Source organism: Mytilus edulis, chromosome 14 (assembly GCF_963676685.1).
Source record: "Mytilus edulis chromosome 14, xbMytEdul2.2, whole genome shotgun sequence".
Lineage (NCBI taxonomy): Eukaryota > Metazoa > Mollusca > Bivalvia > Mytilida > Mytilidae > Mytilus > Mytilus edulis.
The window spans coordinates 18931180-19075358 of record NC_092357.1 but is presented as its reverse complement, the minus strand read 5'-3'; the positions used below and the strand labels follow the sequence as shown (position 1 = coordinate 19075358).

At 32.3% G+C, this 144179-nt stretch overlaps 2 protein-coding genes and 2 long non-coding RNA genes across 11 annotated transcripts; 3 read left to right on the top strand and 1 right to left on the bottom strand.

Moving 5' to 3' along the window:
* The first annotated feature begins 17035 nt into the window (after positions 1–17035).
* LOC139503663 (uncharacterized) lies at positions 17036–19505 on the top strand. The gene is made up of 3 exons (XR_011659161.1): positions 17036–17088; positions 17804–17831; positions 18925–19505. It is a non-coding gene; the product is annotated as an uncharacterized lncRNA (long non-coding RNA).
* A 16308-nt stretch (positions 19506–35813) lies between these two features.
* LOC139503939 (uncharacterized) lies at positions 35814–40299 on the top strand. The gene is made up of 2 exons (XM_071293962.1): positions 35814–38027; positions 38500–40299. Exons 1-2 carry the CDS (start codon positions 35822–35824, stop codon positions 39510–39512), a joined length of 3219 nt encoding a protein of 1072 aa, XP_071150063.1. The 5' UTR covers positions 35814–35821; the 3' UTR covers positions 39513–40299.
* A 25180-nt stretch (positions 40300–65479) lies between these two features.
* On the top strand, positions 65480–130416 carry LOC139503880 (sodium-driven chloride bicarbonate exchanger-like). 8 transcript variants are annotated; one of them, XM_071293855.1, is made up of 24 exons: positions 65480–65613; positions 76715–76891; positions 79089–79223; positions 80479–80620; positions 83449–83609; positions 84047–84253; positions 86196–86258; positions 90011–90150; positions 97479–97535; positions 106115–106360; positions 108947–109093; positions 109673–109782; positions 110596–110770; positions 111736–111869; positions 112745–113300; positions 114321–114434; positions 115238–115399; positions 115685–115863; positions 116588–116660; positions 117447–117692; positions 119324–119458; positions 120312–120535; positions 121538–121561; positions 127929–130416. In XM_071293855.1, the coding sequence occupies exons 2-24, from the start codon at positions 76798–76800 to the stop codon at positions 128179–128181; spliced, it is 3777 nt and encodes a 1258-aa protein (XP_071149956.1). In that variant the 5' UTR covers positions 65480–65613; positions 76715–76797; the 3' UTR covers positions 128182–130416. The 8 variants fall into 8 exon arrangements, with proteins under 8 accessions (XP_071149956.1, XP_071149960.1, XP_071149959.1 ...); XM_071293859.1 differs by lacking the exon at positions 86196–86258; XM_071293858.1 differs by lacking the exon at positions 97479–97535.
* Positions 130417–130733: 317 nt separating this feature from the next.
* LOC139503882 (uncharacterized) lies at positions 130734–131058 on the bottom strand. The gene is made up of 2 exons (XR_011659212.1): positions 130962–131058; positions 130734–130860 (listed from the first exon to the last, which is right to left on the bottom strand). It is a non-coding gene; the product is annotated as an uncharacterized lncRNA (long non-coding RNA).
* Between the last annotated feature and the right edge of the window lie 13121 nt (positions 131059–144179).

Genomic DNA, 144179 nt, shown 5'->3' with positions numbered 1-144179 from the left:
GGTTTACACCACTTCGGGAGTAAACAGTGTCACAGTATTTCTGAAGACTGTTTTTTATTTGTGAAGCTTATTTATCTAATATAAACAAGACAAGTCCTTTGATTTGTTGTTTTATGTAATGATCATTGAAGCCACGAAGGACTAATCTCTTCCTTGTCAAGTGAAACGTTTGTGTATGTGGGATAACCCGAATGCAAATTTATTCCTAATTCGATTCTGGAAATTGGCAGTTGTGGTCTCTGTATATGTCTTAATCAATTCTTTGTTGAATGGAATTTCAACTTATCTTAAGTATGTTTATCTAAAAAAAAAAAAGGTATCAACTTTAATAAACTATTGGTAATATGGAGTCAGTGATAAAAAAAGATCCATTGTTGATGTAGCTAAAACGTACTGAACACGTCTAAATTAATATCCTAACGAGCATAGTTCATTGTAAAAATTGTATATAAACTACAGCTTTACATAAACAAGATAGTTTATACACATGAACTTCCGTGGAAAATACACTACGTATCAAAACATCTATTTGGAATGAAAAGAAAAAAAAATTAGGCTACTTTGAAAGTACATTTATTCGTAGGGAAGCAATTATCATGGTTTTCGTGGATGACTTTATCCAAAAATTAAGTGTCCAACGAAATAAAACAACCTTGGACCAAATCAAGACACGGAAAGATCACCATGGAGGTTTGACTACTGATATGATCCAGAGAATATATTGAATATCGCCAAATCTAAGAGTACTATATTTATTAGAGTAGTCACAGGGCAAACGCACCATGAACTACAACTTCAGGCACGATTATATCCATTTAAATTTTAAATTTCACATGGCTATAAAAGAGGGAGGTTTGACATGCCACAAAACCAGGTTCAACCCACCATTTTTTCCTTTCAAAATGTCCTGTACCAAGTCAGGAATATGGTCATTGTTTATTATAGTTCGTTTCTGTGTGTGTTACATTTTAACGTTGCGTCGTTTGTTTTCTCTTATTTTTAAGTGTAAATTCACATTGCGATCAGACGTGTCACGGTACTTGTCTATCCCAAATTCATGTATTTGGTTTTGATGTTATATTTGTTATTCTCGTGGGATTTTGTCTGATGCTTGGTCCGTTTCTGTGTGTGTTACATTTTAGTGTGTCGTTTTTCTCCTCTTATATTTAATGCGTTTCCCTCAGTTTTAATTTGTTACCCCGATTTTGTTTATTGTCCATGGATTTATGAGTTTGAACAGCGATATACTACTGTTGCCTTTTTTTAAAAACTAAATAAATCTTTTGATCTCATATTTTTCAAAAATAATATGTTTGATCGATGAAAGTCAGATTTCCGGTATTAAAATGCTGTGATAATTCTCGTAGTTTTGGAAATGATAACTTTATGCTGGGCTTGCTCTTGATAAGAATTATTTTACCATTCCAGATGCGTTTAAAACATTGGTTAATGTAAATGTTTTATTGAAGTAACATGTTTATGGCCTTATTAACACCTTTGATGGTCTTTAATCTGCTGATCACTCTTTATCTAATTAATGTAATCACTACGATTTTCACAGGTCAATTTTTACCTTGCAATTTCCTTCAATGCAGACCATTTGAAATCTTGGTTTCTAATGGCTTTGATTTCTCTTTTTTATTTTTTGGAAAACAAAAATCCACGAAATTAAAAACCCACAAACATGTAAATGTTGCTCAAACTACAAAAATTGATGCACACGAATTAAAGTACTTTCACATTGTTTCAAAAGTGCTAATTTGCTAAAATAAATTTAAGACGTTTTAGTCTCTATTGTCAATATCTTTAATAAAATTCAATAATATAAATAATAGGGATGTCAAAACATTTGAAATTTAATACTCGGATACTTGGTTATGATACTCGAGTACTCGGGAAAATCTTAAACATGCTACAAAAATGTCTTGAAAATTAACGACCGCCGTTTCTACAAAGGAGTAGGTTCACGAAGACCCCTTTTTGGCCCCTAAATAAAGCAGTTTTAGAAAATTGTGAAAATGTAATCTTTAAGCTATATTTTGGAAAGTAAAATGCTTCTGCTACATGAATATGAGCTGTTCTTGACGATACAATGCACAAATATCGCGTTTTAGCATCATTAAGTCATGCTAAATTACTGAAATCTTCAAAATTTTACCATTTTGGTAATTTTTTAGACGGTTTCCGTCTAAAATGAAAGTGGCCGCATTCTTGTTCGTTCATAATATTGAAATGTAAGTTGTATTTGATGATAATACAAAACATATATAAAGGTTGAGGATGAACACGGATGCGGCCACATTCATTTTTGACAAAAACCATCTGAAAAGTGACGTTTTTTGGCATATTTGATAGATTATTCATATTTAAACTTGAATCAGAGCGTTTTTATTGACTAAATCAGTTAAAATCTTTCACATAAACTAATCGAATCAATTGAAATAGACACTTAAGTGTTTACAAAGTGTCCAAAAACTTTCGTTAGATGAACTTGAAATTTGAGGCCAAAATCGGCCCTTACCGGACCTACTCCTTACCTATCATTATAGCAATTTTTGTTTGTGAACGTGTTCATGAACAAATTCCAATAAAATCATAAATATATGCATATAAAGTCCGACAAAGTAGAAAATATATGTATCATTTGTTCATGAGGAGTTGGTATTCTTCATAATACGACTTGTTTAATTAATTTATCAACAAAAATATTGGACTTCAAATTACTTGTGCTTTTTCGTGTTGCTAAGTCTTACTTTATCTGTGAATTGTTTTTTTGCACTACCGTTTGTCTGATTTTCTTTTTTTTTCAGCCTGTCAGTTTATGTTAGACTTTTGAGTTTGAATATCGCTCTCGTAATTTCATCGGTCTTTAAATTGTAAATAAAACAATTATAGTTTTAAACAGTTTAACAGTTTTAAATAGAGAGCTATCAAATTAATTTAAATGTCCATGTCATACCAATCACGATTACATAGAAATCATGATTAACAAACAAGGTAAGTGTTTACGGCTTGTGATGAGTTAATTATTAATCCATGAAAGTGTTGATCCGTGTACAAACACCGTTAAAATGTCTCTCAGTTGCGTAGGGTTCATCGCTGGTCACTTTGATTTTGTACTTGTTTAGAAATATGATTTGGTCAACAATTTCAGACGAAAGAGGAGGTATTTTTTTTTTTTTGTTACAAATTGTGAACATGAAAACATTCCCTCGGAAGGAAAGGACGTTGTTGGTACTTGTTTTAAGAAATAGTAGCTCAGGATAAACCTATTTGCGTTGTTAATTGATTTTTATTAAGTATGACGAAGGGGATATTTCAACGGAAAAGTGTGTGGAAATGTGAAGAGAAATAGCTCAAGATGTATAACAGTCAAACGAGTATCCGAGTACTAAAACTGTACTCGAGTACCCGTTGCCATCCCTAATAAATAATGATGTCGAACAGAAGAATGTCTTTTGTGCATCCGATTGACGTTATTTGGTAGAATTATTAGACATTTTGATTTCGGAATTCACGGTAAAAAAAGTGAAACAAAGTTGTCGGTGCCATATAGTTTTACCCTTGTCCGTCATTCCGGCATTCCGTCATTTTGTCATTCTGTCATTCCGTCATTCCGCAACAAACCATTATACGGACGTTTTTTTAAACACATTCAGATATTGGGCTGATTTTTTGGTATGTGAGTTAACCATGACGAGTTTGAGATCAAGTTTAAGTCTCATTCCTCTCTGCTATTTTTTTCCGAAATTTTTGGCTTTGAATTTTGATAAATTCTTCAAAAACACAGTTATAAGGTTTTTATTTCTAAACGCCTTCAGATATTGGGCTAGTGTTTGGTATGTGAGTTAACCATGATGATTTACAGATCAAGTTAAAGTTTTGTTCCGCTCTGCTTTTTTTTAACCGAAATTACAGGCTTTGGACTTCGATAAATTGTTGAAAATCACAGTTATACAGACTTTTTTTTCTAAACGCCTTCAGATATTGGTCTGATTTTTGGTATGTCAGTTAACAATGATGAGTTACAGATCAGTTTTAATTGTTGTTCCGCTCCGCTGGGTTTTGCCGAAAATAAGGGTTTATGATTTTGGAAATTGTTGAAAATCACAGTTATACTAACTTTTTTTGTATACGCCTTCAGATTTTGAGCTGATTTTTGATATATGAGACTAGCATCATGTTTGTGTCCACATGTGTTGTTGATATTGCAGAGAGGGGGCCATTCGTGTCGCTTCGACACATCTAGTTATCGTTTAAATTGTTTTACATTGTCGTTTAGGGCCTTATATAGCTGTCTATGCGGTATGGGCTTTGCTAATTGTTGAAGGGCGTACGATGATCTATAATTGTTAATTTCTATGTCATTTGGTTTCTTGTGGAGAGTTGTCTCATTGGGAATCATACCTCATCTTCTTCTTTTTTTAATAAGCAATTATTAATGAAAACATGTAATTGAACTAGTAAGAAAAACCCGGCAGTTCGATATTATAGTATTGTAAACATATCAATTTTGACATTTAAGATTCTTATCAAATGAACATCGGTTTTACAAATACTTTTCTTAAATAGAATTAGGCTACCCTCCTGGTCAACCTATTATCGCAGGATCACACCTCTATGATGTAGGAGATATTATAACATTAGTATGCAGTACTACAGGAGGAACTCCTAAACCAACAGTAAATTGGTTGAGAGATGACAATATCATCACAAATGGTATAATTAGATCTGAACTCGGCGGAGTGATAACAACAAGTCTGAGTTTTACTGCTGGTTTGGAAGACCACCTTGAAGTGTTTGAATGTCAAGCTGATAACGGCATATTGAAGAGGCCTCTTTCATCGACAACATACATTGAATTATATTGTATGTATACATTTTGATCAGTTCATACGATGTTAACAAACGTACATTCTTCTAAAACACCAAATGTGTTGTACCAGCTAACACTGTACTTATTTCAAATAGTAATACCGCCGCAGGTTCATTGTTGGTCCCATTAAACTCAGTTATATTACACTCAGAAAATGTCGGTATCTGATTTTACTTCTTTACATCAGTCACTACGACATGTTGAAGATCCCTTACATTTTTAGGAACCAGAATAATCCTTAAGTATGTTTATTCCTGATTGTAACATTTTGAATAAATATGGATTCCATAGCAAAGGATGCATGCAAAGCATTACACATTTACTCTTTAGATAAAAACTGTTCTTTGGATGTCTTGTGTGATAAAATGAATTATCTTCCTACTACATCTTTGAGATCTGAGCATCGATTGATTTTTGCCTAATTTCTCAATTCTTTTTCTGGCTTTTAGTTGTAAGATCAGGTTATTGTGACTTTCACTTGAACTGATAACTATTGTAAACAAATATTTTATAAAATAGTTGGTAATATTGTGTATGTATTGAGATAATATATGTTTCATGTGTCACAGACTGTCTTGTTATTTTAGTTGCACCAAAAGTGCCAATTCTGACCGGACCTACCAACCTGATATCCGGATCCTCAGGAACATGGACTTGTTCATCAATGAATGGATATCCTGCTCAGACTATTTCCCTGAGCATCCAAGAACAATATTACACAAACGATCTTATCATTCTGCAGTCCTATGATTTTATTGATAGAAGTTATACAGTAGCTGGTACATTAGACTTGGTTCTATCGTCGGACAAAAATGGACAAAATCTTTGTTGTGATGTTGGTCATCTGTTCAACAACAAAGAACCTCAATCAGTTTGTATACAGTTGACAATTAACGGTATGTTGTAAGATAATGAAATGTGTTTTTTTGTTTTTTTTTAAGAAAAATCAAATTTGAACGTTTCAATCAATTGAAAACTAGCATCTAAATATAATGAAATATTTGATAAAATTCACTAAATTGGTTTTATTAAGGATTTAGCTTTTCCAGACACATGTTTAATTATTTTAAACGACATTTAACTAAAACTCTATTATTACCTAAAGTATCGAAACAAAACAGAAAAATATATGTAACTATTTGAAATTGGAGATTTGAAGATTTTAAGACAAATATAAAGACATTTTTGCCGATTTTATGTGTATTTTATAGAATGTGTTCACCAAGTATGAAATAAGTCAATCATTTCAATATTTGATAAGAAAATCGATTTTCATTTTTAGTACAGCAAACCATAGTTATATGCAAAATTTCATCAAAATCAGTGACATAGTCAATTTAGTGTAACTTGACTTTAATTAAACATAACAATTTTTCTGGTGTCTACAGGTTCTAAATTTTCTTTATTATTACAATTATAATCGAAATATCAACTGCTTTAACTTTATTTATATTCAATTTTCCCGTTGTAAAATTTTTAATCATTCCCTTGGAAAAGTTTCTTTGAAATGGCAAAATTCTGCCATGCAGTTTTTTTTTTTTTTTTGTCATTTTGGGTTTTTTGTTAATTATTTGTATAAAAGTACCATTTTAATCAATCATGTCATTTAAATCAATAATATTGCTATTTATCCAGGTTAGGAAAAAGGCATTTGTTAATTTATCTAATGAAATGATTCCCCCGAATAATTTACTGACGAATATCTAAAGTTATTTTTGGATGTCGACCTTTTTTATCCATGATTTAACAACAACAATCAGCTCCTTTAAATCTTGTATAGAATCGATGTTATCAATTTTCATAATGAAAGATACGGAAATCTTTACCAAACTTGAAATAAAAACTGTTTAGATCTCCAGTAATTAAGTTTTTGATCCACCCAATTTTGATAGATTCTATGTATTTATCTGTTTTAATTATTTTTTAAATTGCAATCGTGTTGTTCAAATCTGTTGCCTTTTTCATGTATCGAAACTGTTCGTTTAACCTGTTCTCGTTATCTTTTGAAGATCTAGCAACTTATAACTTTCTTTCAGATGAGGAAGAACAGAACATTATTGTGTACATGGTGATAGGACTTGGGGCCTTATTGCTGCTATTCGTATTAATCATTGCAATAGTTTGCTACAGAAAAAATGGTAAGGATATGATAACAAGAAAAATATTCCTCAAGCGCTGCATACATGCTGATGACTTATAATTTTAAGCATCCACAAAGTTTGCTGATAGGATTTTTTGCACATCTTTGTTATATATTACAAATATTACATATTACAGGTGTCAGACCACCAATTAAAAATCCCTATCTGTTCAACCAAATTTTGCAATTTTCACAGCTTTCTAAATATTTTACTTTAAGTTTAACTTCATAGAAACCAGGTATATCCTTAATTGTACATGTATCAGATTTCTACATGCCAATTTTCACCATACCTTTAAAGCCTTCTAACAAAATAACTGACCATCAAACCGAGGTACTCCAAAACAAAAACCTGGTTTTCTGGAAATCTAAAATTAGTATACTATGGAGCGCACTAATCCTCAATTTTTAATACAAACTCATAGACAAGTAAATTTTGGCTCAAAATGATCTAGATATATTTCTCTTTCACCAAAAGTTTCATTTCAAACAAGGACATCAAAAGCACCATTTTGTGTCAGAGTAGGGCTACTTTTACATACGTTCTAAATTGGAGGGAGTAATTTGTGGTCTGACACCTAAAGAGCAAAAAAAAATCATCAGAAATCTTTTGTTTTGTTTATTCTTAATCCTTAGTCAATTTGAAGTTAAAAACATCCTTTCTGAGCATAATGCGACTCATATAACAAATTTTACAGCTCAATTTAAACTGACTGTAATGTAAGCCTTTGATAGAAAATACTTCAAAATCTCATTTTGGACTAGAGAAACATAAATTTTCAATATCAAGATCAGCTTTTGTTAATTTTTCCTTGTTTGTTCTACTGCTTTAAAGACTTTCCACAATTTTTACAATGAGTTTAATAAAAAAAAAATCCAAGGTATTGAAGAGTCAAGGAATATTGACCCCCCTTTTTTTACACCTGGTGTCAGTAATGGGACTATTAACTGATCAAACGTGCAGTCATGGTCATTTAACTGTTTTATTTACTATCAGTCAATAAAATTTAAAGTATAAAAATTTAATTTGGGATAATAAATGAGATTTTTGTGAGTTTATGCAGCGTTTATATCAGGCTATGTTAACTGCCATATACATGGTTTGCCGCAAGGATATAAGGGGTAAAAATAAAATAATTTCATCAAATCTTCATGACAACAATTGTTTGGGGGTAGCAATCAACCTATGTTTAAATGTTTAACACCACAGAAACAACTTACTGTGCATTTATAACAATTTATAACATTTTTTATATGAAAGCATATTGTCAGGGTGGGAAAAGCTAAAAATAGCACACATTCAGGTTTAAGGCTCTAAATTTGCAATATGTGACTTTTTTTCTCCAAAAAAGATTAAAATATGGCTACTATTATTTCAAATGATCAGTTAAGACCAAAAAATCAATTGTTTTCTGAATTTTGGGTTTCACCACATTTCTCTTAAAGGTGTCAGACCACCAATTAAAAATCCCTATCTGTTCAACCAAATTTTGCAATTTTCACAGCTTTCTTAATATTTTACCTTAAGTTTAACTTCATAGAAACCAGGTATATCCTTAATTGTACATGTATCAGATTTCTACATGCCAATTTTCACCATACCTTTAAAGCCTTCTAACAAAATAACTGACCATCAAACCGAGGTACTCCAAAACAAAAACCTAGTTTTCTGGAAATCTAAAATTAGTATACAATGGAGCGCATTAATCCTCAATTTTTAATGCAAACTCATAGACAAGTAAATTTTGGCTCAAAATGATCTAGATATATTTCTCTTTCACTAAAAGTTTCATTTCTGCAAATTTGTTGGATAGTTTAAGTAAACAAGGACATCAAAAGCACTATTTTGTGTCAGAGTAGGGCTACTTTTACATACGTTCTAAATTGGAGGGAGTAATTGGTGGTCTGACACCTAAAACATCAATTATTTGATTGTTTCATAATTAAATCAAAGGCACAGTTTTTCTCTCTAAACATTATTAAGTATTAGAGAAGACAACCAGACAAATAGTAGTACAAAAGACACTAAATAGAAAACTACAAAATGAACTAAGGCCACTTTTTTTATTTGTTGGTTTACGGATCCGCCGACCCTGTTTTTCGCGATTTTCAAATAAAAATGAAAACGATTTTGGAGATTTTTTTAAATACCGCCGGCCCTTTTCTGTTTGAAGAAGTACAAATAAAAATAAAAACATAAAACAAAAGATCAGCCTTTCTTCCTAGCCTTGTACTCCGGCCCGATATCTAGCTGCGCGTCGTAAGGGCCAGGTGGGGAACAAATACCACGTGATCTATTCAGTGCCAGTTGACTATGAATCTAAAGTGAGGCTGAATAAATATTTGCATAAATTTTGATGTTTGATGTAAACCAGCGATTGCAACCAATGATTAAGAAACATTGCTTCTGGTTCAATTAATTTTTCTCTCAGATTGACCAGTCCCCATTATCAGTAATATAGTAAAATAAATACATATTAAACAGTATAAATAAATAATAGTATGTGTAATCAACTTTGAAAAATGTTTTACATTTAATCCTTGATCTAATATTTATATTACCAGGAAGGATTATATAGGGTACGAGTCAACAAAATAACTCTTTATAATAAAAAAAATCAAACTGAATAAATATTGTAATTGTCTAATGTAATTATAATTTAAAATAGATGTACGATGGTGTATCTTCGCACATGTACACATCATTTGAAATTTGACTCCCCCCCCCCCCCCCTAAAAAAAAACTGCAATTTTTGTTGGCCTTTACTTTTTATGGTTTTCCTATGTGTTATCATGTTTTGCCCTTTGAGATACATGTATAGATGTAAATTAAGTCGTAAAATTGAAATCCAATTCACATCTTGGACATGTGAAATCTTAAACTTTTAACTTTCTCACTAGGTGATTGCTGATAAGAATGAACCCTTTTCTGCTTACTATTTATCATCATACTAATAACTAGATATGATAACACTGTTCTTCAATTCATAAAGAAAAATAAATAAAGTTTAATTTAACTTGTTGATGTTTAACAAAAATTAATTGGATACAGATGTAAAACAAACATTGCGCGACAAAATTATTATTAACCAATCATTGACAGACAATACATTGATACACGCCTGGCTTTAATGACAAGATTAGCCAGGACCCCATGCTACGTTTCTTCCTCCAGTCGGAATATCCTCGGAGTGGATTCGAAATCCCGTGCTGTTCCCTGTTCAGTCAACGTTTCATCATGATCTAATGCGGTGAAAAGGAACCAGTCGAAAAGGCGGTTCCCTGTTTAGTCAACGTTTCATGATAGATCTATTTTTTTAAAAGGAACCAGTTGAAAATGGAGGACCAGATACGATTTCTTGGATTTACACATTAATTGTTGGCGATTTTCGGTATAAATCTAGCGGTTGAACATAATGAACATTGCAGTCATTAATAATAAAAATCAAAATATTTTTTGAGATCGTTTGGGCTTTTTCTGGTTTAAAAGGTCGGCAAAGATACTTTTTATTTCCTTTCAAAACCGAAGGTCTGTCGGGCGTAGCTGGTAACCAAAACGAATGTTCGACGGCAATATTGGAAGTTCACGGACCTCGGACCATCGCTAATTTGAACCCCTGGTCAGACAGTCAGTGAGGTTGACGGCGGGTCAATTTTTGTTCAAGTGTTGATCAGAAAGTGTGAAACCCGTCGGAAGGGGATATTTTAGTTCCATTTAACATATGAGGTACTAGTCCAAATAGTTATGACGTCTGGCAAGGCTTCCGGGCGTCCCAGAACAATATTAAAATAGCCTTGCCGGATGTATGTGAAGTTAGCAGCCGGTTCGTTATTCGTTATTCGATATTCAATATCAAAAATTTTGTCAAAATCATAAAAAAAAAACAACACTTGATAACATTAAAATCATGATTTTCATAGTTAAGAGACTGATAAGATACGTAGGACTTAAATGATCTTTTCAAATATAACCCGTTTTCTAAATTGCATATTTGTCCTTATGTAGTATAGATTTTTGTCAATAAAACCACTTTAAAGATGAACTTTTGTATATGATGAATTATTTAGAATTGTAAATAGAAATATTATGGAAAGCAAAAAAAAACAAATTTTCAGCAAATAAAGGTCAAAATGTTAGGACAAAGGGCACGTGGCAATATTGAGAGCCCCCTGATCTCTCAATCTTTCTAATATTATGCAAACATTTAGTCAAAGACTTCCTGTCTTCCATGTTTACGGAGCGCCCAAAGTGCAAAGTTGGATATTCAAAAATATAGCGAAAAGCTATCCGAGACCGCTTAAATGAGGTTGAGACCCCCTGGTCTTTCAATGTCCCTAAAATTCAACCAAATCAGAGATTCTGTATATGTAAAGATTGTATTAGAAGTATTTTCCTAAATAATGTCATCTTCGATATCTACGAAGGGCTCAAATTGTCACTTTGCAGCGAAAAAATGTAAAAATTTTAGGACAAAGGGCACAGGGCAATGGTGAGAGCTCTCTGATCTCTCAATCTTTCTAATATTATGCAAACATTTAGTCAATAGGTATATACAGACGTGACTAAAAGGAATTTGGGTACACTTCCTGTCTTCCATGTTTACGGAGGGCCCAAAGTGCCAGTTGGATATTCAAAATATATAGCGAAAACCTATTCGAGACCACTTAAATGAGGTTGAGACCCCCCTGGTCTTTCAATGATATAGGTGTCATACTTCCAATTACTCCCTCAAATTTAGAACGTGAAAGTAGGCCTACTCGGACAAAAAATAGTGCATTTGATGTCATTGTTTACCTAAACTAACCAACAAATTTGCAGAAATAAAACTTGTTGAAAGAGAAATATATTAAGACCATTTTAAGCCAAATTTTACCTGTCTAGGAGTTTGCATTTAAAATTGAGGATTAATGCGCTTCATGGTTTACAAATTTAAGATTTTCAGAAAACCAGGGGTTATTTTTAGTGGTTCCTCCTTTCGGGAGATCTCTGCTTTCTTATATTATTTTGAATGTATGTTGAAAATTGGCATGCAGAAAGTTGACACCTGTACAATTCAGGATATACCTAGCTCCTATGAAGTTAAACTTAATGCGGGGTTCACACATTGCCGATTATTGCTCCCGTTTGAGATCAGACAGCGATACGACACGAAAAGTGAAAAAGTCGGGTTAGTATCCTCAATTATCTGGAATGTCCTATTATTGTCTGAACGCAGTCGTTTTAGTTCGTAACAGATTCATAATGGTCGGGAAGGGTCCGAATAGTTTGGCAAAGCACCCCGACAGATAGGTGCGTCCCGTAACATTCGGGGAAACTCAGCCGATTTTGTCTAGTCGGATTACAATCGTGCCTATGTCGTGACAGATTCTGCTGTATCGATTCGAATTCCTAACAATGTTCTGTGTATTCGGGACGGTGTCCTGTGGAACGGGAATGATCTGGAGAAATTTTGTATTGCTGTTTTTCTGCCGATTGAGTCCAGATTGCATCCAGATCTTGTCGACTGCGAACCGTTTTTGCTAAAACTGTTCCGAAACAGTCCCGTTATTAATTCTAAATTCGTCTATGATACCCACGTCAGAGTCCCGGCAATTACAGAATACAATACGACTGAGACCATACAAAGCCGTTTGCAATGCGATAGAGCGGACCGTGATAGGATAACGTTCCGACAGTACCTGATCATCCCGAGTATGCCGACAGTTTTCGAACTGATAACTTCCGTCAGCGTCGGTTCACTGTCTTGCAACTATCTGATCTCTGTCGGATTACATTCGGTAGAATCGGGACGCAGTCGTAACAGACTCGGTCGAATTTTACCTGGCGAAAGATACAAATCGGATTAGAAGCGGATTTAGAACGGGATTATCGGGATAAATTTGCTTGGAAACGGTTGAATATCGACGCTTCCTGAACAATGTCTGATTGTTGTCGTGATTAAATTATTTTTTTTACAAATCTTAATTAAAGTTTGAATTTCCATCCACGATTCATAGGATCTTGATCAGACTTTTAATAAATTTTAATCGGGAATGGTCCTGTCAAGGACGGCAGTAAAAAACTTGAATGTGTGACCCCAGCTTAAGGTAAAATTTTAAGAAAGCTGTGAAAATTACAAAATTTTGTTGAACAGATAGGGACTTTTAATTGGTGGTGTGACACCTTTAAGCGAATTGCGGTGAAACATCAAATTCAGAAAACAATTGATTTTTTTGGTCTTAACGGATCATTTGAAATAATAGTAGCCACATTTCAATCTCTTTGGGGGCAAAATATCACATACTGCAAATTTAGAGCCTAAAACCTGAATGTGTGCTATTTTCAGCTTTTCTCACCCTGACAATATGCTTTCATATAAAAACAAAATCTCCGAAAATGTTATAAATGCACAGGAGTTGTTTCTGTGGTGTTAAAAATTAAAACATAGGTTGTTTACTACCCATAAACAAGTTTTGTCATGCTGATTTGAAGAAATTATTTGATTTTTAACCCTTATATCATTGCGGCATACCATGTATATGGCAGTTAACATAGCCTGATATAAACGCTGCATAAACTCACAAAAATCTCTTTTATTATCCCAAATGAAAGTTTTATACTTTAAATTTTATTGACTTATAGTAAATAAAACAGTTAAATGACCATGACTGCACTTTTGATCAATTTTTAGAACTTTAATGACATCAGATGAAAAAAAGGGGGTCAATATTCCTTTTCACTTTAATACCTTGGATGTTTAACTAAATTCATTGCACAAATTGTTGAAAGTCTTTAAAGTAGTAGAACAAACAAGGACAAATTAGCAAAAACTGATCTTGATATTGAAAGTTTATTTTCCTGTAGTCCAAACTGAAATTTTCAAGTATTTTCTATTAAAGTCATATATTACAGTCAGTTTAAATTGAGCTGTTAAATTTTTAAAACAAGTCGCATTATGCTCAGAAAGGCTGTTTTTAACTACAAATGGACTAAAGCTTAAGAATAAAGCATAACAAAACAAAAGATTTCTAATCAACTTTTTTGTCTCTTTAGGTGTCATACCTCCAATTACTCCCTCAAATTTAGAACGTAGAAAGTAGGCCTACTCGGACAAAAAATAGTGCATTTGATGTCATTGTTCACCTAAACTAACCAACAAATTTGCAGAAATAAAACTTTTGTTGAAAGAGAAATATATTAAGACCATTTTGAGCCAAATTTAACCTGTCTAGGAGTTTGCATTTAAAATTGAGGATTAATGCGCTTCATGGTATACTAATTTAAGATTTCCAGAAAACCAAGGGTTATTTTTAGTGGTACCTTCTATCGGGAGCTCTCTTCTTTCTTATATGATTTTGAATGTATGTTGAAAATTGGCATGCAGAAAGGTAACACCTGTACAATTCAGGATATACCTATAGCTAGTTTCTATGAAGTTAAACTTACGGTAAATATTTTAGAAAGCTGTGAACATTGCAAATTTGGTTGAACAGATAGGAACTTTTAATTGGTGGTGTGACACCTATAGGATTATTGCATGCAGTGCTAGCATTGATTTCCTTAAAACAAGTTTATTAATGTAATTATTGGTAAAAACAAATAAAAATATGGACCAAATCAAGTACACCTTTTAGGGTGCGCTCGACCTTAGTGACTCAGCTCGAGGTTTTTTGGAATTTACTGGTTGGTTAGAACGTTTTGTAAAAAAAATAAACACTAGCACATCATAGAAAAGCAAGTGAGTAATCTATGTTTCAAATTTTATAACAGATATCTCTGTATTAAAGGCTATGGATTTTCTATAAAAATCTTGGTTTATTTGCCCCAAAGTCCCCTTTTTGTATCAAATGCAACAAACAGTAAATATTGATACTTTACATCAAGTTTCCCTTTGGTATATGTACAAAATGGCCTGCCTCTTTTATTCATTATATCTGTAGTTTTGATACAATTGCAGTTTCAAAAATTTGTACAACAATGGCTTCAGAAGGGGTCATAAACCTTAATTGGCCTTATTATATAAATACCTAAATACCTTCCCTTGGTACCTATTAATATATTTTAATGGAAAAGTCCTTTTGAGTAGGACTTTATATAATAATATATAATCTTGCTCTAACTGATACAAAGAAGGGATATGGCGAACAAGATCCCAACACAAAATCAGAACATGTATTACTGTCATAGAATGCCTGACAATTAATTATATAATATCACTTTGACATTATATGTACCACATATGAAGGCATATGACATGCAGAGCGCATGGTATTTCCTCAATAAGATTGTATTATGTTATGAGAAATTTTGTAACTCCCTGATTTAAATATGATAAATAAATACACAGAACAAAAAGAAATGCAATTGGAAAACACACTTCCCTTTCATCAGAGACATTAATCAAAACAGCAAGAATTAATACCAGTTTATTCAACGATCTGCATACATGGTTAGTATTATACTATAGAGTAATGTCTTTGTTTGTTTCGCGATTTTTGGTTAAAAAAAAAGCCAGTATTAGTTCCAATTTAAAAAAAAATCGACCTCCTACCCTATCCTTTTTTATTATTATTTTTTTTTTCGACCACCTACCCTTCCTTTTTTTTTAGAAGAATCCCGTAAACCAACTAATAAAAAAGTGTCCTAAAGACTAAGCAACACGAACCCCAACAAAATATCCTTAAGGACTACATAAACATACACACTACTATTGATAATAAGTGAAGATAGATAATAATTTTAACCCAAAAATAAAGAAGAATGTGTACACGATGTTTATTCTAAAAAAAAGACTGATTCTCGATTCCTTTTTGTCTAATTTTCCTTACGTTTATATATATGTTGATTCGATAACTGTTTTGAAAGCAGTAGTACCACTTATTATTATTTTTCTTATGTAAATTATATTAAAACAAGTCAAGTTCTCAAATAGATTAATCAGTATTAGCAACTATGCGATTTATGTTCAATAACGGTATGTTTTGTTTTATTCTAGGATGTACAATAGGTCGAAGCAAAAAGAGAGAACATGTAAAGTGAGTACAGACATTGAAAAGCTGTTTGTTAAACTATTTATAACTTGTTTTCATATAGATTTTACAAATTCTTTGTTTCAATATCTTGTTTAAAGCAAGCCTCTATTGTACGACCCCTGTATAAAGATTTATACCTGTATTTTGGTCGTCAAATAACAGGGGATTGACCTGACGACATTGTGCTCTTCTTTGTTACAGCTATACATTGAGTTATATCATTTACCATAACCTTGCGGATACCTGTTTTTTCTGTTTGTTATTTACAATAATTCATTTACTAACTTACACGTGTTACTTTCCTATTTAACTTATTTAATAATATAATTATAAAATATGCTTTTGCAGAGTGTGGCAAATGCTGAGGATTAGGTGTCTTATTTTAGGAAAAAAAACAAACAATTATACGCCTTCAATATTTTTCTTGTATGTTCTTTGAAGGTTAAACTGTACAACTGCTATGCCTGTTTAATTAAGGATACTAGCAAAAGATAACTATATGACATACAATTTAATAAACCATTTTCACAAACATAAGGCTGCAGATACCAAACGGTCATTTAAAACTCACAAGTCAAAAATAAACTAACTTCTCAATAGAGAAATATGTAATACTACGAAAAGACGAACTATAAAAAACACTACATAAAAAAACAGCATCTGACTTGTTTTTTGAACTTTAAAAATCCGATGCTCTGTAATTTGATTTTTTAGTGTACAGTCATTTTTTTCGAGCACCTAGGATGACAAACCTTACTATATTAAACGCATAGTATATATGACAATTGTTTTCATCAAGGTCCTAAAGAGGAAACGAGCTTCAGTGAGGATGTTTAATTGGTTGACTTAAATTGATTAGCCTTTATATTTGAATCTTTAAAAATCCTCGAAATATATTTACATGAAGCTTCACTTGAATAGTTGAAATGATCATTCAGTGAAGTAAAATTGGTATCGTCAATTTTATGCATTCATACTCAGTTGTACGTATTACCATTCTATTTTAGCAGAAAATCCGAATCACAACAGATAACGATTTCTAACCAGTGTGAATCAACAGGTAAACCAATTTCATAAATAATACAATCTTTATATCATAAAAAGAACGACACAGTAAACATATTATTTTAAGTTCTATGAAAAGTAAAATGCTGGCTACAGTAGACCTTTCTTTGCATCTAGTTATACAGTATGTGTCTTTTAAACAAACGAAATACACCAATGAAACATTTTAAATAATTTAGTAAAAGAGAAACTGACAAATAAACTCATCATAGATACCAAGATTGAAATTTCATCATTTGCCCAAGACGCGAGTTTCGTCTACAAACACTCATCAGTGAAACTCGAATAAAACAAAATGTTAAAGGCCAAATAAGTTACGAAGTTGAAAAGCATTGAGGACCAAACTTTTCTGAAAGTGTTGCCGAATACAGCGAGTGTTTTCTATTCCTGAGGCAGAAAAACATTTGTATTTCAAATCTTCAAACTGTGGTTAACAATTAATTTATAATTATGACCATATCAATGCTGTGTTAACTACTGGGCTGGCTAACACAAAATGCGGTACCGTTCCTCTGTTGACACAGTTTTGCTGTAAACTTTAATTTCAGATATACTTAACAAACGTTCACTATTTAGTTTTAATTACATCATAAAGATGTATTCTTTTGTCCTCCTTTATTACAGTATATAAAAACAAGATCCATAAAAGTTCAACGTAATAAGAGTTTCTGTGCAAAAGAATACATACACGTATACATTTTTTGTTTCAGGTAGTCGTGAACAGCGGAATCGTGACAGGTAGGTTGTTAATATAAAAGAAAAGACACAGCTAGAATGTAAAAATATTCAAATATTTAATCAATGGTTGGACGAACGACAAAGTAAAAAAAATCCGGGCCTTATAAATACTAACAATTCCAGTAAGTCATACTTTGAAAATTCAGGTTTTACTTGGTTTTACCGGGTAATACTTGACAAAGCTTTACAATATGAAAAATGGCTTAAATATAAATCAGTAATCAGTTACAAATACATTACTAATAAAAACCATAAAAGCAGGAGGCTTGGCTAGCCACAAAACCAGGTTCAACCCACCATGCTTTATTAAATGTCCTGTACCAATTATAGAATGACAATAAACAGAACCGTTAAATGCCTCACGGTGGCCAATAATTCCTTATAGATCTACGTCATTTTGGTATCTGGTGGATAGTTGTATCATTATCAATTCTGTCCCATTTTACAATTTCATAAAGTCTATAAATTGCGCTAAACTTGTAATCTCCTTATATTAATTTTTTGTGGCGAAATGATTCTTAATGGATTTTTTCAAAAACCGTACATATTTAGCAAATTTTATTAAACGTATACAATGAAAGAGCTCCAAATTGTTGTACCAATATTCCCGAACTAAATTTTTCATCAGTTTTGTACTTACACGAGGTACATCATAGGTCACGTCCGGTATATATAATTCGTAAAAAAACCCAGCCCAACAATGGTATATCTATACATCTTTGCAAGCAATTTTTTGTTCTTCATTAATCGGGATTCGAACTCATGCTACTGACATATCGTTGCACCAAATCGCCGTGCACTATGCCCGGCGCATTAGACCAATAGACCACGTAGGTTTGAAAAAATTCCAGATTTCGATGGTTTAGTGATACCTTTGCTCGTCACTTTTTTTCTTGCAAGGTAACACAAAAGGATATATCAAAGTTTTAAATTTTACCAACAATTGAACGTCGTAAAAACAATTCGCTTGTTAAAATTATTTGGTTGACAGTACTATATTTCTATTTAGCTTTTAGTAAAAGAATACAAATAAAAAATCGACATAAAAAATGCATATCCAGTAAATTATATTGATGATGTTTTTGATTTTCAGAGTTTATTATGGATTGGATCCAAATCAAAAAGAGGAGATGCGTGTTTATAACATACCACGAGAAGACGACGATTACAATCATTATATGACGATACCTGGGGATCTACATAATACTTACTTTCAACCTATTGGCTAAAGCTCGTAGTAGGCATGATGGTCTAAATGACAACACAGGAGATTACAAGACATTCGCTAGATGTATACTTGGTATTTTGTAATACACGGACGAAATAAATTTTGAGCTATGTTTTTTTATTCATACTTAATGAGATTCAACTTTGCAAGAGCTGCAACTTAACATTTAGAATTTAGAATGATGTTTATATTTATATATTTATATATTTTGGTCCATAAAATACATATCATTATTTGTTCTTATACAGTTCTAATGTAGGCGACTGATACATGACATTCACGTACATTGTTGTTCAATTCATGTCAATATTTATGTTAAAACATTGCACATGTTGCAATTGAGCTAATTAAGGGATGTTTTGTAAATAAAATGTTACATTTTCCTCCATACTTTAATGTCTGTGCATACATATTTTTGAAATAGAAGCGCCGTTTGAAATGATGAATTTTTTTCAGTCTTCTTTAAAAGTGTTGTCAAAGCATAGAACAGACATAATATCGAGAAAAAAAACTGATGTTTCCAACTTTCATTCTTCATTATAGTATCATGTCCATCCTTATCAAGTTTTAGTGAGTTTGAAAAATGTCATGAAACATATAAAAATGCATTTATCTGAAATAAAAATACAATGAGTGCATCTTCTTTCAAATTCACATTATGGTATATATTGTATATTTCAAGTACAATAACTCTATCAATTTTACTTCTTTAAAATTACGAAATTAAAAATTTTACTAGAAAACTAAATCATATAAAAAAAGAAGATGTGGTATGATTGCCAATTAGACAACTATTCACAAAAGACCAAAATGACACAGCCATTAACAACTATAGGTCACCGTACGGCCTTCAACAATGAGCAACTTTTTTACACAAACTTACCACTATGTGCTTTGATATTTTTAACACTTACTTATGTTTGACGTTATCATTTCATTTTTACGGAGCCCTTACTTTACGACAAAAGAGATGATTTCAGCTTCCCAATTGTGAACTATCCATTTCTATGTAGCAACATTCCAGCAGTGCCTGCATACGGAGTACATATTTCCCAATTGATACGATATTCCTGGGCATTTATTTCCTATCATTATTTCCTTGATAAAAGATTGCTGATCACAAGGAAGCTATTAAACCAAGAGTTTCAAATGGTGAAGTTGAAATAATCCCTTCTTAAATTCTACGGACGCCATCACGAGTTGGTTGAATGATATGGCATAATCGTTTTATAGATGATATCGGATATGTTCCTTATGTCGTATATACAATACCCTTCCCTTTTTACGAATGTGATTTACCGAATTAGACTCTTTCGCGGATTTGAAATAACATAAGCAACACGACAGGTGCAACATGTGGAGCATGGTCTGCTCACCCTGCCCATTTTGCTGCTGATGTAAGGTCTTCTTGCTGCTTTGATCCAATAATAAACTAAAATGTGCATTATTATATTTACCTTTCGTTGCCCTTTTACGCAATCCATGAAAACAAAACACTGTCGACGTTTCGTTGCGTTGACTTTCATTTCCATGTTTCGTTCCCCGGTTTTTTCTTATTAATCGACAAGTCACCCATTTCAATTTATATGTTTATAAGTAAAAGTAGAAGTAGAATCTATCTCTGTCCATTATTAAAAAAACACAACTGCAGACATCGCTTGAGCGTCCATGGATTTGCGTCATAATGCACAAAACGTAAACGGTGAAAAAAATCGTGTTTTCCGGGTTTTTAATTTCGACGTGGCAGGTATGTAAATTGAGGGTCCGGAATCAAAATTAGGGATACAAGAGTAGAAAATATTGACAAAAAATGCAGAATACATAAAAAATAAGAAATAAAGAACAGATTGTAAGAAAAGCAGAAATAAAGAATAAAGAATCATGGGGTTATCAATAATAAAAAAGAAAAGAATAACATTACAGAACAAACTATTAAATAAAGAATATTTATTCATATTATTATTAATTAATCATAAATCATTCACTTATTGTACATTATGTTCAATTCAGAATAAATCAGCTCTGTTGTGGGGTGACATACTTTTAAACTAATTTTGACATTTTTTTCCAAATAAGTTTTTAAATGCCTTAACAGATGTTTACATTTGTCACAAAACTTATGTCGTCTGTACACAGGAAAAAATGCAACATATGTTTTCATATGTTTCAAAACATATGTAAACATATGATTGTAAACATATGTTTATCATATGTTTGTCCTAAACATATGAAAAACATATGTTGCAATTTTTCCTGTGTACAGACGACACAACATAGAAAACTAAAGACTAAGGCCGTGTTCACATTGACCTAAACTCGGTGTTGTGTTAGTGTTACTCACGCGTAAACTAAACAATTGCGTTCCTATTGATAAAACTCAATGTTTACATGTAGTTTACATCATGTTTTTTCTACATGCAGTCGATAGCCAATGTAGGCCTTATGTAGGTTAAGTGTACACAAAACTAGGCATTTAGAAGATTAGTTTTACCATATATATATTTAAGAAAGAAATGATTTTTGAATAAAATTGATATGTATAACAAAAAGTTCTTTACAGAAATATTTGTCTAAACTTGATATATTCAATTGTTATAAAAAAAAATACGTAGCTTTATTAACCCCTTGTCAAGACCGAAAGCATCATCATTGCCGAACACATAATTCTTTGAAAAGGTCTTCCCGAATCGACTGGACGAACACAGAAATATTTGCTACTGGTCCTTACTCAAACAACGATTCCCTCATAAATGCATTACTAAAAAAGTGTGAGGTAAATATTCTTTGGCGCGATCGTTTTTATTCATTTTTTTCAAATATTTTTTTTCAATATTTAACACTATAATGTATGGGGAAACTGTGGAGTCAGAATTTCTTTTTTTTTATCATATGTATGACCAGAATTTATTTTTATCAAATCGGGGAGCAGAATATTTTTCAACAAATAAAACACACTCCCCTTTTTTTTAAGTCAAAAGGTCGTTCCCTAACTTCTAGAGACGTTGCCCGAACATTTGGCATTCGGTTCTACGTAACGAACATTTTAAAAATGACATATAGTTTACAAGTGTGAACAAATCTTATGTACAGGTAATTAAACAAGGTGTATAGATGTGAACAAATTTAATGTGAAGCCAGTGTACATTACATTAAACTAATTGTAAACATGTTTACTGTACATGGCGTTTGATGTGAACACGGCTTAAAAAACACGAACCACAACAAAAACTTGGGGTGATCTCATGTGCTCCGGCAGGGTGAGCAGACCATGCTCCACATGTTGCACCTGTCGTGTTGCTTATGTTATTTCAAATCCGCGAAATAGCCTAATTCGGTAAATCACATTCGTAAAAAGGGAAGGGTATTGTATATACGACATCATCTATAAAACGGTTATGCCATAGCAGTCAACCAACTCGTGATGGCGTCCGTAGAATTTAAGAAGGGATTATTTCAACTTCATCATTTGAAACTCTTGGTTTAATAGCTTCTTTGTGATCAGCAATCTTCTATCAAGGAAATTATGATAGGACATACAAGCCCGGGAATATCGTATCAATTGGGAAATATGTACTCCGTATGCAGGCGCTGCTGGAATGTTGCCAGAAATGGAAAGTTCACAATTTGGAAGCTGAAATCATCTCTTTTGTCATAAAGTTTAGTTTTCAACCGACCCTCATTGTCAATTTCTAGATGTAAGTCAAGAGGTGAGGCAGACTTATCGGTTTTTGTAGAATCCTTTATCTCTAGTTCGATGGGATAGATTCGTTCAACATTGTCACCAAATTTTATATTATTTAGTGAGAGAACATCATCTATACGATGAACGAAAAGTTAAAGGATATTGTTTACTTCTTATCTTTCTTCCGATAAGAAGTTCCTGTATGAATTCAGCCTCATGTTAATAAAGAAATAGGTCGACATGAAGAGGGACACAATTGTTTCCCATTGGAATACCGACAGTCTGTTTAAAACACGTCCTCCAAACGTAACAAATATGTTGTCAATCAAGAAATCAAGCATCTTGATGATGTCAGTTTCAGAGAATTTTTTGTCTGAATCAGAGTGATTCTTTACAAAGTAGTATTTATCCCTCCCAAAGACAAGATACTTTTATCTACGTTCGACGTTCGTTTTAATGAAACATGGTAATACCAGCTCTTTGAATTTGTCTTTTAGTTTGGAATGGGGAATACTTGTTTAAAGTGTAGAAAAATCAAATGTTTTAATGTTAACATACGCTAGAGATTTGAAAAACAACCTTGAATGTCAATCAAAAGTAGATAGTATATGACACATGTATGATGAATATGTTTTCGGACTACAAACAGAATAGTTATAAGGAACCGTGAACTTTACCAAACGTGGTCAGCCAAGAATTGATGTCAAAATCAAGGAATAAAATATAAATATCAACACTGGCTCACGTATCAATGTAATTGATGAGGATACGTACAACAGGATGAAGAGAAAACCAAAATTGATAGCTACAAAGACCAAAGTTTTTGCATATGGATCTCATCAAAACTAAGAATTCGTGTAAAAGTTTGACACTGTAATAGAAACGAGAGATAAAATAACAAATGCAACGTTTTGTGTTTCTAAAGGGACAAGTGGTAATTTGGTATGTTATGATACGTCATTAGAACTACAGATAATCCCGCAAATATCAAGGCTCTCAACAACAGGGAACAAACACGAACAATACAAAGATATTTTTCATGGACCTGGGATACTTAAGATGCAGAAGTGAAAATTCATGTTGACAGCACTGTAAAACCTATAGTTCAGCCACATAGAAAGATACCTTTTCAAGTAAGGAAAAAGGTAGAAACAGACCTTGAAAGGTTAGAGCGGTTAGACATTATAGAAAGGGTACATCGACCAACTCCCTGGATGTCACCTAAAGTTGTAGCATCCAAACCTAAAAGTCCAGGTGAAATTAGAATATGCGTAGATATGAGACTACCAAACCAGGCGATACAACGAGAGAGACACATAACTCCTACTATCAATGATCTAATAGTTGACCTTAATGGAGCTCAAGTATTTTCCAAAATGGACCTTATAAACGGGTATCATCAGTTAGACCTTACACAAGATTCACGAAATATAACTACTTTCACAACACATCTTGGACTAAAAAGATACAAACGTCTAAGCTTTGGGGTTACGTCTGCAGCTGAAATATTCCAAAATACGCTAAGTACATCATTAGAAAGTCTTGACGGGGTGAGAAATATCTCCGATGATATCATTGTGTTTGAAGCAACTCAAGAAGATTATACACTGTTGACAGGCTTGTTTCAACGTATAAACGAAAAAGCTTTAATACTTTATAAAAAGAAATGCGAATTTAGTAAAGACAGCTTGGAATTTTATGGACATAATATTATATTTAGTTCAAAAAGAATATCAGCAGATCCGAAAAAAAGTAGAAGCAATTCGTTACATCAATAAACTTAGTGACATATCGGAAGTACGTAGTTTTTTAGCGATGACAAGCTACGTTGAGAGATTTATACCAGAAAAAAGTAAAATCACAAAAATACTGAACTTAGAGGAAGATCAATTGGGAAAGTCCATAATCACATGGCAAAATCAAATAACAAAACGCATCAAAAACGAATGGACAAAAACTGTCATATTCCTGACTTGGTACAGGCATTTTCAAATGTAGAAAATGGTGGATTAAACCTGGTTCTATAGCGCTAACCCTCTCACTTTAATGACAGTCTCATCAATTTCCGATATTTTTACATTGATGCGTTAAATTAACAGACACAATAAATATAATAGTCAAAATATGGGTACATCAGTCATCATCGTTTAACAATTTTAAAAGGAACAATTTAACAGAACACAAAAACATCTACTATCTACGAACACATTTATTGATTTGAGTGTCTGACGTCAGAAATTTTATACGTTACATAAATTTGTCGTTCAATGTACGTACAAACAATTTTAAAATTTTCAAGGGAATGTTAGTATACAGGGTTAAAAAATCAAAAGTATGTAAGAATAAATTTAAGAAATAGACCGAGATTTAAACTAGTCCAAAAGTTATATATAGAATTTATAAGAATCCAAAAATAGTTAATTCCACTACGCGATTGAATGATTTTGACGTTTGTGGTTCAACGTATATTGTAATTCATAATAGAAATATATCATATTGACATATAAATAGAACAATATCATACTGACGGGATCTTTTAAAGTACAGAGTCACGTTATAAGAACAAAAGAAATACAAAAAGTCGCAAATACAAAACAAACCACCAAAAAATGAAAGCCGATACAAACACATTGACGAGATGTATAAGTACCGAGCCACGTGAAACGGAAATCACATGAAACCATTCAACAGTAAAAGTAATATTAATAATAGAACAAAGACAAATGAAAGAACTATAAAACACGTTGTTAAGATGATAAACAACATCAGTACGAAGAATCTATACATCAAGACCATCGTGTATTATTTGAGAAGTTAATACGGAATATTTATCAACAAGGTCTTGGTACCTTCCGATGAACTTTTTTAGAAAAAGAACGAGAAGTTCTTTGACATACCCCTGTTTCATCAACTTTCTACTCAGACACTGATGACGTATTACAAAGTCTGAGTAGGAGCTGCAAGCTCTTGAATATCGAATAAGTTGGGAAATATATATCCCATATGCAGGTGAAGTTGGTATATTGCTACTAAGGTGGGGGAAATTTATGATTTCAAAATTAAAATCGTCTCGTTTGTCATAGATTCTGGTACTGAGATGACTGTGTGAGTCAAATTCGAGATATAAGTCTAAAAATGAGGCGGAGGAAGCCGTGTCTGTTGTTTCTTTAATCTCTAGTTCTGGGGGATGTATTAATGGAACCCAATCAGAAAAGTTCGGATTGTTTATGGAAAGAACATCATCAATATATCTGAAAGTGAAATTAAATAATCTGGCTTCTTTGATTCTCTTGTTTTTTACAAGTGTCTGGAGGAACTCCGATTCATATGAAAATAAGAAGAGGTCGGCAAGAAGAGGCGCACAGTTTGTTCCCATAGGAATGCCGACAATTTGTTGGAAAAGTCTTCCTCCAAACTCAACAAATATGTTGTCGATAAGAAACTCCAGCATACTGACCACTTGTTCTTCTGTGTAGCATATTTTACCTTTTTGTTTGTCACTATTTACGAAATATGCCTTATGAAATCCCAAAGTAATAAATTTATAGCGTATGCTACCATTTTTATGTTGAAAGGCATTGTGGATTATTTCTTTTAGGCGATTTTTCAATTTCACATGGGGAATGGTGGTATACAGGGTTGAAAAATCAAAAGTTTTGATGGAACTAATTTCCGAAAAAGACCGAGATTTAAAATTGTCTAGAAGTTCTTTAGAATTTTTAGGAATCCACATATGGTTAATACCACTACGCGAGTAAACAGTTTCACAGTATTTCTGAAGACCCTCTTTCACTGCGGACAGAATTTTAGTCAATCTAATGGACAATTCTTTAGTAGAACATGAAGATGAGCCAGCAATATACCGTTGTTTGTACGGAATTTTATGAAGCTTTGGTATCCAATACAAACAAGGTAAGTCCTCCTATTTGGTGTTCAATGCAATGTTTATTAAAGCCATGAAGGACTTATGATTTGCTAAAATCTCATCCTTGTCAAATGATATGTCTTTGTATGTGGGATTACCTGAGTGCTCCTTTATACCCAATTATTTAGAATTCCCCAATAATATTACTCTTCTTGCCGACTTGCTTATTTTTTATTATAAGGCTGACTTCATACAGGAACTTCTTAGGACGAAAGATAAGAAGTTAGCAATATCCTTTAATTTTACGTTCCTCTATATAGATGATGCTCTCTCACTAATTAATTCAAAATTTAGTGACTACGTTGAACGCATCTATCCAATCGAACTAGAGATAAAGAGTACAACAGATACAGTTAAGTCAGCCTCATATCTTGACTTACATCTAGAAATAGACAATGAGGGTCGATTGAAAACAAAACTTTACGACAAAAGAGATAATTTCAGCTTTCCAATTGTGAACTGTCTATTTCTAAGTAGCAACATTCCAGCAGCACCTGCATACGGGGTATATATTTCCCAATTGATACGATATTCCTATCATTATTGTCTTGTTAGAAGGTTGCTGATCACAAGGAAGCTTTTAAACCAAGAGTTCCAAATGGTAAAGTTGAAATCATCCCTTCGTAAATTTTACGGACGCCATAACGAGTTGGTTGATCGTTATGGAATAACCGTTTCACAGATGATATCGGATATGTTCCTTACGTCGTAACTACAATCTCCTTCCCTTTCATGAATGTGACCTACCGAATTATACTATTTACCGGATTTGTTTTAATTGAGCAACACGACGGGTGCCACATATAAAGCAGGATCTGCTTACCCTTCCGGAGCACCTGAGATCATCCCCAGTTTTTGGTGGGGTTCGTGTTGCTTATTCTTTAGTTTCATATGTTGTGTCATATGTACTATTGTTAGTCTGTTCGTCTTTTTCATTTTCAGCCATGGCGTTGTCAAATTATTTTCTATTTTTGAGTTTGACTGTCCCTCTGGTATCTTTCGTCATCACGAGTTGGTTGACCATTATAGAAAACCGTTTCACAGGAGTTAATGAATAATAGGATAATAGCTTATTTTGATCCAAGAAAGGCCACTGTACTTATAGTTGATGTCCAGTAGGTGTTGGCGCGTTACTTACTCAGAATGGCAGAGTTAACGCATACGCATACGCAATGCGTGCGCTTAATTAGTGATGTAGAAAAACGGTACAGTCAGACAGAGCGAGAAGGACTAGCCATAGTATGGGCTATAGAAAACTTTCATCATTACCTGTACGGACACAAATTAACACTCGTTACCGATCATCAACCACTGGAATGTATTTTCAACAATCCAAAATCAAAACCACCAACGATAATTCAAAGATGGAGATCAAGACTGCAAACGTACAAATCAGGATAATCAAATACCACAGATTACATGTCAAGACATCCGAATATTAACGAAGCAAATCGAACTGATCATTCCGAAGAAGCAGAAGAATTTGGAAATTATATATCAGAGAATGCAATATTGAAAGCAATTACAATTGGAGAAATTGCATTACAGTCCAAAGCCGATACGAATATTTCGTATGTTATAAAAGCCGTGAAATCGGGAAACTGGGAAAATTCATATGACAATAAATGTTTTGATACTTTTGCTTGTTTAATGAACAAATTAGGGAGAAATCTTCATGCATGATAATAGGATTGTCATTCCGCACAAACTTACAGACCGAGTTATAACATTGGCACACGAAGGTCAGCAGGGAATTGTGCGAACAAAACAGTTACTTAGGGGAAAAGTTTATTTTCCTGGTATAGAAAAACGTGTAGAATATACATGTATAAAGCTTGTATTCCGTGTTTAGCAGCCACGCCAAAGAAAACTTTTGAACCGTTAGCTATGTCAGAACTACCAGATGCACCATGGACATATCTTAGCATGGATTTTTGTGGACCATTTCCGAGTGGTCATTATGTCATGTTGATAATGGATGAGCATGTACGATATCCAGTTGTAAAAACAATTACAACAATTTGTGCAAAAGCTGTTATTCCAATACTTGCCAAAGTATTTTCAACATTTGGAATACCGAATATAGTGAAGACGGATAATGGAAGCCCGTTGCAAGGAAAATCATTCAAAGACTTTGCGAAATAAATTGGATTTACGCATTGAAAAAATAACACCATTATGGCTTCACAGCAATGCAGAGTGCGAGCGATTTATGCGTAGGCTAGTATTGGGAAATTGATTAGAGCAACACACATGCAACATCAAAATTGGAAACAGGAAATGTTTACATTCCTCCGTATCTACAGAGCAACAAAACACGCAACAACGGAAGTTTCACCAGCAAAACTTTTATTTAGTAGAAATATCACCTAAAATGGAATAAAAACTATCCAATCTAACTATGGAAACTTACCTAAATCAAGGATCTGGACCCTTGTATGAAAATGTGAACTTTGGTCCCTCCCCTCTTTTTTTTAAAGAAGGTGGCATTAAACCATTTACTTTCTTTTACTAGTGTTTTTTCTCTCTTTCCTTGTAATGTGAACAATTAATTAGTGGACGTTAAAATATTCATTGAAAATATAAAAGAAAGAAAGAAAGAAAACAAAGAAAGAAAAAAGAAAGAAAGAAAGGAAGAAAGAAAAAGAGATAAGAAAGAAAGAAAGAATCATAGCAATCAATCATGTTTAAAGGGGAAAGACCGTTTAAAACTCTATTGGTCTAAAAATGTAATTATTTATTTTCTGTATACGCAACGTTTATTTGTAAACATTTGCATACCATTTATCAAGATAAAGTGAAAAACTTCAAACAAAACCAAGAATTCCATTTTTACTTCATAAGGAAGTATATTCTACAAAACATTATATTTTAAAGTCTAAATTTTTATATTTAAATATATAAGCAATGATGCGTATCGGGTTCACCAATTCAAAAACAGTTAGATCTTGGTTGAATACAAATTGTAAATACAACTCTTTAGCGATACAATCGCACTATCACACAGCGAATGATTGGGGTATATATGTTGTGTACAAATTGTAATTTTGTACAAATTATAATTTGTACATGTTTTATGAACCGCTGAACACAAATAGATGATACAAGCGCATAGTCTTTTGTTTTGCATATTTCTGTCATATTTCCGTGACTTCCTGATACAGTCTTATACTGATCATTGATACAAAAAGAATTTAAAGAACACAACAAGACTCTTTATGGAAATGATTTTTGTAAGAAGAGAAAAATAAAAATAGAATATAAAACATTCAGGTGTTTTAATTATCAGTTTAAAGACAAGGAGAATAGCATATAAAGTTAGTTTGAAGTATATAGATTTTGATTTAAGACATTAAGCTAATAAATTTTAGAAGATAAACTTTTATCACCAGGTGCAAAAAGGTAGGTGTCAAAAACTTATAACTTGTACAACAACCCTGTACAAATTATAATTTGTACAAACTTACATATTGTACACAACATACATTGAATTTACCATATTATCAACGGTTTGGCCGTTCGTCTATTCAATATTTCCGTCGCACTTTTCTCAAGTTCCATTTATAGTATGGCTTTGTCTTTAATCATCTTTGGTCAGCTAAAACAATGATGAGTAGATCACTTTTTGGATCTGTCACTCAGTGAGTCGGGTAGAACTCGACCTTATGCTAGTATACATGTACATATATGTAAGACTTTGATTGATTTTGGAACATTCAAATACGAAATGAAAGATGATCATTGCGCATTTTTTGCCTCCAAAGTCAGGAGCCTCTGGCTTTTGTTAGTCTTGTATATATATTTTTTTTTTAATTTGAGTCTGCTTATATGAAAACATTTATTTGGCACAACCTTTTTGAACTTTTGATCCTCAGTGCTGTACAACTTTTTACTTGTTTTGACTTTTGAACTTTTATATCTGGGCGTCACTAGTAGGTCTTGTGGGGACGGGGTGCGCTTCTGGCGTATTGAATTTTAAACCTGGTGCCTTTTGTTAGCTATTATTCATGTTTTTATTTGTCTAATATGTTCTCCTATTTGTATTGTAGTCCTGTTATGTTATGTTGTCATTTTAATGTTATATTTAACATTGCCATTAAAGAGGGAGGTTTGGCATGCCACAAAACCAGCTTCAATCCACCATTTTTTTCTTTAAAAAATGTCCTGTACCAAGTCAGGAATATGGCCATTGTTATATTTTAGTTCGTTTATGTGCGTGTTACATTTTAACGTTGTGTTTCCGTTGTGTCGTTTGTTTTCTCTTATATTTGAGTTTGAATTCACTTCACATTACTATAAGACGTGTCACTAGTATTTATGGGAACTATCCACCCAAATTTTCATTATTTTTAATGATTAATATTATCGTTATTTATTTTATCTTATCATGGGTTTTTTTTTTTTTTTTTGGTGCATTTTTTTTTTTTTTTTGGGGGGGGGGGGTTTGGGGGGAGGGGGTTTTAGACTTAAAATTTTCATTTTAATGTTTTTTCAATGTGAAATTTATGATTAATAATGACCTTTCAATTATTATCTTTTGACAAGCATTCAATTCCTTGTTTCAACATATTTACTTTAAATTAAGCTTTTTGTTTATCTCTTGTACATTGTGTATATAAGAATTTCTGGTTTTTTTTTGTTTTGTTTTTTTTTTTTAATCAATTAAAATAGAAGGTCATTTTTGTTAGTGAAAATAACATGCATTTCAGAATTGTAGTATTTAATGCCATAAAGCTGCAACACATCAAAGAGAACATCTATATGGATGTGGGTTATCTTAACAGTATAAATGTGAGAGAGAATGATTGTGTAAATGATTGTGCAAATGTAGTTTATTTAAGTTTATTTCATTGTATTACATTGTTTTGCTTGCTCTTGTGTATAGACAAAAATATTGTATCTCAAGTCAATATAACATAATGGATAATCATATAAAAATTTTGTCAATGAATGTTAGGGGTCTTTTCTCTTGTGCTAAGAAAAGATCTGATGTCTTCAACTGGGCGAAATCAAAAAATAGTTCGATTGTGTGTTTTCAAGAGACAGACAGTACAAGAGATATTGAAACTTTATGGAGGGATGAATGGGGTCATCAGTGTTACTTCAGTCATGGTGATAGTAGAAGTGCTGCTGTTTGTGTCATGTTCAGGGGGGTTATGATTACGAAGTTCATCAATCTCTAATAGACCAACATGGACGATACATCATATTAGACGTGACTCTATACGATCAAAGGTTAACTTTGGTATGCTTATATGGTTATAACACAGATAAACCAGATTTTTTCTGTGATATCCTACAGAAAACTATGAGATTTTCGAATACAAGTTTCATCTTCTTGGGTGACTGGAATGTAGTGCAGGATAAGAATGAAGATACTTATAATGTAATACATGACAGAAACCCAAACTCCAGGAGAAAGATTGATGAAATTAAGGACACACTTTTGCTGTTAGACCCTTGGAGGACTTGTTATCCTAGTGATAGAAAATTTACATGGCGTCAGAAATCTCCCATTAAACAGAGCCTTCTTGATTATTATCTTGTATCTGAGGACCTTTTTACATTGATGGAATCAACAAAAATTATTCCTGGATACAGGACAGATCACTCTGCCATTATATTTACTTTTACAGCATCCTTAGCTAAGCGGGGCAAAGGATACTGGAAATTTAATTCTCAGCTTTTAATAGAACCTGCATATGGAGATTTAGTTATAAACTGCATCAGAGACACTGTTTCTGAGTATTTCTCTGGGGGTGATTCCGAAGATTTTCTTTATGTTCAGTTATCTTGCAGTGATCAGCTATTTTTAGAGGTTCTAAAAATGAAGATTCGTAGTCTTACTATCTCCTACTGTATTAAAAAATCAAGGGAAGAAAAAGATGTTTTCAAGGGACTGGAGTTAGAAATCCAGTCTTTAGAAAACAGTGTAAATTTAAACCCCAGCGAAATTAATGTGACGTCACTCAATCAGAAAAAGTGTGAATTAGAGAAGCGACGACAGACATTAGTTGAGGGCCTTATTCTCCGTTCTCGTGTAAATTGGCATGAGAATGGAGAAAGATGCACTAACTATTTTTGTAAGTTAGAAAAGAAAGCCTTCTTAAATAAAACCATGACTGAACTCATTGATGACCAAGGAAATCAAATTTCTGATCAATCTAAAATATTGTTTGAACAGGAGCAGTTTTATAGGACACTTTATACATCTAAGTCATTCAGTAATGATGACAATCAATTTTTTAAACATGACATAAAACTCAGTGCAGAACAAAAACTTCTTTGTGAGGGAAACTTCTCTTTTAGGGAATGTGGGGAAGCTTTAAAACAGATGCAAAATGGAAAGTCTCCAGGATCTGATGGATTTACAGTGGATTTTTTCAAATTTTTTTTGAAAGATATTGGTCCATTTGTCTTTAGATCTCTGCAATTTGGATATGAGTTGGGCCATTTTTCAGATTTTCAATACCAAAGTATTATTACTTGTATTCCTAAGGAAGGGAAAGATAGGAGGTACATGGGTAACTGGCGACCGATCAGCTTAATGAACACAGATATGAAAATTGCATCTGCAGTTCTTGCTGGTAGAGCTAAAAAGGTACTGTCCGCCATTATTAGTGACACACAAAAGGGCTTTATGAAAGGGAGATTCATAGGAGAGAACACTAGACTTCTATATGATTTAATGCACTATCTAGAAAAAAATGATATAGAAGGATTGTTATTACTAGTAGATTTCGAAAAAGCCTTTGGTTCTATAGAATGGGATTTTTTAAAGCAGGCTTTGATTAGTTTTAATTTTGGTCCTTCTTTTTGTAAATGGTTTGATGTGCTTTATGCAGATGCAAAGAGCTGTGTCATTAATAATGGTAATATGTCCCAATTTTTCAACCTTGAAAGAGGCTGTCGCCAGGGGGACCCGTTATCTCCATATTTGTTTATTATTGGGGTGGAATTACTTGCCATACAGCTAAAAGGGAATCCAAAAATAAAAGGGGTGAATATAAATGGGAATCTGCCACTCATTAGTCAGTATGCAGATGATACGTTTCTTACACTGGATGGAAGTGAAGATTCATTAAAAGAGACCCTTTCTTGTTTTGAAAAATTTCACAAAGTCTCAGGATTAAAGATAAATACAACTTAAACAAAAGTTGTTTGGATTGGAAGTAAGAGATATTCTGACTTGGTTTTATGTCCTGAAACAAATCTAAGCTGGTCCTGTTCAAACTTTAAGGTTTTAGGATTAAATTTCTCTTTGGATCTAGAGTGTATGCCCAGTTTGAATTTCAGAGCAAAAATTATTGATATTTCAAAATTATTGAAAAGTTGGCAGCATAGGAAGCTAACACTACTTGGCAAGGTTACTGTTATTAAGACTCTTGCACTTCCGAAATTGATTCATTTGCTTACATCTTTACCTAATATATGTCAATCCATGTTGAATGAAATCAACAGATTATTCTTTAATTTTATATGGGATGGAAAAACAGAAAAAATCAAACGTGATACACTGATTGCAGATAAAAAGGAGGGAGGTTTGAAAATGGTTCATTTACAATCTTTCAACTTTTATCTTAAAGTCGGTTGGGTGAGGCGATTTTTTTCAAATTTGAATGGGGACTGGCAAAATATTCTTAAGTTGATATTGAAAAAATTTGGGGGTGCAAGATCTTTTTCTTTACAAAACTTCAAATTTTTAGAGATTGGAAATCAACTCAGCAATCCTTTTTGGAAAGATGTTTTTCAAGCTTTACACTCATCTAAACCACATGTTAAAACTGATGTCAAGGAGTGTCTCTCGATGGATATCTTGAATTTTGTGAAAATAGAAGATTTCCCATTATATAACAGATGGGGAGTTGCCGGTGTGCAAAACCTCTGTCACATTTTTGACCATCAAAGAAGAGATTTTTTCACATTTGATCAGATTAAACAAAAAGTTCAGAAAAATAATTATATGCACTATTACAGTTTAATATCAAATATCCCTATGGAGGTAAAACAGTGTATTAGGGAAAACACTGATACTGACTTAGAAAATTTTACTCCGCAGGAAAAAAATTTGGAGAAAATTACTAGCAGTAAAAATATCAAATTCATATATAATAATCTTATTGTAAAATGTGCACATCCTCCAGTTGTAAAATTTTCAAAATGGGCGGATGAGCTGCATTCTAACATTGAAGACTGGAAGAAATACTTTTGTATACTTCAGAAATTTTGTAGAGATACATATTTGTATAATTTCCAACATAAGTTTTTACATAGGACTATTCCTACAAATACATTTTTATATAAGATTAAAATCAAAGATACAAAGTTATGTTCTTTTTGTAGATATGAAGATGAAACTATTGGACATTTATTTTATGATTGTCAAGTGACATCAAATTTTTTATATTTGTTTTGTGCTTGCCTGAAAAATTTCTATGTTAACATTGATTTTAACAAAAAAAACTTTTTTCTTGGTTTTGTAGAAGAAAGCTTATTTTTAAATTTTCTTGTAATTTTTGCCAAAAAATACATATATAAATGCAAGCTAGAAGAAAAGCTTCCAAATGCAATCTAACAACCAAATTTATATCAATATATATATCTTTTTGACCTATTTATGGAACAGAGCAAACAACATGTAATATATGCATAGCACATGTAAACCTTCTTTTTTTTTTCTTCTATTTGAAAATAATCTATAGGTATTTCTATATGAAGAGATTGTGAAAAAAGAGAGAAAGAGAGAGTGAGAAAGAAGGAGAGAGAGAGAGAGTGAGAGAGAGAGAGAGTGAAAGAGAGAGAGAGAGAAAAAAAAGATTTTCAAAATATTTATTTTTTAGTTTGTGTAAATCTTGATAAAACAATAGTCTTTTGTTGTTATATATTTGAAACCCTGTAACACCTTAGTCAGGTGGTGCTGTAAGGGTGATGTTAAATCCTGACTATTGAAAAAATAAATAAAAACGTGTCACGGTACTTTTCTATCCCAGATTCATGTATTTGGTTTTGATGTCATATTTGTTATTCTCATCGGATTTTGTCTAAAGCTTAGTCCGTTTCTGTGTGTGTTACATTTTAATGTTATGTCGTTGTTCTCCTCTTATATTTAATGCGTTTCCCTCAGTTTTAGTTTTTTACCCCGTGTACACATCAAAATGGACGCCGAACTTCAAGAGCAGATCAGAATTCAAGTCTCGAATATTCTGACGGTAAACCAAAATGACATGATGAACCAAATGCGTTCGATTATATCCAGTGAAATGGGAAAGATGCATGTGCAACAACAACAGCTTGCAGAAACACAGGTTTCCAAGATAGAAGCTACCTTGACGGATGGACCCAAATTCAAGAAACGAGGGAATGAAGAGCAATTTAAGCAAAACGTGAAAGTGCTCAGCAAAATGAAAGAAGCAGACAGTATGTTGGACGGTACCAATCCAACGCCAGATACCGTATGCAAAGCCAAGGAGAAGTTAGCGGAAGGTATTTCTTTAATGAACTATAGACAAAAGTTAATACGTATTGCTGATTCATCCGAGCTGGGCTGGCGAGTCGTACACGAATATGAAACCAACTCGCTTGCAGATGATTCTGAGGATGAAAGGAAATTGTACAAGGCTGAAAACAGAGCGGAAAGAAAGGTGAAAGCTGATAAGACAAAGAAAGCTAGACGAGTGCATCCCTACGTACAACCAGCAGAACAAGCAGTTACTAGTATGACAAGAAAACCAGGCAGATGTTTTAATTGTGGTGTAAAAGGTCATTGGAAACAGGAATGTCCTGAGAAACAGCAAAGAAAAAATGATAAGATAAGTAATATTAATACTTTATATAGGAATAATATAGAAGTACACGTAGATAATTTACGTACAAAGGTTGATACAATTAAATCACCAGTTAATAGTTTGAGAAAACACATAAACAAATGGAAAATCATTCAAGCAAGTGATTACATTTTAAATGTTATTGAAAAAGGGTATATGTTACCGTTAAAAACTTTACCTGAGAATGTTTTATTAGATAATAATAGATCAGCTAAAGAAAACAAATCATTTGTAACAGATGAAATCGAGAAATTATTATCTAAAGGAGGTATATCAGAAGTATTTGTAAAGCCTAAGGTTGTTAATCCATTAACGGTTGCAGGTAACAAGTCAAAACTTAGATTAGTGCTTGACTGTCGTCACATCAATCCACATTTATATCAGTTTAGATATAAATATGAAGATGCAACTGTTGCAAGAAAATTGTTTTCTAAGGGTGATTATCTGTTTTCTTTTGATTTGAAGTCAGCTTATCATCATATAATGGTACAGCAGGAAGACAGAACATATTTGGGTTTTCAGTGGGAGTCTAAATTTTACATATTTAATGTTTTGTGTTTCGGTTTGGCTACAGCAGGTTTTATATTTTCAAAAGTCTTAAGAGAGCTTATAAAGTATTGGAGATCTAACAGTATTAGGATCCTAATGTATCTTGATGATGGTTTAGGGGGTGCTGACAATTATGATGAATGCACCAAAGTTAGCCATAGAATAAGGGCAGACTTAATTGATTTTGGTTTCATTATTGCTGAGGAAAAGTGTAACTGGAACCCGGTTCAGGTGATAATTTTTTTGGGAATGGTATGGGATACTTCTGAAGGTAGAATTAGAATAACGGATGAGAGAATTAACAGGATATTAAAATGTATATCCTGCATTTGTAACAGGTTACCAGACAAACGTGTGATATCAGTAAAACTGTTAGCTTCAGTTGTTGGTCAGTTAATATCTACACAAGGTGTGTTGGGTACAGCTGTAAGGTTAAGGACTCGGTATGCATATGATTGTGTTCAGGATAGAACATCATGGGAGGCACCGGTCTGGGTTACTCCAGAAGCAGAGGTAGAACTAGAGTTTTGGTTATCAAACATAGTAAGGTTAAATGCGGATGGTGCATTATTTAGTCAGTTGACAAACGGAGCATGTGATGTAAACATGTTTTCGGATGCCTCAGGTGAATGCTATGGAGGATATATAGCCGAGGCAGGGAACAGCAAAATGGTAGAAATGTTTGGTGCATGGGATGCATATGAAACAAACATGGGTTCTACTTGGAGAGAACTTGAGGCTGTTCATAGGGTTTTGAAAACTAATTTGCCTACATTGAATGGGCAAAGTGTAAAAATACATACTGATAATAAGAATGTTGAAACTATTTTGAGGGTCGGTAGTAAAAAGACTCACTTGCAAGATATAAATATGGAAATTCAAAATGCATGTGAACAAAGCAATGTTTCGTTTTTTGCGCAATGGATACCAAGAGAAAATAATACACATGCAGACACTTTAAGTAGGTTGAACGATTGCGATGACTGGGGTGTACAAACATGGCTGTTTCGTATGCTAGATAGAGAGTGGGGTTCTCATACAGTAGATCGCTTTGCGGCTTCATATAACAAAAAATGTGATAAATTTAATTCAAAGTTTTGGTGTCAGGGAACGAGTGGTGTTGATGCTTTCAAACAGCACTGGGGTAAAGAAAATAACTGGTTAGTCCCACCTCCTTCGTTAGTTACAGAAACAGTTAAAAAGATGTTGAAAGACGGAGCAGTTGGTACGTTAGTTATACCCGAATGGAAGTCGGCTCCTTATTGGCCGGTCTTGTCAGAGGGTAACAGATTCAAATATTTTGTTAAAAATCATAAGATCTTTCCGGGTTCAGGGATAACTCATAGAGGAAGAGGGCGAAATGGGATATTTGGTATGATTAAACAAAATTTCAATTTCGTTGCTATCCGTATTGAAGTTTAGGTTGTAAGATTATCATAGATTGATTTTCTGTTTTCCAGGAATAGGTCTGAGAGACAAAATTAAGGATGATGTTAAAGAAGCCGGAGTAGACGAGGAATCTGAACTTTTCAAGTATGCAGAACATATGTCCAGTTATATTGTGAACAGTAGAAGTGATAATACAGCAAAATCGTACTTTTATGCATTTAAACGTTGGGAAACATTTATTAAAAAACATGGTTTTCAAGCTTTACCAGCACAGCCGGTTCATATAGCTTTATATATAACTTACTTGCTTGACACTGGTGCTACATGTAACACTATTAATTCTGCTATATATAGTATAAAATGGGTGCATGAAATGAGTAATTTTGCAGATCCAACTAAAAATTCATATTTACATTCATTACAAGAATCTGCCAAGAGAGTGGCTACTGTTAAGAAACACAAGAAGGATCCCGTTTCATTAGATATGTTATTGAAATTGTGTAGCATGTTTTCAGATAGCCAAGATTTACTTGTGGTTCGCGATTTAGCAATGATTTTACTGTCTTTTGCTGGGTTTTTGCGTTTCGATGAGATTAGCTCTCTTTTGTGTAAAAATGTTGAAGTTAAATCAGATTATTTAATTTTGTATATAGAGAAGAGTAAGACTGACCAGTATCGTAATGGTAATGAGGTTTTAATTTCCAAGGGGGATACCATTGCTTGTCCATATGAGATGTTTTTGAAATATGTAAATCTTTCAGGTGTCAATTTGGAATCAAATTTTTTCCTGTTTAGACCTATTTTTCGTTCTAAAAGTATTTGTAAACTTATATATAAAAACAAAAAGCTTAGTTATTCTACAGCCAGAGAAAGCATTATTTCTAGACTGAAACTAGTTTCAAAAGACCTGAAGCTTGGATTGCATTCAATGCGGTCAGGTGGTGCTACTGCTGCAGCAAATTCGGATGTCAATGATAGGGTATGGAAACGACACGGTCGTTGGAAAAGTGACAGTAGCAAGGATGGTTACGTTGTGGATTCAGTTGATAAAAGGCTGCAAGTGACCAAGCATTTGGGGTTGTAAACATTTTTTGTTTTTCATTACTTCCGGTTCCCTCTATATTTGTAAGTTTTCTAGCGTACTTGACGGGCTAGTCGGCAAAATTAATATTGTTCTTAATTTGTATATTAATTATGGTAAACGTACATAGTGTTTATGTACAATATGGTGTAGGCCGGTTAGTAGGTAATAGAGTAAATACATGAATTTTCCCGCGTTTCGACTAGTAATAGCGGGAAAATGTCTGTATTAACGGTTTGTAAATAAGGTATTGTCCAATCAGGATTTGTTTGTAATCAAAATTGATTACAGGTAAAAGGTATACATGTAAATGTATCTCACTTTCTAGCCGTCCTTTGAAGTGTACACATCAAAATTACATTTTTGATAATAGTTTTCAATATCTCAAAGCTGTGGGAGTATTGTATATTTTTAATTTTTTGAATTTTCAATTTCGAAATGTTATACAGATTATAAGTGTAGTTTTTGACTAGGAATGAAAGTTCATTATCAACGCAGGTTCTCGTGTTGTCCCTATGAGACGGTCTGTCGAAAGATATTTTTGCTGTAGAACACAGGTTTCCAGAGCTTTTATGACCATCAAAGAATATATGGTTTTATCTCTGGTTTTTCCTGGGCGTGTCTTGGCCGTTGGTACGGGGAAGAACTTTCTCAAGTTAGTTGTAATGATCAATGATTATAAACTGAGTGGATGTTTACTTAAACAATGTTTATCATATTTATTACATGTTGTATATCTAAAATAAAATCCGGCGTCCAGCGTACTTGACGGGCTAGTCGGCAAAATTAATATTGTTCTTAATTTGTATATTAATTATGGTAAACGTACATAGTGTTTATGTACAATATGGTGTAGGCCGGTTAGTAGGTAATAGAGTAAATACATGAATTTTCCCGCGTTTCGACTAGTAATAGCGGGAAAATATCTTTTTGACCTATTTATGGAACAGAGCAAACAACATGTAATATATGCATAGCACATGTAAACCTTCTTTTTTTTTTCTTCTATTTTAAAATAATCTATAGGTATTTCTATATGAAGAGATTGTGAAAAAAGAGAGAAAGAGAGAGTGAGAAAGAAGGAGAGAGAGAGAGAGTGAGAGAGAGAGAGAGTGAAAGAGAGAGAGAGAAAAAAAAAGATTTTCAAAATATTTATTTTTTAGTTTGTGTAAATCTTGATAAAACAATAGTCTTTTGTTGTTATATATTTGAAACCCTGTAACACCTTAGTCAGGTGGTGCTGTAAGGGTGATGTTAAATCCTGACTATTGAAAAAATAAATAAAAACGTGTCACGGTACTTTTCTATCCCAGATTCATGTATTTGGTTTTGATGTCATATTTGTTATTCTCATCGGATTTTGTCTAAAGCTTAGTCCGTTTCTGTGTGTGTTACATTTTAATGTTATGTCGTTGTTCTCCTCTTATATTTAATGCGTTTCCCTCAGTTTTAGTTTTTTACCCCGATTTTTTTTTTTGTCCATCGATTTACGAGTTTTGAACAGCGGTATACTACTGTTGCCTTTATTTATATGTTTTTGGAGTTTGGTGTGACGTCCATTTTCACTGGAAATACAACTCATTTTTTGTAGGCCAGCTTGAGCCCTCCTCGGTCGGGTGCGGGATTTTTCGCTGTGTTGAAGACCCATGTATGGCCTTCGTCTGTTTTCTGTTTTTTGGTCGGCTTGACTCTTTGAAACATTCCCCGTTTCCATTTTTAATTTTATTTGGTTTGTTTTGTAGATTTTATCTGTTTACCTATTTCGTTTTTTTTTTATTTAATGAAAAGTCTATAACTTTTTCAACACAGCATGAAAAACCCTCGCTAACCCCGTAACAAAAATATATTCACGTCTTATAGTAAGTTAAGGCCTTTGCAATGAAAATGACACCTTGCATAGACCTATACTATGCTCAGTTTGGTCTTAGAGAAAGAGAGAGAGAATTAATTTCCAGATAACAGCAGTGCAAAAAAATGACAAAAACTTCTACAAATCATCCCCCAATAATTAACAGAGCAGGGCAACTACTTCACCTTTAATTTTATAAATTGACCACTTTTTATAACTGCCAAACACACCGATAAATTGTATAAGATACAAAATATATCAAAACTCTAAAAGTGTTTTTTTCAATGCGACATACCGTACCACATAGTCAGCTATAAAAGGCCCCAAAATTACAATTGCAAAACCCTTCAAACGAGAACATTTTCCTTTTCCCCCCAAACTGTTAAAGTAAGAATATACAGTCCAAGAATGCCGTGGCCTCAACAAGTCTTTAAAAGGCAGTCAGATGTCCAAGCAATATCTGTATCTAAGTAAGAATGGAAAATTAATATAGACATTTTTTGTCTGTAACTATTCTTTACAATAAAAAAAAAAGAAGTGGTATTATTGTCAATGAGACAACAATTCAATAAGACCAAAGGACATAAATGTGAACATTTACTGGTAACTTTATAGGCCTTTAGCAATAAACAAAATTCATACCGTATAGTAAGCTGTGAATGGCCGTAGCATCGCATGCTCCTGTTTAGGGACAGACACAACTGTAAAGAGTACTAGAACACACCCGCGAAATCGCGGGCATTTAGAGCTTTGTTGAAATGTAAACTGTTGTAGAATGAATTTTTGTAAAAGATGTTATGTCTGGAGAATTTCAGAAGATGTTAAAAGTCACTTGGAGACAGGACAATTGTTTTAAGCCCTCTCCCTTTTTTCCAAAGTTCGTTATTTTTTTGTTTTCTGTTAAATTCCATGATTTTCGCGTTTATGTATACTATGAACATATACGTATATCATAAATAAAGTGTTACTTACTTACTTCATCCCCAGTGGTACATAAGGCCACAACAAACTGCCTCCACTTCTCTCTGTCCTTGACCGTGTACTGGGCTTATCCCATGTGTAACTCATTGCTTCTAATTCTGCTGTAACAGGTCTTCGCCAGGTGATTCTAGGTCTCCCTGCTTTCCCTTTTCCATGTGGTGTCCAATAAAGAGCTGTTTTAGGTGTGCGGTGTTGTGGCATTCTCAGTACATGACCTAACCATCTAAATCTTCGTTGTTTAATTTCTGCTGTTATGTTCTTAGCATTTCATTTCTCCAAAAGGCTCTTGTTGCTGATCTTATTTGGCCAGAATATTCTGTTGATCTTTTTTAGGCAGCTAGTTTGGAATGCATCTACTTTTTGAAGGTCACTAACTAAAACACGCCAAGTTTCTGAACCATACAGTAGGACAGATTTTACATTGCTGTTGTAAATTCGCAGTTTGGTCCTTAAACTGTAGTGGTTGGGCTTCCAGATTGTCTTGCAAATGTTGCACGTGCCTTAGATAGTCTTGCCTTTAGATGCTTCCCTGTTCCATTATACTTACTTATGATGCTTCCAATGTAAGTGAAATCTTCTACACTGTTCACTGGCATCAGTGATTATTATTGGTGTTGTATTTCTGGTTTTTATTGACATTACCTTGGTCTTCCTGGCATTGAAATTCAGACTAGTTTGCTTTGCATAGTTGTTAAGTATGTTGGCCTTCTCTTGCAGGTATTCACTTGTTGTTGATAATATGGCAATGTCATCGGCAAAATCAAGGTCTTCTAGCTGGTAAAACATTGTCTACTGGATACCCCTTTTCTTTTCTGATGTTGTATGTCTTTGTATCCAGTCAATGGCCAATAGAAATAGGATTGGTGACATAATACATCCCTGTCTTACACCAGATTTAACTTCAAATGAGTCTGAGATAGATCTATCATGAATGACACTACATTCAAAGCAGTAAAAGGCGTTTATTAGCATTGAAATTTGTTGCGGAATTCAATACGTTTCACAATTTTCCAAAGAGTTTCTCTATGTTTACTGTAAAAGGCCTTTTTGAAGTCAATGAAATTAATGAAAAATTGTGTGTTCCATTCAATGCATTGCTCAATGTTGCTCCTCAGAGTGAAAATTTGGTCAATGCATCATCTACCTCTTCTTAAGCCTGCTTGTTCTTCTCTACGCTGTCCATCCACAATTTTATCTATTCTTTTTAGAACAATTTTGCAAAATACCTTACTAGGAACAGAAAGTAATGTAATCCCTCCCACAGTTGCGTAGATTGCCTTTTTTTGGTAATTTCACAATCAGGCCTTTGCTCCAGTCTGATGTAATGACAAGGAAAAGATTGTGGAGTACCTTGGATGATGTATCTAAGTCTGCCTTTAACATCTCTGCGTGGATGGAATCAATGCCTGGTGCCTTTCCTGTCTTCAATGATTTAATGGCAATTCTTACTTCTTCTACAGTTAGTGGTTCTGTCTTGATGTTTAACTATGATATCAAGCTCAGGGCAGTTCAATACCTCTTTGAAATGTTGGACCCACCTTTCTGCTTGTTCCGTTTCTGTTTGTTTTCAATGACTTGCCATTTTTTGTCGTTTACATGTGCTGTCTGTGCATTTGATGTACCACAGAGTTGTTTGGTGATTTTGTAAGCTGTATTCAACTCTCCCAGAATGGCTGCCTTTTCTGCTTCTTTTGCTAAGTCCTCCAGATATTGTCTCTGATCTTTTCTAGCACTTCTTTTAACTTCTTTTGCTCTGTATGTTACTTGCAGTTGATCTTGTAACCTTTTGGACTTTGCATTTACTGATTTCTGTTTTATAGTCTTTCTTTCTTCAATTGTTTGCCAGGTTTCCAATGCTAACTAGTCTTTGTTCTTTTTTGTTTTGTGACCAACTGTCTTTTCTGTCGTCTTTACATTAATATCTTTGATGTTATCCCACTTCTCTTGTACACTGCCTTCTCCATCATCAGAGTTATCTAGTAAAACCGATTTTTTCAATTCTAAGCAAAAAGCTTTCTTGACATTTGGTGACTTCAACCTTGCTGTCTCTTTCTATTCTGGTTTTCAGTAGGTGCCTTACAGCGGTATACTACTGTTGCCATTATTTACTTAGTTTTAATTTGATGGTAGCTTTCAGTAGATAGTGATCACTATTTACATCTGCACGCCTGAGTACTCGTACATCTCTTAATGATCTACGCCACTCGTTGTTCACCAATATGTGGTCAATCTGGTTAACTGTCGGGTGATTTCCATGTTAGTTTATGGATGTTTTATGTGGAAAGATGGTCCCTCCTATCACCAGTTTATTACAAAGACAAAGATCGATAGCACGTTCACCATTCTCATTTTTCACCCCGCAACCATGCCTGCCCATGACATTTTCAGCCTCAGTGTTGTCTGATCCTACTTTTGCATTAATAACTCCCATTATTACCAGCATGTCGTGTTGAGGTACTTTAGAAATGGCAGTCTGCAGCTGTTCGTAAAAATCATCCTTGGTTTCCAAAGTGTAGAATAATGTTTCCACTATGCGTTCTCGTCTTTCCTGAGCCAGTCAAACGACATTCGCTCACACCAAGAATGTCAAACCTGTATTGCTGCATTTCCTTGATGACATGTGCAGTCTTTGATGTTTCATAATTGGTTCGTAAATTCCAGGTTTCTATATGTATTTGTGCTTTATGCTCTAGAAGACTCATATTCATTTTCCTAGTTTCCACAATAGGCCTTTCACTTGGAGAAGTCATTCCGCTGTGGTTTGAGTCCCCAGTGGAACTTATAACAGAGGGTAATCTAATTTCATTTGTTGTGGTTTCTGTAACTGTGATAGTTTTAACAGGATGGGGGAGTTAACCCCATGTCCAACGCTCTAACCTGGAATAAAGTGTATTTGCTATTAACTATTAATTCCAAGTTTCCTTCTCCTCGGCGATCACTGCTTTATTATATAGAAAGTCTCTATATATCATAGGAGTATAATCATAGTACATGTATAGGAGTCAGACCACCAATTACTCCCTCCAATTTAGAACATGTGTAGGTAATAGTAGCCCTACTCTGACACAAAATAGTGCGTGTGATGTGCTTGTATACTTAAACTAACCAACAAATTTGCAGAAACGGAACTTTTGGTGAAAGAGGAATATATTTAGATCATTTTGAGCCAAAATTTTCCTGTCTATGAGTTTGTATTAAAAATTGAGGATTAATGCGCTCCTTAGTATACTAATTTAATATTTCCAGAAAACCGGGGGTTATTTTGGAGTACCTCTGTTGGAAGGTCAGTTTTTTTCTTTGAAGTCTTTAAAGGTATGTTGAAAATTGGCCACATGTAGAAAGCTGATACGTGTACAATTCAGGGTATACCTGGTTTCTATGAAGTTAAACTTAAGGTGAAATATTTAGAAAGCTGTGAAAATTGCAAAATTTGGTTAAACAGACAGGGATTTTTGATTGGTGGTCTGACACCTATACATGCAGAATAATCGGAAAATAATTGTCCTGCCCCGTACAATAGTTAAAAGTTTAATATCGGAAGTCTTGTCTTTGACTTAAAAATCGGTCTGATGACAATATCCGGACGCCTTTTTTTTCGTTTTTCTCCCAAAATAACCCAAACTGAATAATAATAAGAATGGATGACAAATGCGACTATGTATGGTACCTATAGGACACAGAGGCATGATGATTAATTTATTGCGGAAAGAAGAGAAGTGACACACACAATGATCAGGTCTTCTCAAGCTCGTTTAATAGTATAATATATGGCAGGGTTTAAATGAGTATGATATGTTAACGTTATAAGTGGGTTTCTGTTGTGTATGGATTGTTTTCTGTTCTGTTATATTGATACGAAAGCCACTAAAAAGTCTTGCGTAGACGAAATGCGGTCTGGCGTAAAGTTATAAGCCTCCACTAGTGAGTAGTCCGGACCGATCAAAATTCTCTCTCAATAAGATGACAACCTATTAATCTAATAATTAGTTCAACGGTCCATTTTTCCGTCAGTTCCTTTGACGCAAAAGTCAGTATTCCAACAATAAGGGAGCAATATTATCAAATGGAAATCAAATAGTCTGGCAGAAAGTTGTTTTTTGTTTTATTTTTGTGTTTGTTCTTTGTTGTTTGTTGGTGTTTTTATAAGATTTTTGTTTTTCTGGAGGGGGTTTGAGTTTGGGGTTTTTTTTGGGGGGGTGGGGGTGGAAAGTGTACAGACTACCCGTGTCCACATGTCATCACTCGATTTCTTACGCTGCAAGGAAATCATTTGAAATTTTAACAAATCTATCTGAAATTCTTATATAAAACTCAGCGTTATCAGAATAGATGATCATAGATCATAGATCATCTTTCATGAAAAAAAGGTGCGGGAAATACACAGAGGTCAATCACAATACATATAGAGTCTAAAAGGTGACTTACGGACAGCAGTCCATAAAACAGTTCACAGAAAACTAGATACGGACCAACAGCAATCCCACTCACAAAAGAAAGACTATAAACGACGGAACCTGTTTAAATTGTAATTTGTGAATAGCATAATCTAAGAGTTGCATAAATCACTAACAAATATATTCTGGTGATCATAGCTTATTTTAATTCGTAAAATAATCAAATAATTAGTCTCGTTAATTTGATGTCGGCAATCAGAGTGTTTGCCCGGTCGCATTTCCAAAAACTAGGAGAAAGGAATTTCCTCAAATATTCTTCGACTTGACGAACCCCAACCTTAACATCTAACATCAGTATATCTACACATTTTCTAATGATAATGGTTAATTTAAACCTCTGTGTTATTTGGTAATATATTATGCATGTACATGAAGCTTATCATACGCTTTCTGAACTTGTCGAGAAATAAGGTGTTTGATTGTTTATTTATACGGGATGTACACTTGCTAATCAAAGTTGTTGTTGATTTGTGATACTGCTATTTGTTTCTTAATCGATATTGATCTGATGAAATTGAAACCTTCGGACATTTAGGAAGTGTTTGTTTTAAACAGACGATTTGTTTACTAAGACTTCGTCTTTAGATTCTGGAGGATTTGGCGGTGTAACTTTGTACAATGATGCTAGGCAGTGGAACTTTGTAAAGGTGAGTTTTGTATATATACATCTAAACAAAATCGATAGTTAAGTTCAATCTTCTTGTCCATCATTTAGGCCGATCGAGTTATTTCCCTTTTAACACAGATGCTGCCAAATAAAATCTCGATCCATTCAAGATTTTGTCGTGACTATTATGAAAAAAATAACAACAAAGAAATCAAAACAACAAAATGAGACAAGAAATGAGGTCAATATTTAATTCGAACTAAGAGGCAGAAAAAGCTCTAGAAAAATTGTGCAAAAGGAACTAAAAATAGTTGAACTCAGTTGATCCGCGGAAGGGTAAACAGTTCCTGTTCCAGTGTACCCGCGATGATGCTCATGAAAAGCAAAATATTGACGACCAATCGTTTTTGGTGACAGATATTTGTTTCCAAACGGGATTTGTAACGGATTTTCTAAATAACAGATATATCACACCTTAATGGTCGATCGTTAAATGCTTAGTCAAATAACCATTTAAACAAAGTTCGTCCGGCTTACCCTTTTCAAATTTAAAAGTGTCCAAAAAAGGAAACAAGTAATCTGATTCTGTGTGTACCTTATTGCATTTTAAAGTAAAATAATTGCGTACAAATGCTTTGACATGAGTTATACTTTGATTGATTTCGGAACATCCACATACACTGAAAATCAAAGACGAATGTTGGTCTGTTTTGAAAGGTTCTTAAACAGCTAAAGTTGTAAAAGAGTGCACTTCTATCTAATATAAGCGATACACGCGAAATGCACTTTCAGTTCGTTTATCTCGATGGTTCACCATCGTGCATTTTGTTAACATAAAAATACAAGAAACTAGATAGAAAAGTTCAAGGTATCTTAACTAGCATTTTCGAACTCATCTGTATCACTAAATATAAGTAATTGCTGTGCATTTCGTGAGCGCGTGATGACAGCGTTATCTTGAAAAGGTAATTGATAAATCATCTGTAGTAATTTACAATAATATTAGAATTCTTTTATTCTGATTGTATACGTGCAGACAAGAGGGTGTATATGTTACACTTGTAGGCATGGTAATTATAATGCACTGCAACCCGCCATTATCATTTGAGTATTATAATCTGCTCTATCTGAGACATAATTTTGTAAGTAATAAAAGTTCGAAACAATAGAAAATTAGTTATAGATCCTAAAAATAAAGAATGTTCTCACTATTTGAGAACTAAATGTCAGTAATTCAAATCATGAAACTAACGCCAAGAAGCAGGAGGGGGATAAAAATAAAAATGGCAGGCTCGACCCGGGGAGAAGTCAGGTCGAGGCTGCATGGTCAACATTATATGAGGAAACGGTCGTGCGGCGTCATGTCGATCAGGCAGAAAATTAAAAAACTGGATGAAGATGGCCAGAAGTGGATTTGGCATAAATGTAACCCGAGAAAGACGATCCGTGTCGCGAAGCATGCAGTAGGAACTCGACAGGACAGTTATTTAATTAATTTCGATGATTTATTGTTGTTTTGTAAACGTTCAGTCACAAATAGTACATGCATATTACCTAAAGAAAGGGCAGAAACACAAGAACCAATTAAAAAACAAGCGATAATCAGTAATCCATTAATCCAGTCTTTCGAAAACACATTTGTGGTCCGAAGAAGTAAACGAAATGTTTACACGATAACACTTCCTGATCTACGGATATCTATTATGCATGTTTTACCATAAATCAGTCAGAGATCGATGAAAACCGAGGATCGTGATTCTAATAACAGACAATTAAATAACCTACCAACAGTTTTAGTTAAGTTCAATGACCTCTTTGATTGTTCTGTTTCTTCCATTCCGTTTCTGCAGTTCTGTAATATTCCATTGTACTGATGCACATGGGTACATGGTTGGAAGCTTTACAATTTATGTACAGAAGGGAAAATAATTATAGAATAGATAGAGAAACAATATGTCAATTGCTTTTAATATATCCACTTAATAGATAATTCGGCATGTTAGCCTCTGCTGGAACACTGCTTTACATGTATAGTACATGTCAATCAAAGATAAAACGTTCTGAAGATTTTGGATATTTTCCCGTGAATCAATTGGAATAGCAATAACGGCACCAATTTCACTGCACCCAATGCGCATTTTGACAATTAATATCTCATCGGTGATCCTCGAGGCGAAAACATAAAATATAATCCAAATCATATTAATATTAACATTAAATATCTGATCAAACGTAAAGTACGTAAACATAACCAAGAGAAGGAGTTAGATCTTTGCAGAAGGGAGATATAATTTCCTAATTTAAAATGATTTCCAAAATAAAGAAACAGCAAATTGTATCTAGACATTGTCTGTATTTGTTTGCCAGTAGTCCAGTGTGACGAAGTTCTGACATACTGAGGGAAGTATCGTTGAAACAAAATTAGGTATAGAAAAACATACATGCATGACACATTTTCTCTTCAATTAGTCATGAAAGCATCAGTAAACATTTTAAAGGTAAATATAACAGATTAGAAGTCTTGAATGCAATGTTTACTGTACATTTTAAATCAATGCAATGATGACTGTACATTTTCAAATCAATGCAATGTTAACAGTACATTCTTAAATCAATGCAATAATGTTTACTGTACATTCTCAAATCAATGCCATATTTACTGTTCATTGTCAAATCAAAGAAATGTTTACTGTACATTCTCAAATCAATGAAATATTTACACATTCTCGAATCAATGAAATGTTTACTGTACATTCTCAAATCAATGCAAATGAATGTTAACTGTGCATTCTCCAATCAATGCAATGTTAACTGTATATTCTCCAACCAAGCAATGTTTATTGTACATTCTCCAATCAATGCAATGTTAACTGTTCATTCTCCAACCAAGCAATGTTTACTGAACATTCTCCAATCAATGCAATGTTTACTGTACATTCTCCAACCAAGCAATGTTTACTGTACATTTTCCAATCAATGAGATGTTTACTGTACATTCTCAAATCAATACAAAATGAATATTATGTGTACATTCTCCAATCAATGAAATGTTTACTGTACATGGCTCCAATCAATGAAATGTTTATTGTACATTCTCAAATCAATACAAAATGAATGTTTACTGTAAATTCTCAAATTACCGCATTGATTTACGGTAGCAATAGATCACCGTACGTCCTTCAACAATCATTATGTAAGCTATAAACGACACCTGCATGAAAGAATGTACTAAAATAATTCAAAAGAGAGAAATTTTCGGGTTTTCGACATATGACGATGAAAAATATTTGTGAGCTCAGCCTTTGTCAATGGTGTAACAGTTTTTCTGTAATAGCACAATACAGAACAAACTGTAAAAATCTGTTCATCTTTTTTTGGTTTCAAGTAAATTGTGTTATTAGTGTTCTTATAGTTAGTTTATAAGGCAACGCATACAGTTGACTGAAGAACTACATACATCTCAGTAATTAGGTTATTAAGACTAAGTGGTACACAGGGAAATTTCCCTCACATGAATTTCACGTGAACTTAAATTAATATGATACTCACGTGAAACTCATTTGAATTTCTTGTGAAAATCACACGACTTTTGCCATACCAAATTCACGTGAAGTTAAACACATATCTCAGCTTTTACTCTCCCTTGCAACATACGGGTATCTCAGAGCAACCGTAAAAGGACATGGAACCAACTTAAATCAGATGTCCCGAAACCACTTATAATATAGATCTATAAATTTCGAAAATTTGGAGTATCCATCTCAAAGACAGAACGAAGAGAAAGGACGTTTTAAAATAAAGGGGAAAGTACCCAAATAAAAGATGCATTTTTGCGCCTGTCCCAAGTCAGGAGCCTCTGGCCTTTGTTAGTCTTGTATTATTTTAATTTTAGTTTCTTGTGTACAATTTGGAAATTAGTATGGCGTTCATTATCACTGAACTAGTATAATTATATTTGTTTAGGGGCCAGTTGAAGGAAGCCTCCGGGTGCGGGAATTTCTCGCTACATTGAAGACCTGTTGGTGACCTTCTGCTGTTGTTTTTTTCTATGGTCGGGTTGTTGTCTCTTTGGCACATTCCCCATTTCCATTCTCAATTTTATTCCCTGGCATTGTCGTCACTGCTTAGTGTTTTCAATGTGAAATTAGGAAACCTTATCAACATTGACTTTATTAACAATAATGTACAGGGCTAAACAACAGTTTGGTTTGATGGATGATGTGTAAAATGTTGCATATTTATTAGTGTTTCATTGAAACTTTTTCATATTGGAAATTCTATCCTTGAAACTCTTTAATATTGGAATTCCATTAAGATTCATCAACTTTCCGAGAAGATCTGTTTTCCTGAAATATATAGCATGTTGATTTATTCGTGTTCCTCATCCAACACACGGTTCACATCATTGATCGAATTGGATCGACATCGCGTTCTGTGATTGATTAGTGTTTGTTTAATATCCCACGAAGAATGTTATATACAAAATTACTTCATTTGATAGACAATCTATGAAATTTATAGATTTTGAATCACATGATAATTCCTTGTCATTGATTGTTATGCTTCTCGGCAAAGCGGGGGGGGGGGGGGGGGGGGGGGGGGTAAATGAGACCGAGGTCAGTTTGTCACTTATTAGTGGAAATACGCATCATCAACATATAAGTCTCGGATTGAAATAAACGTTATACGCTGATAAGGAATGAAATATAAAATGCGCAATATTTTGAGGTTGCGAGAGTAGGGAATAATTATGGTCAAAACAAAGGGCAAACACAAATCAAGAATACAGAAAAACATGCGGTAAAAAATATGGAATGAAGAATAATTGTGTGCTGAAGTGATACAGAATAAAGAAAAATGATCCAAAACATTAAAGAGTAAAGATCGAAATGAAGAAACCCTTGTCGATACCCTCTTATATTCCTTATGAATCAATTCCCATATAGAAGTTGCAGAAAAGGAAAATGAAGCCTGACTGCACAACTATTGTAAAAACCTTCCTCTATCAAAGATAAGTTGCGTTTTAATGAGCCAAAATAAAAGGACGTACTTAAAGATACGGGAGAGAATTGGCTCTAATTGTTTGCTATAGTCTTACAATGCAATCGACTGTTCTGTTGGAAGAGTTATAATATGTTTACCAATGACTTGCATTTACGTAGTACAGAGATCGAATTGTAGAATTAGAAATGATACGCTGTGAATTATTGAGTTTGATTGAAGCTTTTATCAATATGTTTATAAATACTGTAAAATCAGAAGTTATTGCTTGCATTTACATGTTGTTGTGATTTTTAAAGAACGGACAAAATTGCGTAACCATCAGTCATTGCGATTTTCGAATAATCTGCGAATTGATATATGTATCAGATATCAGAATATGAATTATTGCGATTCACACGCAGCCGCATCATTCTAATTATTAAATGCTCGCAAAAAAATTCTGAATTTACAGTATCGGTCTTACATTATGTTCATATAGAAAATATGAATGTAAATATACTATATGTACATTTAGCTTATATATATTTTACTTTCTCGTTCGCTCGCTTGCTTGCTCGCAATTGCTATTGCAAACAAACTGCAACTTTCATAGATATAGGAAAATGTGGTATGACTGCCAATATGAAAACTCTTCGTCCAAGCAGTCACAATTTGTAAAAGAAACCCCATTACAGGTAAAAGCACGGTCTTCAACACGGAGCCTTGGCTCACACTAAACAACAAGAGATAAATGTAAGGACCATTTTATGATATGCAAAAAATTCAACATCATATAAGTGTGTATTGCTTTATTAATATGATGAAGTTCTTTTCTGACTACATTTAATTAAGAAATCTAAGAGTGGAAATTTCAACACAGAAGCAAGCAACATGAATAAGAGGTGCGGTATGATGTCCAAAGTGACAACTATCCAATAGAAACCAGGTGAAGTAGATGGTAGCAGCTATAGGTCTAAGTACTTTTTTTTTAAATGAGCACAACTCGTACCAGCATTGCAAGCTATAACAGGCCCCGATATAACAAAATATATTTATAATTCAAATTAGAAAAACAGCGGCCTGGTTTATGCACAAAACTGCATATACAATTACATACGAAAACAACTCAGTCTGAATTACATGTTACTAACTTGGGACAGATACATACAGAATATGAATGTTAGCGGATGTAAAATCATCTGTTAACCACGCGCTGAAGTACGTCCATTATTCATAGTTCATTATTCATTATTCAATAATGAATAATGAAATAGTTCACTATTCATTATTCAATATTAAAAAATGAATAATGAATAATGAAATAGTTTATGTTTCATTATTCAAATTGAAGCGGTTAATATAGTGAAATAAATATTAAAAAAATGACTGTTGACACTAAAGCTATATTTTGATTCGCAATGACCATAAGAGGGTTTACGGAGGACCTAAATGCCACAACATGCGTAAAAATGAGGAAATATAAAAAAAGAAGATGTGGTATGATTGACAATGAAACAACTATCCACAAAAGACCAAAATGACACAGACATTAACAAATATAGGTCACCGTACGGCCTTCAACAATGAGCAAAGCCCATACCGCATAGTCAGCTATAAAAGGTCCCAATAAGACAATGTAAAACAATTCAAACAAGAAACCTAACGGCCTTATTTATGTAAAAAATGAACGAAAAACAAAAATGTAGCACATAAACAACATAAACAAACTACAACCACTAAATTACAGGCTCCTGACTTGGGACAGACACATACATAAATAATGTGGCGGGGTTAAACATGTTACCCAATTTTGAATAATGAAATGGATATTTTGAATAATGGAATAGACTGACAGGACCCTTCAGCCCCTAATTTCAGATATATATTTTACCTCGATTGAAAGCTTATTAAGAGAGGAACAAAAGGTATACAGTCAATATGTTCCGCAACAGATATTACAGGAGTAACGAAGGACTTAAATATCGAATTACGCGTGAACATTGAGAAATAGCCAATTTTGAATAATGAAATGGATATTTTGAATAATGAAATGGATATTTTGAATAATGAAATGGATATTTTGAATAATGAAATGGATATTTTGAATAATGGAATGGACTGCAGCGACCCTTTAGCCTCTAATTATAGATAAACCTTATGCCTCATTCGAAAGCTGATTACAAGAGGAACAAAATGTATGTAATCAATATGTTCCGCAACGAATATTAGAAGACCTAAATGCCAAAGTACGCTTGAAAATTAAGAAATAGCCAATTTTGAATAATGAAATGGATATTTTGAATAATGAAATGGACTGCTGCGACCCTTTAGCCTCTAATTATAGATAAACTTTGTACCTCATTCGAAAGCTGATTACAAGAGGAACAAAATGTTTATAGTCAACAAGTTCCGCAACCATATTAGAGAAGTAACGAACGACCTAAATATCGAAACACGCTCGAACATTAAGAAATAGCTTTTTCATCCACAAAGAAAATTTTTCCCTCGAATCCAACCTCAAAATTGGGGTGTGGCAGAACTCTCATAATCATGCTACTGTTCATCTCTTAATAAGCTTACAATTGAGGTATAAGGTATATCTGTAATAAGGGGTCAACGGGTAACAACAGTCCATTCTGTAAGACAAGTGTTCTGTTATTCAAAATATCCATTTCATTATTCAAAATTGGCTATTTCTTTATTTTCATGCGTATTTTGGCATTAAGGTCCTCCTTAACCCCTCTAATGGTCATTGCGGCACATATTATTTATACTCAAGTTATTCCTCTATCAAAAAGCTTTAATGTGGTGTATGTAATTTGCCTTTATTATGGACTGAAGGGCTGTAGTATTCACAATAAGCTATTTCTTAATGTTCAAGCGTATTTCGATATTTAGGTCGTTCGTTTCTTCTCTAATATGCGTTGCGGAACTTGTTGACTATAAACATTTTGTTCCTCTCGAAATAAGCTTTCGAATGAGGTACAAAGTTTATCTATAATTAGAGGCTAAAGGGTCGCAGCAGTCCATTTCATTATTCAAAATATCCATTTCATTATTCAAAATTGGCTATTTCTTAATTTCCACGCGTATTTTGGCATTTAGGTCCTCCGTAACCCCTCTAATGGTCATTGTGGCACATATCGTTGATACTCAGTTTATTCCTCTTTCAATAAACTTTAATTTGGTGTATAAAATTTGCTTTTATTTGGGACTGAAGGGCTGTAGTAGTCCATTCCATTATTCAAAATAAGCTTTTTCTTAATGTTCAAGCGTATTTCGATATTTAGGTCGTTCGTTACTTCTCTAATATGCGTTACGTAACTTCTTGACTATATACATTTTGTTCCTCTCGTAATAAGCTTTTGAATGAGGTATCAGGTTTATTTATAATTAGGAGCTAAAGGGTCGCAGCAGTCCATTCCATTATTCAAAATATCCATTTCATTATTCAAAATTGGCTATTTCTTAATTTTCACGCGTATTTTGGAATTTAGGTCCTCCGAAACCCCTCAAATGGTCATTGTGGCACATATCGTTGATACTCAGTTTATTCCTCTTTCAATAAGCTTTAATTTGATGTATAAAATTTGCTTTTATTAGAGACTGAAGGGCTGTAGTAGTCCATTCCATTATTCAAAATAAGCTATTTCTTAATGTTCAAACTTATTTCGATATTTAGGTCGTTCGTTACTTCTCTAATATGCGTTGCGGAACTTGTTGACTATAAACATTTTGTTCCTCTCGAAATAATCTTTCGAATGAGGTTCAAAGTTTATCTATAATAGGGGGCTAAAGGGTCGCAGCAGTCCATTCCATTCAAAATATCCATTTCATTATTCAAAATTGGCTATTTCTTAATTTCCATGCGTGTTTTGGCATTTAGGTCCTCCGTAACCCCTCTAATGGTCATTGCGGCACATATCGTTTATACTCAGTTGATTCCTCTATCAATTAATAAGCTTTAATTTGGTGTATAAAATTTGCCTTTATTAGGGACTGAAGGGCTGTAGTAGTCCATTCCATTATTCATAATAAGCTATTTCTTAATGTTCAAGCGTATTTCGATATTTAGGTCGTTCGTTACTTTTCTAATATGCGTTGTGGAACTTGTTGACTATATACATTTTGTTCCTCTCGTAATAAGCTTTCGAATGAGGTATAAGGTTTATTTATAATTAGGGGCTAAAGGGTCGCAGCAGTCCATTCCATTATTCAAAATATCCATTTCATTATTCAAAACTGGGTAACATGTTTAATCCCGCCACATTATTTATGTATGTGTCTGTCCCAAGTCAGGAGCCTGTAATTTAGTTGTTGTAATTTGTTTATGTTGTTTATGTGCTTCATATTTGTTTTTGTTCATTTTTTACATAAATAAGGCCGTTAGGTTTCTTGTTTGAATTGTTTTACATTGTCTTTTTTGGGGCCTTTTATAGCTGACTATGCGGTATGGGCTTTGCTCATGGTCGAAGGCCGTACGGTGACCTATAGTTGTTAATGTCTGTGTCATTTTGGTCTTTTGTGGATAGTTGTTTCATTGTCAATCATACCACATCTTCTTTTTTTTATATTTCCTCATTTTTACGCATGTTGTGGCATTTAGGTCATCCGTAAACCCTCTTATGGTCATTGCGAATCAAATATAGCTTTAGTGCCAACAGTCAATTTTTTTTAAATTTATTTCACTATTCACCACTTCATTTTGAATAATGAAACATACACTATTTCATTATTCATTATTCATTTTTTAATATTGAATAATGAATAATGAACTATTTCATAATTCATTATTGAATAATGAATAATGAACTATGAATAATGGACGTACTTCATCGCGGTCTGTTAACCGTAGACAGTAGTATTGTGACAGATATTTGACATACAAATTTTCATGTCCAGTTTTTAGTTCAAGTAAACTTCACGTTGGTCAAACTAACTTTCTTTGGTCAAATAACTTTCTGATAGAACAAATGCTACTTAAATCTTTGTTTGAAAGTAAAAGATGAACAAACAAGTCATAAACTTCGGACAATGGTTGACATGGTCAACTTACGTCAATAATTTAACTTTGATAAACTATAGGGCACAAACTAGTACCAAAGTCATTAAGTGATTGCTATATAAGTAGAAATTCTGCTTTGAGACGTCAAAGTTTGAATTTTGAAACTTATAGGTAAGTCATGATTTTAAAAGTATTAAGCTTTAAAGTAAATTATTTTAAAATAAGTTTAACTAAATAAAGATAATTAATAGTCATCATAAATAAAGTTTATCAAAATATTTATTGTTTTCTGTAAGGGAAATAATTGAAAATATTTATTTTACTTTATTGTTGTTTGTAACTGTTTTGTATTATTTTTGTTTTTATTTATTTTATTAAAAAAGTTTGAATTTTGAAACTTATAGGTGTCAGTCGATCCCGGCCTGCCTCTACATCGGCAACAACGCCCGGCCTGCCTTTACAGCGGCAGCAATGCCAAACACCATCTTAGGCATTGTTCCCAGCTAGTTTCCCCACTAAGATGTTCCCAGCTAGTTTTCCCCATCATGGAAAGATTCAAAGATTAACTCTCACAGATGTAGTTCGTCTGTCGAGAGTCCAAAAGAACATCAAGCAGACCATGTTTCAGTACCCGAATATTATAACAAAATTATACTTATAATTTTATTAGGTTGAATATTCGGGTACTGAAACATGGTCTGCTTGATGTTCTTTTGGACTCTCGACAGACGAACTACATCTGTGAGAGTTAATCTTTGAATCTTTCCATGATGGGGAAAACTAGCTGGGAACATCTTAGTGGGGAAACTAGCTGGGAACAATGCCTAAGATGGTGTTTGGCATTGCTGCCGCTGTAAAGGCAGGCCGGGCGTTGTTGCCGATGTAGAGGCAGGCCGGGATCGACTGACACCTATAAGTTTCAAAATTCAAACTTTTTTAATAAAATAATATTATAACAAAATTATACTTATAATTTTATTAGGTTGAATATTCGGGTACTGAAACATGGTCTGCTTGATGTTCTTTTGGACTCTCGACAGACGAACTACATCTGTGAGAGTTAATCTTTGAATCTTTCCATGATGGGGAAAACTAGCTGGGAACATCTTAGTGGGGAAACTAGCTGGGAACAATGCCTAAGATGGTGTTTGGCATTGCTGCCGCTGTAAAGGCAGGCCGGGCGTTGTTGCCGATGTAGAGGCAGGCCGGGATCGACTGACACCTATAAGTTTCAAAATTCAAACTTTTTTAATAAAATAAATAAAAACAAAAATAATACAAAACAGTTACAAACAACAATAAAGTAAAATAAATATTTTCAATTATTTCCCTTACAGAAAACAATAAATATTTTGATAAACTTTATTTATGATGACTATTAATTATCTTTATTTAGTTAAACTTATTTTAAAATAATTTACTTTAAATCTTAATACTTTTAAAATCATGACTTACCTATAAGTTTCAAAATTCAAACTTTGACGTCTCAAAGCAGAATTTCTACTTATATAGCAATCACTTAATGACTTTGGTACTAGTTTGTGCCCTATAGTTTATCAAAGTTAAATTATTGACGTAAGTTGACCATGTCAACCATTGTCCGAAGTTTATGACTTGTTTGTTCATCTTTTACTTTCAAACAAAGATTTAAGTAGCATTTGTTCTATCAGAAAGTTATTTGACCAAAGAAAGTTAGTTTGACCAACGTGAAGTTTACTTGAACTAAAAACTGGACATGAAAATTTGTATGTCAAATATCTGTCACAATAGTAGTACAAGAGGGCAACACTATATACAAAATAAGAAACGACAAACACTCAATTACAGGCTATTGAATTTGGACAGACATATAGAATTCTCAGCAACTTCAAGTATAATAATGTCATATACACAAAGAATAAAATACGTATTTTTCAAGTAAAATATATTTCAGCTTATGAGGTTTTTCGGACCAAATATTCCAAACATTGCGCCTTTGGGCGACTGAACCTAATGTTTGAACTATGATATTTAAAAAGAATGACCTCTCGAATATAATCCCTGTCTTCAAAATATATTCAGTATTTAACACTAGCATAAAAACCTCTTTCCCTTGGGGAAAAATATATTCCTACGCAAAAATGAAGAGACAAAATTGAAAAATAAATTCATAAATAAAAAATAAATATAAAGTACATGAATGTATAGGGTGTTCGTACCAAAACATTATGTCAAAGTGACTTGTAATATTAAATAGGTCATACGAATGGGCAACATATTGTTAACGTGTGCTCAAAAGTTAATAATTAACTGGACATTTTGCCTGCAGCTGTTAAATGGTGAAAGCAGCATATGTGACCCATTAACATGTAGGCTAGGAGTATGTTGTCACAGATTGTAGTTGACATTTAAGTATACAGTCACAGTGCTACGATTATCAGGGTCTTACTTTATTGATTGGGTAAGTAGCCTTTTATATTTGACTATGCGATATGGGCTTTGCTCGTTGTTGAAGGCCGTATACGGGGTCTCTTGTGGAGTATTGTCTCATTGGCAATCATATCAGTTGTCCTTATTTTTACATTAAAATTTTAAAACTTATACAAGTACAATGTTAAGGCGTGGTATTTTTTAAGAAAAGTAATGGGAAGTTAGTTGGAATTAATTTTACGCGCCTATTTTTTTCAAGAATAGAAAAAACAAGAACGACGCTAGCTATTTAAAGGGGAAAATAATTTTTTGTATGCATTTCAAGTAGTGAACATTGAAGTGAAAATATGATTATTCAAAATTAGTCATGTTTTGATCGTATGAAAGAAAGTGTTCTTTTAATCGTCATGCACCAAAAATTACCGTTAACGTCATTTGGCAATATTTTAACCATTATACAATATGAGGGTACCCCTGTGAATATCCTCATAAAACAGACTGTTTAGTTTTCTTATTTAAACATTTTTTTATGTCGAGACCTTGTATATATGGTTGCTATGCTGGTACGAGTTTTGTTCATTGTTGAAAGCCGTATTGCAACCCACGGTTGCTGACATCAGTTTTATTCGGTTTTTATCGGATATTTGACACTTTGAGAATAATACCGCATCTCCTTATTTCATTCTGTTTCTGGCTTCTTGTAGCGAGTATAGTTTTGAGATCATCCAAAAGAAATGTGTTGTTTTGGGGAAATTTAAAATCATTCATTTACGAATTGGGGATAAGAGGAATCATTAATTCATCTGACAGAACTTATCTGGCATTCAATTTTCTGCTTTGACGTCTAATCTTAACTGTGAGAGCACATACAGGCACGTGTCTCTGAACACTATCTATATAACGTAGTATGCTGAGATGTATACGACTTTTTACAGGAACAAGGTTCTTTTACCTAGTAGCTAATTTTCACAATGAAGGGCAATATATATCTTGTCTGATATAGGAAAGTGAGCAAAACATATGTCTTTATAGATGTATGGTGACATATTATCTCCTGACACCCCGGCGCAATCGCCGAACATTCTAATTACATTTAAAAAAAACTGATTTCCTCTGTTTTTGTTTCGTTAATTCGCAGGATACAATCCTCGACAGAATAAGTATATAAAGTTGTGTTTTCAGTTTGTGGAATACGCCTTTTCTGTAACACGTCTCGTATAGCATGTATAGTATAAGAGGAGTCTTCTTCGCGGGCATCATCAATTAAGATACAAATCTGAGTACTGACGTCTTGTTGGTTTTTATCCCCTACCCCCTTTCATATGTTGCTGTTTGCGAAAATATCTACCAATTGATTTATTTAAGAGGAAAATCATAACCCGTTGATGTTTTTTTTCTCAGATGTTAGTATTACAATCTATTAAAACTTTACATGTTTATCTTCTGAACACAAGAAAAAGATTCATTACTCATTGACATATATATATAAATTTCTATCCATTGTTAAATAAACTATTGCACACAGATGATATATTTGACATTCCAAAATCAAAATGGTTACGAATACCGGTGTGTGGGTATATTTGTATATAGGAAAAGTCCCCCGTGGTCTCTTGTTGTCGATGGTTAGGTCATCAGTTATAATTTAGGTAGTCAATCATGAACTCGGAACTTTCACAGTAGCATTCAGGAGGTTGACACGTGGAGTCTACAAAATCTTGATTTTGTGACACGTGTCTGTAGTTGATTTTAGTCGGTGTTCGATATAACTGACTGATCTCTGAAGTGAGGAGTTATTTTAGTTTAGACAGCTTTTGATAAAGTGTAATGGGGCATGTGAAAAACCGTGTTTGTTTGGCGAAACAAGCGTCTGGTCATGTCTTCTTTTTTCAATACCAAACAGGGTCTTAGGATCCTCACATTTTGTGGGTACTTTCTCGTTGTAACACACGTGTCTTTCAATGGTTTGCGTTAGGTTGGATTGTTGGGTAAATTGCTTCCTTATTGAAGTTTATCCACCATATACTATATTGTATTGTATTGTATTGTATATTACATTGTATTCCATTGTATTGTATAAATATATTGCTTGATTGTATTGCTTGACCCCTATGGGTGTAATTTTGCAATAAAGATTATTATATATTTATATATTGACAAAACGGTCCACATTATGAATTTGAAGACGAAACCCAATGAATGCCAAGGTGGCAGTTTTTGAAAAGCTTAAAGTCCCCTATTAGCAATATTTGAATATCAAAAAAATAATCTTATTCATTCTTATATACATGTATATAGGAGGCACTATTGTGTAGACTTTATAGAACGTGAAATTATGGTTTTTCAAGATTATAAAGGATAAAACATAATTTATAGACCTACCAAGAAATGTTATTGTATTGAACAAATAATATATTCAAAGATTCGGATCAATCTTATAGCTATAGAAAAAAATATTCTTATAGCTATTTTTTTCTTTTTTCTTTTCATTCTTTCTTTCAAGTTATTTCGGCCTTTTTCTCTCATTCATTCATTCTTTATTTATTTATTTATTTTCCTCTCGGCATTTTTTATGAAACTATGATCAAGAAAAATAACTGAAACTTGTTTAACTGCATTTGTATTCATTTCTAATGAATTACTTTGGAACGTTTAAAAATTCTCATATAAATGTTGATTGGGTGCTTTTACATCGAGGTATACTGAGAACTGATTCCAGACTATATATACATACCCAACATCTATACGTTTATGCATAGTAAAAATCTGCATAAATATCATTTCGTGATAACATTGACTGATCTATCCATATCCGTAGGTACCTTTTATTATGAAAACTGTCCATATACAATGTCTATTTTTGTACATTTGTATTGAAGTTTACATTCCTAAATGGGACTATTTAAGTCGACATGACCTTGTCAATACTTGTTCGTTGTTGTTAGTGCTTCGGTACTGACATGTTTTATCAAATCTCTATTCAGTGATAAACTGATTCTAAGGTTCCAAATCTACTGGACCGGAAGTTGACTTCAGATAGATTTGTCTATTTCAGATCATTTCAGATCCCTTCTTATGTCGCATAGCCCTTTTGTGTGATTAGACTTAAAAAATTGTCTTCATGGGCACAAGAGCCGACGTTTATATGACATCCCTCCCCGTGCATTTAGAAATATAGCGTGTTATTTCAGGAGGACTTGAAATCGTTAATCTTAGTGCAAAAGATATTTCTCGTCTGGACATTTTCTGCATCTATGTAATAACTTTCTGAAACAAATTCAAAAAATATTCTGGCTAGATCCTCCAACGCTGGAGTCTACTCTACTTCTAGGTCAACTACATATCACTGCACTTCTACATAAAATAATAATCTGTTGAACCTTTGGTACCATAGCTAGAAGCGACTCTGTTAAAAATGAGCTTGCTATACGTCAACTTACAAAAGGAAAAAAAAGGCATGATTTTTTAAGGGAGCTACCATTTGATTTTATGGGGGGGGGGGGGGGGGGGGGGGGGGGTCGGATGAAATTTGAAAAAAAATAGGCAGGACAGGAGTTTTGAGTAAAAAAAAAAGGCAGGATGAGACACTTGCAAAAAAAAAGTCAGGACGACAATTTAGGTAAAAAAAAGTCAGGATAAACTAAAAAAAAAAAAAGAAGGCAGGACCGAACAGAGTGAAAAATAAAAATGCAGGACAGAGATTACAGCTAAAAAAAAATGCAGGACAAAATTTTTCATCCTAGCCCCCCACAAAAATCAAATGGTAACTCCCTAAGGGTTGATAGGATTGTGAAACAGTATAGTTTATCGTCTGCCTCGCCGGAGGTTATACTTTAATCAGAGTCAAAATACCGTGAGTGGAAAATGAAAGTAAAACAGTCTGTACGTGACTGTTGGTCCGTGAAAAGATATTTACTGAAGCCAAATCGAAATTGTCACTGGTACTTAAACATCAAAACTGTAAAATTGGTGCTGTTAGCTCTATATGGAAAAGTGCAGTTTCGGAACAAATGTGTATACGTAAAGCCTGTTATGGTAAAACAAAAATGCGTTTGGAGACATACATTATACAATACGCTACCCTGCACCACTCAAAATTTTAAAAATGGTAAAAAAAACTTTAATTTGTTTATTATGTGAGGAAGGAAATGAAAACAAAGAATATTTCCTATTGTTATGCTCTGCTTTAAGAATTATTATTTTTTTTATCACAAAACTTTATACAGTTGTTGTATCAAAGATATGAACTGCTGCGTGGTCAGACATATGGAATGATATATGCAACGGCTAAAATGTTACAATAGACCACTTTCGAGTTCATCCGTCACCGGCAAAAACTCGACAATTATGCACGCCTTTATGACGTCATTTACCAGATAGAGGGGGTCGCCTGTATCCCTGCACTATTTACGTTCATAAAGCGTCTTAGTGATCGTCTTTGTGCAGGATAAACTAGAAATAATGGTTGCTCTGTAGGTACTTACTGACAATTCCCTAATGACAGCAGTGTTGATTGTTAATTTTGAGAATTCAATTTGCCGAATAATTCGTATAATATAGAATTATAGTTTTCCAACCACTCGCTCAACATTGGAAGGGAAGTGACGACGCCCCAAAACGCACAAATGACGGTGATAAAAGCGCGTATAATTGACGAGTTATTTCCGGTGACGGATGAACTCGAAAGTGGTCTATTAATATTATACTGCATGTGGTCTTTTTAAATGGTACTCTGTGTTACAAAAAAAAATACATTACGTTTTGTGAAATAAATTACAAGAAGTCCGTGCTACTCTCTTCATGAAAAGCGAAATGCTCTTCTACAATGTAAATAGAACAAAATTTATTATTTCTATGACTAAACGGTTAGTCTAACATGTTTTTAAAGATGGTATGGGTGTCTAAAATTAAAAATGATGGAATTTATTAAAACTTTGTCAAAACGTAGTTTTTATTTATAAATGTAAAAATATAATAAAAATTAGAGGTCACCGTGCATTTTCTCAAGCTACAGGTTGTGACAAAATGACACATTTTGTATGGATTATACAGGAAAAAGCATCATTATGTGATTAAAAGCTAAACCGGCTAAATGATAGAATTGTAAAATAAAATACGAGAAGATAGCTTTTAAAAAATGATATGGTAACCGTACGTTTTTTTCTAGCTAAAATACAAAATAGCAAAATTCCATGAAGATTCCTTCAGAAAATGCACTATTTCAGAGTTACCTCCACTTAAATTGCAAAATTTAAAAACATTAAAAATCAAGCAAAGATATTCTACACTTGTAACAATATTAACATTTATAAGTTTTAATTTTATAGATTTGTTCTTTTAAATGAAAATTCACATTAGATATCTGCATTCCTGCATCAAATTTTGCTAACTTGGTTGAATTTTTACAATCCAAAATGACAGAAGACACCCATACCACCTTAAGGTTGTAATTAGAAAAATGTTAACTGTTACTGGAAATAGACTGAAAATATAGAGAAAATATACTTGATGAAATCCAAGCTCATGATAGAGGAGGGAATTATAGAAGGTAACAGGTAACAGGTGTAAATTTCAAAATTAGTTATTTTTAAAAGAGGACCATTGTTGTCTCCTTTACTGTTAAACAATCATGGCTGGTATTTAGCACGACCTAATGTATTTTTTGGCACCTGTTTCCGGAGAGTTCCAGTCACGTTCGCGTGAAAGAAACTGAACTCTTGAACTGATTCTATGGAATATATGCTAATTATTTATTTGTTTGAATAACATTTTTATTCTCAGAAGTTAACAAATTGTGGAAATATAAGTCATATAGCGTAAGTTTCAGTATAAATAGCTGAAAATTTTCCATGTTATTGAACGAGTTCAAATAGTCAATGGTCTTTGTTTGACGTCAACGGGAAGAAATTGTTGTCTGATTTCTCAATGTCAATCAGGTTATATGTTTAAATGGCCCATATTTATAAATTTAATGTTTCCTTTCCTCTAATAATGTATTTTTAAGTGATAGAACATCACATTGTTGTTTGTAACATGTGACACGAGTCCAGCACATGGAGGATCATTCTGAATCTGAATTTCTCTTAAATTTTAGACACATGGTACACATGTACAATTAATCCTGATATAATGATTACAAACTGTTTACAGGTACATGTACATATATCTAGCACATGCTTCAAATTACATGTTTGTAGATCAAAACAATAGTCAATCTTTGTGTAACCTGAGTCCGGGATCATGTTTCTTCTAACAAAATCATCTTTGTCTCCACCGGGACTCGAACCTGGGACCTCTGTGTTACAAGGCAGCATGTATTACGACTGAGCTGAAGAAGTACTTCCCTAGCTCAACTGCTTATGGCTGGATAAGTATCTACATGTATATATATATTTATATTATTTATATTTATATTTATATATGTACATTTGTACTACATACATGTATGATGTAGTCATAAACATTTGTACCAAGGGAAGCTACCCCGTCACACTTCCCTGATCTAGAGAATCATTATAATGATGATATCTTCATTTTACACTTCCGTGTCTAAGTAATTCTTTTTTTAGTGGAAGAAGACGTCAAGTCTTCTGAAGACTTAAGGGGCCGACCATTGGCTTTGAGTCTCCGTATGCCGCATTCATTTCGTGTATTACAATTTCAAAACAACTTAGATTCCTGACACCGATTTTTACACATGATTGGGCATCTGAATCATTTAATTTGTAAATTATGATTGTTAAACAATCACTATCGTAAATATGACCATTTTATTTATGTAAATAATTAGATTTCATCTCATCCACATGAACGTAATTTGTTTACTTGTAACACTGAGAATGTTTTAACTGTAGATATTTGTATTACGCATGCGTGAATTTGGTATCGGTACAACTCGCCCTGTTTACAGGTTCGCCCTTGAAGTTACGAATTTGCAATCCTGCAGACAAGAAGATTTTATTTTTATATAAATAAAAAGGATATATAAAGTGTTATCTTTATTCATGGGTTTCCTTTGTCATGTGAATTAGATGCCCTTCGTAACATACATGTGAACCTCACGTTTAGGAGAAAAAACTCCCGTGTATGAAATTTTTCAGACGCCATATTTGATCATTTCTTACTACTGTACGGGTGTAATTGACACCTGCGTTAAATTTTACCTGAACATCAAAGAAGATGTATAATTATATGGCTTCACTTGACAGCTTGGGTGTCAAACATACTGGTAATCAACGATGTTTACCTCCGGCTAACTGCCGTTGTGTTATCAAAACGATGTGTATTGGGAATATTGAAATACTTTTTTGTTACTTCCCTTTGTTTTATCCTGTTTTCAGTTATTTTGCTTTTAAAAATGTAAATGGTAAAAAGACTATAAATGATTAATATTTTAATCAAATAATCATAAAAGGATGTTGATTAAATGAATTTAAATGATTTTGGACAAATAAAAAAATTAAAATTTATAAATTATTTTATTAATTTAGACCTCCTTTCAAGGATTAAATTGAAGTTTATATATTAAATTTGTTTGTAACATATAATATGTGCAACTAGGCTAATAGTCTAGCTTCTGCTAGCTTCATGTATAATTTTTCTACCGAATTAATATATAACTAGAATTATGCAAACAGACTTAAGGAAAGGCATGTAAGTCATGTAAGTTCATACAAATATGACACTTTTTCTAGACAATCCAGATCTTGCAAAATACATCGCTAAAAATTGTAACCTTTAATTTTGTTGTTGTGCAGTAAAAACCCATATGGGAACTTTCAAAAGTTGGCAGGTATGTAACAAGTCTTACTATTTTTATGCTCCATTTATGGGCAATATGTTTTCTAGTCTGTCCGTCCGTCCTGCTTCTGGTTATAAAGTTTATGGTCGAGGTAGTTTTTGATGAAGTTGAAATCCAATCAACTTGAAACTTAGTACACATGTGTTCCTCTTGATATGATCTTCTTAATTACTGCCAAATTAAAGATTTTACCTAATTTTCATAGTCAACTGAACATAGAAAATGATTGTACGGATGGGAAATCCATGTACTTATGACCTTTTCTTGTTTGAAGAAAAAAAATACATTTTAACGATAATGGAACAAAGCAGCCTGGGTAAGTGGGGCTGCTTTTATGGTAATTCAAGTTACCTTTTATTCACCTTCTTCCACTTCAGAGCTATCAGCTCTTTGATTAAGGGTTTTATTGTCAATGTTAGATGCCAAATTCATCTCTGACTCCACCAGGACTCTAGCCCAACAGTCCAACACCTCTGTGTTACAAGGCAGCACATATACAGACTAAGCTAAAGAAGTACTTCCAGAGCTCAACTGCTAACAGCTGGCTTAGTATCCACTACATATACCAATCCCTTCACATTTGTAAGAACAACTTCAGATACATTGTGTACATGTCCATTTCTCGAATCATGCCTTAAGCTTTCACTGGAAAAGATTGTCAATTTTGCACAACCTTAAGGATATCATTTTTCAGATAGAAGGCTCGCCTGCATTCAAGCACCTAGTAAAGTTTCAAGCATTATGTAGGATAGTAGGTATAGAAATAATTTATGGTGTACATGAATGCAATTTCGATGTCACATACAACTGACGGGAGGTGAATTTGTGTGCACTTTCAAATATACAACATTGTTGAAGCCTGCACCTTGACCTACATGTATAATAGTTTACTTATAGAAATTGTTACTTGGAGTGAGAGTTAGGTACTCGTATATATATATAGTCATACCACATGCATATAATATACACCATATGAATACATGGAATAAGAAGATATTGTGTGAGTGACCATGAGACAACTCTCCATCCAAGTCACAATGTCAATGTATAAAAAGATAACAATTATATAGCTATATATAGGTCAGAGTACATACAGCCTTCAACACAGAGCCTTGAGGCTTGATTTATAGGGAACAGCAAGCTATTAAGTGCTCCAAAATGACTAGTGTAAAAAAATTCAACAATGTATACAATGTAGACTAAAATCCCAGATTTGCATTGTTATTAAATGGTATACATTGTACATACATTCATGACATTTGTACATGTACTTTATAATCTAACAAATGTTTAAGCTATGCTTTCCTTTCATGGTATACTTACATGTATTGTATATTGTATACATATCACTTAAAGTATTATAGGAACTTGATCTTAGATTGGATACCACATAAAATAATTAAGGATTATTAAATACCTGTTCAAATGGTGTCAGTGTAACATTATAAGGCAAACAAAAAAGTATGTGTTGAATGTACCCCTATCTACCCTAATTTTTATCCCCTAGGCTACACTAAAGTTTTTAAACCATTTTTGATTCAGCAAGTGTTAAAGTCACAATTTTGCTCCCTTAGATCAAGCTTAAGACTCGATGTAAAAAATATTAAAAATAAAAAAAAATCCCTACCAACCTAGACCCTATTTTTTTCAGCATGTTCAGTATGCGACAGTAAACACACATACTTTTGTTTGGCCAAATTATAAACAAATGTCTGTACAATTTAATGATGAATTCAAAAATCTAATTCTAAGGTGTCCCACTTCATGTACTACTACATGTACTAGGCTTCGTTTGGCAGGTAGGCATGACCGAATTTAAAACATTTAAAAAATATATAATATATAATATGTTTTAAAGACCTGAGGGTCATTAGGATAAATAAGGATATTAAACACATTACCTTTTAATTATTAAATATCTTTAATGGAATAATTGTACAGGGTTAAGAAGGAAACTCGTATAAGGAAGGAAGTCAGGATCATTTCACTTGGGACAAGCATCAATTAATGACTTATCATTGAGTTCAGACAATGAGTGATCCTGTCTGGATTAGATCATTTCTAGTCATGATGTTCCTATTATCGATTATAATCGAAAAACTCCTATCTTAATTAGGCATGGCCGTTTCAGAATTTAAGGGACCAGTTTTGGTAATTTAATTGTTCGTACACCAAAATGAAAATAACTTTGATAAACTACCCTTACATTTTTGCCTTAACATATTTATAGACATGATAGTTTTTTTAGTTTTTTTTTTTTATCAAAACACCATTTATATTATCTAGTCAATTTTGATAATTCAGTATAAGTTCAATGTTTTCATGAAGTCATAAACTTTTTTTTTACAAACCCAAACAATTTATTGTCTGCCATGACCTTTTTTTCTTCTTTTATATGTTGAAATACACACAAATGCACATTTTTATTTCTTTCAAGTACAGACATTATATTAATTAACAGTTGTTTTCAGAGAATAGCATATACAAAAAAGAACATTAAGTCATTTCAATAGTTTGAAAATTGAGTAATTTGACTTTACATTTAATGATAAATCTAACTTTTCATAAACATGATAAATGTATATTGATTGCTGAAATATATCAATGCACCGAGAAAAGTATCAATTCCAACATAAGAATAAAATTAACCATTTATAGTTCTTACTGATATTTTAAAGATTTAAGAAATCAACTTTACTATTGTTACATTTCTATAACAAGCAGTTGTTTGACATTTACTTCTGTAAGGAATATCTACAAAATTAAGTGATTTATTGAAATTCTGAAGAAAAAAGGTATTAACTGGAAGAATCAATTGTTCAAAATCGTTGTTGGAATTATTATATATACTAGAACACACCCGTGATATGACGGGTCCGTGATTGAATTAAAGTATATAACTATGCGCAAGCCTTATTTTAGTATTAGTATTGTCATCTGTTAAAGTCATGCCGATTATAAGATACACAGTTTTTCTCTGCTTTCAAGTCTTTCTGTTTGAACCCGTCGAACTGGAACTTATCAATTATTGGTAATATTAATTATTTGGAAAACAAAAGGTCCTGGAATGGAGTATTTTTTAATCAACAGCATTGTCCTATATAAGTTATAAGTAAAGTTGAATTCTTTGCCTCGCTGTTTTACGTCATGCCCACTAATAAATTGAAAACTGTACCTATACGCCTTATTTTTAGTCCAGATTTTTAGTATTCGTATTGTTATCTTAGAAAGTCTAACTGATTTAAAAAAATACTACAATAGGTAACAATTTGACAATTTAGTAGTGTCAACCCTGCGGTTATGACCCGTGTATATAGCATATTAATCCTGAATACAACGTTTGGTGGTGCGCCTGTCAGATGCGGAACGTACAGATAAGGTAATAGGTAACAGGTGAATATACTATTGGTATCGGTAGCAGGACTCGACCCGGAACTTCTTCATTATTGGCAATATTAATTACGTGGAAAACAAAAGGGCCTGCAGTGGTGTAATTTTTAATCTACACCTTTGTACTATATTAGTTATATATAAAGTTGAATTCTGTGATTAGTCGTTTTTACGTGATGACGGCTGACAAATTGGACCTCGTAATTTTAGTATTATAGATATGTCAAACATATAATTTCATGTCCAAGAAAATAGTAGACTAGACGGTGAACATGGTTAAGCAACTAACATTTAATCAATCAATTTATTGACTAGTACTGTGTAAGGGGTGTTAGCTGCTGAAATAAAATAAAAAAGTATCTTCTATGTTGATTTTGGTTGGGGGGGGGGGGAGGGGGAACAATGGCGTAGAGGCCTACTTGTTTAAACTGTTTAAGGTGTTAACAGTCAACTGCTAAAATAAAATAAGAAATATTCTTTAAATATTGATTAAAGCCTCCCTGCTCTCAAATTCTTGGTTTAAAACTGCCCAGTTATATGTTAATGTAAAGCAACAAATATTTGTAACTTTCTGCATTGGAAAGCTTATATAATAAGCATAGTTTACATGTTAAAAGTATTGCCGTTATATTATATAATTTCAACATTTGCATTTTACTATCTAAATTACAATAACATACAGGCGTAACATGACTCTGTGTCAACAGTTTAGTTGAGTGGGTTATGCATTGTAAAAGTATATAATACTAGTGATAAAAGACAGATTTCCTTTACAATTTCAAAACTAAAGTTTTTTTTTACTTGTTTATTTTAAGCATTAAATCAAATATACTTTGTCAGTTTTTGTTTAATCAATTTCTTTCTTTGAGAATTTATACAAATAAAGATGCATATATCTTCCTGGATCTTTCTTCCATGTGAAAATACGTGGAAATACTATTGCGTAGTGAAATGTAAACCTAAAGGTGAAGGGTATAGAAGTGAAACTTCAACATTATGTAAATGTGTTTAAGCCATTTAAATACACTTATATACTGTAAAAGTAAATATTTCCTATTTGTGAAAATGTAAATATGAAGTACTGAACATTAACATGGACACTATATTCTTTGAAAGCTTTTTCTTGCGAACTTCAAGTTGTTTAATTAACAGTTTAAAGTATACTGGGCAGAGTTAAAACTAAGAATATCAGGACAAAAGGGCCAAACACCAATATCAGTGAATATAGAAAAGCAATTTTGCAATGTTATTATAAGCATAAAACATTTTTTTTGTAACTTTTCGTCAATTTTCTTTTCTTATGTGAGTATGGTAGTTTAAAGACTTTAAATAGGTATATAAAAATCAAGGGACATTGTCATTGGCCCTAATTTTTAACTTACACTTAAAAGTCTTTGATTTCATTTTTACTTTAATTTTAAATATGTTTTCAATGGAGGTCGTCAGTACCATACAAATAGATTTTAGTCAGTATTAGTGTGTGTAATTTTATAACATACAAAATTTAAACTGCATATATAGGAAAAGCCATGTTTATGTGTCTTGTACATGTATGTATACAAAGAAAAGAACAAAATGCTTTCTATGAATTCAGTAATTATTCAGAAATTATTGCATGCATATAAATTTGTTATTTTGATTTTTGAAGAAAAAATGTAAGAACTAAAAAGCGATATTAACTATTGCGATTTATGTAATATGTGTCTGTTATCAGAATGCGATATTATTTGCATAGAATTTAAAAAACAAAAAACTTGCAATATTTTCTGAATTAACAGTACACAAATACAAAATATAGTAATATTTTGACCCCATAGCCTGTTTTTACTCCAGCCCCTCGATGTTTAAATCCCATTGTATATGATCAGTAAGAGATTAACAATGTTTAACGCAGTAGTGTAAACAGACTGGGAACATTTGAAACATTTTAATATCAATTGTCAACTGTCACACAAATGATCCATTGATATAGGAAAAGATGTAACAGTTATATTCATAAAAGGTGAGGGATAATTATTTATACAGTAGCAAACGAAATTGGTGCTGACTTGGGGATCCTTTATTATATGTTGTCCGACAAATGAAGTAGGAAACTTTAATTGTATTGTGTGTGATTTAAATGGAAGGAGGACAGTAATTGTTACTTTGGCTTTTTAAGAATAAGGTAGGGATCTAAGGTCATGTCTGATGTCATCTAGGTTGAAGCATGGAAACATTATATTGACGTCATTATGAAATTTCTATGGTTCAATTGAAGGAAGCTATATATTCATGTACAAAATGATGTATTTTCAACTTTGTTAGTCATTTTTTGTAAGTAATTTTTCTTGGATTAGTTAATTAATATATAAATATTGTAATTGTAAAGTTGACTTGTCTAGAATCAAGTAGGGATCTAAGGTCATGTTGGAGGTCATCGGTTGAAGCTTGGAATTATATTGACGTCATGATAATACTTCTTTAGTTAAAGGTACATGTAGCTATATGTATACATCTAGTATAATTGACTCTCCTTGGATTAGTGAAGGGATTATTTAATAGAATTTATGATCTTAATTTAAGTTTGTAAGTCAGTATATCCATACATTTTAGGTAGCTGATACATATATTATAGTTTGTTTCTAGCTGTAGTTTGTTAAGACTGATCTTAATTTGTTTTGGATTTGCATTTGCATCTCAATTTTTTCAATATACATGTACATGCTGTCTGTATATATATGTGACATATACATTTTGTAAGTAGCCTTCTTTAAAATGTTTTATGCAGATGTATCAATCTTTAGTATAAGTTGGTACATGTAGGATTTTGATGCTAGCTGTACATAGTTTGTTAGGACTGTGATCTTAGTTTTGGATTGCATCACAATTTCTTCATTGCAGGCTGTCTGTAACACTCTTTACAGCTAATTTCCTAATGCATGTAGAACAAAACTTTGGTTAGCTTGCTTGCTTGGTTTTTATATTGTACAATCCATAGGATAACACCCAATTAAATTCAAATATAATATATATACAGGTTAAACAATGCCTAGATATACTGTTTAAAGATGTCAATCTTATTTACAAAGCTTGTATTAACAATTATACAAACAAAGCAAGCAAGCCAAACAAAGTTTTACTTTGCAAGCATTAGGAAATCAGCTGTAAAAAATGTTTAATGACATATCTTCTTTTATTCATACTGATTAACATGTGCATGGAAATGAAATTCTTTCATGCAAACTACTAGTTAAGCAAATAACTGCTTCATGTGCTGCTTTTAATTAGGTTAAATGCATTGGCATGAAAAATTTTATGTCATATATTTTGACATTTTTTGTCATCACAGGTGTATGTATAGTCTGTACTAAACATGTTATATTTTCTGTTATAGGTGCAAGCTTATCGGTCATTGTATTATCTGTTTAGTAAATGTCATCGACCTTAAACACAATCATGAATGGTCACTTTATGAAGCCTAACTACACATGTACCTATTTGTTTATACCCTCATAACCTAAAGAGAAGCAACACATAAATTCAATCTTCTTTTAGGGATATAAGCACTTGAAATTGAATAATCCATCTACTTTGTCAAAATTCTCTTATATCATGTATATATGTCTTGAAATATAAAGGATTTTTTTAATATGATTTAAAAAATAATATATATATTTATCTACTTGATGCTTAAAATATTGCCATGATTGCTGTAAAAAATACATTTTTAGAACAATTATTTATTTTGTTTCATCATCGTATGATTAAAATCCTATTTCAAATGTCCCAATTTCTTTAGTTAATTTTGCAATAGAATTGATTGAAAATTAATGTCATAACATTGCAATAGAGCATTTGCTAATTATCAGATGGGTAGTAAAATTGGGATTGAGCTTGTACAATATTATAAAAGTACAATATTCCTGTTTTTGTCCCCTCAAAAAAGTTACCCTTTTCATTTTATTGGAGGCCGGGCGCCGGCCGGGGGGCAGGAAACAGATATATTTTTAGTAGTCTTAATCATTATATAATTAATCTGATAAAACTTTTATTGAGAAGGATCAGCTGATAAGTGTTGTGTTCTTGTATGCACTGAGTGTAACATGTACTTACATTGTAAGTGGGGAAGATATATATAGTTACCTTGGAATAAAAAGTGAACATATGACCTTGTCATGCCAAGTTATTTGCTTTTGAATTAATTCTGCTGTGATTTCCTATTTATTGATAAAATGATAATATAAATAACAAAATTTTTATTGATAGACTTTATTATTCTACCAAACATTGACTAAAGGATACAAAGAAGGCTAAGAATATAATCTATATTCTTTCTTTTTCACACGATGGAGATTTTTGTTTGTTTTCACATTACAATTTCAATATAAAGAGGGCTTACATGTACATAGGCTTTGACTGTTGCCCAATCCAATTCAATTTATTTGAATAAAATACTGTTTAAACTTAAACCATTTCAATCAAAAATATCCTTTACTGTACATGTGTAGTGTTGTAATTCAGATTATAGGGAGAGAGAAAAGAAATTGTTATTACACACTTGGATGCAGTGCTGTTGAGAAAATTAATTATGGATGTGATGATATAACTTCAAGGTCATATAAGTCAGACATTTATATACAGTGAAACCTTTTTTAAACAAACTGATTTACAAGACTGTCTGAACACAGCATCAATATTCTTTGACAATGGCTGAACCAAACAAATTATTTAAACCCAGGGTTCAGTTGATATATTTTTCACTGTACATATAGAGGAGGACAGAGGATCAAGATTGAATTGGGGTTGAATCACTTTTACAAATCTGAGTTTCGATTGACATATTCTTCATTTGTTTTTAGTTACACTACTTAAACACCCTGGCCTGATCAGTCAGGGGACTTACATGTACTGAAATAAGTGATTTTTAAATCACTTATTTGAGTATCAAATTCAAAGTTTTGTCACAAATTACGATTTTGTAGTTTTTTCAAAATTTTAAACACATAGGTGTTAAATAATATCTTTTAATTATTAAAATTGAAAAAAATGAACTTTTTACTTCTTTTAAGTAGCAAGGTTTATGCCTTTGATGCTATCATTTAGCTGAAAATTCTATTATAGTTAAAAAAAATGCTATGATAATGGCTTTACATAATGAACTGATACTTTCTTAAAAGATTTTTCCCAGCAGTGGGAGTATTTTTCCTGTGAAGTTCAAGGTTTCATCTTTCAGATTATGTAATAAAATTCTACTGTTCGCGATAAAAATTTCACTGTTCGGGGATGTTGAAATTAGTGAGGGTTTTTAAAATAATGATACTTAAAGAAGTGATTTTTGGGAAGGAAATTGAGGTATGGTACTTAAACAAGTGATTTTTATGCCATTATCCTAGATTCAGTACAAGGTCATCACCTGACATGACCTGGTCATCCTAGACAACACAGATGTTGGTTCTGATAAGTTTAGAAACATAATTAGTCCCTGGATCATTAGTATTCTATATTTAAAACTACAATAAAATTAAATCACTTAGTCTAGTGATAAATTTGTACTACTTAAATAGGTGATTATTAAAGAAAGACAACTTTTACTTTCAACCTTTATCAACAAAATGTTACTTGAATCAGTGATTTAGAAAATCACTCATTTAAGTAATTATATATATATATAAGTCCCCTGACTGCTGATGTTAATGTTAGATTGACACAATGATTGATATAAAATCATTCTTTTTTTTCTATTTCAGAAATAATTATATATCAGAATGAACATAGAAGAAGAATACAGTGAAGAGGATAAAATAATTTGAATCTATAAATAGAACTCATCATGCCTATGGATACGCCCACTATACCTAATTTACCTATCAGGGATTTGGGATCATTTGCCAATGCACATGTGCCCAGTGATGCTGATATCAAAGGTAAAACATCTTATTGTGGATTCATTCATTTCCATGGGTACCAATTTTCATGGTTTTGGCAAAGACTGCATACATTCCTTTCGGAAAATTTGCAATTTTTTGAACATTTATATTTGTGGTTCGCTTGCACCCATGAAATCCACGAAAATTGGTATCCAACGAAATTAATGAATCCACAGTATCTTCTTTCAAAGTCAGAGCACCTGTTAGTTCACTGTTGGTTTTAGAATTGCCAGGTTTGTATTATAATGCTGATGTTTTATGACAATTGTTTGTCTGTCATATTCATTCTTTGGTCATGTAATATTTAGTCTTAATCGATATCTTGTGTTGAAGTTTAAATTCAATTTTCACATAGTATTCACTAATTATGCTAGTGTTGTTTCATTGTGAATTTATTACTGTAAATTCAGAAATAATTGAGAAAATTGTGGCAAGATATGTTTCCCAAAAAATGAAAAACTTATACATGTACATGTTGCATTTAAATTTCAATAGCATTGATTTCTTGAAATTACAACAATCTGACCATTATTTTTGCATTTGTGTCCAATGTTCGCATTAATAAATGCATTCAATTAAATCTGTATTTAAGGCATTTAAGGTATTATTCATTACCAATAATTTAAAGATTTATCTGATTTGATGTAGGCAACTCATGTCTTCTCAGGAGGGGTTCTAATTTTAACTTTTTATTAATAAAAAGTAAACGAAAATTTGACTGTAATACATTTATGCTAACATGGATATTTTAATGGTTTGTTAAAATTATTTCATTTATTTTTACAATGTTGTGAATGTCAATGCATAAACCATGTAAATCTTATGCACATTTAATGATAAGTGAGCTCTTTACATCTAACAAAATTAATATTATAAATTTGTACATCTAACTTGTATAGGAACATTTTCACATATCTTTCATGATTATAAAATAGGCAGAAATTACACATGCCAAAAAGGGGAGATGTGGTATTAGTAATTCTTTGGCCCTGGAATTGCAAAAGGTATACTGTTATCTATATATGGCAAATTTTTAGCCATGGCGTTGTCAGTTTGTTCAAGATTTATATATGAGTTTGACTGTCCCTTTGGTATCTTTCGTCCCTCTTTTACGAAGATTAAGATCTATGAGCCTATACATATGCCTTACCCAGAAAGATATGTTACCATGTTTACACACTTTTGCATCAACTTATAGGTCATGAATGTAATATATTTCTCTTAGCAAAATATGTTTTTAGGTAAATCCTTGGCTCGTATATATCTAAGTTGTAATGACTAGATCTCAAAATGAGGTTATTTTGGCAGTTTTTGCTCTTGAAGCCCTGATGCAAATACAAGATAAACTGAAAAGTTCTAAATACTGAATATTGACAGTCTAATTTCACATGAACATTATAAGCATGTTATTTTATGCAGATTTATAATATGTTTTTGAATTCAGCCTAAATTTTTCATAAAATGGCTTTTCCATGCTTACAGTGATGTGTTACTTTATTGTACTCAGTATACCCCTGCTTTAAAAAAGGGGGGGGTATACTGTTTTACCTCTGTCTGTCCATCCTTCCTTCCGCCAGTCCGTCCGTCCCATGAATCTTTTTTTGTTGCATTTTTCTCAGGAACTACAATACAAGGATTTCTGAAATTTGGTTTCAGGGTTTATATAAGTCAGCTTTACCGTTTGATGCGTTTTCACATTCATCACTCGACAGCTTCCTGTTTACCGAACACTTGTAAGATTTTACACATAATAGCCAAGTTGAAAATTTTCGTCACATTTTTCTCAGAAACTACAATACAAGGATTTCTGAAATTTGGTTTCAGGGTTTATATAAGTCAGCTATACTGTGTGATGCGTTTTCACATTCATCACTCGACAACTTCCTGTTTACGGAACACTTGTATGATTTTACACATAATAGCCAAGTTGAAAATTTTCGTCACAATTTTCCCAGAAACTTCAATACAAGGATTTCTGAAATTTGGTTTCAGGGTTTATATACAAGTTGACCAGCTATACAGTGTGATGAGTTTTCAGATTGATCACTTGACAACTTCCTGTTTACCCAACACTTGCATATTTTTACACTATTGATATTATCCACTTGCAGCGGGGGTAATCATCAGTGAGCAGTAGCTCGCAGTTTCACTTGTTCTTTCTTCATTTGTATTTATTTAATTGAATATTTTCCAGACCACAGACATCAAGAAACAGTGTATATTGGTTTACAGTTACCTAAACATCATCATGGGATGCGACGTAGACGTCACCACAAACATAAAAAGACCGGTGTTGAGAGAATTAAGGCAGAGGAAACTGACAATAGCTGTAAGTCATCATAAATACAGTGTAATCTGTGTTATCTGAGGCACTGGGGGACCAGAAAAAATACAGTGTAACCTGTGTTATCTGAGACACTGGGGGACAAGAAAAAAAAACAGTGTAACCTGTGTTATCTGAGACACTGGGGGACCAGAAAAAATACAGTGTAACCTGTGTTATCTGAGACACTGGGGAACCAGAAAAAAATAAATAATCTGTGTTATCTGAGACACTGGGGGACCAGACAAAAATAGTGTAACCTGTGTTATCTGAGACACGGGGGGACCAGAAAAAAATACAGTGTAACCTGTGTTATCTGAGACACTGGGGGACCAGAAAAAAATACAGTGTAACCTGTGTTATCTGAAACACTGGGGGACCAGAAAAAAAATGCTGGAATATTCAGATTTTTTCTGCAAGAATAGGCATATATTGGGACCAGAAAAATGTCTGTTAAAGCAGAATTTTGGAATACTCCGGTGTCAGTTTAGGGAGGTTACACTGTACATACATTAAGATATATGTCAAAAGAATGTGTACCCCATCATATATTCTCTATCATTGAGTTGTCATAGATATTTGTAAGAAAAATATGTGAAAAGAATATGTCTACCCCTTTGTAACGTCTCTCTCCTTGATATGTATAATTGTATTTGGGGAGGAAAACACTTCAACTGCTCTTATTTTGGTCAAAATTCCATTGATGCTTCTTTTTTCATACAATATGATATAGAATTGGAGGTCAGAATATTTGTTTATACATAAGTATGTGTTTTTATATGTTTACCATGGATCCAAAAATGCTACCAGTTGGGAATCTAACCCGGAACCCTTGGCACAGTAATTATATAACTGTGGATTCATTATTATTTGTGGGATACCAATTTTTGTTGAATTTGTTGTTATAGATAAACCTCAAATTTAAATGTTCAAACGAAAAACAATTTTCATATAGTTTTTCTGTTACCTTCGGCAAAACCACGAAATAAAATATCAACAAATGCAAGTTTTCTTCAATCCACAAAAATTGGTACCCACAAAAATAACTGAATCCACAGTATCAGCCACCACTCTACCACTCTACCAAATGACAAACTTGATATCTGTTCATTTTGATTTAAACTTTTTAAATGATATGCAAAATTCAGACTTGACCCCAAATCATTGTTCACTGAATATTGAAATATAGTGCCAGGGTGTGGCATGGTGTCTTATGGTCAGATAGTCTATCTATTGTTACATTCTTTATTTATATTTTTAGCGACCACACCTCCACGTATGAGAATTCAGTTTCTACTTGGAGAAGACGATGACGACGAACATACGTCACATGACTTATTTTGTGAATTGGAGGAGCTTATTACTGTGGATGGGAAAGAACCACAGTGGAAAGAAACTGCTAGGTATTCTTTTTATCAAGGATATATTGTGTATAGTATCTAAGTTGTAAATTAACCACAATATTACACACATATTTTTATTTTGTACAATTAGAGACAAAAATTACTAGCAAATTGCATGTTAATAGAACTGTGGTATGATCGACAATGAGACAACTTTCCAACAGAGTAAAAATTATGTGGGACTTTTTCCAACTACCAAATGTATGTATACACATATAGGTCAACCTTAAACAATAAGCATTTACCTATCATTTGATCAGCTGACATGACATGAAACAATCCAAAGGAAAAAAAAACATCGGGATTACTGACAAAACAATAGATAAAAAATAAAATATAACAATAAGCAACAAATGACAATCATAACAATAGCTGAGTTATAGGATCCTAAAATTGTGACAGACATATTAAGAAATACTAAAATTGTGACAGACACATTAAGAAATACTAAAATTGTGACAGACACATTAAGAAATACTAAAATTGTGACAGACACATCAAGAAATACTAAAATTGTGACAGACACATTAAGAAATACTAAAATTGTGACAGACACATTAAGAAATACTAAAATTGTGACAGACACATTAAGGCAGTTTTTGTCTGCACCTGCCACCCAGACAATTGTAATTGAGAATTATAGTGCATTACAGTATGAAAAGTTGCTCTGATACCCATCACCCATGTATTATTAATATAATGTGCCTTCCAACCAGACCATACATTTTTTTCTGGAATAGCCCTGAGCCAATTTATTTTTAACCCACAAATAAATTAAAGAATGAGCAGCTGCTGAATATGTTTACTTTGTGTATGACAAAAGTACATTATATATGACAATGTATTACATGTATGACATGCAAACCCAAACAATTCAAATGAGGACAAAGTTGATTTATATTAAAACAAACCTGTAGAGGAGAGATCCAAATAATACAAAGTTTACAAAAATATATTTGATGTGGATTTTTCATTGTGTTTGCTGTGTTGTTGACCTTTAACTTTTTTATATGATATTACTTATCACTATTTTATGAAATTTTCCTTTGATCTTAATGACTGATAATTTCAATTTTCAGCACAGTAGAGTGATGTTAAAAATTTAAACTAGAAACTAAGCAGTGGCGGATCCAGAAAATTCATAAGTGGGGGCCCACTGACTGCCTTACAGGGGGCCCGCTCCAGTCACACTTCAGTGATTCTCTATATAAGCAACCAAATTTTTTCCCTGGGCCACCCCTAAATCCGCCTCTGCTAAGGGCACACATGCGGTTGTGAATGAGCAAAATAGCTATAATCATTTTTTCATTGGTCATCTCAACCATACATGTCAAGTGACATGATATTCGCGTGTAATACACGCTTTTTCAACGGTTTACACGCGAGGATTTTGTCACATGGCGTGTACACGCTTTTCACCACTTTACACGCAATTACACGCTTTTTCGTTCTTTTCATTTTTTGGTCGTTAGTGATATCGCTATTCTCGGGTTTTTTCCTTATTGGGCGATAAATACCGAAAAATTTGAAGTAATTGTTTGGCTGCCGTATTGTTTATTTTTCTGTATGGACAAACAGAAAAAGGTAAGTAGTTTGTGATTAGTTTTAACGATTTTGTGACTTTTTTTCAAATTCACTTAATAGGGGAAATGTGCACAGAAAGAGGTAACTTTCAGGGCCTGTATCGTCGTCTAAAGTGCCGATTGTTAAGCCAAAACGATATCATATGTACGGCAAGATTCAAGATTTATAAATTATATTTTGGAGCTCGAGTTTAAATGATCGAGTGACAAGTAACGCATAATTTGTGCATTCTATGTTGCAATGATAAAAAAAAACAATACATGTGAGAGGAGAAATACAATGTAGCTATTTGAATAAGCATTTAACATGTTTATCTAATGGAAATCAAATTTATAAAACATTTTTCTTTTTCAATTTCAGTTTCAAATCTAGCCAACACGGCAACAGATTTCTACAGGCCATGGGGATAAAAATATCACAGAACTGGGATAAAAATATCACAGAACTGTTGGATCAGCTATCATAGTACCAGCTTTCTTCTGATGAACAACCCAGTTTTAACCAGGCAATAGCAATGGGAGCAATGATAGAGATGACATTTTACATTGCCAAAAAAAACCAACATTATGACATTCTTTCAAATCTTGATGAAGCTAATTCAGTCAAATATCAATTCCTACTGTGGGAGAGCCTTTTCAATTATAAAGAAATTAACACTGAATTCTGATCAGAACTTGACTATGTTACATTTGTATTGTGTGCTGTTATCAAATAAATGAAACTAAACTTGAAACTGGCAGTTGTTTTGAATATGTGCCTAGTGGTGGTGCTTTAAAAGCAACATAACAGACCACTGTTTAATACAATAAAAGTTCACAGTAGAATATATATTGTTTTTTATATTCACAAATTTGTATGAAATTATGAACATAACATTCATATTAACAAGTCCGCATCTACGTCACGCGTTTTCACACGCTTTTTGACATGTCATGTCATGTCATGACATGATTTCCCAATGTCAGAGGTTGACATGTATGATCTCAACTCAATTGCTTTTCTCACTTTTGCAATGCAGGCTGAAGTGAGAAAATCAATCTTGTTGTGATGACCAACAATAATCTATAAATATCATTTGCAATTGATTATTAGAAAATGTTTTTTTTAGTTTCTTTACTTTTCTTTTTTGCGCTTTAATAGCAGAAGTAAACCTTCCTGAATAAAAAAAAAACAACCATGTCAGGCTTAAAACAAAATATATATTAAAGGATTTATTGTAATGTGTATGTATTTATTCTCAACAGGTGGATTAAGTTTGAAGAAGATGTGGAAGAGGGAGGAGAGAGGTGGTCAAAGCCACATGTTGCCACTTTATCATTGCACTCTTTGTTTGAGTTACGATGTGGCCTCATGAACGGCACAGTCATGTTAGACTGTGAAGCTAATGACATTCATTTTGTTTTTGGTAAGAAAGTTTGTATCTATGTTCATTGTTTTGCATTAGTCTTTTCAATTTGGTTAAATCAATCTGTTCAAAGGAGTAAACTTTCCCTCCACAATTATTTTTTACATGTGTAGGTAGATACTTGTGGTGGATAATACATAAAAAAGGATAACATGAATCACACAAAAAAAACAGCACCGTTCAACAGACCACATCAAAAACAAACTCCTGATATCTCCAAATCTTAAACTATTACTGTTATTATTGATTAGATCATGCCCAGAATTGGTACCTACGAAAATCTGTTATTATTGATTAGATCATGCCCAGAATTGGTACCTACGATAAATAAATGAATCCACAGCAATATTTTTAACTGAAAAAACATGCCCAAGAAGTTGTGCTTAGAAAAAAGCCACCTGATCTATCATAAATCTCCAAATTTACTTATTTTTTAGACATGCTGGTTGATAACTTAATAGCAGCAAAACAGCTGGAAGAAAATTTAAAAGATAAAGTTCTCGACACTTTGTATTTAAGACATCACCATCAGTATCAGAAAAAACACCACGAGGACGGCAATAGTGGTCGATTCCATTTACCTATCATACGATCACTTGCTGACATTGGGAAAAAGTTTTCTGCACCTGCATTGCATAATAATGGTTAGTTTTATATTATATACGATTGTATTTTAGCGATTTGTTAAAGCAACTGTGGAATAAAAGTTAAGTTTTACATTTTTTTTTTTAAATTTGATTGTATTTTTGTGTTTTGCGAAAGCAACTAGTTAGTCAATTGGGGAGTTATGGGACAGTTTCATTTTCTGTTAAATTAATGAAAAAAATATAGAAGAATTTCTATTTATATTATTTCTTGTAAAATGATTACTGCAACTTCAACAAGTATTAAAAGGCACAACTAAAATATTCAACAAAGATAAAAGAACATTTAGGGATATTATTTGTTTCAGTAACACCTATTTTAAATATTTGTTTCCTTTCTTATTTTGAAGAAAAAAATAAAGTTTACTCATGGAAATGTCTAAATTCTCTTTATTTTTTGGGAAAACATATTTTATGGGAACTAAGTTTGCTTTTAAAAGATTTCTTATAGCTGATTGCTCTACCAAAATATTGTTGTAGCAAATAAACATTGATTTACTACTTTCAGGGTTTTCTGCTTAATTTTAATTTTGGTACAAACTCTGATTTGACCAGTCAAATTCACTATTCAAATATCTAAACCAAGTTAAATCAATGTTTGTCAAGAGTTAAGGATGAACTTAGGTGAGGTTTTGAAATAAGTGTCAAATGTTCGGACTCCTTGGTGTTTTTCCATATGATAGAAGGTAAAATATTTTGTCCCATAACACTTATCTTTTAACATAAGATGTGTTAGCTCATAAAAGGTCATTTGACAAATTTTAAGCAGATTCTTGATTTTCCTTCTGTTTATTTGAGACCAAAATAATACTAATGCAAATATAAGGTAAAAGTCAGAGTCAGCCTTTTCCCGCCATATTTTATAAATCAAATCTCAAGAAGGAGCTCCATTACCTATCAATATTTTTAGCTTATTTTTTACTCTTCCAGCTTACATTATAAATTTGGAGTTCTCAATTTATTTGATTTTACCTTAGATCACCTAAGTACATCCTTAACTCCACCTGAAATTGTCCCCAACTCCCCCTATGCTATAGGTTGTGAACCAATTATTTCAATTTTGTTGATTTTAATGCACTAGTTTAAAATCATATTTGCTTATTCATTTTAAATTTTTGGCCATACAGAGACCCCTCATTGGGGTTTCAAGTTATATACCACCATTGACATTATCATTAGATTTTTTAGTCTCTTAGATGATATAATGAGATGGCATGTTATTGTTTAGAATTTAATTGAAGTTGCATAATTTAGTTTTTGAATAATTTAGATATATTAAATTTGTATGTTTTATGAATGTGTATGTTGTAAGATTTGTATGAGTTTAATAGATTTTCAACTGATACAATGGTTTGTTGCCTTTTGTTATATGTACATATAAATAGTTTACCACTTCAATTTATATCCAAAACCTCATTACTTGATTCAAACCATTTTTTGTTACAGTTGAAAATGTAAAACTAATTTGTGACCTTTGACCTAGGTACACAGCCTGGTGTCCAGCCCAGAGTGATATCTGTTGGTTTGGAGTTTTCAGATTATACCTTATAAAATATATGTGGAGAAATTTTTTGAAAAGGCTAAAAAAAAAATAAAAAATTTAAAAACTACAGGTAGTTTACCTAGCAAAGGACTTTTCTAAAAAAAATAATATTCATGATGAATTAAACTCTTTAAAGATTTGAATATTTCTGTTTTCAATCCAAGAGCCTCTGATCTTTATGGATTAGTTTTGAAAACATCAGATTTAAACATTCAGGTTAAATTATATATATATAAAGTGAACAAATAATCTGAAAACTCCATCGGAGCTTGGGGTATATGTTGTGTACACTTTTTAATGTTGTATAATATTATAATATTAATGTGTACACAACATGTACAAAGGTTAGAAAATGATAAACGTATTATATTGACGAATAGAATTCATATTTGTTTACAGGACGTCTGAAAAATTCCCAAATTCCCAAATCCCAGACTGCTGTAAGACTTGACAAATACAAAGGTAATAGGTTCTCCATCCCAATGGAATCATGGTACAAGTATAGTAAGAATTTCTCAGTTAGAAAGGAAAAAATCTGAAGAAAGTTATCGATCGATAGACATTTTTTTCGACACTTTACTTTGCTGCACCATCAGTACATGCAGTCTGATATAGTTCAAACTAGTAGGTTATACTGTAAACTGATGTTTAGTGGCAACTTCTGCAAGATAGACAAAATGTAACACTTTGATCTTCCCTTAAGCTTGTATCCATCAACATGATCAAGAAAATTAGAAAATTGTCAAAATGAAATTTCAGTCAAAGTATATATATGTTCCAGACCGTATGAGTATTTGGACCGTACGCGTACGGTCTGGACCGTATGCGTACTTTTTCAAAATACGTATACGGTCGGACCGTACGCGTACGGTCTGACTTATATTAAGAAGTTGGTCAAGTTTATTAGATACAAATGTATATAACAGATCAACATAACTTATATCTCAAACTAATATAAAAAGTTCAATAGTAATTGAAATAAAAACTTAATACTTTAACTATTTAAAAAAAATCACGCTTATTAAAATCTGTTAATCTCCTGTATTTAGCATGTCAGTAATTCATTAATCGCAGCCCAGTATGCTCATTGAAATTGAAGTTATCGGAAGTAAACATAATGTGGGAGGACAATTGTTATAGAATATTTAGGAACTTTACAAAAAAATGCATATGCAAAGGAACATGCATGAACAAAACATGTTAATGTAAAAAAAAAATATGACGTTCCTTGTGGTAGCAAGACTAGTGTCACCTTGGGCCAGAGTAACAAAATAGGATTCAGATATACAATTAAACAAATATTTAATGTCAATTGTTCGCTTATTTACTTCATCCATCTATTTGTAATAATAACAATTTGTATATAACTAAAAATAAAGATTTTGATAAATGTTTGTTTAAAGATTAACCCATATGATCTCAAAACATCTCTGGTCAGCTGGACCGTACGCGTATACTCATACGGTCCGACCGTACGCGTATGGTCGGACCGTACGAGTATACGCATACGGTCCGGACCGTACGCGTACGGTCCAAATACTCATATGGTCTGGAACATATATACTAGAAGAAGTTTAATGCTTAATCAACATGTACCTCTGCCTGAGGTTGAGCAATAGGTTCAAAATGCTCGTTTTGATCTTTATTGTGTACGTTACAGCTTTAATCTTGTTCTAGGTTAGAAACTGATTAAGTATCCACGAAAATAAGTTGGTTTACAGTGTTACCTGAATTTGACTTTGAAAATAATGATTGAAAAATCACAACTTTTAAGATGTTTTCTTTCTAACTGAGAAATTCTTACTTCCCATCTTTGTTTCTAACTTATGCATTCTACTGTCTATTTATCATGTTTATAGAATATGACTTGTTTAGCATGACTTGTTACAACCGTGGTAGTGTTACCCCTGGTGAATCTAGATTCAAATGAGTTACATCAAGCATATGAAATAATTAATTAAATGAGTCTTATTGATGTATACCCCACATCAGATTGTATTAGTACCTATTTTGGATAATCATCAATGATGGACAATTAGCAAGAAATCCATTAAAAGCTGCTGAAAATATTTTTTAATAGTGCTTCATTTGTCAAGATGTCTGGCAAAAGATATACAGATTTCCCTGAATAATAAAAGGCATGTCACAGTTTAAAAATTGGCATGGCACACAGGAATGTTTTCACATCACAAGAATAATAAGTGGGAACACTAATAGTTGAAATATGCCCTATATCAGTTACATTGGAGGGAAAATACAAAGTGAACATAACCAGTGTTTTAATATCTAAAGCTAATAGGTAGCAATGCAGAGAGAAAAAAACAGGTCTGACATTTCCTGGAGAACACTTATCATACTCAGACTGAGAAAACAATTAATCAAAATTATGGATATGGAGTGTCAAGCAAACATTTAGTACCCTGAGTACTGAGTTAAGTTTTAACAAGGGCCCAGAACTTTTTACAAGTTGTTGGGACACCTCCCTTAAAAAATTTATGGTCCTGGAATTTTTAAGCATCCTATATATATATTATCCCTATTTTCTCTGGTTATCCTGCATGTTTATAGGGTTATTTGGAAACAGAAGAAATCCCATTTAATTTTCATATATATGGAAAAGAGGGTAATTTGCCTAAGATTCAGCACATGGTATGTTATAAAGCTTGGAACACTCATAATTATGGCTCCTTTAATTTTCATGTATACAGGGTACCAACTTTTGAAGTTTGGCAAATTTTCTGTATCTGCAAAAATAATGCTTTCAGGATTTGGCATTCACTTCCACCGAGGGACATGTGTTGAAAGTGTCAGAATATAAGACATATGATGGCTTATCCAGACAGCCAAGTTGGGATTTACTAATTTTATAAAGTTTATAAGAGTATATTTAATAAGACCATTTTCTCAAAAACTGTTGACACACATGTATAACTCTATGACTGTTTAAGCAGCTGGCAAGACATTTCAGCATGTGCAGTTCTGTTTATATTGATAAAAGTGCTCTCATTAAAACCAGAATATAGCTACAAGCTTAATAGTTATTGGCTGTATTAGCTATTAATACTAAAAAAAAGTATTATGCTGTTATTTTTTGTTGTCCAAAATTGAAAAAGAAATGCAATTTGGAGCAGATAAAACATTATAATATTTAAATTTAACATTCTATACAAAGTGTGTATAATATTGATAGGATTGCTTATGAGACAACTACTCACTATAGATCAAAGCAGAGACTGATTAAGGGGATAGGTGGGGGTAGGTTTGTCAGGCCCAAGTCCCCCTAATAGAGATTCATATTTCATAAATGCAAAGACTTGTTACATGTATCACTGCAAACTCTTTTGCTTGCCAGGCCCCAACCCAAAAAAATCCTGGATACACACCAGCAAAAGATAAGGACGTAAGCAATTTCAAGTTGGTATGACTGAAATTGTAACAACATTTTGGGGTTATTACCTAGAATATATTATCATGTGAAACTACATCTTTGGCCTCACCCCAAAATAATCCTTACACAAATTGCAATATAGCTTCCTGATAGGAGAAGTGAAAGCATATTTGACCAGTCACCTAATAATTTAAGCAATAATAAGTTGTTCAATGTGTCCTGTAAAACTTCTTTCTATCTTTAACATTCACACCAAGTTTTGTTGATTTCTGCACTGCCTAAATCTTTAGTCCAGACATTGAATCCATATACATTCTTTGAAGAAAAAAAATGTTTTGAAATTTTGAGTCCAGAAGCAATAGGTTGTTGATTTTAAATCTTTGGTTTACTATAGAAGTTGAATTAAACGTTGGATATTTCAATTTGCAAATCTATGAGAATTGATGACAATATAAGAATAATTGATTGGATTCCTGTTGTGTTATCATTTTGAGAGTAAGATTAATCAATATTCAATGTACCAACCTTGTTTCTAGTTTTAGATTTTTTGGCAAAGGATGACACATTTTAAGTGTGACAGAGTTGAGTAGCCTATAGTCAATGCAAAGTTTATTCAATTCATCGGTTGTGTTGATTAGTTGATGTTGATTTTGTTGTCAATCATATTGGCTGTTCCTCATCAGCATGATAAGGAGTACATAACCTTTTACAAATAAATGAAATGGATACTAATAACTTGACCAATCTCTATATATTATTTAACATGTTTAATGCTTTCAACAACAAAGGAAAACAAATTAATTTTGAAATATTTTTTCTCCTATAGCAAATAGTTTGTCCACTGCCAAAACAACTCCAAACTTTGGACGTGCTCAGAGCAGTCATAGATTAGAGGCCTCAGGGACTATGCCAGGCTCGTTAGCTCCTAGTGAAGATGACTCAGAGGGCCCTTCGTCAACTGGAAAGGTAACATTTAGCTTATAAATTATGAATCCTTTGTTTTTGAAGCAAGAACTAAAGGCTGACAACAGTGCTTTTTCAGAGCTTCTAGCCTTTTCTATCGAATATTCAAGTTATTTGAAAATCTTGAGTGTTTTTTCACTATAATAATATTATAGAACTGTGCTATTGATTGTATAAACAATTGATATATACTAGCAGTGTCTGGTCTGAGGTGTTTAAATATTGTCTATTAAGTTCATTATGAAGATTAAAGAAGTACATACAGCATGCTTACTTCATCATTAGCTCCGTGTGCAGAATTTACAAATGGACTCAAAATATTCAATGCATATACAGTCAAACCTGTTTTAAGATACCACTTAAGGGAGAGCAAAAAACAGGTCTCTTATTAAAGAAAGGTGGTCTTTTAATACAGGTTTGATTTATATATATTATACTACAGAGAGATCTAAAATTGGTGGTCTTTTAACACAGGTTATTGCTTATTACAGGTGGTCTCTTAAAGCAGGTTTTACTGTACTTTTAAATAATTTAGGGATTTGTTTTATCATTGTAACTTTGTAAAATGATATCTGTTTCCCTTTCACCAGTCTGTAATATAGCTTTTAAAAAAGATTGTTTTACCTGGTATACATTCATAAAGACCAATTTTAATTTTCATCATAGACAAGATTCATTGTGCAACATTTTTGAAACTATTTTATTGTCAGAATTAAGTGTGGAATTCTCATAGTTTTTGTCTCAACTGCAAAGAAATAAGCTGAAAGAGAAACATTGTGCATGCTAAGCTTGTGAATACATCATAATCTGACATAAATATCTTACATTTTACTTGAAGGACTGGCTACTGTGAAGGGGAAACAAATATTATTCAAAATCTAAACATTATTTACCTTGTTTGATAGAAGTTCATGTTGTAAAATCTTGTTTTTATTCATTTTGTCAGGAGCCTTTTTGGGTAACTGTTTTATTATTTGTACATGTTGATGTTGATGTTACTTTTTCATTTTATATTTGTTCTAGTTGAGTTCAAAGGTGGGTAGAAAAATGATATTATATCTGCAAGGTAACATATGTGTGATCAGCGAAAAATAACAAGAATTCACTGTGTTTCATCACCATCATTATATTTACATACTTCACAACAGCAGGTCAAGCATCGAGTGAACATAGTCCACATAGAATCATAAATGATCAATCTTAAAACCAAAAAAAAGACAATGTTCAGAAATAAAGGGCAAATTGTAATATGACAAACTTAGAAAAGGACCATAATCGGGTGTCAAACTTTAACAAGGACCAAAACCATGTGGTTTAGAATCGAAATCATATGGGAAACTGATACAAGGACCATAACTCTTTGACAAGTTTAGAAAAGTAATCTTGTGACAAACATAAACAATGACAAAATTCATTTGGCAATCTTAAAAGGACTATAATCATGTGGAAAACTTAAATGAGGTACAAAACTATGTGGTAAATTTAAACTGCATATAAAATTTATGTTACAAACTAAACCAAGGTCCACAATTATAAGCCAATCTTAAAAAAGGAACCAGAACCATGTGGCAAAAGTAAGATCCAAAATCATGTGGTCAACTTTTTAAAATAAGCTATATCATGAATACTTAATGAATACTTAATATTTCTCAAGGGAAAAGTATTAATATACAAGTTTCTAAAGGGAAAATACTTTTTTTTGCCTCTCTTGGGACAACTATTGACATAATTTTTTTGACAAATTATACATGAGGGTCTGGATGGGGGGTCTGTTATTCTGTAAACACCCTTTTCACCCTTTTTTTCTCTAATCTTCAAAAAATTAGACTACGCATTTCTCTAATCTTCATTTTTTTTTGCCCGTTATTCTCTAATCTTCATTTTTTAAGGGCATTATTCTTTAATCATTTAACCCCATCCAAACCCTCATACATCAGGATTATGTTTACTCTTCAACATATTCATGTTAGATCTGCTGTTATGAAGGAGGTAGTCCTATTGTGTTGCTTTGCCTGAAATAAGGTGACTTGCTAAATGAAAATAACATTATTACATTCATTGGTTTTAAGTTTAAACAAAAAAACTATCATTAATTCTGGTAAAATTTGAAAAAAATTTGTATCTTAATCTTTGCTGTGATGTACAAATCATGAAAATAGTAATGATGTTAATAATAAAAATAGTTCTTGTATAAATATTTAATCAGATTTAAAGAGATAAGATAATTTTCGCTATTAAACTTAAAATTAATTATTCTGTCCTAAAAAAAGACAGACCAGTCAATTATTTCATGCAAAGCACAATACAATTTCACTTTATCACAACTTTTCTTAAAATGAAATGATATGAAATCTATAACAACATTTTGATTTGGTCATTGCTTAGAATTTTTCTTTCTATTATTCATTGATTCATTGATTGATGGCCAGCAGAAATAATGAACCACCATCTTTAATGTGTTGTGAAGTGCTGATGTAAATCCAAGACTTTTTTGAAGAAAATGTCATTTTCAGAGTGTCAGTTTACTTTTTAATACCATTTTTGTCGAGCCTGCAACTTTTGTTGCAGAAAGCTCGACATAGGGATAGTTATCCGGCGGCGGTGTTAGCATACTTCTTGAAAGCTATATATTTTAGAAGGTGAAATACCTGGATGCTCCACATTTTGTATATAGATGCCTCATGTTAAGAAGTTTCCGTCAGTCACATGTCCATTGTCCTTGACCTCATTTTCATGGTTCAGTGACCACTTGAAAAAAAAGTTCAGATTTTTTGTAATGTTGAATTCTCTCTCACTTTAAGTAATAGGATAAATATATTTGGTATGTGCATACCTTGCAAGGTCCTCATGCCCGTCAGACAGTTTTCACTTGACCTCGACCTCATTTCATGGATCAGTGAACAAGGTTAAGGTTTGGTGGTCAAGTTCATATCTCAGATACTATATGCATTAGGTCTAGTATATTCGGTGTATGGAAAGACTGTAAGGTGTACATGTCCAACTGGCAGGTGTCATCTGACCTTGACCTCATTTTCATGGTTCAGTGGTTATAGTTAAGTTTTTGTGTTTTGGTCTGTTTTTCTCATACCTTATGCAATAGGTTTACTATATTTGTTGTATTGAATGATTGTGAGATGTACATTTCTAGCGGGAAGATGTCATCTGACCTTGACCTCATTTTCATGGTTCAGTGGTCAAAGTTAAGTTTTTGAGTTTTGGTCTTTTTATCTTATACTTTATGTCATAGGTCAACTATATTTAGTGTATGGAAATATTTTATAATCTATATGTCAGTCGTGCAGGTTTTATTTGACCATGACCTGGTTTTCACGGTTCATTGCTCAGTGTTAAGTTTTTGTGTTTTGGTCTATTTTTCTTAAACTACAAGCAATAGGTCAACTATATTTGTTGTATGGAAGCATTGTTAGCTGTACATGTCTGCCTGGCATGGTTCATCTGACCTTGATCTTATTTTCATGGTTCATTGATCAATGTTTAGTTTTCTTGGTTAATGTTAAGTTTATGTGACAGTTGTAATAAAGCTTTATATTTAGGAGTATCAACATAATATCAATGATTAGTAAAGAAGTCGAGACATTTCAGTGTATGCACTCTTGTTTTCTGAATTACATTAGTTTGTAGGAAATTTTGAAAGAAAATACAGTGAAAATCCAGTGCTGTTACACAATGTTAACTTAATTATAATTTAAGAATGTCTCAAAATTTAAGATTAATTAGCTATAAGTTTTTGATAATTTGAAATTTGATTGTTAAATTCAATAAAAGATTATCAAATTGACATAACAAATGCATACATATACAGTTATTTTGGAATACAAGATTTTTACATTTTGAGACAGTCCTATAATAAATAATATAGTGATTGAACCCTTCAAATACTATATCCTTCAGGTTGTTTAGATCTCTTTTTCTAAGTACATGACTTTTTTTGTCATGTAATATATATACCGACTGACACTTCTGTTTCATGAAGTAAAAATGCCTACATGTTAACATGTTCTGATTAAGATACAGATCCAATGTCCAATGTGCTTCCTTTACAAAGATCTGACAAGGCTTATAGTTCTACATTCTGTTAAAAAAAAATGATATGCCTAAAATGGTTTCAATAGATATGACGTCGACAAGACTCAGTGTTTTTACGTTGGATGGATTAATGTCACATGACTTTTGAAAGAAGGAAGTTTACATAGAGTAAAAGGATACAGCAGGTACCACCATGCATAAACTTTCTTTGGAAAACATTGTTGTTATTACATGTAATTGTCATAATTTTGACCCTCTTATGGGTGTAATTTTTGCTTAGTATAGAAGTATTGATGATTTGGAAAAGGTATGACTACAGAAAGGAGTTTACATGTACAGCACTGTCAGATCTTTGAAAACAAAACCTGAGCACAGGATCTGTATTTTGCATGTAACATTTAATAGTTAGTAGTATGTATAGGCTCTTACGATACAAATGTAATCCCTCTCTATTTATAGTTTGCTATTCTGATATTTACAACTTTAAAATAAACATATTCTGATTCTACCATTTTACTCATCTGTAGGTGTGTTAACAAATTGAACTATATTCTATTATAGAGTATTGATGTGGCTTTAGATAAATACTTAGCAACGCAAGGGACACCTCTTTGCAATACAACTTTATTTTTGTTTGTTTGATTTTTTTCAAGTCAGTTCAAATCTTTTACTAGAAAGTGCTATTGGAGAATATTTTTAAAAGGGCATCACTTTTGCTTTGGCTTTGGGATAAAAAAAAAAGTCTAGAGTTTTCACATTTATCACAATCTCTGTTTGGTAGAAAAGATTAACGTTTGATTAGGACTTTTAAGTGTGCTTTATTTTTCTTTTTTCTTTATTCTTTTCTTTTTGGAGCTAAACCCTTGGTTTTAAAAGATTTTAAGAAATTCCTCAAAATATGTTGTTTAGTATAGTATTTTTATGTTATTTTGTATGTATATGTGCAGTATCACTGGTACAATCTATGGCAGGGCAGGATATTTTTCAATGACAAATTATTGCTTTTAATGTGGTATTATTTATTATATGAAATGTTCAGAACTGGTTATCATAACATTTGGATACAAATTACAGGTTTGTGGTTTCTTGAAATTAAAAGAAAGAGAAGAGACCAGCTTTCTCCCAACAATGTAAAGTTTTTTGTAGACAATGTTTAACAAGCTGTAAGAATGGAAGTGTTAAGGTGGTACCTAACACATGAACTAAAATTAATTTAGCTTGTTTAATTTTCTTAAAATTTTGAGAAAGTATTTACTTTGACCCTTTGACAAAAATATAAAAAAAAATCAAAAAAGTTGAACCAACTGTTTAATCAGAAAAATTTCACTGGTTATATAGCAGTTTGACAAACACTCATTTTGATCATTGAGAAGCTTAATATTCCCTTAAGAACACAATGTCATTAAAACGTTCTGCTGATTTTACAGAGTTATCTCCCTGTAGTGTTAGGTACCACCTTAATTACTGTTCAAAGTGTTGGTAAAATCAAGAAGCCCATGCAAGATTAGAAATACCGATTGTGGAACATGAAGATATTCATTATAAAGAGTGGTTATATTCTTGACAAAATTACCCAGTGAAGACAATAAGTAGTCATTCATTAGGAATACGTTCAAAGGGAGATAATTTAAAGTTGTCTCCCTTACTATATAGTCGTCGTCGTCCGTCGTCGTTAACTTTTACAAAAATCTTCTCCTCTGAAACTACTGGGCCAAATCAAACCAAACTTGGCCACAATCATCATTGGGGTATCTAGTTTAAAAAATGTGTGGCGTGACCCGGTCAACCAACCAAGATGGCCGCCACGGCTAAAAATAGAACATAGGGGTAAAATGCAGTTTTTGGCTTATAACTCAAAAACCAAAGCATTTAGAGCAAATCTGACATGGGGTAAAAATATTTATCAGGTCTAGATCTATCTGCCCTGAAATTTTCAGATGAATCGGTCAACCCGTTGTTGGGTTGCTGCCCCTGAATTGGTAATTTTGAGGAAATTTTGCTGTTTTTGGTTATTATCTTGAATACTATTATAGATAGAGATAAACTGTAAACAGCAATAATGTTCAGCAAAGTAAGATCTACAAATAAGTCAACATGACCAAAATGGTCAGTTGACCGGTTTAGGAGTTATTGACCTTTATAGTCAATTTTTAACCATTTTTCGTAAATTAAAGTAATCTTTTACAAAAATCTTCTCCTCTGAAACTACTGGGCCAAATTAATCCAAACTTGGCCACAATCATCTGTGGGGTGTCTAGTTTTAAAAATGTGTGTCGTGACCTGGTCAACCAACCAAGATGGCCGCCACGGCTAAAAATAGAACATAGGGGTAAAATGCAGTTTTTGGCTTATAACTCAAAAACCAAAGCATTTTGAGGAAATCTGACATGGGATAAAAATGTTTATCAGGTCAAGATCTATCTGCACTGAAATTTTCAGTTGAATAGGTCAACCCGTTGTTGGGTTGCTGCCCCTGAATTGGTAATTTTGAGGAAATTTTGCTGTTTTTGGTTATTATCTTGAATATTATTATAGATAGAGATAAACTGTAAACAGCAATAATGTTCAGCAAAGTAAGATCTACAAATAAGTCAACATGATCAAAATGGTCAGTTGACCCCTTAAGGAGTTATTGCCCTTTATAGTCAATTTTTAACAATCTTCATTAATTTGGTAAATTTATGTAAATTTTTACCAAATATAGTTCTCTGTTACTAATGGGCAAAGTTCATTATAGATATAATTGTAAGAAGCAAAATCGTTCACTAAAGTAAGAACTTCAAACACATCACCATCACCAAAATACAATTTTGTCATGAATCCATTTGTGTCCTTTGTTTAATATGCACATAGACCAAGGTGAGCGACACAGGCTCTTTAGAGCCTCTAGTTTTGTTCTAAAACAACACTGGTTGTAAAGTTCATTTTAATTGAATAACAATTAAATTCTCGTGATCATCAAGTGTTAATACAGCAAAATTATACATGAAAGCCCAAACATCATGAAAACGATTTTGAAATTTTCATTTTTTTCAGTTGCATGAGAGTTGACAACAGTAATGTACCCGTATTTGAAGATTTGTATGAATCAGTTGGTGATTTGATGGTTGCAAATTTATTTTACTGCCGACAGATTATACAGTTATAAGGTTACTAGTAAACCTTGTTTACAGCAATGAAATTACTGATTGATGCCTCAAATCTTCAAATGCTGTACTGTTCTACTAATAACAAAGTAACTATCAAAATGTCTGCTCACAATGATCCAAATTGTTAATTTAAAGGTGGATGAGAGTTTATCAAGTGCACACAGTAGTGTACATAGTATTCCTCACAGCGAGGTAAGACCGCATGGTTTATTATGAATGGAAAGTTCAATATTTAGTACATTATTTTTATATATTTAGTACTCTGCTACGCCCACTTCCTAGTACCATAGTCGTACTGTTGCATTCATGTTAACATTTATGCAGAATCTTTACGGTTTTCAAAATGTTTCCAAATACATTTTATATTCACACTTATAGGCCTGGTGATTATTAAAGACTTACCAAAAATGAAATATTATAAGTTTGTCTTCGATATTACATTTTTGGTGAAAGAAAGAGAGAGAAAAATGCATTAAATCTATTTATACAGTAAGTTAGTTTAAAGTGTGAATATAATCTGTGTTTTTGTTAACAATTTGAAAAATGTTTCAGTGACTGTCTGAAATATAAAATAAAGTGCATTAAATGTGAATGCAACACAAGTTCACAATATAGGTTGTCTAATATGTATCTTATGCAGCATTTTTGTCTGTTGAGATTAAAAGAATTAAAATCCCGATTCAAAATTGGTAAACCTTGCAACACAACTCTTTAAAGGGACCTTTTAAAAGTACTCTATTAGGAGAAAAGAATTCTACTCCAATACAGCATACCCACTTTTCCAGGAGCAATTTAGATTTTACAACCTTCATCCCAGGTGAATCGCTGTATTGTATTTATAATTGATTTACTCTAGTCCTTAAAATGCATGAAATACTTGCCACTGAACATTAGCTTAGCGAACAAATTAATCACTGGGTAGACAATGGTAGAATTGATAGCAAGGAAGATTCCCAATAGATAATTTTACTGACTATAGATAATCAAGTCTGGTGAAAGGCTGTTACACTTATTTCCAATAATCAATTCTTTGAAGGAAAGACTAATCTTTTGATCAATTAGTTGTCCTTACTGAATATTGGGATAATCAATAATTGGTTGATTGTGCAAAAGTTCAATAATTTGAACCAACACAATATTCTAAGTGCATACTGTACTTATTCAAGGGAGATAATCTATGTTACAATGCTGAATGTCATAGTTTAAATTATGTCCCATTGTAATATAGGTACAATATTTAAAAGTTACTACAATATCAGTTAAATTAAAGTTCCTATTAAATTTAAAGAGCTTTCAATTGACCGTTGTTAAATATTGGTCTATACAAATAATTTTTTGTAACAATTCTCATCTTTTAGACCTGCCAACTTTCAGACCTTTTGCAACGTTCAAAAATGAGTTCACAGATTCACTTCAAAAATAAATAACAGCCATACATATTATAACAGACTTATCATCAACATTAAAGAAAAACTTGATATTACAAAAACAAAGTGGTGCTAGTTCTGTCATACTCCAGCACACTACATTATAACATGGGATTCTTCTTCAACCACTCTAACTATGGTACTTAGGAATTGTTTAATTTAGGGCTTAGTCAATGTGAATGATTCCATTACCACAGTTACTTATATATATTAATTCCATGTTTAGAGCTAGTTTCCTAATGCTTGTAGATTAAAGGTTTGGCTAATTTGCTTGCTTGTATGAATGTTTGCTCAAGCATTGTAATTAAGATTGATATCTACACTAAATAGAAAGGCAGGGCTTCAACGCATATACATTGATTAACAACCAAAAGCATGTATAAGTATACTGTATACAAGCTGAAGCCCCGCCTATCTATTGATGACAGATGTCAATCTTAATTACAATGTTTGAACAAACATTTATACAAACAAAGCAAGCCAACCAATCAAACTTTACACTACAATCATTAGGAAAATAGCTCTAATTCCATTGTTAACTCAATTATTGGTTAAGTTTACATCTAAAGAGAGCTGTTTTTGTTTAAGGTTTGATTAGAACCTGAAGTGTGATTTTGTTTTAGCTTACAGCACATTATTAAATTCCTATTTTTAGATGTATTAAATTCCTATTTTTAGATGTATTAAATTCCTATTTTTAGATGTATGAAATAACTATTTTATGTTAGTTTTAATTTTGTTCAATAGTTGTTTTTAAAACTTAGTTTGTCGTTTTGAAACACTAACTTTTATCTATACCATTGCAACAAATAAAGCTTTTCATCCTGAGCACTCATTTAGTAAACAGTAGTCTCATTATCAAATTTTTCATGACATCAACCCTTGAGATCATAGATATTTTGAGTACAATTGATGATGCATTCACCAAGAGGTCAGAAAAAAATCATTTTCCAAGATTTTCGCATTTCAAAGTAAATTAAAGATGTGGTATGAGTGCCAATGAGACAACTCTCCATCCAAGTCACAATTTATAAAAGTAAACCATTATTGGTGAAAGTATAGTCTTCAACACAAAGCCTTATGGCTCACAACAAACAGCAAGCTATATAGGGCTCCAAAAATAACTAGTGTAAAACCATTTAAATGGGGAAACCAACAGTCTGATCTAGATAAAAAACAAGAAATGAAAAACACTTATGAACCACAACAACAAATGACTGAACATCAGATTCCTATATTTGTTTGTGATCATTTTATTAGTTTTTTTTTAACTAATTAGTGTTTTGTCCTTCTATATTGATACTTTTTTCAAATTTTCTGAATTTAAACTTTTGAAAAAGATTGAAGTTGTTTTCAGTTAATTTTGATGTAAAAAAAAATATAGAAAGTGAATTTAATTACTTAGTAAAATCTTTTATGAATATGAAGAGCTACTTCCTAATGCTTGTAGTTAAAAATTTTGGTTGGCTTTCTTTTTATGTTTGTTTGCATAAATGTTGACTCATGTAGTTACCATTGACATCTGCAATCAAAATTTTATAGGTGGGGCTTCAGCTAGTATACATTATACTTTTGAATGTTAATGAACATTAAAAGTATAATGCAGAGTATAATGTATACAAGCTGAAGCCCCACCTTTCTATTGATTGCAGAAGTCAATCTTAGTTACAATGCTGGAGCAAACATTTATACAAACAAAGCAAGCAAGCTAAACAAAATATTTTACCTACAAGCATGAGGAAAATAGCTCTAACATTTCTTATTGTCTCCCTTTCTTCACCCCATTGTGTTATGGTTGTATAATATCAGTGATGTTTTAGGGGTCTACAGGAACAAAGGTAAGGATTGGTGTGTTTTTACCTCTGTCCTATGATTGGATAATAACCAGACTAAAACTATAATACATGTACATGTATCAAGAATTCACGTTTGAGAATGATCCATCAACTCAAATTCACCAGCCTTTATAATCCCTCAATGAAATTTAAACAATTTTATGTCTAACTTGCAGTGAAAACTTCTAATACAGTAGGATATAAAAATTATGTATATATATATATAAAGGTATAAACAAGCCTAAATTGAAAACTATGTTCAAACCTATGATTGCGTTGGATAAAAACCACAATTTTTATACGTGTGCATGTAAAACAAATTTCGTTGTAGAAGGGTCTAAATACAGCACAAACAACATTTTCCAAAAGACCAATAAAGTGAAAAAGTATATTTAAACAAAACGCATTTGACTAACAGGTCGAACAACTGATGTTCTTTAACCCTGCTGACTGCCATTGGCGATTGCCAAATAAAATATATATAGCATCAACATTATAAAGTTATGCCCCTTTACAAATGGAAAAATTACTGAATTTTTCATATAATTATGTTAAAATTCTCTTAACTTAAGTTTGCCTCAACCAAATGTTATACATTTCACACACAATACGTATTACCATGATTACCACAAAACACAGATTTAGATTGAATATTGGTAGTGTCATTTTTACGTTTCTAATGAGTTATGTCCCTTTATAATGTTGTATGCAAATGGGGGCAGCATCTGTGTACCATGGACATGTTCCCCATTTAAATTTTACATCATACTGAAATATAGTAAACAAATTCCAGCTTTTAAGTTTAAGTTGACCTTAGATGATTTGGCTAAATCTTTTGGTCTGGTCTGGTCATACAGCGACATGTGTTTAGGTTTTGTACAACCTTGGTCTTCGTATTTTGTGTTTGACTGTTCCGGATATGTCATGCACAGAAAAGCGAACCCGGAAGCAAGGAATTAATAGTGTTATTTTCATTTAGTCGAGATAAATTTGTCATTTAGATTACTGAAAGAGTGAGTTAGTTGAAGATAAGATTAATTAGAAATGGCTGAATCTAATAATCAATGAAGCGTTTTATTGCTGATTCAATCAAACTCTTTCATCTGAACCAGATATTGGACAACTTGTATTGATAAAAATGTCAGCATATTTTGATAGTAGTAGCAAATTGTCTTGATATTATTGTAGACTGATAATCTGTGAAGGGTGACATAATATCAAGGGAATATTGCCTTGATATTATTGTAGACTGATAATCTGTGAAGGGTGACATAATATCAAGGGAATATTACCTTGATATTATTGTAGACTGATAATCTGTGAAGGGTGACATAATATCGAGGGAATATTACCTTGATATTATTGTAGACTGATAATCTGTGAAGGGTGACATAATATCGAGGGAATATAGCCTTGATATTATTGTAGACTGATAATCTGTGAAGGGTGACATAATATCGAGGGAATATAGCCTTGATATTATTGTAGACTGATAATCTGTGAAGGGTGACATAATATCGAGGGAATATAGCCTTGATATTATTGTAGACTGATAATCTGTGAAGGGTGACATAATATCAAGGGAATATTGTCTTGATATTATTGTAGACTGATAATCTGTGAAGGGTGACATAATATCAAGGGAATATTACCTTGATATTATTGTAGACTGATAATCTGAAGGGTGACATAATATCAAGGGAATATTACCTTGATATTATTGTAGACTGATAATCTGTGAAGGGTGACATAATATCAAGGGAATATTACCTTGATATTATTGTAGACTGATAATCTGAAGGGTGACATAATATCAAGGGAATATTGCCTTGATATTATTGTAAACTGATAATCTGAAGGGTGGCATAATATCAAGGGAATATTACCTTGATATTATTGTAGACTGATAATCTGAAGGGTGACATAATATCAAGGGAATATTGTCTTGATATTATTGTAAACTGATAATCTGAAGGGTGGCATAATATTAAGGGAATATTACCTTGATATTATTGTAGACTGATAATCTGTGAAGGGTGACATAATATCAAGGGAATATTACCTTGATATTATTGTAGACTGATAATCTGTGAAGGGTGACATAATATCAAGGGAATATTACCTTGATATTATTGTAGACTGATAATCTGTGAAGGGTGACATAATATCAAGGGAATATTACCTTGATATTATTGTAGACTGATAATCTGAAGGGTGACATAATATCAAGGGAATATTACCTTGATATTATTGTAAACTGATAATCTGAAGGGTGGCATAATATCAAGGGAATATTACCTTGATATTATTGTAGACTGATAATCTGTGAAGGGTGACATAATATCAAGGGAATATTGTCTTGATATTATTGTAGACTGATAATCTGTGAAGGGTGACATAATATCAAGGGAATATTACCTTGATATTATTGTAGACTGATAATCTGTGAAGGGTGACATAATATCAAGGGAATATTGTCTTGATATTATTGTAGACTGATAATCTGTGAAGGGTGACATAATATCAAGGGAATATTGTCTTGATATTATTGTAGACTGATAATCTGTGAAGGGTGACATAATATCAAGGGAATATTACCTTGATATTATTGTAGACTGATAATCTGTGAAGGGTGACATAATATCAAGGGAATATTACCTTGATATTATTGTAGACTGATAATCTGAAGGGTGACATAATATCAAGGGAATATTGTCTTGATATTATTGTAGACTGATAATCTGTGAAGGGTGACATAATATCAAGGGAATATTACCTTGATATTATTGTAGACTGATAATCTGTGAAGGGTGACATAATATCAAGGGAATATTGTCTTGATATTATTGTAGACTGATAATCTGTGAAGGGTGACATAATATCAAGGGAATATTGTCTTGATATTATTGTAGACTGATAATCTGTGAAGGGTGACATAATATCAAGGGAATATTGTCTTGATATTATTGTAGACTGATAATCTGTGAAGGGTGACATAATATCGAGGGAATATTGCCTTGATATTATTGTAGACTGATAATCTGTGAAGGGTGACATAATATCAAGGGAATATTGCCTTGATATTATTGTAGACTGATAATCTGTGAAGGGTGACATAATATCAAGGGAATATTGTCTTGATATTATTGTAGACTGATAATCTGTGAAGGGTGACATAATATCAAGGGAATATTGTCTTGATATTATTGTAGACTGATAATCTGTGAAGGGTGACATAATATCAAGGGAATATTGTCTTGATATTATTGTAGACTGATAATCTGTGAAGGGTGACATAATATCAAGGGAATATTGCCTTGATATTATTGTAGACTGATAATCTGTGAAGGGTGACATAATATCGAGGGAATATTGCCTTGATATTATTGTAGACTGATAATCTGTGAAGGGTGACATAATATCAAGGGAATATTGCCTTGATATTATTGTAGACTGATAATCTGAAGGGTGACATAATATCAAGGGAATATAGCCTTGATATTATTGTAGACTGATAATCTGAAGGGTGACATAATATCAAGAGAATATTGCCTTGATATTATTGTAGACTGATAATCTGAAGGGTGACATAATATCAAGGGAATATTACCTTGATATTATTGTAGACTGTCAAACAATGAAAGGTTGACACATATAATATGAGCTGCGTCGGATAGAAATCGACCTTATGCAAGTGCACATTTACATGTACATGTATACAACTCTGATTGGTTATAGGAGCATTCAACATGTTCAAATTTGAATTACAAGATGAATTTTAGTCTGTTTTATAGTGTTCCTAAAACAACTCAAAATTTCAAACAGTTAAAGACTTTTGATAGAGATTTTATTTAAAGTGGAATTAGGATAACAGATATATTGATATTCACTTATATAAGGTCGATTTCTATCCGACAGAGCCCATATCAAGAGAATAGTCAAAATTTGTTATAAATATGTGTTAAAATCTTTCTGATAAATTTCCTATTAGGAGGTTTAAAACAGACAACTTTAGATTTGTGACAGGATAGCATATTTATTTATCCATGTCTGTTCAAGCTTCATAAACTTGTTTATGTACTCTCAAGTTAAGTTCTACTTATATCGCTGCAATGAAACGAAACTTTTAAATTACAATGGTCTGAATTTTTTTATTTGAAATCTTCTTCGTTTGGTTAGGAATTCCAACAACTTTGAGTTGTTAAATTGGTTTTTTAGAAAAGGATATTGGTTTACAAGAATCATCTGTTTTATAGGTTATCTCCCTTTTGTTAAGTTCCTGATGACACTTGATATAATGTTATGTGCAGTTCCAATAAATCATAAGCTGAGAAACAGAAAATAAAGATTACTACCAATGTTCTTATAAAGTAAATGATTGATATCTATATATTTAGACCCGGAAGTGGTGCTAAACTTCAATCAGTCAATCTTTCTAATATTAAGTAAACATTTTCCACAAAGAGAATTCATGTCTGTCAGTAATTCTTCACATCTTAATATACTTAATTTGATCTTATTTCTCCATTAATAAATCAATTGCACCTAATTATTGATGATTTCATTCATTTAAAGGATATTAATAGGTTTTTGATGTTATTTGATTTTCCCATTAGAAGAAGCCTTCACCTACTTTGTATATGGCTTTAAATGTGCAATTTTCTACATGCATTTCCATCATAAGTTGATAAACATCAGCGGAATTTATTCTTCCTGAGGATTTTGTTGACTGGCATTCTGTTGTTTGCAAGAGAGAATTGAACTGGAAAAGATAAAACCTATTAAATTAACATTTGAAGAAGGGAGAGTTTGTTCAAAACCTTATAAGCCTGTTGAGACTGCCATAAAATGAAATGAAAGTTGTTAATTTCTGTGTTCAAAATTTTGTCACTTATGAAGGGTTATCTCATTGCCAATCATACTACATCTTTTTTTTTTTTATGAACTCTGTAAAAGCAAAGCATTTAAATATTTTTTTGGTTTGAATGTATAATTTGTTTATTGGTAAAATTCATGCTTTCTATATATAAACAGTTTAAACATTCTGTTGTCAGATTGATTTTGATTGGCTTATACATGTATACACAAAAACATATTCGGTTTGTATATCTATTACACAGTTACGTTATACCAAGATATTGCTGTCTCAGCCAGCATTTTGGTAAGACTGTGTGTACAAACATTTTCCTACTATACTTAGCCAAAAAAGTTTAGCAACAAAAATATGAATTGTATTGTTGTATGATTATATTCAGATTATTGGAAAACAACAAATTCTAATATCCACAAAAAAGTTTTCCTCAATCAACGAAAATTAGTACCCACGAAAAATAAATGAACCCATAGTATATCATTTAAGAAACCTGAAATACCAGTATTAAAATTTCTTTGCTGTATGGATATGCTTAAAGACTTGTCAAAATATCATGTCACGATGAAATTCATATTTCCAGGACAGAAAATATTTCAAATATTAGAAAAAAATATATTTTCAAATGTCTATTTTCAGTTAAATCTCCACTTCATGAAGAAAATTCCACCCGGTGCTGAGGCTGCTAACATCCTGGTTGGAGAAGTAGACTTTTTAACCAATCATCAAATTGTGGCTTTTATACGATTGCTGAAGCCTGTAATGGCTGATTTAACAGAAGTACCTGTTCCTACAAAGTTTATATTCGTATTACTTGGTCCTATGGGCAATTCGGCTCATTACCATGAAATAGGCAGATCTATTGCTACTCTGTTCTCTGACGAGGTAAGTTACAAAGTTTATATTTGTATTTCTCGGTCCAATGAGTAATTCGGCTCATTACCATGAAATAGGCAGATCTATTGCTACTCTGTTCTCAGACGAGGTAAGTTACAATGTACTAGAATGTCAACAGGCCTAGGGAATCCACTAACATTACTCATTAATGGTCAAGAATTCAAGATTACTAAGTTTACTCAAATTTTTGTGTCGCTTTCATAGGAATCTTTGATTCTGTTTTAATTTCAGATCAAAGTTTATAGATCTTAATAACTTTGTGAAACCTTCATACAATTTTATAAAATTTGGAAAAAGCTTATTCATGTCAGATCAAAGAGAAAAAAATATTTTGTTGGCTTGTATTGAACTGATAATCATGATGCTTTTTAGCTCACCTGGCCCGAAGGGCCAAGTGAGCTTTTCTCATCACTTGGCGTCCGTCGTCCGTCGTCGTCGTCCGTCGTCGTCGTCCGTCGTTAGCTTTTACAAAAATCTTCTCCTCTGAAACTACTGGGCCAATTTTTACCAAACTTGGCCACAATCATCATTGGGGTATCTAGTTTAAAAATTGTGTCCGGTGACCCGGCCAACCAACCAAGATGGCCGCCATGGCTAAAAATAGAACATTGGGGTAAAATGCAGTTTTTGGCTTATAACTCAAAAACCAAAGCATTTAGAGCAAATCTGACATGGGGTAAAATTGTTAATCAGGTCAAGATCTATCTGCCCTGAAATTTTGAGATGAATCGGACAACCCGTTGATAGGTTGCTGCCCCTGAATTGGTAATTTTAAGGAAATTTTGCTGTTTTTGGTTATTATCTTGAATATTATTATAGATAGAGATAAACTGTAACAGCAAAAATGTTCAGCAAAGTAAGATCTACAAATAAGTCAACATGACCAAAATGGTTTGTTGACCCCTTTAGGAGTTATTGCCCTTTATAGTCAATTTTTAACCATTTTTTCGTAAATCTTAGTTATCTTTTACAAAAATCTTCTCCTCTGAAACTAATGGGCCAAATTAAACCAAACTTGGCCACAATCATCATTCGGGTATCTAGTTTAAAAATTGTGTCCGATGACCCGCCCAACCAACCAAGATGGCCGCCATGGCTAAAAATAGAACATAGGGGTAAAATGCAGTTTTTGGCTTATCACTCAAAAACCAAAGCATTTAGAGCAAATCTGACATGTGGTAAAATTGTTTATCAGGTCAAGATCTATCTGCAACAACAAAAGAGAGTTTTTAACGACCTCAGCTGGCTATACAACCCTTGCACAATCAACTGAATTTTGCAGAAATCATTAATAGGATAGATTGCCCTTATATGATAATTTTTTATTACCTTTTTGTATTTTTTGGCAAAGGGGGAGCAGGGGGTTGCGCAACAACAAAACAACTTCACAACTTTCTCATTACTTTGCATTTCTCGTTAGATAAATTTTACAAAATTCTCCCTTGAAACAACTGTCAAATTTAAACAAACTTGGTTTAAATCACCACTAGGATATCCAGGGACCACTGTGTATGATGACCCTGCCTGCCCACATGGCTGAAATAAAACAGGTTTCAAATGCACTTTTTAGTAATATATCTCTGAAACTAAAGGACAGTACAACAGTTGCATTTATCATGCATCAATTGTAAATAAAAATATCAGGTGAGCGACACAGGGTCCTTGGACCCTCTAGTTTTTAGAGTCAACATTAAACTTTTACACTGACTTTTTGGCTAGTAAATGTGATTATTGAGTCTCTCCCATGTTGACTATTGAGGGAGGGGGCGCAGAACTGTTTTCGGGACTTCAGGATCAGGTGTTTTTAATTTCAGGATTGACTCTTTCGTGATCTGGTATTTCTTTTTTCAATGTTTGAGATGTCAGGATTTTTATTTTTTTTTAAATTCGGGACCTTGGAATTTCATGTTTTGAAGCCTGGGATTTTGAATCAGGACCCCTCCTCCCCCTTCCCTCTTTCCTGCCTGTGAACATGCATCAGACATAAACCAAAGTTGGAGAAAGAAAACCCAGACTATTAGCATCAATTACAGTCGATTGCATTGAGTGGGTAGCTAATGGTAATATCTTTGGTTAGCTTGCATGATAGCTGAACCGTAAAGTCATTATTAGGTAGGTATACTACCTTCCTTTTAAAGTAGCCTAGTCCAACAGAGAGATAGATTGGTTATCTGTCAGACTAGTCTCCTCTTAAAAGGGGGTAGTTTACCTTACATAATAATGACTTCAGGGTTCAGGCTAGCAAGCAAGCTAACCAAAGATATTACCTTTAGCTATACACTCAATGCAATCAGCTGTAATGTTTGCTGGATTTCCAACAAATGTATTTGTAAAAACTTTTTGCTCAGATGATTATAAGTACACAGCAAATATTGAATACCTGTTTTTCATGCATAAAGTTCCTGTTTGAAAACATAATTTTTGGTTTGTTTTGTAATACAGTTATTTAAACTCAATGTTTGTTTAAAGTTTACGCTTAGTAGCTGCACTGTTTAAAAAATTTGGGAATCTCATTATATAAAACCTAAAAAATTACATACTTATATTTTTAAATTCTTTTTTTCTGTTAAATAGGTTTTTCGTGATGTTGCTTACCATGCTCACAACAGAGAAGATTTACTGACAGGAATTGATGAGTTTCTGGATCAGGTGACAGTGCTGCCACCTGGTGAATGGGATCCTACAATCAGAATAGAACCACCAAAAAGTGTTCCATCACAGGTACAAGATTTATAAACATGTTATTTGGATCAATAACAAGTTCACTTTAAAGTACTGTTCATTGTTGTTTTTTTTTTGTTTTTTTAATAGATACCAATTTTCAAGGATTGAAGAAAATGGTATGTTTGTGGATATCTAATTTTCTTAGTTTTACATTGTATGAATGTCAATGAGGCAACTCGCCACAAGAGTTCTGTAAAAAAAATAATGGATCATTCAACGTTGTTGTTATTAACCCAAACCCAAGAAAACTATGAAATTATTGTATGTTTGGTATATGTCAAAATTGAATTAGATAAATAAATGTTGTTACACATTTAATCAATGCAATTTTAGCTGTAACAAAATGGCATTTGTAAAATCAAAACTTATTAATTGATTTTAAGAGTTTTTTAAATAATTTTAAGCACTTCTACATGTGTATTATGTGTATAGATTGATTAAGTTCATAACTAAATAAAGTAGTTGGTCTTTTCCTGATTCTACAACAGTTCAACATCACAATAAACAATCATGAAATAAATGTTTCACAAAAAAAGTTGAAAAGAATTAAGTATTGATAATATGTTTAATTTTCAGGATTCTCGTAGACAGCCTACTGGTTCCAACCTACCAAATGGTAAACCAGTACCTGAAGATCAAGTAGAAGGAGGAGAGAGTCAAGCTGAGACTTTACAAAGAACTGGAAGGTACCAGTTTAATTTTATATGTCATATAGTACTCTGTATCTTGTTTAATATAATTGAGAATTGAACTTGGGAATGTGTCAAAGCGACAACAACCCGACCATAGAGCAGAAAACAACCGAAGCCTCCAATGGGTCTTCAATGTAGCGAGAAACTCCAGCACCTGGAGACTCTCTCAGCTGTCCCCATAACAAATATGTATACTAGTTCAGTGATAATTGATGTCATACTAAACTCTGAATTATACACAAGAAACAAAATTAAAAATCAAACAAGACTAACAATGGCCAGAGACTTCTGACTTTTGGACAGATGCAAAATTGCGGCAGGGTTTAACATGTTTTTTAAGATTTCAACCCTCCCCCTATACCTCTAGCCAATATAGAAAAAACAAACAGTAATTTGTTTCTTCTTGTTAGTTGTTTGTATATACAGTTTAATTTTGTTTCACCTTTATACAAGAGACCATATGACACAGAAATTAACGAACTACAGGTCACTGTATGGCCTTCAACAATGAGTAAAACCAATATGGTATAGTCAGCTTAAAAAGGCCCTGAATGACAAATGAAAAACAATTCAAACAAAATAATTAACAGTCTAAGTTAGTTTAGTAGACACTACTTGTTTTAAAACTAGTAGATTTAGTTTATTTTCTATAAAAAGTTGCACTATATATATAGCTACTATCAGTACATATATCAATTTGACAATTATTGAAACATTATTTGTGATAAACTTGAAAAATGTAGTATTGATGCATGAAATGTCCTAAAGTTGCTAATTAAAATGATTTATGTTTTTCTGAATTTATAGATTGTTTGGTGGACTAATTGCTGACATCAAAAGAAAAGCTCCATTTTATATCAGTGACTTCAAAGATGCTCTCCATGTTCAGTGTATTGCATCATTTATATTTTTATACTTTGCTTGCTTAACACCTATCATTACTTTTGGTGGACTTTTGAGTGATGCAACTGATAAAAACATGGTAAGTTTACACTTCTTTTATCTTTTTTAAAGATTTATCGAAGTAAAAATGGCACTTGTGAGATGCCCCAAATCATTTGGGTTGGTATGTCGATAACTGAATTTAACTATCCTTTGAAATTTTAACATTGTTTTTCATGACATCAGGATGAACTTTTGTCTTTTGCTGGTAAAAAGTCAGTTCTTGATAAGTGGTCTCAGACCACAATTATAATAAAATTCTTAAATTTAAGAACAGAAAATGCTTTAGTTAATAGAAAAAGATAAACAAAATACATAAACTGAGTAACACAACCCCCCCAAAAAAGATGGGTAATTTATAATTATATGAATTCAACCTCTCTACACATTAATGTTATATTTTAGGATAACAGGGTAAGATAATTTAATTTTAATGTGAAGGGGTTGTCAGAATTTGTTATGCCTAATTGTGTCAGTAGGCAATTGTTCATTTATAAAATGTTATATCTACTCAATAATAAGGAGATTTGATAAAATTGCCAATGAGACAACTCTTCAGCAGAGATCAGATGACAGAAGTTTAAAACTACAGGTTACTGTATAGCCTTCAACAATGAGCAAAATCCATACTTGATAGAAAGCTATTAAAGACTCAGAAATTATAAATGAAAACAATTCAAACGAGGAAACAATTGGGCTGAACAATGTACTAAACAATGTACAAAAACAACAAAAATCACAACCACTAAGATGTTATGTCTCTGCGATCCTTACACTTAAAAAATGTGGACTATTCGTCCATACAATGCATATTTTTCATCTCTTATTTCTCAGGAACTCTATCATAAGGATTTCTGAAATTTGGTTTACGTTTTTTACTTAATTCAACTATACTGTGTGATGTGTTTACAGAATAATCACTCAACAACTTCTTGTTTACTAAATATATTTGGGCATCATCATTGAGCAGTAACTTTCAGTTTCACTTTGTTAATTACATTTCAGGCTGCGTTTGAAAGTTTGTTAGCTGGTTGTATAGTTGGTGTTGTTTATGCATTATGTTCTGGCCAACCATTGACCATCCTAGGTAGTACTGGGCCAGTTCTGGTTTTCGAAACAATATTATTTCAATTTTGCAGGTAGGTACTTTAGTTTACCAGTTAGGTACCAATACATAGCCATGCACTCTGTCGATCGTTTATTAATGTCATGGTTTGATAAACTTCAGAAAAAAATTGAAAGTTATTAGGCCACAATTAAAAATATTTTGGTTTGCCCAAACCCTACCCAAAGGTTGAGACAGTGGGTAGGTAGGTAGGCATTTTCTTTTTTTTTTTCTTTTTTTTTTTTCAAAAAGAGAAATTAAGTATTGGGTGTTTATTAGTCTTCATGCCTATCTGATTAAAAAAAAACTTCTTCAAATCAGGACAATAAAAGAATTTGAGTAGGCCGCTTTTTTCTGGGTAGGTAGTGTTTGTGCAAACAAACCTATTCTTTTTTATGGCTAAATTAGTATGCTATTCATCATCAATTACTGAATAAAATATCATTTGTGATTATAATAAAGAAGATGTGGTATGATTGCAAATGAGACAACTCTCCACAAGAGACCAAAATGACACAGAAATTAACAACTATAGGTCACCGTACGGCCTTCAACAATGAGCAAAGCCCATACCACATAGTCAGCTATAAAAGGTCCCGAAATAACAATGTAAAACAATTCAAACGAGAAAACTAACAGCCTCATTTATATAAAAAAATGAACGAAAAAACAAATATGTAACATGTTATTGAGATTAGTGAAGCAATAAATGACTAGTGTAAAACCATTCAAACAGGAAAACCAGCAGTCAAACTTATATACAAAAACAAGAAACCCTTGTGAACCACATCAACAAATGACGACCACGTGTTACTGAACATCAGGTACCTGACTTATGCACCTAAGACATCACTCTGTAAAAAAAGAACGATTAAGAAATAATCTATTATCTTCTTTATATATTTTCAGTACATATGGATGGGATTATTTAGAATTTCGTCTTTGGGTCGGAATGTGGACATTTCTCTGCCTGATGATTATGGTGGTGTTTGATTTGAGTGCTTTGGTGCGATATATCACCCGTTTTACCGAAGAAAGTTTTGCGCTTTTGATAGCACTAATCTTCATTAAAGAAGCCTTTGCTAAACTGTGGTCTATCAGCCATTCTCATCGTGTAAAGTTAGGAACCAAAGAAAATCCGTATTACGAGTGTTGCTGTGATCCCCCACCAAATGATACCTCAGTTTTAAATACAAGCTGGATAAATGCGTCAAGTCCTATTTCAATGAATTATAATGTGACAATAGCTAACAGTTCTAACTTCAATGCAACGGAGGAACAATGGCATCTGATGAATTGTACATATTGTTTGACGATGGGAGGTGTGGTCAAATTTGAAGGTTGTCATCTTTTTGAAGATCATGTTCCAGACGTGTTTTTCTTGTCTGTCCTTTTGTTCCTTGGAACATTCTTCATCGCCAAAATCTTAAAGAGTCTAAGATTCAGTAGATTTTTCCCACATGGTGTAAGTTGTATATTATGGATTCATTATTGTTGTTAAAGGGGAACAATGAATTTGAAGGTTTAAAGATCAACAAATTTTCTTTAAGTTTGTTTGCAGACTTTGACAAGACCATGAAATTAAATGTCCACTAAAATACAAGATTTCCTCAATCCAAGAAAATTGGTATCCATAAAAAATAAAAAATCTGCAGTATTTTACATTGATTATTTTTTTAGGGAAAGCACAGAGTTATAATAACATTGCAATGGTATGCATCGAAAAAATATTCAACCTTGTGATCAAATAACACTGATAATTAACTATGCACTTCGGGCATATGTGAATAAATGTGTTGTTCGGTCACTCATTAGATATTTTTCTCTATTTGAATTCATTAAAAAGTTATTTTATGATTATCTGTTGAGTGCCCAGTGGAGAAATATCATATTCCACACATTTGGTGATAGAATTTGCTTCACTAATGATTTTTAAACGTTAGGCAAACAAACTTAATCACTGATCTGCTAAAAGATGTGTTCTTTCTATGTGACGTCATTGTCTTTTTTTGTGACGTCACAAAACAAACTGCAGTGGAAAGCAAGAACTTTTGATATCGTAATTGAATTTAACCAATGAAGAACTCGGATCTAACAAAAGCGATATAATAAAAATACTAAACTGAAAGGGAAATAATAAAAATACTAAACTGCAAGGGAAATTCATGAACGAGGAATTCCCATAAAATATAAAAATATAAATCTCAAACACATTTAAGGAATGAAAAATAACTGTTATATTCTTGACTTGGTACAGGCATTTCCTTATGTAGCAAATGGTGTATAAGCCATGTTTTATAGCTATCTTAACCTCTCACTTGTATGACAGTCACATAAAATTTCATTATATTCACAATAATGTATGAGCAAATAACACATTGATAAAATGAAAATAATATATAAAACTGGTAAGATAAAGGATAAATCAGCTATGAAGAAGAGAAATGATATTATATTAGTAATTGTATGTTATATCTAATTCTAGGTGCGATTGCTGATAAGTGACTTTGCAGTAATTATAGCTATTGTATCAATGGTATTGCTGGATTATGGCTTGGGAATTGATACGCCAAAACTGGAAGTGCCAGACGATTTTCAGGTAAGAAAAAAATAAAACTGAGAATTCATTTATTATCATTTTCATTGAAACCTATTTATGTTGTTTGAGGTAAAATTGTATTTTTTGGGAGACTTATTAGTGAAAGTGTCAAATTCTCCACACAGTTCAATAAGATATTATACCCTTACTCATGTACCAATTTTTCCGTGGATCTAGGAAAACTTGCATGTTCGTGGATATTGATTTTCGTTGTATTGCCGCAATCTGCATACATGCCTACAGAAAATGTTATTTGTTGAACATTATATTTCATGCTTTACCTGTACTCCATGTACTCACGAAATGTTATTTGTTGAACATTATATTTCATGCTTTACCTGTACTCACGAAATGTTATTTGTTGAACATTATATTTCATGCTTTACCTGTACTCACGAAATGTTATTTGTTGAACATTATATTTCATGCTTTACCTGTACTCACGAAATGTTATTTGTTGAACATTATATTTCATGCTTTACCTGTACTCACGAAATGTTATTTGTTGAACATTATATTTCATGCTTTACCTGTACTCACGAAATGTTATTTGTTGAACATTATATTTCATGCTTTACCTGTACTCATGAAATGTTATTTGTTGAACATTATATTTCATGCTTTACCTGTACTCACGAAATGTTATTTGTTGAACATTATATTTCATGCTTTACCTGTACTCACGAAATCTATGAAAATTGGTATTCAATGACTAATGATAAATCCACAGTATTGTACGCTACACATAAAATTAAAAAATCTTTTATGCTTGTAAACTTTTATATTGTATTTTTTTATTTTAGCCAACAAATCCCAATCGTGGTTGGGTGATAAGCCCGTTTGGGAAGAATCCTTGGTATACATATCCATCTGCCGTGCTCCCAGCACTTTTAGCAACCATTTTGATTTTTATGGATCAACAAATTACAGCGGTCATTGTTAATAGAAAAGAAAATAAGTTACAAGTAAGTGTGTTAATTGTAAATTCAGACATTTTTGCGATGTCGGCGTACATTTGCCAGATATTGACTCACATTTGAAGCTTTGTGCTTCTAAAGGTTCTAATTGTTAGTACTACTGTTTAAAAAATCATAAGAATCTGTAAAACGATTTGACATTTTAAGGTTAAATGTTTAGATTATTTTAATTAACAAGGAAATGTTTAAAAATTTAAGGTTGTTGCTAATAGAAAATTGAGTCTGTTGGCCATTAAAAAATTTCTTTTTGTAAAAGTTATTTTTTTGTTGTAGAAAGGCAATGGCTACCATCTAGATCTGTTGATTGTAGCTACTCTTATCTTAATAAACTCCTTTCTTGGATTACCATGGTTTGTGGCTGCAACTGTTTTGTCCATAACTCACGTCATGAGTTTGAAGAAAGAGTCTGAATGTACAGCTCCTGGAGAGCAACCTAAGTTCCTGGGATGCAGGTGAGATTTGTGCAAACCTTCCAAGGAGAAGACTAGATTGCTTTGATGCAGGTGCTTTTTGTCAAGCCAGTGATTCCGTCATTGAAATGTCTTATTTCATTTACAGTAAATTTGATATCGCATTCCCCTATCACACTGAAAACATAGACTTCAGCAAAAGTAGGAGAGACACTGGGTTCCGCAAAACCAATACAAGTTGTTTAACACTCATGCCATATTTAAGGGGACATTAAGTTTTACAATTGCCTATCTGTACATCCTAAAAATGGTTTCTATTCTCTAACTTTAGTTTGCTTCAACAAATTGTTATTAAACTGGTACACAAATGATTATCACAACAAAACACAGAGAAAATTTGAATTTGGTGGCATTTTTTTACTGTTCTAGAGTTATATCCCTTTACAAATAAAAAAATAAATAAAGATCACTCTACTTTCAAGTTTTAATCAATTCTAGAAAAAGAAAGACGAAAGATACCAGAGGGACAGTCAAACTCCTAAGTCAAAAATAAACTGACAAAGCCATGGCTTAAAAAGAAAAAGACCAACAAACAGACAGCAATAACATACCAAGTTTTAGAAGAAAAAGGGTGGAAATATGCTTTTGAGGTGGAAATGTTTGAGCACCTTGACAACACCCATTCCCTCCATTACATTTAAATTTAAATAACAACTTTATACAATCCCTTACTTATAAGTTACAGTATATATTACTTTCTTTTCAGGGAACAACGTGTGACTGGTGTATCCATCTTCCTGTTCATTGGACTTTCTGTTTTAATGACAAACTTTTTAAGGGTACAGTATTTTTTTTATCTGATGATCATATGTCTGTATTTTTGCTTACAAGGATCTGACAACACTCCGTTTTTACTTTCTTAAAAATTTACTATGTACAATGAAATTTGTCTTTTATATATTTGAAGATATGAATCGAGTACAATAAAACCAAGGTATTCTAAAAAAAAAAAGAACCAACGGGAAATTCAAACCCATAAATGACAAACAAACTGATAATACCATCCATGGCAAACAACAGTGCACAAAACACAACATTGAAAACGATCGCCTAATTATAAGCAACACAAACCCAAACAAAATCTGGTGTTGATGAATCGTGCTCTGAAAGGGTTAACAAATCCTGCTCCACATGTGGCACCTGTTTGGTTACTCATGTAAGTACAAACCTGTTGATAAGTCTAAATTGTTATGTCATAATCAAGTGAAAAAGGACTGGATTGTGGTTACAATAATCAAAACACATCGATTGCGACCTATTGCTGTGTATTATTTATCTTATCTATTGCTGTGTATTATCTATCTTATCTTTTTTCTATTGGAGCCACCAATACTGAAGATTCATTTATTTTCGTGAGAACCAATTTTTGTGGTTTGAGGAAAACTTGCTTATTCGTTGATATTTAATTTTATGGTTTTGGCAAAGTCTGCATACATTCCTTTAGAAAATTTGTAATTCGTTGAACTTTCAAATTTGTGGTTTCCCTGAGCAAACGAAATCCACAAAAATTGGTATCCAACAAATATTAATGAATCCACAGTATAGAATTTTACGTTTTATTTCAGATTATACCTATGCCTGTTTTATATGGAGTATTTCTATACATGGGTGTGTCCTCTTTGAAAGGGATGCAGTTGTGTCATCGTGTGATGATAATGTTTATGCCACAGAAATACCAGCCGGACTACATGTTTCTGCGCCATGTTAGGATCAACAGAGTTCACCTTTTTACCTTCATCCAGATTCTGTGCTTATCTTTATTATGGGTGGTCAAAACAATCAAAGTGATTTCCATAGTATTTCCTCTCATGGTAAGTAAGAGTAGACAGAAATTGTAAATTCCTACAGGAACCAATAAAGGGGGGAAACTCTTACAACCCAATTGATTTCTATAGTATTTCCCCTCATGGTAAGTAATCCTACAGGAACCAATAAAGGGGGGAAACTCTTACAACCCAATTGATTTCTATAGTATTTCCCCTCATGGTAGGTAATCCTACAGGAACCAATAAAGGGGGGAAACTCTTACAACCCAATTGATTTCTATAGTATTTCCCCTCATGGTAAGTAATCCTACAGGAACCAATAAAGGGGAGAGAAATTTTACAATCCAATTGATTTCTATAGTATTTCCCCTCATGGTAGGTAATCCTACAGGAACCAACAAAGGGGGGAGAACTCTTACAATCCAATTGATTTCTATAGTATTTTCTCTCATGGTATGTAATCCTACAGGAACCAATAAAGGGGAGAGAAATCTTACAATCCAATTGATTTCTATAGTATTTCCCCTCATGGTATGTAATCCTACATGAACCAATAAAGGGGGGAAACTCTTACAACCCAATTGATTTCTATAGTATTTCCCCTCATGGTAAGTAATCCTACAGGAACCAATAAAGGGGAGAGAAATTTTACAATCCAATGGATTTCTATAGTATTTCCTCTCATGGTAAGTAATCCTACAGGAACCAATAAAGGGGAGAGAAATTTTACAATCCAATTGATTTCTATAGTATTTCCTCTCATGGTAGGTAATTCTACAGGAACCAATAAAGGGGGGAAACTCTTACAACCCAATTGATTTCTATAGTATTTCCCCTCATGGTAAGTAATCCTACAGGAACCAATAAAGGGGAGAGAAATTTTACAATCCAATTGATTTCTATAGTATTTCCTCTCATGGTAGGTAATCCTACAGGAACCAAAAAGGGGGAGAACTCTTACCATCCAATTGATTTCTATAGTATTTCCTCTCATGGTAGGTAATCCTACAGGAACCAATAAAGGGGGGAAACTCTTACAACCCAATTGATTTCTATAGTATTTCCCCTCATGGTATGTAATCCTACAGGAACCAATAAAGGGGAGAGAAATTTTACAATCCAATTGATTTCTATAGTATTTCCCCTCATGGTAGGTAATCCTACAGGAACCAATAAAGGGGAGAGAAATTTTACAATCCAATTGATTGCTATAGTATTTCCTTTTATAAGGCATAGACAGAATATGTAAATCCCACAGGGACCAATAAAGGGGAGAGAACTCTTACAATCTAAGAGATTTTGTAAGTATTTTCTATGGGTAACAAAGATTACAAAGTTATGTAACCCTGGAGTCAAAACATTTTTTTTCTACTTTCTGTTTGCTACTTTTACTAGGCTGCACCACTTCCAGTAAACATGATATCCTTCCACTTTCCTGGATTGATATCCTAAAAAGATGCAAGATTTTTTTTAATTCTATATATATGTTTCAATTTAATCAAACAGAAAAAAGTTAGTTCAGAAAAAAATTCAGAAAAACATGGACTATTTTATTTCCCACCTTGTTTTGACATGCACTGGAAATTGGAGTTGTTATACAAGACTGGTACCTATAATGGGAGGTAATTGATTGTTGGAAGTTAAAGGGAAGTAATTGATTATTATTTTTATTTTAGGTGTTAGCTATGTGTTTTGTACGTAAGGGTATGGACTGGATATTTACCAGAGATGAACTAGAATGGTTAGATGACAATTTACCTGAATCTCATCACAGAGAGGAGGAAGATGAACTGAAGAAAAAAAAAGGGGAGGTATAAAAAGTTTTAAGTGAAATCATGAAAATTAAGGGAGATAATACAGAAAAGGGTTGTTAAGAAAAAACATTTTTATCCTGGTTGAATAACCTTTGAAATAACATTATTGTCATTTAAAAAAAAAAAAAAAAATCGGTGCTGACTTATGAAAAATAGTTTGAGAATTTAGGATTTTATGCCCAACCTAGTGACATTATGTTTTTCAGTCTGTACGTCTGTTCATTTGTTTGTCCACCCGTCTGTCCTGCTTCAGGTTGAAGTTTTTGGTCACAATGTTTTTGATGAAGTTGGAAGTCCAATCAACTTGAAACTTGTTACAAATGTTCCCTATGATATAATCTTTTAAAACTTTTAATGCCAAATAAAAGTTCTGACCCCAGTTTCACAGCCCACAGAACATAGAAAATGATAGTGTGTGAGGCATCCGTGTACTATTGACACATATTCTTCTTTCAGTTTTAAGTGAAAGCATGTAAATCAGGGAAATTGTACAGAAAAGGGTAATTAGGAAACAGCATTTCTATGCTGGTTGATTCACCTTAACAAATTTCCATTTGATGTAAGCTCACTCAAAATAAACATCATTGTCGTTTAAACATATTCTTATCGAAGGTCAGTGGTTTTCTGCGGGCACTCCAGCTTCCTCCACCAAGAAAAACTGGCCGCCACTGAATAGCCTAAATGCGGAGCTTAAAAGTGGTTAAAATAAATATCAATTAATCAATCATTTAAACATAAAAAATATATGTGCTGACTTTAAAACAACAGTTTTAGTATTTAGTATAATTTTATAATAACTCTCTTAAGTGGCCTCTTAAAATAGATTTAACTTTAATGTTGCATTTTCCAGGAACAGGAAGCTGAAGAACTGTCGGAAGCTGCTACTAGATTTATGGACGTTCGGCGAGATTCGTCTTGTATTACACAGATACCAGTAATGAGTGGCAATCTGGAGAATATGCCTTCAGAGGTCATGTTTGGACCCAATGAGGTCAATATTTCAGAAGAAATGTCAAAAACAGGCATCTGGAAAAACTTGACCGCCAGTGAATCATCAGAAAAAATAAAGTTCCGGTAGGTATCACTAATGACCTAAATATTAAAAAATAAAGTTCCAATAGCTGTACCTAATAACCCAAACTTAATAAAGTTCTTGAAAGCATCACTAATGACCTTTACCTAAGTTCTGTTAGGTATCACTAACCAACATATAACAAAATTTCGTTTTAGAACATTATAGTATTTCGTCCATAAATAATATGTGATATTCACCTTCTGTTTTTCTGTTGTGGTAGAGTTGCTCAACTTGTAGTCTTTTCTGTGTAGTGTTGTATAGACTGTTGTTTGTCTTCTCATCATTTTTTCTTTTTGGTGATGGCAGTCTGCAGATGCCCCAGACTAGTAAAGATTGATTTGGACCAGTGAGAATTTTCAAAATTTAATATATAAGAACAAATTTTGACATTTAGTTTCCGGACTAGAAGATGAAAAAGTTTTCTGTGCAGACTGTGATGGTGTTGTCTATTTATCTTTGACCTTTGGTTTTTGGTTACCTCCCTTATATCAGCTTCATCATTTACCTATGATTTATGTTCTGGCTCTGCATTTTTACACGAAAAATTATAGAATCGATTTAAAAATTAAAAATAAAACAGTTGTCGAGTTGCAAACATTGCAAATTAATGTATGACTACTTGGGGTTTCATTTCTATGCTATCTTCATGTGTTATTGTTTTAAAACCCTGGAGTGATTATTTGAAAAATAACAGTTTTTTTATGAAGATTTGCCAACGTCAAATTACCAATTGATGTGTATACTGTTCATATACAAAATTATTCTATTGCAATACTTGTAATATGTCTTGAAAAAACATTTGAATTACCAGTATGCTCGAAACTTTGACTGCAATTTTCCAAGTTGTTGCCAATAACTCTGACTGTCAATGATGAAATTGATGAGAGATATCATCCAATCAAAAATAATGAGACATAATCCAATCAAAAATAATATAACATCATATTTCATCAAAACTAAATATGATGTGTCTATGATGATAAATTGATAATAAATTTTAGAAAAGGACTTGATCAACAAAGCAAGTGAGTACAACCTTTATTGATTGTGCAGCTTTTAGAATTATTTTCTTCTTCATATCATTATTATTGTAAAATATAATCTAGCTCTCTGCTTCAATCATTTAAATAAATTGAGAAAAGAAATGTTGTAATATATAAACTAGCTCTCTGTCTCAACCATTTGAATAAATTGACAAAAGAAATGTAATATATAATTTAGCTCTCTGCTTCAACAATTTAGATAAAATGAGAAAAGAAATGTTGTAACATATAATCTAGCTCTCTGCTTCAACCATTTAAATAAATTGAGAAAAGAAATGTTGTAATATATAAACTAGCTCTTTAGCTCAACAATTTAAATAAATGACAAAAGAAATGTAATATATAATCTAGCTCTGCTTCAGCAATTTAGATAAAAATGAGAAAAGAAATGAAAAATATAATCTAGCTCTCTGCCTCAACAGATTAAATAACATGATAAAAGAACTATTGGAGCTTCTTTTCATGCACGGCTAATTCCCCTCCCTATGCAATGAATGCTTTCAACTCATAAATAAATAATGCATAAAAATATCTCATGTGTAATTGGGAATTATACTTGTAATTTTGCTTATACTAAGGGTATGGTATGATTTTGGACTAGTTTCTGAAAGTAAATCCATATTGTAGTACTTAGTAAACAAATAAAGGTATATACTGAACAGTATCATTTTTTGTGGAATGTTAGTTGTGGATTCCTAGGTCCAAACTTGTTCCTCAAATTTTATTTATATTTTTTTTTCTCTGATTCTGATTTTCATAACACAAGAAAAAATTTGATATTCGACACTAATTGTAATTGTCTCTTTATTGCAAAAATAGCTAAATATTCCTTTTTAATGGCATATTAAAGCTATCCTTCTTTCGTTCTTCATCATATGATAAACTGTTTGGTACATGAAAGAATTTGATCATAATTCATATTGTATGTTGAATGATGCAAATTTCATTCTGAAAATGCATTGGTGCAAATAATATTTAAATGAATGCACTTGTATATGAAAGCATGTTTTAACATCGGATGATTTAAAGAATTTTCAAGATATGTGAATTCTGACATTGACATTATCAATGATTATACTAAAACACATCAAAATTATTTGAGTGAAAATATAAGTTTTGTCCTTAACTCCAATCTGCTGTATAGGACAAATAGCTTTCAGTTTAGGTCATGACTGGCAAATATGATTTGTTTCTGGACCCTGGAACATGCACAAAAAGTACAATGTACTAAACGTAATGGTCTTTTTGACTCGCAAGTCTTCTGTAAGCAATAAAACAGAATACCTAAAATCAGTGTCAAAAGATTTATTAAAATTTCTGAACTTTGAAGAATACTAATTTTACAATAATTCATAAAACATATCACAAAATATGGGAAATCCTACATTTTTTGAGGAAGATCCATATTATTTTTAAGGGTTGTCACTACAAAGTAATAGAACTTTACATTGGAATCAATTTGAAGCATGTTTGTTGTGAAAAAAATCCCTTTTTTACCCTCAATTTTTGTAGTTTTTGATGGGTTGGATTTCATTCTTGTTTATGTCCTGACAAATGTCAATGTGGCATAGGATAACAGTCCTGAAAAATGTCCATGTGGCATAGGATAACAGTCCTGACAAATGTCCATGTGGCATAGGATAACATTTGCTTATTTTAAGAAAGTTTGACTTCTGTGACATTTTACTATTTCATTCCTCTCATGTAGTAAAAATTGAGTCACCATGCATGACCTACTTTTTGAGATTTGATAGAGATTGGTAATATTTTGAGTGAAATCATTTTTTTTGTTATTTGTTGTAAAATATAGTTGGGTTACTGTGACCTATATTTATGATCCAACTAGCCACTTTTAGACCTACCAGATATTCTGATATTATCAACAACAGTTATGAACTTTTTGAAAATGGAACAAGTTGTTGAATTTTAATGGGTTTTTTTCTTTCTCAATTGACTTGACATAGCTCATGTTTTGATGTTTTGTGTTGCATGTAGAATGTGTTAAAAGTCATGTATAACACACAATTAAGTGCCTTAAAATATTTTTCAAAAAGTGTTGATGAAATTTATTTGGAAAAGTGTGTCCCTGAAGTGCCTTTTCATCCCAGAATCTTTTGCCTTTAAAGACTATATGTTTGTTTCTTTGGTAAACGACAGGGGGGGGGGGGGTCCAACCCCTGAAACCCTCCAACTGGATCCGCCTCTGAACGATTTGCTGTAAGTTCTACTTCTCAGAATCCTAAGATAATTTTATACATGTATATCATTAATGTTTATAACTAAAATAATAGATAGGTTGCGAAAGTCAGTATCGGTTAGGTTGCAGTGACCTACTACAACTTACAATGGTGAAATTCGTCCTATTAAATAAGCATTTCATAGTTTTGGGGGAAATCAGACTGTCTTTCTGTCTGGGAAGACATCTTTTTGGCACAAGTTGTATAATTTGAAAGAATTTGTTCATGTCATGGATTAATATGTATGCAATGGTTATACATGTTATAGTCATTAAGAATTGTTTCTCTTTTTTACCATACATGTACTACAATTATAGCATTTTGCTCTTTTAAGTTTAAATTTTGTAAGCAATATCTATCTTTAAATTATTTCACATATCATTATGATTTTTTAAATGATTTACAATTTCTTTTCATTTTTCAATTATTCAATGATGTAAATAGTCTTTTCAAAAGCAGGTATACCTAAAGCACTCATTATATTTAGCTTTAATATAATTCCCAAGCACAATCATATATATACAGAATATATTATAGTCAGTCATATAATATAATGCTTAGACATAAACATTCACAACACTTAGGCTTTTACTTCATTAGATATTACAAATGTTTTACATATACATGTATAGAAATAAGAAGTTGTGATAAGAGTTCCAATGAGATAACTCTCAATCCAAATCACAATGTGTAAAAAGTAAACAATTATAGGTCAACAAGGAGCCTTGGCTCACACCAAACAGCAAGCTATAAAGGGCCATAAATGAGTAGTTCAAACCGGATAACCAATGGTCTTGTTTATGAAAAAAAGAGAAACAAGAGACACTTGTGAACCACATCAACAAACAACAACTACTGTTACAAATGTATAAATGCTGCTGATACTATATATTACTCTAAACAATTTATGTTCATGCCTCTTGAGATGAAAAGATGTGGGGTATGCATATGAGTGAGACACCAAAAAATGACTCTTAGAATCAACTACTGTAAATTCAGAAATTATTGCGAGGTTTTTATTATTGCGAAAAATGCGACAGAGTTGTAAATGCAATAATTTAAATTTGCGTTTTGAATATTTCATATGAATTAAACAGGATTGATCTCAAAATTGTAAAAATTAAAATCGCATTTAAGTCTAATCTGTCAAAATCGCAATAATAAATGCACGCAATAATTTCTGAATTTACAGTATATGTTTGCCTACAGTTTTGTCAACATAAGATTTCATACAGCTTCTATACTATTAAACGAGAAGACCTCATTTTTGGTGTCGCTTCTCTTCTTTCCACAATAAATTAATCAACACGCCTCTGTGTCCTATATGTTCATAATATACAGATTTATATAAGCGCTAAAATTATTCATGTGAACTTTTGATACCTTTTCTGATACAGAAATTAACAACTATAGTTCACCGTACGACCTTCAACAATGAGCAAAGCCCATATCACATAATCAGCTTTAAAAGGCCCTGAACTGACAAGGTAACACAATCCAAACCAGAAAACTAGCGGCCTTATAGATGTACAAAAAATGAACGAAATACAAATATGTAACACATAAACAAACGACAACCACTGAATTACAGGCTCCTTACTTAAATGTTGATAACATACTCAATGTATTATGTTCATATTGAAATTGATAGAAAACCAAATATTGGGAATTTTGGAAATAAAGGAGGAGGGATATAAAAAAACATTTTCCTGTCCCCAATAACCTATGACTTATGATACTTTTGCTGAAATTCCCCACTAAATGTATTATGTTCATATTGAAATTGATAGAAAACCAAAATTGGGAATTTTGGAAATAAAGGAGGAGGGATAAAAAAAAAACACATTTTCCTGTCCCCAATAACCTTTAACTTATGATACTTTTGCTGAAATTCTCCAGTCATTCAATATTTTACATAATTCTTCCAACAACACTTTACATACTATAAACTACGCTCTGAATGCCCGCGATTTCGCGGGTGTGTTCTAGTTCTATTGAAAAGAAAGAGACTGGACAGACACTGGTGTCAAAATACCATGGCTGAGATATAGTGTTACAATGTATTAAATCCTCTAAAACATATGTTTTTTCATTCTGAATTTTTTATTAGATCCAAGCTGAAATGCTTTAAGATTTTGAAATGTATGTTTTAATATCTAAAAGGCGGGTACAAAATATCATGGTTAAGGCATTTGTACTTAAATCTTTTCAAGCATATCTTTAACCTTTTAGATACTGAATAAAGCATAATAGTTATACCATGTAGCTTAAATGCTTTCAACTTCAAACTTAATTAACTAGGATTGTCAGTTTGCTGCTGAAGGTCATGATTCCCCTGGGCACACAGTCTCCTCAACAAATAAGAATAAAACCACCAAGATGCAGCCAATAGTACTGAAAGTGGTGTTAAACACTTAACAATCAATCAATCAATGCTTTTAAATTTTGTAAATAGGTATCAAAATTACAGATAAAAAGATTAATTTTGTTAATAATTTTCTATAATATTATGTACCTTTATTAATCATTGAAAATTGGAAATTCAAAAGGGAAATAACTCTTGACAATAAATTTTACATTTTTTTTTTATTAAACTTTTTACATACATTCTTAAATATTCTGTGTATTAAAATACTGTTAAATAAAGTTGGAATATTTTGTGTTGAAATTTTCTGGTAAGTTTTGTTAGATGTCAATTATTTTAAAAAATAATAAGAAAATCGGCAGTATTAACACACCTTCTTGAGGTAAAAATTTCAAACTCCTTATAAAGTTACCATTTTTCTAACAATTTACATGTTATACGCATGATTTATGCATATAATGTTCGTAAGAACAAATTAAATTTTGGCAGCCAATGCTTGGCTTTGAATCTAGATGAGGAATGTTTTCATATATCTCTAGCAGAAGTGTAGATAAAGTTATTATTGAATTAATGCTGTTTAAAAGCCACAAATCAATTGAGAGAAAATAAATCAGGGTTACAAACTAAAACCGAGAGAAACACATCAACTATAGCTGAAAAACAAAGGAACAACAGAAACATTGCAGTGCAAAAAAAGACAAAAACTACAACATACTTAGAAATGAACTATTTGATAATTTTAGGTTATCGTTGATCATCTCAACGAGATTGATTTTCTCGCTTGAGCCGTGACGGCGAAAGCGAGAAAGGCAATCGAGTTGAGATGACCAATGATAATCTGTTTATCGCTATTTTACCTGTTGTCAATTTCATGTCAATTTCGTTAGCAACGCCACGTGCCTGCTTAGTTTCTAGCGAAAATTTTCCATCTCAAGCGAGTAGCATGATATGAAAAATTATCACAAAAAAAGATCAAAGGAAAAATGCACAAGATGGCGATAATAACTGCTATATCTAAAGTGGTCACAATCTTGTTTAAAAAAAAATGAGACGATATTCACGCCTGCCAACAAACATTGTTGACATAGATCAAAGGGGTAAAATGCAAAATTTTGAAAACTTTCCTAAGATTTTGGTGAAAAATATATAAGAATTAAAAACATCTTTTCTCTGGCATATATATTTTTTGGTCTTAGTACAAAATAATATAATTTTGTCTGTATAATTGGTACAGATGATATTTTCTCTTGGTGTAGAAATGGTCTCAATTTTCTTTATTATATAAACCATTTTTGTACCTGTTTTAAACATAACATCAGTTGCTGTAGTTTCTGAATTAAAGTACTAGACGTTGAGCAAAAGGATATGATGGGGTTTACAGAAGAGAGAATTATAAACAGAAATATAGAGTAGAGATAATGGGGTTTACAGAAGAGAGAACTATTGGCAGAAAAATAGAGTAGAGATGATGGGGTTTACAGAAGAGAGAATTATAAACAGAAATATAGAGTAGAGTGTAGTAGCCATGAAAATAAAGAATACAGAATAATAGGGTGTGCTAAAATATAAAGAATAAAGTATAATAAACAAGTAAATAAAAAATATAAAAAATCCTCGAAAAAGTTAAACAACACAATTATAAGAGGATCCCCAACCCTATACAAATCCTTAAGCAGCAACCTAGAAACAAGAAATTGAAAAAAGTGGTAACATTTTTTTAATCAAATTTAAAATTTATTTTTTACAGAAAAACCAAGAGAAGACCAGAAAGAGATGGGGAAGAATTACCCACAATTCCCAGTGAAAGTGAAGGTTTCTCCTCTCATAAGCCATCAAAAGGAAAGAAAAAGCCAAAGAAAACACATTTTTACATCGATGAAGAAGAAACTGACACCCTCCTAGACAAAGACAAGATCTCGCCAATAGAAATTGTGATTGATCCCCCAAGTTATTCTAGTGCCAATAATAGCATGAATAGTATAAGTGAGGAGAGAGTGTAAAGATATCAACTAATGAATATTCATTAGTCAGGGACTTTCTCAAAAGTAATTCTAGCTCCATGAATAATAAATAATATAAGTGATGAGAGAGTGTAAGGAGACAAACTCATGAATATTCATTAGTCAGGGACTTCCTGAAAAGTAATTCTAGCTCCATGAATAATATAAGTGATGAGAGAGTGTAAGGAGACAAACTCATGAATATTCATTAGTCAGAGACTTTCTCAGAAGTGATGTGATGAGAGTGTGAAGATACCAACTAATGAATATTCATTAGTCAGGGACTTTCTCAAAAGGTATGATGCCATTTTTATGAGTTTTCTCAGAAATGTTCGAATTATTTTAGATAAAGTTATTTCTTGTTTGAAAAGCATTATTATTTTAAATTGTGGGTATATTTTTGTTCAAAACCTCTTAGGTTTTGCATACAATTATTTGTTAAGTATATAATTCTATTATTTAATAACTTATTTAATTGCAAATAAACAAATGTATATTTAGAAATAGAAGGATAACTTTGAAATGCCCATTTGAACAAACTGTAAATAAATCCTGGAACCATCATATTCACAGAAGAACATTTTGCTATTTGACTCTTTAATTTTCCTCAGAAAATTAACTTAAACCGATTGTCAGGTTTATAGAATGATATTTTCATAATATGGTTCTTGGGTTAATGTATAGTTTGGAATGATACATTGCGATTATGTGTAGAAAATAATTTTTGTGCCGTTATTTTCAATTAATAGTGTTATGAGTGGGTTATGATCATTCATTAAATGTTATAATTATTCATTAGCAATTAAACGAGTAGTTGCAAAAAAAATATTCAGTTTTGAAATAGTCTGCATTATATTTGTATAGATTAAGCCATTTCATTTATGAATCTGGCATAACTGTATATTTGTTCATTTGTTGAGTTCATAAATGTGAGTTCATTGACACTTTAACTAGAGAACAAATAATATTGACCGCTCATATATTGAGTTTATTGTAAATTTTAAAGTTGTATTTGCTGATTAGTTTTACTTAACCCCACTCATAAGAAGGTGACTATATTGTTATAACTTTTTACCATCTGTTAGGTAATATTTTTATGACATTTTCTCTTTTTCTACTTAACAGAGGGGGCAGGACCTTTTTTTGGACGTCAGGATCAGGTGTTTTTAAGCTTGGGATTTCGGGATTGATCCTGTCGTGATCCAGGATTTTTTTTTTAGAATTTTGGGATGTCAGGATTTAGATTTCTTTAAATTCTGTACCTCGGGATGTCATGATTTTAAGCCTGGAATTTCCGAATCAGAAACCCTTCAACCCCTCTTTTAACAGTATGACTTTATTTTGGCCAGTAACTTGACAGTGATTATTGGAAAGTTATTTATTTTTGAGTTCTCTGTCAAACACCCACGTCCTTTGTTTATATATCTTAATTTACATGTATGAACAAGAATAAGCTTACAAAAAACAGCAATAAGAGAAATCCAGCCTTAATTTTGTATTTAAATTAAATTTAAATACTTTCATTCTTATTCAGAATTTATAATCCAATTTAAAATTCCAAGACGGAATAAATTAAGAGTGACCTTAGTTGAACAACTGCTTGATATAAACATTTGCAGAACATTCACTATTGACCTGTGAGATAAAATTTGTTTTGTTGTAAAGCTAGAATTAACTGTTAGATTTGATGCAAAGGAACTGAAAATTGGGCATGTCATTAACAAGTAACAGACATTCAAAATAAAGGGGGTACCGAACACATAGGGGAGGGAACTCTTTAAAAATCAACTGAAAGCTTTCGTCATAAGCAAAAGAAATCAAGCTTTTATATATGAATGAAACCATTCCTGTAAATTTGGTGGTTCTATTTTTGTCAAAATATTACAAAAATTATACGCGCCAAATCTATTTCGGTCAAAGAACCCTCTCATGCTAATTGACAAAATTTATGAAACAATGCAAAAAAACTAGTCCTTTTATTCCAAATTTCAACTTTTTTAACACTCATATTGTGCAGATACTTGTTTTGTTAAGTTGAACTAATATACATTGTATGAGATGTACTGTAGTGGTACCTATGAATTGTACAAATATACATTTCAGTTGTATTATAATTGTTTTACATGAATTGTAAGTCTAGCATTTGAATCAAACTTTATTTATTGGGTAAAGCGTTGCAATTGTATTGTTTTCTCGATGACCTGAATATGCAAATTCTGTATAATTCATATGGATGCCTTTATAGTCCAGCATAAAAAGTATAAAGAAAGCAGGCCTGAGCATGCTTTAAATCATTACCACTTTGCCGGCATAGCTGGCAACACTGACATTTAACTTTACAATTAAATAGTTTTACACTAAAACAAGATAAAAAAAATATGTGAGAATCAATTTACCCTCTTTTTAATTAAAAAATAAATAAAGTACATATTTCTCTACTTTGATGGTTAAATTTGGCATTTCAGCATCCCCACTAGTTGATATGTTAAAAATCTAAAATTTGTAAAAAATTAAATTGAGGATATTTTATCTCCTATACATAATGGAATTTATTTTACCTCTTTCTGAACAGTGAATAATCTAGAATTTGAACTTGAAATTCATAGCATATTAATTTTTTCCAGTATTTGATATCCATCATTTTTTCTCTGTTTTACCCCTTTTTGAACAGTGAATAAGCTGGAATTTGAATTTGAAATCCGTAGCATTTTCATTTATTCCAATATTTGCTATCCATCATTTTTTTGTTCTGCTTTACCCCTTTTTGAACAGTGAATAACAGGGAATTTGTACAAGAAATCCAGTGAATTATCATTTATATCAATATTTGAAATCCATTAGGTTTTGTTATTTCTTCTAGATTTAGAATAGCCGATTTATGGTATTTGTGATTATTTGTTAGTGTATGTGTATTGAATCATAATTATGACATTGTTTATATACATTGATTTATCTCCTTTTGTTTGCTTCCTAAATAATTTCTATGTTTGTTGCATAATTTAAGCGATTTTAGAGATATTTTTATTTTCATTATTCATCCCATTCTATAACTTTATTTTGTATTTTTAATTTACAAATGTTCAGCATAATTATTTGTTTTGTAGAGTTAGTCTGGCACTGACACATTTTTCTGTTACAGCTGATTGCAGTGAGTGTGTAGGAAAAGATTATATCTTTGGTTAGCTTGCTTGCTAGTTGAACCATGAAGTCATTTTTAGGTTAGGTAAACTACCCTTCCTTAAGAATAGACCAGTCCAACAGATAAACAATCTATCTGTCTTTAGGACTAGACTACTTCTAAAGAAGGATAGTATACCTTGCCTAATAATGACTTCATGGTTCAGCTAACAAGCAAATTTACCAAATATTATATATATTACCTTTGCCTACACACTCAATAAAATCGGCTTTAAAAGCCCTCTTTTGGTAGGCTTTTTTTAAATACATAAGAGGAATATATATCGTTACTCCATAAATCTTAAAAGAAGAAATTTAGTCCCAACATTTAGAGCTGTAACCAAAGATCTTATTAACAGGATGAAAACAAGATCAAATATGTTTTCATATTTATTTGAGCTGCATTCAATAGACACCATTCTTATGTGGAAAGTTACCACATTGACAGATTTAATTAAAAATAACTCTAACCTTTTTTTTTTCAATTTTCACTATTAACAATCTAACAAAAACTGTTACTTTTTGCATGCACAAAGGAAAATATTAGCAGCTTCCAATTAAAAAAATATCAGGATTAATTTCTCTCAACAAGGTTTTATAATAATAAGGGTATTATTTATGCAATAAGAGATTGTTTAACATATTAGGGTATTATTTCTGTATTAGTTACCTTATGTTTTTATGTTTGAACAGCATTTTGCTTTGTTTACATCCTATTTTCTTAATTTTCATTGAAAAAAATGCACGTTTAAATATCAATATTCTTCATGGTACACATCCTATAACTGAATTTTTGTTTAGATTATTCATTTAATATAACTTTTCATTGATATGAAATTGTCATTGAAAGATCCGTTTCAAAACGAAATAAACAGGATAAAAATCAACACTGTCAAAAGTTGTTGCCTTAATATAAAATATTTTCAACATATTATTTTTTTCTGAAAAGTTTGAATAATTTTTTCTTATTGTTGGGTTTTTTCAAATCATATTTTATGATGTTCTGCATAGAAAAATATTATTTAATTCACATTTGACCATGAGATTTCTTGTATTTTATGAAAACTCAAAAAAAATAACAAATAACACAATACAAATTATAACGTAGAAGTAGTATCATGTGATCATTTTCCTGAAAGGGACTGTGCAATTTTACCACAGTATTATATACTGTGAACTACTGAATTAAGGTTCATGTGGACCCTTTGTCTAAAATGGCCACATTTACACTCCAAAATTTACTCTGAGTACAGACAAACCTGTGCACCTGGAAAAGTTTTAAGGCATAGCATGCCCTAGATAAATAGAATTTAAATGCATTGTATTATTTAGAAAATTCATAACTTTCCTGGATTTAGCCATGCACTTTTTTCATCCCTGCAGAAGATGATGAAATTAACAAACAGTAGAGTTTCCCTTGATATGGACCACTCAGGTACACAGTTTAAATCACCAATTATTGTCAGGTATCTATTGTCCATCTATTGTTCATATCAATCAATACCGCACACTTCAATTATTACCTGTGGGGAAATTCTCAAACCGGTTTCCCAACTAAGTTTATATTGGCACCTTCTGAAGGAATGCAAAAATGTGCACTGCCAAATCCTGATAAGTTTTTATTTTTCTAAAGCATGAAACATATTTGAAATGTATTAATCTAGGGCATGCTATGCCTTAAAATTTTTACAGATGCATAGGTTTGTCTGTACTCAAGAGTAAGTTTTGAGGTGAAAATAATGGCCATGTTAGACATAGGGTCCACATGAACCTTGATTTGTGTGATCATTTTGTCTGGTTTGATTTGGTTGATAAAACGTTTGTTTGCTTTTTTTTAATTAGAGTTGTCTCTCTTGTAACAAGGGAAAGTCCATTATTCATCAGGATGTTATCTCCCTTTAATCTGAGTTGTCTCCCTTCAATCTAATCAGGCATTTTATTCAGTATTCATCAATTAGGGTCTGTGTATAATTATTTAATTCAGGACTATACAATAATTAAAGATTGAAACCAAACTAACAGTAATTGTCCAATTTAAATAGATTTAAAATTTTGAATTTGTGAAAGAATGTTCACAAAATTGAGAAGTAGAAAAATTGCTAGCCCTTTGGCTTGCCTATAAGCATTTGATTGAAATCAAAATTATTGAATCTCAGGATGTTAAGAAATATAAAAATGCCATAAAGTATTACTTCAATGCAATGACATTACTTTTAGTTGTTAAATTCTCTTTCAAAGGGAGATAATTTAAAAAAGAACTACACACATAAGTCATATTTATATTTTTCCTTGCTGGCTTAGAATTTTGTTTTAAATTTATAAAGGATATGTTTAACATGTTCATACACAAATATTTCAGGTTCACATTTAACTTGATTCTAATACTTTGACACATTTATCCTGTTCTTTTGTGTATCAACATGTGCAGTGCTAATTTATTGTTATTTTGTGTAGCTAAATGTGCAGTGCTCATTTATTGTTATTTAGTGTAGCTAAATGTGCAGTGCTCATTTATCCTGTTATTTTATGAAGCTTTATGTGCAGTTCTCATTTATTGTGTTATTTTATGTGCATTATATATACTCAGCTTTATTTGTATTTATTATTCTGTTTATTGATAAGTAGAAAATTTAAGTTTATGTCTGTCTTATTTGTCGTATGAAGCTTATTTGAGTTGACTCTCTTGTCTAAAATCATTTTTATGTGTACTGACCTATTCTTATTACTTATTAGTAGGCAGACTTTAAAACAATGTTAAAAAATTCTCATAATTGTGTTCAGAGGCGGATTTAGGGGGAAGCCCCCTTTTTGGGAAAAAATTTGGTTCCTAATATAGGGAATCACTGAAGCGTGACTGGAGCGGGCCCCCTCTTAGGTCAGTCAGTGGGCCCCCACTTATGAAAATTTCTGGATCCGCCACTGGTGTTTCTGTAATCATTAAAATATCGCATGCATCAAACTCGTGACAGTGGTTGCTTGGTAATCTAAGTAGATCCTTAGACTCTCCAACTTGCTTGTGGTGATGTGCATTCTCTAAATTGGACGAGAATTGATTCATACATGAGTAAAGGCACAAAGTACATAATACTGAAATTTACATTGTCTTACTTTCTAACTCTTTGAAAAATTCAAGGGAGATAATAATCTGACTTTTTTTTTATCCTATGTAGTCATATATTTGTATTGAGCCATAAGATAGTATTAAAATTTTGTTTTAATTATGTTTTGTAGAATTTTATTTTTACTTAATTTAATCGAATAGAAATCCTATGTATAATATATACCTATATATTACCTCATTTTGGTGTGCTTTGTGAAGAAAAAAAGTAATATATTAATGTCTGTATCTGTAACATCTGTTATAAGCCATATTCAAGGGTGATTGAAAAACACAATCCTTTATTTGAGAACTGAAAGAATATATAGATTCTTCATCTTTGGTTATGATTTTTTTTCTCAAGATACATTGGGATATTTTATTTAAAATTTTGAGTATTTAATAATGGAGACGGGTAATTATTATTTAATAATTTGGTAAAATGTCAGAATCTGTTTCGTAAACAATTAACTGAATATGCTAATTTTCAAAATAAACATTGCAAGAAATGAAACTATTAATGTTTTATTGTTAATATATCCAGCTTGTCAAATAGGGTTTTAAATGAACAAAGAATAAGAGATACTTGGACAGTTATATTTAAATTAACCCTAAGTAATAATGTAATGAATGAAACCATTTATTAATGGCGGTTTATTTATTTTATTGACACCAGTTAGTGTTATAGGTGGATTTTATGTCATACATTATCCATTCTTATCTTTTAAACTGAAATTAAGCCGAAATCTCCACTAGTTTACTGGACCCTTGGTCAACTGAGATGTATTATTTCCAATGCTATATATAGCAATTGTTCTGCATATTGACACTGGTGGTATGATTTTGAAAAGTTGAAATATTTGATCATCACATCATTTCTATTTATACACAAATTGACCATGTAGATACCACCATGGTTCTACTAACATGAGGATTTTTTTTTCAATCCTGAATCCACAATTTTCAATTTTGCAGCAACTAATATATTCGTTGTTTTATTGAATATCCACGTACCACTCAGGATACTAACTTTTGAGCCTTTCCTGTATTCATCTCAGTATGATTTATGTAAGATAATTTTCATTTCAAACATAATTCATATATTCTGCAGAATAGAGATTGTAAGAGTAATGCATAATTCAAGATACAAACTTTTACATCTTAGTGTTTTATGTAAAATAATTTCCATCCACACCTCAATTTAATTCATACATTCTGCTTATGTAAGAACAGAGATTGAAAGGTTATTGCATACTAACTTTTTAGTTTAGAAAAGGTCCCTTTTACATCTTAATATGATTTATGTAAGATAATCCATCCAAACATCAGATTTAATCCATATATTCTACATATGTAAAAAGTTATTGCTTAATTCCTGATACAAACTTTCTATTAGACAAAGTCCCTTTTACACCTTTGTGTCTTTTATGTCAGATAATTTCCATACAACATCCAATTTAATTCATATATTCTGCATATGTAAGAATAAACATTGAAAGGTTATTGCATAATTCCTGATACCAACTTTTTATTTAAAAAATGTCCCTTTTATATCTTAGTCTTTTGTAGAGGGTCTTACTGATGATGGTGCCCTAGAAACATGTCCATCAATACATTTCTGTAGCAGTCAATAAAGTGTTGTTGTTAAAAGATTCTCTACATTTTATGTTTTTTATCATAACGACCCTGCATACCCGAGGTATCCACTTTATGGACTCTACCGTACTTCAGATTCACCAGACGTTGATTCACTTTCGTTTGTAATTGATCTTGGTCTTTTGTGTCAGATAATTTCCATACAACATCCAATTTAATTCATATATTCTGCATATGTAAGAATAGAGATTATAAGGTTATTGCAAAATTCCAGATACAAACTTCTTATTTAAAAAAAAAAAGTCCCTTTTACATCTTAGTATGTGTTCATCCACACATCTGATTTAATTCATATTTTCTGCATATGTAAGAATAGAGATTGTAAGGTTATTGCATATTCCATAAAAATAGACTTGCTATATTTAGTGAGGATGTAATATAATTTCACTGTGATTGTGTGATACGGTGTATATTTTAGGTCACTGTGATTATTGTAATTTAGAAATTTGATTTTAGACAGGTTGCTTTATGTTATCAAATAAAGTTTTATTATATAAGTGTTATTTTTTACTGTTTCTCTGTGGTTGAGTAGTCTAAATAGTCCATTTATGTATCACTATAAAAAAGAAGATGTGGTATGATTGCCAATGAGACAGCTATCCACAAAAGACCAAAATGACACAGATATTAACAACTATAGGTCACTGTAAGGCTTTCAACAATGAGCAAAGCCCATACCACATAGTCAGCTATAAAAGGCCCTGATAAGACAATGTTAAACAATTCATATTATATATATTCTGAAAAAAAAAATGAACGAAAAACAAATATGTAACACATCAACAAACGACAACCACTGAATTACAGGCTCCTGGCAACACTGTAGTTAAAGAGTGTAAACCTAACACCTGTGTTAAGACTTCAATCTTGATTAACTATGAATGTCAGTTTTCTTTTGTGAGATTATTGTCCTCTTATGCAGGCGCGGATCCAGAGGGGGGGGTTCCGTGGGTTGGAACCCCCTCTTTTTTTTGGCCGATCAATGCATTTGAATGGGAGCATATAGCTGGAACCCCCCCCCCCCCCCCCCCTTTTTAAAATGGCTGGATCCGCCCCTGTTATGGGTGTTCCAGCTTTCTACACTGATTATAACTGGATACCACAATATAGCCAATAGTGATGAAAACACCAGCAATCAATCATATTTTCATGAGCAATTTCAGAGGCTGTAAAATTTATGAAAAAAAGTTTTACAAAAAGCAGTTTTGGTATTAGTACAAGTTGTTCATGTCCAAAGCAGTCTTTGAAAAGGGATAATTTTTAATTTGTAATAACAAATGGGAGTAAAGCATAGCAAGAACGACTTCCCTTTCAGAGCATTTGATTTTATTAATTGTGTTTAAGTATCATATAGCAAATAGGAAACCAAGTATAAGACTAAAAGAAAAAAAATATGATCAGCCAGAAAAAGTAAATTAGATAGTTAGGATGTTTGTAACCATGTCAATTAGTCTCAATGTTTTTTGTACCTGCAAAATGTAAATGCTTTATGGAATCCTATGTTAATCGGAAGCCAACTGAAAATAACCTAGATACTTGTTAATCTGAAGCCAACTGAAAATAACCTAGATACCATGCCAGGCAATGGGCTAAGCGCGAGAAGGAAGACGTAGACACTCTTTCCGAATGGATTAAGGCAGTGAGGTCGTTGATACAAATCAGAATTAAGAAACTGAATGGGTTCATCAATGCCCATGCTACGTCAATCTTTAAAGACCCAAATGTTGCAAAACACCTATCCGACCTCCATGACAAATATGTTGTTGTCCCTGCAGATAAAGCCCCAAATAACATCGTTTTTGTGTGGAAAAGTCACTACATCAACTGCTTGATAAACGAATTAGGTATTAACAATTCACTTGGTAACTCAACTTATACCCTCACGACACTTACCAAAGAGGAAATCCTGGATAATCATAGGTCTGTTCTATGTTTCTTTGGAATTTCAACCAAAGATGAAGAACTGGATCTTCCATCACTGTATTGGATACCTAAACTACATAAGTGTCCTTACAAACAACGGTATATTGCTGGGTCTTCCAAGTGCTCCACGAAACCTCTTTCTAAATTATTAACATCTATTTTATCAGCAATCAAAGACGGGCTTCAAAGTTATTGTGAAACTGCCTATTCTAGAGGTGGCGTGAATCAGATGTGGATACTTAAAAATTCAAAAGATCTTTTAGAGTACATACAATCTAACTCTCTTTCATCTTGTAACAGTATTAAAACATTTGACTTTTCTACCCTGTACACAAGTATTCCACATTCCAAACTAAAAGACAAATTGAAAGAGTTGATATTACTTTGCTTCATAAAAAAGAATGGCCAACGTAGATACAAGTATCTTGTCTTAGGGAGGGATAAATCCTACTTTGTAAAGAATCACTCTGATTCAAACAAAAAATTCTCTGAAACTGATATTATCAAGATGCTTGATTTCTTGATTGACAACATATTTGTTACGTTCGGAGGACGTGTTTTTCAACAGACTGTCGGCATTCCAATGGGAACAAACTGTGCCCCTCTACTCGCCGACTTGTTTCTTTATTATTATGAGGCTGACTTCATGCAGGAACTTCTTAGGAAGAAAGATAAGAAGTTAGCAATATCCTTTAACTCTACTTTCCGCTATATAGATGATGTTCTTTCACTAAACAATTCAAAATTTGGTGACTATGTGGAACGCATCTATCCAATCGAACTAGAGATAAAGGATACTACAGATACAGTTAAGTCGGCTTCATATCTTGACTTACATCTAGAAATTGACAATGAGGGTCGGTTGAAAACAAAACTTTACGAAAAAAGAGATGATTTCAGCTTTCCAATTGTGAACTTTCTATTTCTAAGTAGCAACATTCCAGCAGCACCTGCATACGGGGTATATATCTCCCAATTGATACGATATTCCCGTGTTTGCATTTCCTATCATGATTTTCTTGATAGAGGTTTGCTGCTCACAAGGAAGCTATTAAACCAAGAGTTCCAAATGGTGAATTTGAAATCATCCCTTCGTAAATTTTACGGACGCCATCACGAGTTGGTTGACCGTTATGGAATAACCGTTTCACAAATGCCATGATATCGGATATGTTCCTTACGTCGTAACTACGTACAATCCCCTTCCCTTTCATGAATATGACCTACCGAATTAGACTATTTACCGGATTTGTAATCACTTAAGCAACACGACGGGTGCCACATGTGGAGCAGGATCTGCTTACCCTTCCGGAGCACCTGAGATCACCCCTAGTTTTTGGTGGGGTTCGTGTTGTTTATTCTTTAGTTTTCTATGTTGTGTCGTGTGTACTATTGTTTTTCTGTTTGTCTTTTTTATTTTTAGCCATGGCGTTGTCAGTTTGTTTTAGATTTATGAGTTTGACTGTCCCTTTGGTATCTTTCGTCCCTCTTTTGTTATCTGCAAAATTTAAACAGGATATATATGTTGACAAAACAAATACCTAAACCAAATACTAGCAATGTCCAACTTTATTCAATTTGCATTAACATACCAGTGATTAGATTTTTTTAGATCACCTGACCTCATGGATCATGAGTGTGTTCTCATCCCTAGGTTTCCATTGATGTCATATATTGGTTAACATTTACAAAGTTCTCCTCTGCAACTACTGGACCAATTGACCCAAACTTCTGATGTTCCTGCCTGCTAACCAGCATGGAAAAACAAAGAGATTTAAAATATTTTTGTATCAATCTTTATATTTCAAAAAGTAGAAGACGTTTCATACCTTGTATTATATAAAAAAGAAGATGTGGTATGATTGCCAATGAGTTTACTATCCACAAAAGACCAAAATGACACAGAAATTAACAACTATAGGTCACCGTACGGCCTTCAACAATGAGCAAAGCCCATACCGCATAGTCAGCTATAAAAGGCCCCAATATGACAATGTAAAACAATTCAAACGAGAAAACTAATTGTCTACCTTATGTAGCGTAGTTATCCATCCGTTATATTGATTTAGTTTTTACCTCACCTGGCCCAAAGGGCCAAGTGACCTTTTCTCATCACTTTGCGTCCGTCGTCTGTCATCGTCGTCGTCCGGCGTCGTCTGTTAACTTTTACAAAATTCTTCTCCTATGAAACTACTAGGCTAAATTTTACCAATTACCAATCACAATCATCATTGGAGTATCATTCATTTTTTTCAATTTTGTCAAATAGTTATGCAAATATAAACTTTATTTGCATACAAAAATGACTCTAGTGACACAAAAATAAATTTTGTCTACAAAAATGAATCTTGTGTCAAAAAAAATAATTTTGTGTCACAAAAGTCAATTTTGTCAATTCAAAAATGAAGACAAAATTGAATTTTGATTTTGCGTTTATTTTTGTGTTGACAAAATTGACTTTTTAACAAAAATTTATTTTGTGTTAAATTTTCACTTCTGTTTTTAAAACAAAACTCAATTTTGTCTACAGAAAAATAAACACAAAATTGAATTTTGTGACAAAATCTCAGTTTTGTATGCAAATTAGTTCACAGAATCCAAACAACTAATTTGCATACAAAATTGACTTTTGTCGCCTAATTTTCAAATAAGGTAACAAAAGTAAAGTCTGTGTTACAAAAATGAAGTATTGTCATGACAAAACTTACTTTTGTCCACTGAAAGATAATTTTGTATGACAAAATTTAAATTTGTAGTATGCTACAAAGTTTGTAAAACTGAACTCATTTTTGTTGAACAAAACTCACTTTTGTCCGTACAAAATTGAAATTTCGAGAACACAACCACAAGAGTCCCATTCAGCGCCCCGTACAGGACACTCACACTATAGATGAATTACTTCATGTTTAAACTATAAATTGAAAAATCACTAAATGTTCGGCCAAGCTTTTATTAATTAATATATATCATTGTTATAGGTTAAAAGACAAAATTATTAATTAATATATATCATTATTATAGGTTAAAAGACAACATTCTTAACAAATATTATATGATAGTATTATTTTTTTGTCTTTATTTCTGTATTCTTTATTTTTAGGTAATTTTCTCATTTCTTTATATGTTTGGTTCTTTATTCTCTATTCTGAAATCATTGTCTATTCTGTAAATCTCACTCAGACCCCGTCAACATTTTTGGGGGAATGTTGGAGAAACTATACAAAACGAAAATGTTATTGATTTGAAGTGGTTTAAATTGATATCATACTGTATATTCCAACTTAATGTATCGTATTTGCCTTGACAATTTTATATACTATTGACCTACAAATAAAAAGAATCAAACAATCGTTTGGCAGTTTTATTACCCAAATATGCATGCCTAATATATATGTAAGTTTTCTTATATATCTGCATGTCCTCTATGAATGTCGTTATTGTTGTGAAGTTAGAAATCAAAATTATGTCTCACAGAGAATATAGGTTACATGCAATTTACAAATTTGACATTGATAAAATAAAAAATAAGATATGAAATATGATAAAAAGATATGAATTCAATGAGACAACTATCTACCAGAGTCCTAATAACCTGGATTTAAGCAAAATCAGGTCTCCTATTTATATGTATATAAAATATCAAAACGAAGCTATTTTGGCATTGTTGATGCAATATATTTTATAAATTGATGGAGTTTAAAGCCACTTTCATCACTACTGACTCTCCTTTCTGCCAATTTTTTTGCTCGAGAAAACTCTGTAGATAAACCTAGATTCGGTAGAAAAAAAATATCCACAGAAATCCTATTAAATAAAGATCGCAACCGAGCACACATGACACGTGAGGGGTGAACTGACATTAATCGTGTCAAGAGGCCATTGTTTATGAGAATGTAGGACATAACATAACAGGACAAAAAGTTCACGGACAAAAAGTTACCGGACAAAAAGTCACAATTCATTTTTACTGATTATTTTCTTTTAAGAGAAACCGCTTATTTCTACAAAAATATTTTTGTATTTTTCTTGAACTATTGTATTTAAACCAAATTTTTAAACAAAATTTATCAAAAAAATATCAAAGATGATCTAATAATTGTTAAAAAAAAAAAAATGTCAAAGTGGCTTGCCACTTAAATGGCTTGATGGTACCAATAAATATATCTTTTGCATGATTAAAATTAATAAATCTTGATTTTTCAAGTATAATGACACATTTCCTAAATTTTAATATGAATGTATTTATTAAAAAGTAAATATTTCAAGATATTTCTCTTATATATTCAAACAATTGTCAACAAATTATTTGTGACTTTTTTGTGCTACAAATTTGTGACTTTATGTCCTGTGACTTTCTGTCCGTTTACCGTTTATGAGATCATTCGGTCATTGAGGACCGAAGAAGTTTGAAGCCCTAATTCAAATATGCAAGACAATATAAAAACTTAAAAATGGGGTAAACATTAGATATAAGTTCTCTCTTTCTGTCTACTTTAAATGTATAATCTTTATAACTATTCAATCATACATAAATTTCTTATAATTGTTAGTTACCGTACGAATAACTGAGAAAGAACATGTCAAGAGCAAAATGATAACCCTTCCAATTATTTTGAACAAATACATTTCATTTTTAATAGTACCTATATCTGGTGTTGATCTTGATATGAAATAATCACATTCTGAAACAAATTACTTTAAAATTAAAGCAAACATGAACTAAAAAACTCATGTAGCGACTCAAAACACGTTTCTGTTTACTATAATCCTATCACATGGCCGATTAAAGTATAAGAGAATTGTTCTTCCATAAAGCAAGAAAATCTTTGATGACGATTTGTTACGTAACAGATTGGTATATATTTTACTTCTAATTAATCTAAAGAAGAAAAATTGGGCTAAATAATTTCATTTAATGAAAAAGCTATAAATCTGAAAAAAAATCAAATCAATTCACTATAAATCAATTAGTGATAACCCTGGGCGGTTAAATAATTGTTTTCACCACCAAACAGCAAGAAAAAAACTCACAAAGTAAACATTTGCTACATAACAGAATAATATATTTGCCGTTAAACACCATTGGAAAATTGGACTAAATTGCTTTCTTTAACGGAAAAAACGATAAATATAACAAGGGTCTAATTTATGATATTAAGGTAATGTTTGTTGCAAAAAATACACACGACAGAGTGCACAAGGTTAACTTCCACAAAGGTTTATCAAGATAGAAAAGATATATATTTTTATTACCGAGGTGCACTTATTTGACAACTTTAAACAAAAATGGAGGGGAGTTTTGCCCTTTTCGTTCAAGTCACTAGATTTTAAAACAATGTCAAATTTCCTTTTATTTGATTGAAAACTTACTGTACATTTTGAAGATACGTAGATATCTGTTTAATCTTTGAATAAACATATATATCTTTTAAGAATAACTTTAGTTGAACCTTCTGATTTGTTTGGGTAGTTTTTGAACTTGTTTAAATTTATATTTTAATTAACCACAACAATTGCTCTCCTTGCACTTATCATTGGAAAACGCAATCGAACGCATATACTTTTAAAAAGCAAAATCACAAAAATACTGAACTCAGAGGAAAATCAAATTGGAAAGTCCATAATCACATGGAAAAATCAAATGAACAAGAACTGTCAAATTCCTGACTTGGTACAGGCATTTTCAAATGTAGAAAATTAGGGATTGAACCTGGTTTTACACCGCTAACCTCTCACTTGTACGAATATAAATAAACTCATCATAGATACCAGGACTAAATTTAGTATATACGCCAGACGCGCGTTTTATCTACAAAAGACTCAGTGACGCTCGAATCCAAAAAAGTAAAAATGACAAAAAAGTACAAAAGTTGAAGAGCGTTGAGGACCAAAATTCCTAAAAGTTTTGCAAAATACAGCTAAGATAATCTATGCCTGAGGTAGAAAAGCCTTAGTATTTTAAAAAATTAATATTCAATATATAATATTTAGATCTTCAGTTAGTGACATGTTTCATAATGATGATTTATCACAAGTCATCTTCATTTTAAAGACTGTTGAAGTAAACCGTGGTGGGGGTAAACATTATAGGTATAAGTTCTCTCTTTATGTCTACTTTTAATCTATAACCTGTATAACTATATAA

Bases quoted from the DNA above. Each gene is read 5' to 3' on its own strand.
- LOC139503939 (XM_071293962.1), top strand. From the start codon at position 35,822: ATGGACGCCGAACTTCAAGAGCAGATCAGAATTCAAGTCTCGAATATT. The intron at 38,028-38,499 runs GTGTACAAACAT...TCTGTTTTCCAG, and splicing joins GAACGATTGCGATGACTGGG to GAATAGGTCTGAGAGACAAA.
- LOC139503880 (XM_071293855.1), top strand. From the start codon at position 76,798: ATGCCTATGGATACGCCCACTATACCTAATTTACCTATCAGGGATTTG. The intron at 84,254-86,195 runs GTTAGTTTTATA...ATTTGTTTACAG, and splicing joins ACCTGCATTGCATAATAATG to GACGTCTGAAAAATTCCCAA. The intron at 97,536-106,114 runs GTAAGACCGCAT...GTCTATTTTCAG, and splicing joins ATAGTATTCCTCACAGCGAG to TTAAATCTCCACTTCATGAA.